General features: G+C 46.0%; 4 protein-coding genes across 16 annotated transcripts in view; 3 read left to right on the top strand and 1 right to left on the bottom strand.

The window, feature by feature from the left end:
- Window positions 1–7,804, top strand: part of LOC127577092 (pituitary tumor-transforming gene 1 protein-interacting protein-like) — a 21,037-nt gene extending 13,233 nt beyond the window's left edge. Inside the window, exons 5-8 of the mRNA XM_052027973.1 lie at window positions 2,837–2,945; window positions 4,591–4,656; window positions 5,931–5,977; window positions 6,921–7,804. Coding sequence (XP_051883933.1) covers window positions 2,837–2,945; window positions 4,591–4,656; window positions 5,931–5,977; window positions 6,921–6,967 — 269 coding nt within the window. The 3' untranslated portion in view covers window positions 6,968–7,804. The remainder of the gene's footprint in view (window positions 1–2,836; window positions 2,946–4,590; window positions 4,657–5,930; window positions 5,978–6,920) is intronic.
- Window positions 7,805–21,647: 13,843 nt separating this feature from the next.
- Window positions 21,648–50,813, top strand: LOC127567804 (cyclic nucleotide-binding domain-containing protein 2-like). Its single transcript, XM_052010927.1, has 13 exons — window positions 21,648–21,731; window positions 27,427–27,462; window positions 28,519–28,680; window positions 31,650–31,706; window positions 33,674–33,837; window positions 34,888–35,044; window positions 35,736–35,887; window positions 37,476–37,605; window positions 41,090–41,204; window positions 43,168–43,435; window positions 45,961–46,108; window positions 48,305–48,468; window positions 50,471–50,813. The coding sequence occupies exons 1-13, from the start codon at window positions 21,648–21,650 to the stop codon at window positions 50,811–50,813; spliced, it is 1,980 nt and encodes a 659-aa protein (XP_051866887.1).
- A 17,556-nt stretch (window positions 50,814–68,369) lies between these two features.
- On the top strand, window positions 68,370–104,354 carry slc19a1 (solute carrier family 19 member 1). Its single transcript, XM_052023102.1, is given in 10 exon segments — window positions 68,370–68,902; window positions 84,360–84,605; window positions 84,607–84,896; window positions 84,898–84,962; window positions 86,069–86,143; window positions 86,146–86,202; window positions 86,205–86,240; window positions 94,041–94,233; window positions 98,110–98,251; window positions 104,131–104,354. Coding segments are annotated over 10 exon segments (1,482 nt in total). The 5' UTR covers window positions 68,370–68,740; the 3' UTR covers window positions 104,347–104,354.
- Window positions 104,355–129,331: 24,977 nt separating this feature from the next.
- LOC127568548 (collagen alpha-1(XVIII) chain-like) overlaps window positions 129,332–144,179 on the bottom strand; it is a 308,942-nt gene continuing 294,094 nt past the window's right edge. For all 13 annotated transcript variants that reach the window (XM_052012503.1, XM_052012510.1, XM_052012540.1 and 10 more), the window contains 10 exons: window positions 142,738–142,781; window positions 141,676–141,801; window positions 139,320–139,473; window positions 138,304–138,371; window positions 137,778–137,906; window positions 137,016–137,054; window positions 136,058–136,387; window positions 135,135–135,332; window positions 133,949–134,064; window positions 129,332–133,183 (listed from right to left, as the gene is read on the bottom strand). In XM_052012503.1, coding sequence (XP_051868463.1) covers window positions 132,970–133,183; window positions 133,949–134,064; window positions 135,135–135,332; window positions 136,058–136,387; window positions 137,016–137,054; window positions 137,778–137,906; window positions 138,304–138,371; window positions 139,320–139,473; window positions 141,676–141,801; window positions 142,738–142,781 — 1,418 coding nt within the window. In that variant the 3' untranslated portion in view covers window positions 129,332–132,969. The remainder of the gene's footprint in view (window positions 133,184–133,948; window positions 134,065–135,134; window positions 135,333–136,057; window positions 136,388–137,015; window positions 137,055–137,777; window positions 137,907–138,303; window positions 138,372–139,319; window positions 139,474–141,675; window positions 141,802–142,737; window positions 142,782–144,179) is intronic.

The raw sequence follows: 144,179 nt of genomic DNA on the forward strand, positions 1-144,179 counted from the left end.
ATACAGCGAGTGATATTGGGCCTCAGTCTCCCAGAGCAAGTGACCAAAATCAAGAGAGGACCTGGTATAATGAAATCACACTAGCCTTCAAACTAAAATCAAAGTAGAATGGCTGTGTATGTTCATGGAATGCAGATGTTATTTCTAATCAAATAATCCATATAATAGTGCTAGAGGTGTAAAGTGAGATTGGATATCTTTATTCATTTGTGCATTGCTGGCAAGGGCAATATTTTTTCCCTGTTCCAAATTGTCCATAAGGTAGTGATGACGCTTGCTTCAGCTGCTGCTGTTTTGTGGTCTTTGTCACAGTGGTTTGGTACAATAAGTAACTTGTTAGGCCATCTCTGTGGATAGTGAAGAGTTGACTGCATTGACGTGCCTGGAATCATACACAAGCTGGGTCAGTTAGAGGCAGAGTTCTTTCCCTAAATAACAGATTTCGTTCACACAATGCCTTTTGTACAGCTAAGCTTCACAACAGGGGGCCACGTTGAAAGATCAGGAGTTGATCAAATCTTGGTCAAAGAGTAGGCTTTGAGGAAAGAGGGGTACAGTGAGAATTCCAGGGCTTTAGAGCTTGGTTGAAGGTATAGCTGCCAGTTATGGAGCAATTAAATTCTAAATGCTGAAGGCTAGAATTATGAGGGCGCAGGTATCCTAGAAAGCTAGAGAGCAGGAGAAGGGGGCAATGATAAAGAGTGGAAATAATTTGAAAAGGATAAGACTTTTAAAATTAAGGCATTGTATTATAACCAGAGCTACTATAGATCAGCAAGTACACTGATGATGGCTAAATAGTGTGTTTCAGGATGCAGACAGCAGAATTTTTAGTGACCTAAAGCATATGAAGAGTCTTATAGGAGTTGACTGGAATAGTTAAGGCCATTGCCACAAGAGCATGGATCAGGGTTCAATAACATGGGTGGAATTGGATAATTCTGGGAGGTGGCAATACTCTGACTTGGTGATGACATGACTACAAATTATTTGATTCAGGGTTAAATACACACCAGCAGTGTTGTGAGCTGATTTGGAGATTTTCCAAGAGAGGAGTGGAGCTAGTGATTTGGGAAGGGAGAATGTGGACGAATGATAAATTGAGATCAGTGAACTAAATAAGGAATTCTTACAACAACCTGGCAGTTTGTGGTTCCTGTGTTACTTGTTTTATCTGCTTATTTCAGATTGCACTTTAGTCTCCAGAACAGTATTCCAATATAGGATTGTAGCCTCAATGTAATCTATAGTATCTTGCTCATTAGTGCAGCCTTGGAGTACAAATTAATGCAGAAAACAATTAAAGATTTCTTATTAGCTGGTAAAGTCAATATGTAGTGCATTAGCCATAAAACAATTGCTGTTAGTATTTGATTGAGACAAGATGGTTGTTTCATGTAGCAAAGGGCTAAAGTGACCTGTGTCATAAGGTACAGAAACAGGCCTTGTCTACGCTTTGTCTACGCTGACCATCAAGTTCCTATGTATACTGATCCCATTTAGCAGCACTTGTCTGTAGCACAAGTATAAAATATCTCTGAGATAAGACTTTGTATACTTTTTTGCGATCAATTGAGATTCTATTTGAATATGGCTACCCACTCTGCGTTACGGCAGCAATGGCGATTGATTCTATTCCCAGTTAGTTCAGTCCCAGTTTTTGTTGTGCCTAATATATCTCATTTGTGTTGGATACAATAAAAGGTAAATATGTAAAGTTTAGGTTTTAATACTGGCAGCTAGCTGGTTACCTAGTAAAGGCGCACAGTTTGTAACCAGATACACACAGGAGCTGAACCAACAGGGAAGTGAAAGTTTTTTTAAAAAATTTAAATAATTTTCAGATGCATTAGTTGGCATGCAGCTTAAAAGTGTAGCTAAGATAAGGAGACTGACGAACATCAAAAAGGAGACTGAAAAGGTATCTTTAGAGAACTGCCATGGAAAATTGATGTAATAGGAATCAGGTTTTGATTAGGGGGATATTTGAATTATGCTTCAGCATTAATCCAATTCTTCAGGAGGGGATATTGGCTGAGGGGAGTTTCTGGGTGAAGAAGAATGTGGCTTATGAAAATGCAGAAACACGAGCCATCGGTTGGAAGACTTGAGGAGAGGCCTTATCTCACCCATGCCAGTTGGACTTGACTTGGGACCAAGCAATGATGCAAATCCACAGTCTCTAACCTGCTGAAAATCAGGGGCATGAAGCTAATTTTTCGTGCCTCGGAATGATGAGTCCTGTGACTATTTGCCCAACCCTGCTATTTGTTTCTTCATTCCTGGAGAATTGTGTTGATCAGAGCATTGCAAAATGTATTCACGCCTGCCCCCTGGTGCCAGCAAGTTGTTTTGATTGACATATGGGTAGATGTTCTGAGTCTGTTCCTCTGTAGGAAGCACCACTCCTTTTGTCACTCACATGCCCAGTTTTCAATGTATGGTGCTGATTAAGAACTACACTGTGGGGCAAGTATGGAGAGTTTGTATGCTGTTGTCTTATTTTCAAGGTTCAAGGGTTAAATATTGTATACCTCTAAAACTTATTCCCTGAATCTAGAAACTGATTGGCTTGAAAGTACAGTTTAGTTGTATCCAGCTCATTTCTGCTGTGTAGGAGGCCTCAAGAGTGAAGTTAGAATACATATCTACATAAATCTTTGCAAGTAGTATTTGTTATCTTTAACCAAAAGTATTAAGTTACAAATCAGCCATGATGTTGTCAAATGACAGAACAAGCTTGAGGAATAGATGGTGTATCTCTGATCCTATGTGTCTTTATATGTAGTTAATGCAAATCTGAAATCAAACTGAATTCTTCTTTCTCCTTTTACAGTGAACTTCGAAGCTTTGATCATTGCCATGTCGGTAGTTGGGGGAGTTCTGATCTTGTCCGTATGTGTCTGCTGTTGCTGTTGCTGCTGCAGGAGGCGGAAGAGCAAGCAGTAAGTCTTCGGGCTTCTATCCAATAAAAAAAGTGTTAGACAGTGTTGACAATCTTTTCCTCCTTCTCCCATTCAGCTTCTCAATGAGGTATAATTCATGTTCCATTATGTTGCCATTCAAGAAGAAAGGAAGGTTGGGGAGAGTTCTCTCTGGTCTCTTACAAAAGAAAATGGTAGTCAAACGATTTTAAATTTAAAATTTTGTACCTAGGTCAAGGCTGAACAAACTGGGGCTCTTGTGAAGAAGTTGAGATTTATCTGATTAGGGTGTTTAAATACTCTGAAAGATTTAATAGAGTAGGAGGCATAAACTACCCTCTAAAGTTTGGAGTGACTGCTTTTTCCAGAGTGGTCCGAATGTAGAATTTGTTGTCACAAAAATTTGATTGAGGTGCAAATTACCGAATTATTTGGCACCTACGTAAGTGAGTGTGTATTGAGAAGAGGATGTGTTATAGTGTGATGAAGTAAGGAAAAGCTTGTATAGAGCACAAGAATAGATATTGAGCTGAATGGCTTGTTTCTGTACCAATTATCGGAAGTTAGCCCATGCATTCTGGTATAGCCCCAGTGTTATAGGGTGACTTTATTTTAGCCTGTGAAGCTGCTTGCTGTGCCCTGCAAATGCAAATTTGAGTGCTGAACGTGAGGTTTGTCTTAATAGGGTTGGTAAGATGAGATGAGATCTTTATTAGTCACATGTACATCGAAACACACAATGAAATGCATCTTTTGCGTAGAGGGTTCTGGGGGCAGCCCTCAAATGCTTCCAGCGCCAACCTAGCATGCCCACAACTTCCTAACCCATGTCTTTGGAATGTGGGAAGAAACTGGAGCACCTGGAGGAAAACCACGCAGACAAGGGGGGAATGTATAAACTCCTTATAGACAGTGGCCAGAATTGAACCCGGGTTACTGGCGCTGTAATAGCGTTACACTAACCGCTGTACTGCCTGTTGAATATAACACTGGTTCATGACTGGTTTGAAGATGTGCCTCTCCATTATTTCACAACTGACAGCAAAATGAACACTGGTGCAAGTGTCCCATGTATCGGGCTTGCCAGTAAGTTAAATTATGTTGACATTGTGCTAATGTTTTAGGGCTATATAGTTAAGATAAGAGGGAGGAAATAGGTGGGAGGGGTTTGAGGTGATGAGAGGAAGGCAAACCAGTTTTGTAAGGAACTGAAAATCCTTGGGTTTTAAATTTACTTGCAAAGAAATTGAGCAGGAGTTGATGGCCTAGTATGGAAGATAAGGCAGTGGAAGGAATTCTTTAATGACGGCATGCACAATTAGTGGGCATCTCACTTCTCTGGGAAGCAAAAGAATTAAGACTTACGTGTGATTATATTTGAAATGTGAGTGGAGGAGTGCACCGCTTACATTAATTATTCTTGAGTATCACGAAAACAGTGACCTCAGGTCTCATTACAACATTAGAAGAATTGATTGTATTCATTATATCTTGCTTGTCTCTGGGGAATGTCTTCTACGTGCTGGAGCATGTCAGAAGGTATTAAAAGTATAATGGGTCTGATAACATGTCAAAATATAATTGCATTTTTAACTTTTCTTTCAACATGGGTATAAGTAGTAACCTTTCAGAATCTTTATTGAGGCATATCTATTTAATTTAACAGGCATGATGGTGTAGATCAGAAACTGGAAAGAGAAAAAGAACAAAGGAGAATGCGGCAAGAAGAAAGGTGAGGGGGATAAAAAAACTACAGTTAACAAAAAAAACCAGCTGACAATTTTTCATTTTCAACACTGGTGACTTTGGACATCTTTGCTGTTTTTGTAAGTCACTCCCTGCATTCCAGATGGTCTCCATGGGCAATGTTCTGGCCTAGACATCTATTATTGGAAATTTTGAGAAGTTGTATGTTTCCCTGCTCTCCATGATCAAGGACTGTGGTTTTTTGTGTATCTTGCCAAGCCAAAAGATGAGCGTAATGATCCTAATGAAATTAAGGTTTACTGCCAACTCCACAACTCCCCTGCCTCCTACCCCTCTCATTTATGGTCTGAGTAAGATTAGCTACCAACTTTGTCATAAAAGCTTTCCTTGCTTATTCTTTGTAAAAACCAGTGACTTGGTTTCCAGTGTCTTCTGCTCAAATGGGAAAACTAGCCTTTGACGTAGATGAAAGAGACTGCAGATGCTGGGATTTAGAACAAAAAGAGCACTGGAAGAACTCGGTGGGCCAGGCAGCATCTGTGGAAGCAAAGGGATAGTTGGGGTTTCGTGTTAAGACACTGCATCAGGACCAGGAGGGGAAAGGAATGATTGCCAGTATGTAGCAGTACGAAGGGGGTGGTGGGTTGGATGGAGTCTGGTAGGTGATGGGGGAACCAGATGGAATGGGGATGATGGTAGATGGAACCAGATGGCGGGGGGGGTGGGGGTGTGGGAAGGAAGGAAGGAGGGAGGGAGTGGGACAAAAGGTTGGTAGGTGATAGGTTGAGCCAGATGGGGCGAGTGTGATGGGCTGATGGAACTTGTGGGGGTGGGGGGCGGAAATGGTAGGGCAGAACAGAACAAAGGGAGAAGACCACCAGGTGGACAGGTGAGTGCGTGTGGGGGAGAGCACCTTGAGTATACCTGCGGTCTGTCTGCAGCGGCCATCTCAAGCTTCCAGTTGCTTGTCATTTTAACTCTCCTTCCCACCCTTACACTAACCTGTTTGTCCTCTGCCTCCTCCATTGCTACAGTGAGGCCAAGCACAAATTAGAAGAACAACCTCTAATATTACACTTGGTAGCTTTCAACCCAATGGTATGAATATTGAATTTTCTATTTCGTGCAAACCACACCACCAGTGCTCTTTCATTCTGGTCTTTGATGTGAGGTCCGTGAGATTGGCAGTGCAAAGATCAATGATGGAACCACCTATCCCAGATGGTTGTAGGATGTCACTGCTGTACAGTACTTGAAACTCCACTTGACATTATTTCAAATTTTATTTTTCTCTTGCAGGAAAAGTGAAATGAAGATTCGGCATGATGAGATCAGAAAGAAGTATGGTGAGGAAGCTGCTTTTTGAAATTTTCATTTGTGTCTTGTTGAAAGTATTCAACTATGGCTGCACTAAGTTATTCCCCATTAAGTTTTGCCACCAACAGTGCTATGCTGGTTGGGATATCTTGAGGCAGATCAATGAAATTGTACTGATTTTACAATCTAGAAACAGGCCAGTCCAATTGGCCTTTGCCAGTGTTAATACTTCACGTGGGTCTCCACCCATCTTGATTCATCAAACATTCTCCCTTTTCCTTTGTTATCTAACTCTCTTATTTCCATTTCTAATGGTGTGTGTTTAAAAAAAAAATTCTCAACCAACAGTTTGTTTTAAAGCTTGTCCATACTGTTGAAACAGATTTTATTCCATTTTGCTGTTGACTCTCAAAGCTTCTAAAATTTGTTTAGGTTTGGGAAGACGCTGGTTGCATGCATTTTGCTGTAGTTACCTTCATGATGGTGTGAATGGTTAACTTAATTATCTAAGGGACAAGATAACAGTGCTTCAGAGAGTGGAAAGCACACAGGCCTAGATAATGGCAATGACTTCAACTGGCTAAGGGCAGGAGGTTAAGGTACAAGAGGGAGCCCAAGTACCTGCTGGAGAGAAAAGTAGGCAGCCTGGTGTCTAAGGCATATAATGCTGTCATTTAGAAGACTAGGTGGATTGGTAGTCATACAGAAAAGAAAATGCCTACCTTTGTGATGGTAATTCCCCAATGGGGCTTTATGATTTTAAATGTGGATTTGTGATTAAATATCTATTTCAATTAATGGGGAGAAAATGTTTTTTAGAGCACTTTCTTTAAATACCTTCACTCTCAAACTGCCAGCCCAAGAGCTGATTTACACAGGATGATTTTACTTGTGAGAAAAATATAGCTTGATGCATTGAATATACAAGTGGAAAATTGTGAATTTTACCTTTTTTTGTTTTGTTTCCTTCAGGTCTCTTCAATGAACCAAATTCTTACACCAGATTTGAAAACAACTAAAGCAAGAAAATGCAGACAGTTCTATTCCAAAAGATTCCAAATGAATAGTGTTTCAATAGCGCAATGTCTTTTTATGTACAGTACTTACTAACCTCTCCTAAAAATTTAGAGGAAGTGTAATCAAACTATCCAAGTTTACAGTTTTATTCACTGGGGAAGGAGAACTAATAATTTTTAATTGTCAAATTCTGGACAAGATACTGTTTAATCCTGTCAGCAAAAGTGTAATTCTGTGTTTCTGGTATTTGCATTGGCAATTACTGGTACCAGCAGTGAAATGTGTTGAAGATGGACCAAACTACTGGTGGCCGGTTTTCTGAATTCCCTAATGCAATTTTCCATATTTAGAATGACTTCAAAATATTATAGATTCAAATCATTTTAATTGCAATTTTCCAGCAGGATATTTGTCTAATCTCAGAGCCAAACCTGTGCCTTCTCCCTCTATTCCATTTTGTCCTGTGAATGGATTAGAGACACTTTTTTTTATTTTGGCTCCACCTGATTTTATACAGACAGGTTGAATGAAGCCCTTTTTATACCAACACCTGCAAACCAAAGAGTGAAGAAGATGGAAGATTCCCAAACGGCTTTGAGAAAGGGGGTGGAGCAAAGAACGGGGAATCAAGCTCTGTGCCTCTCTGTTTAATAGAATATCATCTGTGCTCTTAATGGTCATGTTTGTAAATTTTCTATTGCCTTGCACCCTGTAGACTGATCAATATGCATTAATAGGTCATAGTCCACTCATATTGCTTATTGTGTGGAAAAGCTGCAAAAAAATTTTTAACTGCTGAACTGTATTAAAAATAAAGAACAAAAACACTGGGAGTTGAATTTTTGAAGTGAATTAAACTGTGTCTTGGCACGCAGGGAAAGTCAGTGTGGCCCAAGGATAGAAACTTGAATCATGCAGCAGGGAGAAAGGCCACTTGGCCCACCTGGTCCATGCTGATCATCAACCACCCATTTTATACTAATCCTGCATTAATTCTATTTTTTATTTCCTCACATTCTTTTCAACTTGTTCAAGAAGGGAAATGGAGATAGTCCAGGAAATTATAGGCTGGTGAACCCCACATCAGTGGTAGGGAAGTTACTGGAGAGGATTCTTAAGGATAGGATTTGCACACATTTGGAAAAACATGGCCTGATTAGGGACAGTCAGCAGGTCATGTCTTACTAACTTGATTGAGTTTTTTTTTGAGGTGACGATGGTGATTGATGAGGATAGGGCAATGGGTGTTGTCTACATGGATTTTAATAAGGCATTTAACAAGGTCCCTCATGGTAGGTTGATCCAGAAGATTAAGATGCATGGGATCCATGGTGACTTGGTAGTTTGGATTCAGAATTGGCTTGTCCATAGAAGACAGGGTAGTGGTGGAAAGGTGTTATTCTGGCTGGATGTCTGTGACCAGTGGTGTTCCACAGGGATTGGTGCTAGGGCTCTATTGTTTGTGATATATAGATGATTTGGATGAAAATGTAGATGGGCGGGTTAGTAAGTTTGCAGATGACAAAGATTGGTGGAGTTGTGAACAGTGTAAAGGGCTGTCAAAAGATACAGCAGAATATAGATCAGTTACAGATATGGGCAGAGAAATGGAAGATGGAGTTTTAAGCAAGTGTGAGGTGTTACACTTTAGGAGGTCTAATGTAAGGGAAAAGTATACAGTTAATGGTAGGACTCTTAACAGCATTGATGTACGTAGGGATCTTGGGGTCCAAGTCCATTGCTCACTGAAAATGATCATGCAAGTCAATAGGGTAGTAAAGAAGGCATATGGCATACTTGCCTTCATTGGTCAGGCATGGAGTATAAGACTAGGTAAGTCATGTTGCAGCTATATAAAACCTTGGTTAGGCCACGCTTGGAGTATTGTGTACAACTCCGGTTGCCCATTGTAGGAAGGATGTGGAGGCTTTGGAAAGGGTGCAGAAGATGTTTACCAGGATGCTGTCTGGATTAGAAGGCATGTGCTATAAGGAGAGGCTGGACAAACTTGGGTTGTTTCCTCTGGCATGTCAGAGGCTGAGGGAGACCTGATAGATGTTTATAAGATTGAGAGGCATAAATAGGGTAAACAGTCAGAATCTTTTTCCCAGGATAACAATGTCACGTACTAGAGGATGTGCATTTAAGGTGAGAGGGGGTAAGTTGTTTTATACAAAGTGGTGGGTGCCTGAAATGGCTGCCAGGGAAGTGGTGGAAGCAGATATGGTGGCGTTTAAGAGGAAGTTAGACACATGAATATGTAGAGAATGGATGGATATGGATCACAGAACCATAGAAAACAACAGCACAGAAAACAGGCCATTCGGCCCTTCTGTGCCGAAATGGATCATGTACAGGCAGAAGAGACAGCTTAATTCAGCACCGTATTCAGTGTGGACATTGTGGGCAAAAAGGCCTATTCCGTGCTGTACTCTCTAACTTTGCCTATGTAACTTTCTCCAGATTCTAAACATAAACATGCGCACGCACACACACACGGCAATTTTTACTATGGTCAATTAACCTACCAAACTGTACCATTGTTTAACATAGTGAACAAAGCATAATTTGCAGCAAGGTATATAAACTAGTTGCACTGTTGTGGGAGAGTGCTGCCCCTGACTAGACCTCCCAATCATCGTGTTGCTGCATTTGAACATTGTGCATCAAGGAAATGTTCTCGTACCAAGACTCGAAGTTATAAAATGAAATGTTAATTGGGAGTATGAGCATGCTGTTGGGCTGTTCAGTAGACAGCTGTTTCAGAAGTATAAGTGTAATGATCTTTTGAAGAGGTCTTGTGCAGGTGAGAGTGAAGCAGAACACTGGCCTCCATCTAATTGGACAGCATAATGGCACAACCATACTGCTGCTGCTGCCTCACGGTTCCAGTGATGAGGTTCAGTCCTGGCCTGGTGCTGTCTGGAGTTTACACATTCTCTCTGTGACTGTGTGGGTATCCTCCAGCTGCTCCTGTTTCCTCCCACATCCTAAAGAAGTGCATGTTGGTAGATTAATTGGCTGCTGTAAATTGCCCCTAATGTGCAGGGGAGGGGTAGAATCTGGGGGGAAATTGATGGGAAAGTGGGGAGGATAAAGTGATTACGATTAGTGTAAAATGGCCTGTTTCCATGCTGTATCTCTGACTCAAGGGAACAGAATGTGATCTACAGACAAAAAAAATTGTGAAAGGTAGAAATCTGAAATTTTTTAAAAAATGCTGGAAATACTCTGCAGGTCAAGCAGAATAAGCAAAGAAGAAAAGCAGGGTTAATGTTTCTGATCAATGCTTAGTTCTGTCAAAATTAGAAGGGAATGTTTTCAGCTGCAGGGAAGGTGGAGAGAATAAAGTGTTTTGAGAAAGGGTGGACAGCAGGGAAGACAGGCAAGAGGAGATGCAGGCTTAGAAAGGGTGGGCAAGGCTCATTGTTGCACAACAGGAAAATTGGGGGTTCTGGTCCACAGACTGTTGTATTCATATACTGTTCCCACATCCCTCTGTCCTAAATAACGACTTGTATTTATGTAGGTTACTACTGAAGGTTTTTCAGCAATACTAGAGTGCTGAGGCCCAGAGCGCAAAACATTGCAGGCAGTTGAGAGGGTGGGGCTTGCCCTAACAAGTTGTTGTGGTTTTTAGTTGAGACACTTGCATTTATGATGTGCATTTAATGGTGTCACAAAGCACGCCCAGAACAGTGAGTGTTGCAATTAGCACATGGCAGATCTCCACAGGTGCCATCCGGCACATAGTCTTACCAGGCAAGGGAGTCTTGATGAACACAAGGCTCTCCCATGGCACTCCGGATGTGCCGATGCCTGCGATGTCCTCAAATACTGGCTCAGCGGGCAAGGTTGAAAGTAGAAAAGGTTATAGTGACAGGAGACTCGACAGTTAGGGGAGGCAGACAGGAGATTCTGTGGCCGCTAAAGGGACTCTAGGATGGTGTGTTGCCTCCCTGGTGCCAGGGTCAAGGATGTCTCTGAGCAGCTGTAGAAAATTCTTGAGCAGGAAGGTGAACAGCCAGAGGTTGTTGTACATGTTGGTATAAACGACATAGGTAGAACAAGGGATGTGGTCCTGCAGAATGAGTACAGGGAGTTGAAGTAAGAAGTTAAGAAGCAGGAAATCGAGGGTAGTGATTTCTGGATTAGTCCCGGTGCCACGTGTTAGTGAGGTCAGATGAATTTGTGGCTGAGGAGCTGGTGCAGGGGGCAGGGATTGAGGTTCTGGAACCATTGAGATCTCTTCTGGGATAGAGGTGACCTGTACAAGAGGGATGGGTTGCACTTGAACCAGAGAGGGACCAATATCCTTGCAGGGAAGTTTGCTAGTGCTACACGGGAGGGTTTAAACTAAATTGGTGGGGGGGGGGGGAGTTGTGTGGTATGAAAGCACATGGCGGTCATGTGACAGTGATAACACTGACCCCTCTGGTCAGAGGACAGCATTGCTCATTGGATCGGAAGTGACACCACTGTCAATCAAGGTTTGGCTCCACCCCACCCATTAGGTATACACCTAAGGATTGGTCTTGGCAGGCACCTTTGTTCCTGAGCATACCTGACCACTGGCTTTGGGAAACACCTTTGTCCTTGACCCCAAATCATTGGCTTGTTTGAATTACCTGGTCTGGCTCCACCCAGCCTTCCAGCACTATAAGAGTGCCGCATGTTCCTGGCTCTCGCTCTCTCTTGACTGTCCCAGGAATCGTGGAACAATGCTGATGAGACCATTGGTAAGAGTGGGCACTACCACGAGGTTTAGGAGCATCCTAGTAGATCCCAGGGAGCGTTAGAGCCAATGCTTGTCCAGAGTCAGGGTGTTCAGGCATTGTATTGTTTATTCCTTGATCATTTGTAACCAGTTATTGTGTGTGTGTGTGTGCGTGTGTGTGTGTGTGCGCGCGCACGCGCATCTCACCCTTGTTGCGATTTCCCTCATGTTCGCGATCTCCTGCGTGTGTGTGTGCGAGTGTGCATCCGTTCCCATTCATTCTGTTCCCATGTTTGCCTTTGCGATTAAACTATTTTTAAGATCCAAAGACTGTGTCCAGAGTCCTCCATCTTTAAGACCTGGAAGAACCTTTTCACACAACAGGGTGGGACTCTGAGGAGGAGCAAGTCATCAGATAAAGCAGTAGCCAGCGAGAGCAAGTTTAGCAATCAGGATAGCCAGGGGCACAGAAAAGGCAGGGAAAGGAATACCCAGTTAAACTGCATTTATTTTAATGCATGAGATTTAACAGGTAAGGCGGACGAACTCAGAGCGTGGATTGGCTCTGAGGACTGGGATGTTATAACCATAACAGAAAGGTGGTTGAGAGAAGGGCAGGACTGGCAGCTCAATGTTCCAGGATACGGATGCTACAGGTGTGACAGAGGTACAGGTAGGCAAGGGGGAAGGGTGTTGCCTTTTTGATCAGGATATAACAGCAGTACTAGAGAAGATGTTTTTGGGAAATCGTCCAGTGAGGCCATATGAGTAGAACTTAGAAACAAGAAGGGGAGGGTCACTCTAGTGGGGCTGTATTATAGAACCGCCCCCCAATAGTCAGCGGGAACTTGAGGATCAGGTGTGTGGAGAAATTGCTCATAGTTGTAAGAATAATAGTGTTGTATTAGTGGGATATTTTAATTTCCCTGGTATTGACTGGACTACCCAGAGTGTTAAAGGCCTGGACGGATGGAATTTGTGAAATGTGTCCAGGAAAGTTTCCTAAGTCAATATATAGAGGGCCCTACTCAGAAGGCTGCAATACTGGACCTTCTCTTAGGGAACAAGGTAGGGCAGGTAACTGAAGTGGCAGTCAGGGAGCACTTTGGCTCCAGTGACCATAATTCTATTAGTTTTAAGATGGTGATGGAAAAGGATAGGACAGGCCCATAGGTTAGGGTCCTAAACTGGAGCAGGGCTAATTTAGCGGGAATTAGGCAGAGGTCGATTGGGTGAGACTGCTTGAAGGCAAAGGAAGACTCCAGGGGCAGCATGTTCCTGTTAGGGTGAAGGGTAAACCTGGCAAATTTAGGGAGCTCTGGCTGATGAGAGATATTGAGCCTCTGGGCAAGAAAAAGAAGGAAGCATACATTATGTTTAGGAGGTCAGGGATGACTGAATCCCTTGATAACTATAAAAAAGATTAAGTGTACTCTTAAGAGGGAAATCAGGATGGCAAAGAGATGGTATGAGATGGATCTGGCAGCAAAGGTTAAGGAAAATCCCAAGAGGTTCTACAGCTATTTTAGGAGTAAAAGGGTGGCTTGGGAGAGGTCCCCTTAGAGATCAGCAGGGCCGCCTATGTCTTGAGCTGCAGGAGGTGGCTGGGATCTTTAATGAATATTTCTCTTCAGTGTTTACTGAGGAAATAAATCATGGTTGCTCAAGAGATAGGGAAACTAGTGGAGATGTTTTGGAGGACATTCGTATTACCAGGAGGGAGGTATTTGCAGCCTTACAGCTCATTGAGGTAGATAAATCCCCAGAGCCTGACTAAGTGCATCCTAGGACTTTGTGGGAGGCTAGAGGAGATTTATGCTTGATTATTAAAGGTAGTGGACGGAGAGGAGTCTTTCTGGTGGGTGTCTACATGGACAACAGTGATCTTCATTCATTGGGCCGCCTCCCAAATCTGTTCCCAGAGTGCTTGTCCCCACAGGGGCTTTCCCTGTATCTGCCAGTTCCTCTTCTGCCACCCGTCATCCATACAGCCGTCCCATCCGCCACTGGCCAGGAGCTGATCTGTTTCGTGCTGCAGTGGCAGGGTGACTGCCGCCAGTTCAGCTGGCTGGAACTGCCCTCTCCCTGTCGTTGCAGAACTGTTCCTGTGACTGGGTTTAGCGCAGCAGCTTTCCACCCCTGAGCACCGGCTTTCCAGCAACTGGAGCTGCCCGTCAACCAGGCGTAGGGTTTGTGTGCTGTGGGTCGTGGTTTGTACAGCACGCTCCATGTAACAGGAGAGGGAGGTACTGGGATGGGAGGTTGGATGGTCACTGTGCACTTATCGACGGGCACGTGGGCTACACGTTTGAATAATTTACTGTCCCCTCCAGACCCTTGCTCATTCTATAATGTACCACCTCTACTTCACAACAGAGGCTTGCTGTGCCCTCCCCACCCTGTTAGTGGAGCCCTCCGAGAGCACCGTCATCATGCAGAGGTCGGGTCTCACAGTAAACTGGGTCCCTTCTGTGGAGGCGTCTGTCTCCACTAATGCCCAATAGCAGATGAGCAATTGACTTTCAAAGGGCGTGTGTCATTCAGCTGCCTCAGGCAGGGTGTGGGACCAGAACCCTAGGGAAGTGTTCACTCCATTTTGTTTCTGCCACAAACTCCATACAGCAGCGTTCTGATGTACAGATACCTGTAACTCAAATGGCAGCCCTAGTAAACGAGGGGGCCAGGGGCACAGCCTGAGCCACTGCTTCCTTGGCAGCCTCAAACACTTGTTGCTGCTCTGGACCCCGTTCAAAAGCTTCCTTTTTCCTGGGTTTATATAGAAGTCAGAGCAGGACAGTGGTATGTGCGTCTTCCAGTAGCCCAATAGACTCAACAAACTTTTGTGTCTCTTGCTTATTGGTGGGGGTGGCCATCTCAGCTATCTTGTTTCATACTTTATCTGGGATCACTTGATGTCCTGAGACCCACTGGATTCCCAAAAACTGGACTGTCTGACTCGGCCCCTCTACCTTCTGTGTGTTAACCGTCCATCCTCTATCCTTCATGTGGCCTGCTAGCACGTCCAGGGCTTCACCCCTCTTTGGTGGGTCCACTTAGTAAGATGGCATCAATATGGCGGGCTACCCGTATATCAGGAGAAAGTGTACACGCACCGACGCCCCGTGCTAGCGGCCCGTGACACAAGGTCGGGCTATGCACATACCCCTGGGAGGCAATCTAGTGAAGGTGTACTGCCTGCCTTCTCATGTAAAGGCAAATTGGTCCTGTGACTCTGGCGACAGGGGATTGGAAAAGAATGCGTTGGCCCAATCTATTTCTTGTCTCCCTGTGACATTCCTTTCCACGAAAGTCACAATGTCCAGGACGGCAGCAGTTAATGGAGTGGTGTTTTTACGGTAATCAACCATAATCCTCAAGGTGTCAGCTGATTTCCTCACTGGCCAAACAGGACTATTCTGAAGTTGCGTGCCTGATCACACCTTGTTTTAATAACTCCGCTATGGTGTCTGAGACCTCGGATTCTCCTCCCGGTATCCGATACTGCTTCACACAAACCACAACACCAGGTGGTGGTATCGTGAGAGGTTCCCACTTCGCTAATCCCCCCAAAACGGTTGCCTTTAAAATGCCAAATGTGAATTTTCCCAATTTAGTCTGCACTGTTTGTCTCTGCAGCACGTTCATCCCAATTATACTTTCAGGTAACGCAGCTATCAGTGGTCGGGCTTCCATTGGCGGCCCCTCCCCAATAGTCAATTGAACTGTTGTTTCCCATGCCCTTATTATAGATCCCCCTAACCCTGCTACCCGCACCAGGGGCCCCTGATGCCATTCAGGGTTTCCACTTATAACCGAGTGTTCAGAGCACTGGTATCTAACAGAGCGTTAACACTTTGCTTGTTCCCGTCTCTCCACCATAAAGTAAGGGTAACATAAGGTCTCAGATCCCCCTGATGGAGAAACATCATCATTCTAACTGTCTGAGGACCCTGACCACATCACTATGCGAAAGGTTGAGGAGCACTGGACCATACTGAACTGGTCCCTGTGGCCCTATTGTCATCCATACTTTGACTGCAGAGCTCTGACTTTTGCTTTTCCATCATCAAGCTGCCTCAGTCCCCCCATCCTGTCAAGTGCCTCCCTCAAGGGTTGTGCCACTTGTGGTGTTAAGACAGCCAACAGGATCCCCTTCAAGTGGACGAGTGCGTGTTGAACCAATTTATTCATGTGTCCCTGACTCAGTGGCTCCTTGACAGGGCCATCCCACCTCAACCTCCGGTAGATCCCAGGATGCGTAGCCATAAATCAGAGTACAATGATTCCCTCGTCTATGATACACCAAGGTGCGCCCTGTGGCTCCCAGTCTAGCGCAACAGGGTATACCCTCAATACCGTGCATTGGACTAATCTGAATAAGTCTGTAGGTTCATCATTCTCACTTCGCATCTAGTAATTAATGCTTCTTTGTGTGGAGAGAGGGAGCAGGTCATTGATCTCCTCCGCAGTCAGAGACACCGTGCCAACACCAATATCCCACAACCGAGTTAACCATGAGGCAAGGGACTCCCCAGTCTTTTGCATACATTTATCCCGCAAGGTCCATTTTTCCTCAGCATTCCACACCCTAGTCATTCTTTCTTTCTTCTTGAGTCGTGAGTTCATCTCCCTGGATCAAAGTCTTATGACCAGGGACCGTCACCCGACGAGCCTGTACTGTCAAGTTCTCATGTGGAGGGCCCTACTCACACCTCAGTAGGAGACCCTCGGGACCATCACCACGCCGAGCTCTGGGGTCATACCATATATTGCCATCCCAGCTATCGGGATCCCAATCCTTGGCCATTAGTGCCCCCTACTCTGACAGGATCTGGATCCTGATCCCTCAACTGCACTCAATCTTCCTGGCATGCTTTAATTAGTTTACAGGCTAGGGAGGTTTGCTGGGTTTTGGCTTTATCGGCCTGCTCATGGGCTGACTTAGCCCATTCAGTTAAAGTGACATTTTGCTGTCCTAGGTTTACCACTTTCTTAGTAGAGGTGGTCACTTGTTGCTCCACTGCCTGATACATGTCCAGGTGCATAGCTAGATCCAAAAGGCCGTACCCTTACTCTCCTTCTGTTTGGGGAACCCTACCTTTTTTAACAGAGCGACTACCTTAAACGGGAGGTCACCACTACTCAGCTCAGCTCTCCCACACTAGTCCAAAACCATGGGTGTTGTCCATCCACCCCGGTACCCTAAACTCAGCCCACCTACGCATACCTCCTTTTGTTTGTGAACATTGTGTTGAATCCCACCAACTATGCCAATTTCTCTCTCTCTCTTTCTCTCTCTCTCTCTCTCTCTCTCTCTCTGTAAGTCTGAACCCTTGGGTCTGGTCACAACTCCAGCCTAAAGCAACAGTTCCCCTGCACACAGAAGTAGCCCCTTTTTATACCCTTAAAACCCTTTACCCTAGTACTTTCTCGTGCTTCAGTACCAGGTGGTACCTGCACCTGCACATCATTTGCCTTTCCCAGATGAGCATGTTTTTCATCATGATCTACTGTCAAGGCTGTGTGCGCTGGTACTCTTTTACTTTCTCAAAATGTTCCCAGCTGACACCATTTTGTCTTACAACCACCATTTTGTGTTACACATTTTTGCACATACCAAGGAGAAATCAAATATGACTTCTGGCAAATGTAACTCTTTCCTTAACAGAGGTATTTGCAGTCTTACAGCGCAGTAAGGTGGATAAATCCTCAGGGCCTGACCAAGTGCATCCTAGGACTTTGTGGGAGGCTAGAGGAGAAATTGCAGAGGCCCTTGCAGAGACTTTTTTTGTTAGCCACTGATGAAGTTCCTGAAGACTGGAAGGTGTCTAATGTTGTTCCGTTGTTTGAAAAAGATAGCAAGGACAAGCCAGGGAACTACAGGCCGGTCAGCCCGACATCAGTAGTGGGGAAGTTACTGGAGGGAATTCTGAGGGCCGGGATCTACCAGCATTTGGATCGACAGAGTCTAATTAGGAGGATTCAGCGTGGGTTTGTGCGTGGAAAGTTGTGCTTGACAAACCTTTTAGAGTTTTTTGAAGAGGTAACCAAAAAGGTAGATGAGGGCAGGGCAGTGGATGTTGTCTATTTGAACTTTAGCAATTCTTTCGACAAGGTCCTGCAAGGTAGGCTGGTCTGGAAGGTTAGGTCCCATGGAATCCAGGGAGAGCTAGTTAGGTAGATTCAAAATTGGCTGGGAGGTAGGAAGCAGAGGGCGGTAGTTGAAGGTTGTTTCTCGGAATGGAGGCCAGTGGCGAGTGATGTGCTGCAGGGGTCAGTGTTGGGACCCTTGTTATTCGTTATTTATATAAATGATTTGGATACAAGTGCACAAGGCTTGATCAGAAAGTTTGAATATGACACTAAATTAGGACATGTTGTTGATAGTGAAGAAGGTTATCATAGATTACAGGGGGATCTTGATCAGTTAGGGAAGTGGGCCAAGGAGTGGCAAATGGATTTCAATACAGATAAGTCAGAGGTGATGCATTTTGGAAAGTCAAACCAGTGTAGGGCTTGTACCATGAATGGTAGAGCACTAGAGAGTGTAATGGAACAGAGGGACCTAGGAGTACAAGTGCATAATTTGTTGAAAGTGGCGTCACAGGCAGACAGGGTGGTGAAAAAGGCGTTTACCATGCTGGCCTTCATCAGTCAGGGCATTGAGTATAGGAGCTGGGACATTATATTGCAGTTGTACAAGTCATTGGTGAGGCCAAACTTGGAGTACTGTGTATAGTTTTGGTCACCCTGCTCTTGGAAAGACGTGGTTAAACTGGACAGAGTGCAGAAAAGATTTACGAGGATGTTGCCAGGACTAGAGGGCCTGAGTTATAGGGAGAGGTTGGCCAGGCTAGATCTTTATTCCTTGGAGTGTAGGACAATGAGGGGTGATCTGATAGAAGTTTATAAAATCATGACGACATAGATAAGGTGGACGGTAACAGTCTTTTCCCCAGGGTAGGGGAGTCCAAAACTAAGGGGCATGGATTTTGGGTGTGAGGGGAAAGATTTAAAAGGGACTTGAGAGGCAACTTTTTCACGCAGAGGGTGGTGAGTGTATGGAACGAGCTGCCAGAGGAAGCGATAGAGGCAGGTACAATAGTATCATTAAAGAAGCACTTGCAGGGGCAGGGCTTAAAGGGATATGGGCCGCATGCAGGAAATTGGGACTAGCTGGGTGGGCACCGTGGTCGGCATGGACTCGGGCCAAGAGTCTTGTATCCGTGCTGTATCGCTCTATGACTCTGGTGAGGGAAAAGGAAGTATGGGTCAGGTACAGGCACCTGCGATCAAGTGAAACCCAGGAGGAGTATAGGGGATGCAGATGTGTACGCAAGAAAAAAATCAGAAGGGCAAAAAGGGGGCATGAGATAACTTTAGCAGAGACAATTAAGGAGAATCCAAAGAGATGTTATAAAGTAAATTAAGGAAAAAGAGTAACTGGGGAGAGAATAGGGCCCCTCAAAGATCAAGGTGGACATCTATGTGTGGAGCCACAGGAGATGGGCAAGGTCCTCAATGAATATTTCTCCTCTGTTTTTACCGTGGAGAAAGAAATGAAGACTTCTGACCCTAGGATAGTTAATGGGAAGGTCTTGGGGACAGTCTGCATTATAGCAGTGGAGGTATTAGATGTCTTAAAATGTATGAAGGTAGATAAATCTCCAGGGTCCGATCAGGTATATCCAAGTACACTGTTGGAAGCTAGGGAAGAAATTGCGGGAGCCATGACTAAGGTATATGCATCATCATTAGTGACAAGTGAAGTGCCGGAAGACTGGAGGGTAGCTAATGTGCCTTTATTTAAGAAGGGCTGCAAAGAAAAAACTGGGTGCTATAGACCCTAACATGTAAGCCTAACATCCGTGGTAGGTAAGTTACTGGAGGGGAATCTGAGGGATAAGATATACAAGCATTTGGAAAGACAGGTTGATTAGGAATGGTCACATGGCTTTGTGAGTGGGACAACATGTCTCACAAATTTGAATGAGTTTTTTGAAGTAACCAAGAAGGTCAATGAGCTTAGGGCAGCAGACATGGTCTACGTGGACTTCATTAAGGCCTTTGATAAGGTTCTGCTTGGTAGGTTGCTGTGGAAAGTTAGATCGCATGATATCCTGGGAGAGACGGCTAATTGGATACACAATTGGCTTGATGGTAGGAAGCAGAGGGTGATGGTGGAAGGTTGTTTTTCGAATGGGAGGCCTGTAGCTAGTGGTGAGCCCCAGAGGTTGATGCTGAGCCCGTTGCTATTTGTCATCTATATCAATGATTTGGATGAGAATGTACAAGTCATGGTTAGTTAGTTTGCAGATGACACTAAAATCGTGGTGTCGTAGACAGTGAAGATGGTTATCAGGAAATGGAGTTGGCAAATGTTGACAACTCCATTGTTGGCAAAGGTTATGACAAATGGAGTTTAATTCAAATAAGTGCGAGGTATTGCATTTTGGAATGACAAATGAGGGTAGGACTTTCACAGTGAACAGTGGGGCCCTGAGGAGTGTTGTATAAAAGAGCGACCTAGGAGTACAAGTACATGGTTCCCTGCAAGTGGCATCACAGGTAGACAGAGTGGTGAAGAAGGCTTTTGGCATGCTGGCCTTCATCAGTCAGGGCATTGAGTTTAGAAGTTGGGAGGTTATGTTGCAGTTGAATAAGACGTTGGTGAGGCTGCATTTGGAATATTGAGTTTAGTTTTAGTCACCCTGCTCTAGGAAAGATGCCATTAAGCTGGAAAAAGTGCAAAGGAGATTTACTAGGGTGTTGCCAGGACTCAAAGGTCTGAGTTATGGAAAGAGACTGAGCAGCTTGCAACTTTTTTCATTGGAGCACAGGAGAATGAGGGGTGATCTTATAGAAGTGTATAAAATTATTAGGGCATTATGAATGTGCATGGTTGGGGAATCAAGAACTAGAGGGCATAGGTTTAAGGTGAGAGGGGAGACATATAAAAGGAAACCGAGGGACAACTTTGTCACCCAGAGGGTGGTCAGTATAAGGAATGAGCTGCCAGGGGAAGTGGTTCAGGCAGGTAGATTAACAACATTTAAAAGACACAGGGCCAGTTACATACATAGGAAAGGTTTAAGGGATATGGGCCAAATGCGAGCAAATAGGACCATCATAGCTGGGAATCTTGGTCAGCATGGACCAGTTGGGCCGAAGGGTCTGTTTCCACGCTGTATGACTCTATTGGTTACTGGACTGCAACATTCGTGGTAGCGTGGTCTGTGTTGATGCGCTCCCCTAATCTTCAATCCAAAGATATAATTAAATTGTCTGGCCACCTTTTATTTGGCTGCCATTTGACCCCTGCGAGTACCTTCGCTCCAGGTGTCAGACATTAAAAAAAAGTACACCTCCATTGCTGCTTCTGAAAGACTGGCTGAGCTGGACTCGAGCCGAGCAGTGTCAAAGATTTTGCATTGTCTCAGGGAGGGCGGGGAATAGTCACGCCACCCGCTGCTTGGTGCACTCTATTGTAAATTGAACTGTGGCAAATTGCAGTAGAATAAGACCGTTACAAAGGTTCAAGGATTGCAGAAAGTGAAAATTAAAGTACTGAGGGAAGATTTATTATAATTATATTTTTTATTTATATTTAAATTTTAATATGTCACAAAGTTACAACATATAATAACTTTATGATTATAGTACATAGCTTTGTATAAATATATTATAACATACATACCAAGCTTTGCTCCGGCTCCCAGCCGTATGCGATTGTATGCTCCAACTATTTGGGGAGTGCAGGTTTGCCATTGAGTGAAAGGGGAGAGGATGGGTCGGAGCCTGACATTCCAAGCCAGGACCCTCCGAGCGCCGGCGGCTCCTCTCTGCCCAACCCGCCGGCTTGGAGGCGCGTTGGGCGGTTGTTCCAATTCCGAACGGCGGGCTGGTGTTTCGAAAGACGCCACCGGCGTCCCGGACAGACGGGTTGGGGGGGGGGGGGTAGAAGGATGAGCTCCTCGCCGAGTATAGACGGCTCCAGGAAAAGCAGCAGTGGGAACAGCCCGCGAGATGTGGCGGAGACGCCAACTCAAGTAACCAGGCTCTGACCATGTACACGCAGGGCACGAATCTCTCTTGGTTCGCCAGCCGTTCATGTTGTAACTAATTTTATTCCAACTTGTTTTGGATCACAACTACGCCTGAGTTTTCAGGGAAACAAGAGATATCCCCAAAAGCCTAATCACTGGGGAGGAAGAGGCCCTTCGGCCCATGATACCTATGTTGACCCTCTGAAATTGTTGGTTAAGCAACCTCACCTGCCTCATAACCCTGCAACAGCTTCCAATCTATCCAGTTCCCCTTGGAGAGTTGCAGTGGAGAGAAGGGGGTGGTCAAGGTGGCTAAAAAGGCATGCAAACTAACTGCCCTTACTGGGTTAGACATATGGCAGCACGTTTGGAGCAGCTGGTGGAGCTGCTAGCGACATAGTAGACACAGCGCTGGGGACCTGGGTTCAATCCTGACGTCAGGTGCTGTCTGTGTGGAGTTTGTACATTCTCCCTGTGACTGGATGGGTTTCCTCCAACATTCCAAAGGCAAGCAGATTGGTAGGTTAATTGGCTACTGTAAATTGTCCCTGGCATGTAGGTGAGTGGTAGGATTTGGGGGAGTTGATGGGAATGTGGGAAGTATAAAGTGGGATTCGTGTAGGATATTGTAAATGGGTGCTTGACAAACAGCAAAGATTCGGTGGGCTGATGGGCCTGTTTGTGAGCTGTACGACTGGACTGAACAGGGAGGTAATGCTAGAGCTGCATGGAGCGAGTCTTTGGCTGCAAAGTACAGTTCTGGTTACCACTGCAGAAAAGTTGCAATGGCACTAGAGATGGGACAGTGGGGATTTATGAAGTTATGGAGGTTGGAGAACTTTAACCAATGAGCAGTAGTGATAGGCTGGGGTTGTTTTCTTACAAATGGGGGAGACTGAGAGAAGATTTATTATAATTTTTATTTATAATGTATTTATAATTTAATATATTGTTACAAAATATAAATTTATAATTATGATTAATTCTAATACATAATTTATTTTAAAGTAATATTTTATATTTTTATGTTCTAATAAGATAAAACCGCACAGGGTGGATTTGAGGGAGGCATTATAAGAGAGTGACTAATCTGGGGAGCACAGTTTTAATGTAATGCTCACAAAGTCTGGAGGGAAATGTCAGCTGGAGGCTGGCGAGGCTTTGAAATTCCTGGTGGAATGGTGGGGGCAGAAATTCCCATTGCCTTCAAAAAAAAAGTACCAGGATGTGCATTTAAGATGTTGTAGACTGCTGTAGACTACAAGGCAATGGACCAAGAGTGGTCACTGGAATTAGACTGGATGGTTCTTCTGCAGATGTTATGGAGAATGCTTTGAATGACATCTTTATGTGCCACAGACTTCTGTGCACCCTCTCCCCGTCATTTTACAAAACCAGGCTGACCACCACATTGACATGGGTGCCATTTCTAGTTATGCCAAAGACACACAGAAGCCAGCTGACGCTGCAAACTCCATCTGACTGGCATTTGGAGATGCACCTCAGTAAGGAGAACTGTTATACAGTGAAGTCAATCAACATCCTGGCATTGCCCTACACACAATCAGCCAATGTCCTAGATGTTTTCATCAGGATTCGTGCATGTTCCAATCCCAATGTAAGTACCGATCCAGCTGATGTGGGAGCACCATGGTGTCCCATGAGGGATGGTAGACCCTGGGAGCCCTCAACATTGACTATGGATCCCATGAAGTCATGGTATCAGGTTAAACATAGGAAGGAAAATCACATGTTGTTTGCACACCTGAATGCTGCCTTGGGAGGAACATTTGGGGATAATGAGGGCACAATGTAGTCTGGGTGGGGACTTCAATGACTGAGCACTCTCATGGCCCACAGCTGAATCAGTACATGGAAAAACCTGCCAATCGGCCTGTTGCTGATGCATCCATCCATGACAGTACTGGTACTCACTGCCCAGTGCTTGAGACTACTCCCGCCTTCACAATGAAGACGCTGTCATTGAGTTGTGCAGCACTACCACTGTACTAAATGCAACAGAGTCAAAACAGATCTGGAAGCTGGAATGTAGGAATCCTTGGGAGCTCCTGTCCATCAACATGTACAAGATCTGTAACCTCAAGACTTGGTGTATGCCTCACTCATCAACTCTGCATCAGTGAAGTGTTTGGTAGAGCATACAGTAGCAGCACTAGATACCTTTAAAATGAGGAGCCAACCTGGCACAATTGCAGAACAAGGCTGTGTTTATGATAGTAGAAGTAACATGCTTTAGCTCAAGCAAGTGATCCTACCCCCAAGTGGTGAGATTAAGCATTCTGTCATCGTGCCACATCCAGTTGTGAACGGAGGCATGTGGCACGGAAACAGGCCCTTCAACCCATCGAGTTCGGGCCAACCATCAAACCTAATCCTTGCTTATCCTATTGTGTTCTCTCCACATTCCCATCAACTCCCCTCCTCAGGTTCTACCACTCACCTACACATTGGGGGTAATTTACAGCAGCCAAGTAATCTAGCAACCTGCAGGTCTCTGGGATATGGGAGAAGACTGGAGCACCTAGAGGAAATCCATGCGGTCACAGGGAGAACGTGCAAACTCCACACACAGACAGTACCAGAGGTCTGGATTGAAGCTGGGTTGCCGTGCTGGGAGGCAGTGGCTCTAGTAGTGCACCACTGTGCCACTTGTTGTGGGCAATGAAACAATCAGCATAAGATGGAGGCTTCATGAACAATTCCATCCTCAATGATAGCAGAGCTTAGCGCAAGGGTGGAAACACTTTTGAGGAAGTATTTAGTAGAGTTAATGAGGGGGAACCAGCGGATGTTGTGCACTTGGATTTTTGCAAGGTTTTCAGTGCAAAAGATTGAACCAGGTTAGAGCATGTGGAACTGTGGGTTATACACCAGTGGGGATTGAGGGGTCATTCTCAGCTGGACAGGTCATGACAAGAGGAGCACTACAACAACAAGAGCCCAAGCAATCTGTATCTACGATTTGGCCAAGGGGACCAAGTGTGACATTTCCAAGTTGGCTGATGAGTGGGAATGCGAGTAGTGGGTGACAGGGAATCAGAGGGAGGGGGAGTGAAGGGGAGTCAGAGGGAGGGGGCGAAGGGGAATCAGAGGGAGGGGGTGATGGGGAATCGGGGGGGGGGGGTGACGGAATCAGAGGGAGGGGGAGTGAAGGGGAATCAGAGGGGGGTGATGGGGAATCAGAGGGAGTGGGCGAAGGGGAATCAGAGGGGGGTGATGGGGAATCAGGGAGGGCGCGAAAGGTAATCAGAGGGAGGGGGTGAATAAGATATAGACCCTCTAAGGGGGTGTAGGCAAAGCTGACTGAGTGGGCAACAACATGGCAGCTAGAGCACAAAGTGGAAAAAGCTGAAGCTGGGAAAACAGATATGCTGATTATCTTTTATATGTTCAGAGACTGGGAAATGTTGATGCTCAAAGGGACCTTGGTGTCCTTGTATACAAGCTAACATCCAGGTGCAGTAAGCAAATAGCATGCAGGCCTTAATTACAAGATGATATTGTAGTAAAGATATCTTACTATAATTATACAGAGCTTTGGTGACACTGCACCTTGAGTAATGTGTACAATTTTGGTCTGGTTATCCAAGGAAGCATATACAGTATCAATACCAATACAGTAGAACTACAATTACCTGCTGTCCAACTATTCGGAAATCCCAATGGTTCGGCATCTTGGTTACCAGATGTCAGATTATTGGAGGTTTACTCTGGTTACATTACTGGACCAGTAACCCAAGGTCTGGTCTAATGATCCAGAAATAATAATGGTCTAATAATCTCACTGAGGCAACTTGAGAAGACGGATTGTTGATCCCGAGTTGTCAAACAAATCTCTTCATAGGATGCCTGTCACATGCACTATCCTTGGGAGTTTATTAAGGAATAAAAAGTAAGAGTACTGGACAAGAAGACCAATGAATTCAGTATTCCCCAAGAATTTGAATTGAATTGGTTTATTATTGTCATGTGTATGGAGATACAGTGAAAAACTTTGCCATCCAGTCAGATCATGCCATATGTAAGTACATCGAGGTAGTAAAAGGAAAACAGAATGCAGAATATAGTGTAGCAGGTGCAGAGAAAGTGCAGTGCAGGTAAACAAATGAAGTGCAAGGGACATGACAAGGTAGATTTCCTATTATACAAGAACTATCAGATGACATCTTGTTGACTGCCTGGCCATTGGTACCAGCCAATGCCTAATGCCATCTCATCCCAATGGCTAAATAGACTAAGGCCTGGTGGGAACATTAGGTGGAGTGGACTATCTGGAGAAGGGATGGAGGCCACCAGGTACAATGAATTCTGGTACAAAGTGTGATGTGATACTAAGGGACACCACTTCCCTTGAGAAGATGGTATTGAGCTGCCTTCTTGAACTACTGCAGTTCTTGAGATGTGGGTGTACCCACAATGCTGTTAGGGAGGGAGTTCCAATGACGGTGAAGGAACGGTGATATATTTCCAAGTCAGGGTAATATGTGGCTTGGAGGGCAACTTCCAGGTGGTGGTTTTCCTCTGCTTTTCCTGCCCCTGTCCTTCTATCTGGTAGAAGTGGTGGGTTTGGAAGGTGCTGTCTAAGGACCCTTGTGTAATTTCTCTCCTCAGATTATGACAGGGGTGGTCCTTTTGGGTCTGTAAGAGGTGTGGCCAGCATGGATGGATAGGTAGTCTTCTCCCACTTACCTTTGTCCACACCCCTGTAAGTCAGGCAGTCAAATGAACTGAATAATTTGACATTTGGATAAAGAGTGAATTCTGACACAGGGATTAACTCTTTGGGAACTCCAGTTAGGATTGATGATCAGGATTCTGAACAGAAATTTAAATTATTAAATATTAACATTTGGAGGGGCACACACCTGTATCCTCAATGTTAGGAGGCAGATGTATACACACACTATCATGAAGCATATTTTTAAATTTGATTATGGTGGGGTCTCTGCTGGAATACACGGCTGGCGGGGTTGGCATCAGTACATTCTAATGTAGGTCAATTTGCCCTCCCTCTGTTTACACAGCATCTCAGGTACATTATCCATAGGAACATGGCAACGGGACCCCACTGTTAGATCAAAACTGTTTGGTAACTTAACCCGTTCACTTGTTGACTTTATCCAAAGCAAAACCTATCAGTTGGGTTTCACGTCTACAAGTGAACCACATTATTGAAAGGTCTTTTGAAAGAGAGAGATCTTGATCTGCACTGCTCTCCGTGTGAAGAAGTGCTTCCAGACACCACCTCTGCTTCCAATACCGAGTGCACGTTGTCTTGTTCTGGACTTCCACCCCTCTCCCACCAGAAACTCATGGTTCTGCTCAATAATCCAACCCTTTTAAAACAATTAGATTAGCCTGTGATTTTCTGTGCTTGAGGGAGAAACAAACACAGGCTGTGCACCCTGTTCTAGTATTTTTATTTCTATTTTAACTTTCCTTGCCAAGGGCAAAATATCTTACCCCAAGATCCATGCCCAGCGCTGAGTACAATACCGAGGGTTAATGATGATCCCTTTAATCAAACAGTTATAGGGCCTGAAGAGTGTTGCTAAGGGCTGGGAAATCATTGGCAAGCAAAACCAGGGGTGCTTTTAATAATACGATGCACTATCATAACCCAAAGTGCATCTGCTCAGAAGCAATGATATTGACTGGCTTATTTTGTGCCTTTTAGGTTTCCACGGAGCATGCTACAAAGCAGGAAGTTGTGGTGAGCGATTTTGCACATTTGAATGAGAATTTAGCCAGGAATTACGTTCTTGGGGCATCTCGCCACGTTCCCTGAATTGTGGCAGTGACAGTTCAAAATTCCCCTTTGACTGATGATTTCTTGGGGACATCCTGAGTCGGGGGAGTAGATTTGTGGAATCAATGAAAACATGTGACCCAGGAGGCCACTCAGCCCACCATTACCGGCACTGGATGAAATAGAACCGTTCAACCCAGTCCCACCTCCCAACACATGACCTGTACCCCTGCAGGCCCTCAACTTCACATCCAGTAACCTTTTTAAATCAAGATGATGGTGTCTGCCTTAACTACCCTTTCAAGCAGTGAGTTCCAGACCCTCACCACACCCTGGGTGGAAAAAAAACTCTCCTCATTTCCCCCTTGTAGCCACCACAACTCCCCTCAATCCTTCTCCGATTATTCTGAATCTCTGCCCCCTGGATCTTGACTCTTCAGCTAAGGGAAATACGAGCTTCCTAAATACTCTGTTTTAGCCCCTTAGCCTCTTCTATTCCAAGGAAACAACCCCAGCCCAATCTTTCCTCATTGCTGCAAATGTCCAGCTCTGGCTGACCCCCTCTGCACCCTCTCCAGTGCAGTCACATCTCTCTTGCAATGCAGTGACCAGAACTCTACATTGCACCCAAGCTGTGGGCTAACGAGCATTCTATGGTATCGTGTAACCTCCCTGTTCTTGTATCCCGTGCCTTGGCTAATAAAGGAAACTATCCCGTGTGACTTTTTAATCACATTGACCTTTGAGGATCCATGGGCATATAATTCAAGGTCCATACCACTAAATGCCTTTGGATTTATTCTGTGTCCCCTCGCCATGTCACGCTTCCTCAAACGCATTACCTCACTCTTCTTTGGGTTAAATTCCGTTTGCTATTTTTGTACCCAGCTGACCATGCCGTCTTTAACACCCTGCAGTCTAATGCTTTCCTTCCTACTGCACAGCAAAATGCGGTGGTTAACTCCCGCTGCTGTACCCTGTATGTTGGATACAATAGATAATCCAATTGTCTGTTTGTAGGTTCAAATTCTGTCCTTCCAGTTGCTCCGCAGGTTCCAAAGCATTGCTAGAAAAGTGGTTGTGATGTGTCGAGTCTGCATGCACCTGCGCGTGGCATCAAAAGCCTTCATGCAAGTCTGGGCAACGTTGACAAAGTATGGCAGCAAGACGCAGACTGAAGAGGTGAGAGCATCCACTTCTTCTGAAGAAATTGGGCAGAAATGTTGCATGGGGCATTTAGTCACAGATAACCAGATGTTAACCTGCAGTCCCCAGGAAAACTCATTGACTTGGAGAGATACATACTAACTAACCAATGAGGAGAATTGAAAGAGAGTCAGAGACAGGATTGCTTCCTAGCTAACATTATGGATCATTGTAGTGGAATAAATCAGGAACTTATAATGTGTACATTCTTTTTTGGCAATGGATTAACCCCAGAAGCCATTTTCACATGGATACCTATTGTATTGATCTAGTAGCAGGATACTTTGAATTAATATTGTTCACTGGTGCTTGTGCGAATCTGGGGAGACAATTCCCTGGTTCAAGCTGAGCTGAGAGATGAGGGGAATGTTGACAGGCCATTTTTTGAGGGGGTGAGGGGAAGGAATGTGGATGAAACCTGGAGGGGTTGGTTTAACCTGGAAAAGTACATGTTTGGGAGCAGGTGGAAGTGTTTACTCTGGTCAGCAGTGTGCCCAGAAGCTGACTCTTTGGAACTCTTCCTCAAGGGGCAGTGGGTCTTTGAATATTTATAAGGCAGAGGGAGATAGATTCTTGATAGGTGAGGGGGGTGAAGGTTACCAGTGATAGATGGGAATGCAGACTTGAGGCTTCAATCAGATCAGCTGTGATCTCATGAAATGGTGGGGCAGGCTTTGAAGGGCTGGGTGACCTACTGTTACACCTCCCAGATTCTACCCCTCACCTACACACTGGGGGCAATTTACGGCGGCCAATCAACCTACCAACCCGCACGTCTTTGGGATGTGGGAGGAAACTGGAGCGCCCAGGGGAAAACCCACACAGTCACAGGGAGAACGTGCAAACTCCACCCTGTGGAGGATTGATCCTGGGTCTCTGGCGCTGTGAGGTAGCATTAGGCTGTGAGTGGACAACCCCTCAGGGAAAGCCTGGAGTGATATAGACAGTGCTCACCGGCTTTGGGTACAGGGTTTTCCTGGGCTTACTGGTCAGCAGTGAGAGCAAGGCAGGAACGCTCTGGCAATGGAGAGAGCTAATGCTGTGCCAGGGGAATCCTCGGGTCTCACCGATCTCCTGGGGGAGGGAGCCACTCTTCAGAACTAATGGGAAGCAGCTCAATCAAGGGCCACTACACTCCAGAACCAAGGTCACCCAAGCCCCTGCAGTATGCAGATGGCACTTCCATCTGAGCAGGCTCAGAAGCTGAGCCCCAAGCTACCATCAATGCTTTCACCGAAGCATACAAGAGGATCTGCCCCGTTGATGTATTCTGCTAAAAGTCCTGAAACGCCAACGCTGCTTCTCCCTTCACAGATGCTGCCTGACCTGTTAGATGTTTCCAGCATTTCTTGTTTATAACTTAGGTGTATCCCTCACCTCTGGTTTGAACCACAACCCCTGGTGTTGGGTCAGGCGTCAGGTTGTTTGGGTGGAGTGAAGCGAATCCCTCATCTTCTCAGACCCATGATGTCTTCCGTACCTTGGGGATAACTCACTCTTTTGAAAAACACTATGATGCTGAAGGAACCCGGCAGGCCAGGCAGCATCCGTGGAGAAAAGCAGGCGGTCAATGTTTCGGGTCAGGACCCTTCTTCAGGACTGAAGATAGGAAAAGGGGAAGCCCATTGGAGGGAAAAGCAGAGCAGTGATAGGTGGACAAAAGAGGGGAGGTGGGGTGGGCACAGGGTGGTGATAGGTAGATGCAGGTAAGAGATAGTGATAGGCAGGTGCGGGGGAGGAGGGGAGAGCAGATCCACCAGGGGATGGGTCAAAGGTAAGGAGAGAGAGGGAAAAAAGGGGGGTAGAAAAAAGAGAGATAGGCTAGGAAAGGGAAGAAGCATGGTGGGGGGGGTTGTTATGGGGGAAGGGGGGTGGGGATTACTTGAAGTGGGAGAATTGTCTCCACGGATGCTGCCTGGCCTGCTGAGTTCCTCCAGCATCATTGTGTTTTTCATCTAGATTCCAGCATCTGCAGTCCTTGGTTTCTCAACCCACTCTTTTCAACTGATGAATGGCATGTCTAACAAGAAGGGGCGCTTAATTATGATGAACAGGTTTGGGTGATGTCAGTGTGATTTTAGGTCCTAGAGGTGGGGTATCAGTGATGGCTTCACTGCCTACAACCTCCACACCCGCATTATACTTTAACCAACTACTGATCAGATGACTTCTCCAACATCTTACCCCCACCACTCAACCCTGGTCTCACCCTATCAGAGGTGTTTCCTTTAACCCAGACATCTCACCCCACCCCACCACCCCCCCAGTCCAACTCCGTTCTGCAAGTTTAAACAAACTTGTTTTCACTTCCCCAGTTCGGATGAATGGTCTTTCACCTGAAATGTTGACTCTGTTTCTCCCTCCACAGATGCTGCCTGACCTGTCGAACATTTCCAGCATTTCCTTTTGCTTTCATTTCACCCTCTGTCCCACTTCCCTCAACTCAGATCTGAAATTGAAAGCCAGTCAAGGTGTGGGAGAATAAGTCTGACACTTCAGTTGACACCTCTCGTGACTGAGAATGCTCCAGTAGGCCTCACGAGGACTTTTGGATGTTCCTTGCTCCAGGGTCACCCACTAGCCCACATCACCACACTTACCCCTCTACCAGGGAGCAACCCCTCCACCTCCATCTGTGATCTCCCATCATTGCTGCCTGTTGACCGAGAGGAGGACCTGGATGGGATTGGCTGCAGTGGATTCAGAGGAAATTGACGGACATGGAACCCTGAGCTGTCAGTCATGTCCACCGCCCACCTCCCCTCCCCCTGTTGAAAATCGAGGACCCCGTTTGCAAGACTCCAGATCCTGCACTGAGTAAGAACAACCACGGCACAGGACGCAGTCCTTTGCAGCGTCGTGAGCTCTCTCAGTTCTTCCCTCTTGGGCTTCCCTTAGGCACTGAAAGGGTTAACTGCGCTCACTTTTTTATTGTATCCCCACAGGAACAGAGAGAGAGCAGCAAAGCGGCATTTGACCTTCAGTACTTCAAGTCACAGCATGTAAGTAGGTCCCTGGCATGACCAGCTTCAACGAGCACTGGGACCAGGATGAAGGAAGGAGAAGTCAGGGAATGGCAGAGTGCCCTTCATGTTTTGGTTAGGAAAGTAGTGGGGTGAAACCTACAACTCCCTCCACTAACCCAGACATGAGGGGCATTTTAAAGCAGCTGTTTAACTTGCCCGTTCGTCTTTGAGACGTGGGAGGAAACCAGAGCACCCTGGGGGAATGTTCACGGTCACAGAGAGAACATGCAGACTCCACAGAGGCAGAGGCAGAGGTCAGGGCCGAACCCAGGCCTCTATTTCTGTGAGGCAGCAGCTCCTCCCGCTGCACCACTTTGCAGAGAAATTCAGTTTTATTCTTCCCTTCTCTCACTAAGTCCAAGTGCATGATCCACCACCTCAGAGCCCTCCATATGTAAATTAAATGCTCCCCATTCCTAAGTTAGAATGTGAGGAAGAAAGTCTTCAATTCAAGTTTAATAAGGATCAATTTTAGTCTGTTCTACAAAGTATTAAGACTAAAAGTCTGGCTGGTTAAGGTGAAGTGGTTTAAATTCCTGTGGGTGGTTGAATTTGACAACCTCCACTGCTTTTATAACAGTTTTCAACAGGACCTTTACAAAAAAAATGGAAAGGATTTTTTCATTACTTTCACAAATGCTGCAAGCAAATCCAAAGTCTACCATGCTTAATATCAGGGACTGCACTTCATGGAATTTCCTGTCTATTTTAAACGGCTAAAACTGAGGATCTTTGTGGTCAAATCTGCCATTTCTGTCTCTTGTGCCAGCTAGGAGTTCTGTTGGTGTCACTTATGGCTCAGTGTGGGAATGTTGCAGGTTCAATCCTCGCTGTGGAGAGTTGAGCAACCCCAGCCTGCAATTCTGCCAAGGCTGGGCTGCATTGTTGCTAGTGCTGTCTTTTGGATGGGATGTTAAGCTGACACCCCATCTGCTCTCTTCGGTGGACTCAAAAGATCCACAGCAATCTTTTGGGGAAGATCAGGGGAGTTACACCTGGTGGCCCGGTCAATACTTATCTCCCAATCCACCACGTTAAAGGCAGTTACCTGGTCATTATCACATCCCTGCTTGTGGCAAGGTGCTGTGTGATTTGATGACCTGTTTCCTACAGCAGTGACTGGATGTCAGTGGCTACAGATTGTTTAGGGACATCCTGAGTTTATGAACTATAGCATTCTACATAGAGTCATAGACAGATACAGCTTGGAAACAGACTCTTCAGCACACCGAGTCCATGTTGACTATCAACCACCCACTTACACCAATCCTACTCTAATCCCATTCTCCCCACATCCCCAACAACTCACCCAGATTCTACCACTCACCTACACTAGGGCCAATTCACAGTGGCCAATTAACCTACCAACCCACACTTCTTTGGGCTGTGGGAGGAAACCCATACTACTTATACTACACTAGGGAGTGTAATGGAACAGAGGGACCTAGGAGTACAAGTGCATAGTTCGTTGAAAGCAGTGTGTCACAGGTAGACAGGGTGGCGAGAAAGGTGTGTAGCATGCTGGCCTTCAGACAGGGTATTGAGTATAGGAGTTGGGACATTATGTTGCAGTTGTATAAATCGTTGGTGAGGCCGCATTTGGAGTACTGTGTGTAGTTTTGGTCACAGGGAGAACGTGCAAACTCCACACAGACAGCATCCAAGGTCAGGAGTGAACCTGGAGCTGTGAGGCGGCAGTTCTACCAGCTGTGCCACTAAACCACCAGACTTCTGAGAAGGTGGAGATGAGCTGCCTCCTCGAACTGCTGCAGTCCCTGTGATGAAGCTGTGTCCTGGGAAGGATATTGCAGGACATCTGTCGCGAGATCTTCCTCATTGTTAAGTAGATCGCAACATCCAAAATCTCATTTTGTTCCTCATTGCCTGTTAAAGTACAAACATCAGAGGATTCATTGTCAGCGCTATTTATTTGTAATCCACAGAACAACCTTTCCATTAGGGAGATTCAGATCACCATGAAAGTACCTGAGCAGAGATCGATGGAAGAGCTGGAACTGCTTTTAGTTGTACTGAGATCTTTGCTGAGCTTCAGACACTACAGCAAGTCCTACCAGCTTTTGCTGGCAAAAATAATGAGATATGAACGGTAGGTGAGCAATATAGAGACACTAGCGACCAGGGGATTGGACATACCCTTCTAACAAAGGGTTTGGGTGCGAGCTGTATTGGCGTAGAGTGCTTTGTTCCACTCACACTCTGTATCGGAGCCTGCTAACTACACTGTCAGCTCAAATGGGAGTTGGTAACTTATGTTCTCCGAATGAGTCTACTTCCTATTTTAGGATTCCCAGCGATGATTCAAGGAGGCAGGAACGTGGATTTTGTGTCACAGATAAACATCAACCTCCTGCCCCAGCCCCGCCCCACAAGGCTGTGCGGTCTCTAGATCCAATCTTGGATCAATTTAGTGGGAAGATTCCACTTGAATGTAATTAGGCAAGCTTGGGATGATCTGATAAACCTACCCCGGAAGACCATGGACCAGCAGGTTTCAAAACTGGCTGACCTTTATATCCAACCACAGAGTAAATAATGAACCACTCTAACTCACTGGGGTATCCCCAGGCATCAGTATTCAGCCCAAATTGTACTAATGCTCAATGGTGGTACAATAATAGGTGTGGAGCTGTCATTGGCACCCACTCAGGACTAATTAGGCACATAATACTCTGTCACTGGATTGCTGCTTGACCAACATAATATTGGAGTGGAGAAAGTAACTCAGATGAGCCCTAAGGTTTGCTCAGGCAACTCTGCCCTCAAGCTCATCACTGATTTTCATTCTGATATTCAATCCACCGTTGCTGGTCCCGTTTTCCTGCCTCCAAGGCTCTATGCTGTGGAATTCCCTCCCTAAACCTCTGCCCCTCTCGCCCTCTCCTTTGAAATTCTCCTACAAGCCTACCCCTTGGCCCTGTGGCCTGCCTCAGTCTCAGAATGTTGTTATCCATAATGCTCATTCAGCATTGTAGCCATTGTTCAAAATAAATGCTGCACAATGGCAGTGGTTACATGCACAATTGGCTCAGAGAATGGCCATGTGGCAAGAGAAGGGGAAGGAAAGGAAGGATAATGGGGAAGCAAGGAAGAAAAAATGTCGGCATGATATTGACGGCTTTTGTGGCACATTCCCTAGGTTCAGGAGGAGGAGGGTGATAACAAGGAAAGGGGATCCTGCACACAGTTTCTACTTCATCTACTCTGGAGGTGTGAGCTTCACCACAGACCAGGATGGGAGCAGTGCGTTTAAGGAAGAACAGCAAGCTGATTTGCGGAAGGGTGCCAGGTTTGGAGTGAGTATTCCCAGTGTGTTTTCCTGTGGAGTTATGGAATTCACTGTGTTTGTGTGTCCCTGAATATTATGGAGACAGGGAATTCACTGGGTGTGTGTCCTGAACATTACAGAGGTGGGGAATTCTGTGTGTGTGTGTGTGTGTGTGTGTGTGTGTGTGTGTGTGTGTGTGTGTGTGTGTGTGTGTGTGTGTGTGTGTGTGTGTGTGTGTGTGTGTGTGTCCCTGAATATTATGGAGATAGGAAATTCACTGGATGGAGACAGGGAATTCACTGTGTATGTCCCTGAAATTACAGAGATAGGGAATTCACTGTATGTGTGTGTCCCTGATTATTATGGAGACAGGGATTTCACTGTGTGTGTGTCCCTGAATACTATGGAGATAGGGATTTCACTCTTATCAAAATATGGCTGAAATTAGGAATTCCCTGGGTTTGTAATCCCAGTGATGGCGGCTGAGGAGTTTACTGAAAGTAAAGATAAAAAGCAGTTTGTGTGCAACACCCATCAAGAGCCGCTGCCTCACAGTACCAGAAAGTACAATCCTGAATGAGAGTTCGCTGGGCATGGATTGGCAGCCTTCCTGAATGACCTCCAGTGGCTGACATTGCCGACATGACTTGAGTAACTCGGAAGTGTCCTGTTTGCTTCAGGTTCAGGGACCTCATGAAACCCATTGGTTCCCCTTGCAGGAGATTCCTGTGCTTAAGTGCTTGCGAAGGAACTTCACTGCTGTCTGTGTGGAGGACACTGAGCTGTTGGTTGTGGACAAAGAGGACTTCTTTGCAAATAAGCTTGACCAGGTGTTGGTGGAGGAGGCACATCATCGCTTTATTTTTTTCAGGTAGAGTCATTCCCCCAATTTTATGTTGACTGTTTTTTACCAAGCTAAAAACAAACGTAGAGTGTTTCTTGAGTGATGTGGTCTATTCTGAGATGGTTTACAAAGGAGATAAAAAGCAGTTTGTGTGCAACACCCATCAAGAGCCGCTGCCTCACAGTACCAGATACCTGGGTTCAATCCTGACATCAGATGCTGTCTGTGTGGAGTTTGCATGTTCTTTCTATGACCGCATGAGTTTCCTTTGGGTGCTCCGGTTTCTTCCCACATTCCAAGGCGTGCAGGTTGGTGTGTGGTAGAATCTGGGGGTAGTTGATGGGAATGTGGGAAGAATAAATGGATTAATGCAGATTAGTGTAAATGGGTAAAGGGGATGATGGACAATGGAACTTGGTGGGGGGATGGAGATGGGACGATGGGAGGGGTGAACAAGGGGAGAAGATAATTAGGTGGACAGGTGTGTGTGTGTGTGTGTGTGTGTGTGTGTGTGGGAAGAAAACACCAGCCCCAACAAGGTCTTGTGACCTGTAATGCTCTCTGAAGCAACAGTAGCTGAAAGATTCAATCGTAACTGAAAGAAGAGATTGGAATAAATGGGAAGTGAAATGGTCAATCTTTCGGGTTGGAACTGACAGAGTCACAGACCCAAAGCATCGACTGTTTCTCTTCCCACAGATGCTGCCTGACCTGCTGAGTGTCTCCAGCATTCCCTGTTTTTTTTATTTCAGATTTCCTGTTTTTTTTATTTCAGATTTCCAGCATCTGTAGTTTCTTTGATTTTCATTTACAGATGGGAATAAGTATTTGCAAAGGGGAAATTTGAGGAAAGAAGAGGAGTGGAACTAATTGGATGGCTCTTTCAGAGAGCTGGCATGAACTTGATGGGCCAAAAGTCTCCTTCCTGTGCTGTATGATTCTATGATTCCACGAGCAGCCTGCACTGTCTCAAAGGTTATGGAGTCTGCTCTTGCCTTTGCATTTCCCATTTTCTGGACCAACATTTGGAGCTTGTGGGACTAGAAGCTGCCAGTGTGACCATTCCCCTCACCCACCCTCACGACCAGTCCATCACCTCCCTCTAGTTCCTCATCTCCTTCCCTTTAATTCCATGGTCCACTGTCCTCTCCTATCGGATTCCATCTTCTTCAGCCCTTTCCCTCTTCCACCTATCACTTCCCACTCCCCCCTCCCCCACCTACCTACCTTCCCCCTCCCACCTGGACTCACCTATCACCCGCCAGCTCATCCTCCACCCCTTCCCTCCACCCTTTTATTCTTTCCAGTCCTGATGAAGGGTCTTGGCCCGAAACATCATATCCCTCCATAGATTCTGCCTGACCTGCTGAGTTCCTCCAGCATTTTTTGTGTGTTGCTCCAGATTTCCAGCATCTGCAGAATCTCCTGTGTTGCCAGTGTGACCCTATTGGTACATAAACCCCAAATTTAGATAGCCCAAGATTTGGAGATATTCATAGCTCAGGAAGTATCCAGATTCAGGAGAGTGCTTGGCTGATGGTTAGACCTCTCTTGAACACTGAGTCTAGTCCATTTTTTTATTGAAATGTAACCACAGCTTCACTTATTCTTCCAGATCACTCAATCTTCTGCAGTCACTGCCTGACAGTTCCATCGAGGTCCTATCCGACCATTCAACAACAGAAGAGTTCCTCTATGGCCAGGTTATTCCACACAATATGGACAACCTTATTTTTGTGACCAAGGTGAATTCTTAAATTAGCACCAAGCTCACCAGTTCCAAGACTTGGCCTGGTGCTTAAATGTACTGACTGAGGTCGGGGGTTAGATGCTGAATTTCCAGAACACACCTAGAACTGTGATGGCTGATGTTGGATGCTTCGTTTTATTTATAATTAGATATTCTGTCTATTTTTCAGGATTTATATGGGTTCCTGAAATACTGTCAAGTGCCTATGATTACATTAAAAATACAGTCCATGCAACGGAGCTCAACATCTGCTTAAAAGATTGTACGAACAATTATGATAGGGACTTGTAATTGTTAAAGCTTTGAGCTGTCATAGTGATTGAATCTTTCCCAAAGCAAACCTTCCTTCAGATTGGTAGTTCACACATATTTGTTTTGCCTCTGTTGTCATCCTATCCCCAGCAGGCTTCTCTTTGTATCGTTGTGTCCAATTACCTAAAACAGCAATCAGTATCCATGAGAAAGTCACTTCCCTCCCTAACCACCTCTTTTACAGTTGGGCTAAACCCATATTCTTTCTACTTTTCCTGCTGATACCTTGCTTTGTATCATTCAATACTGGTTTCATAGTCTCGCTGAGCACAGAAGGGGGCCACTTGGTACATCATACCTGTGCTAGCTCATTGTCATGACAGTTTAGCCAGTCCCACTTTTTCGATCATTTTGCCAGACACTTGCCAGTTAATCCAATCTCCTTTGAAATGTTACTAATGAATCTGCTTGCACCTGCCCTTGAGCCAGTTTTGGACCAATTTTGGAGATAATTGGTTGGAGATAATGACCGGAAATTCTTCTTCAGCCACTTACCTTAAACACACAATATGGAGACAGCTGCGCTTTGTGCTCCGTTCTGAAACTTGGTGATTGGAAGCATGTTGGAAGTGGATTACTATATGGTAGTATATTCATGTTTAACACAAGCAGCTGAGGTTCATAGAGCCATACAGCACAGAAACAGACCCTTCAGCCCACTGAGTCGATGTTGACCATTAACCACCCATTTACACTACATAGAACAGTACAGCACAGGAACAGGCCCTTTGGCCCACTGAGTCGATGTTGACCATTAACCACCCATTTACACTACATAGAACAGTACAGCACAGGAACAGGCCCTTTGGCCCACTGAGTCGATGTTGACCATTAACCACCCATTTACACTACATAGAACAGTACAGCACAGGAACAGGCCCTTTGGCCCACTGAGTCGATGTTGACCATTAACCACCCATTTACACTACATAGAACAGTACAGCACAGGAACAGGCCCTTTGGCCCACTGAGTCGATGTTGACCATTAACCACCCATTTACACTACATAGAACAGTACAGCACAGGAACAGGCCCTTTGGCCCACCATGTCTGCACCAACCAAATTAAACGAATCCCATCTGCCTGCACGTGGTCCTTATCCCCCTACTCCCTGCCTGGTCACGTGCCTGTGTAAGCGCCTCTTAACCATTGCTATTGTATCTGCTTCTACCACCTCCCCTGGCAGCAAGTTCCAGACACCTACCACACTCTGCGTAAAAAAACTTGCATCACAAAATCTCCTTTAAACTTTCCCCCCTCTCACCTTAAACCTCTGCCTCCTAGTATTTGACACTAATCCTACACTAATCCCATTGTTATTCTCCCCACATTCCCATCAACTTCCCCAGATTCCACCACTCACCCATACGCGAGGAGCAGTTTTACAGCGGCCAAATAACCTACCCCAACCCGCACGTTTGTGGGACGTGGAAGGCAACCGGAGCACTCGGAGAGACCCCATGGCCACAGGGAGAGCGTGCAAACTCCACACACACAGAAGCGAAGGTCAGGATCAAACCAGAGGCAATGGCTCTACCAGCTGCTCCACTGTTCGGTTGCTTCTCATGGTTGTTTTGTTCTTGTGGCGATAGCTCCTGCTATGTGGGTGGTTAATGGTCAGCGCGGACTCTGTGGGCCGAAGGGCCTGTTTCCCTGCTGTATGATTCTATGAACCTCAGCTGCTTGTATTAAGTACAAGTACACTAACATATACACTTGTTCCTCACTTTCCCGCCTTCCTTTGAAATCACTGAACTGTGCTTCAATTAAGTCTCAATGAGCCTGTGTTGAGAACTACCAAGCTTATTACTCAGAGAACATTAAACCAACCTGCCATTCATGAACCCATGTTACATCGCAGAGGTTGTAATCTCTTGCAGGCTCTTTCTAAGCTCTCAAAGCTGCTGTCATCCATGGTTCAGTGGGTAGCACCTAGGCCTCTGAGTCAGAAGACTGGGGATTTAACTCACTCCAGAGACTTAAATCCAGGGGCCGAGACTCCCATTGCATAGCCGCACCTTCAGAGACATTCAACCGAGGCCTCACCAAATCGTTCAGGTGGATTTAAGAAATCGCGTGACACCATATTGAAGGGTGGGGGAGTTGTCCCAGATGACTTGTCCACTCTTTGCCCTTCAAGCAACATCTCCCAAAATAGATTTGTGGGTCATTGTTACACCCCTCTTGGTGCAACTTTGCAAGATTCTGGAGTGAGGCTTGAACCCATGAACCTCTTGTGGGATTGTGGACCTGGAGTGGTGGGTGAAGCTATGGATGGGAAGCAGTGCAGCAGACCTTTGTGTTTATTCAGAGGTTTGCGTGGTCAATGGTAAGAGTGATTGACAGCCTGATTGACAAGCCAGCAGCTGGTTGGGTGGGCAGGGTGGTGAGAAGCTGGTGAAGAGATTGTCATTGTGGGTGCAGCCATAAGTGTGATCCCTGAGCACCGCAGGCGGTGGCTGGGATCTCCAGTCACTGGAGAGTTGATGGTGCCAGTGAGGGAGAGAGATCGCTGTCAGATATCAGAGGAATGGGGGTTCACAATATAGACCACCCCCGCGTTACGGCAATCTGGTCATAGAAATTTGTCCTTACGGAATTCACAGATCACTACCAAAAAATCTGGGATATGGAATAATGAACAAAAACTCCTACAAAATTCATGTGGAAAAAAACATAAAATTTAACTGTTTTCAACTTGCGTTTCTTGACACAAGTTCAGATGACGCGGCTTCGTGTTACGGAAGATTGCAATACATTTTCCAGGAACACAACCCTCCCCCTCCGTAATGCGGGGTCGCCTGTGTAACCTTGTTGAGCTGAGGAAAGAACGACTGGTTCGCCTTGTCGGGCCTTGCCCGTTCTTTTTTACCTGCTGACTTTCCCAAGGCCCCAACCAACACGAGTTAAACATGAAACATTTGCTAAAGTGTCTCCCTCTTTAAAAGCCTTTCTCTTTAAAAGGTACAAGTGACAGTTCCTGAAGGTGATTGGTTGCCTGCTGCTTGTCCCAGCTCCATTATAGGCTGGTTTGGATGCCTGCTTTATACTGTTAACATTCCTCACTTCCCCCACCCCCCGCCCCACCAGCCCCAAAACCCCCATATTTGGCGGTTCATACCTCCCTCCCCCAGGGCACCTCTCTGATTACCTCTGTCCGTCTGCAGGGCCGCTTTGTGATACTGCGACTAGTGGATCTCTCTCGGTGTCATTCCTACCACAGGTTCATTGCCCAGGAGCTGCCCTTCATCAAAAACATCTACAAAGGCACAGAGTCAATTGGTAAGAACTGGGGACAGTTGATTGCACTGGGAGCTGCTCTGTGAATGACCTTTGTTGGTGGAATCATCTGCGCTTTTCTTTTTCAATCTTTTTATTAGTTTTCAAATTAATACAGATTGATATGTAGCATCAATATTTATACATGTAATACAAAGAGATCAGGATAGCAATCATAGCATAGATAATCATAAAGACCAATAAAATACAAAAAAATCTGTAGATCCAACGATCTCTTAGTAAATAAATATAATATAAAAGAAAGGAAAGAAAAAGATTTATTATATAAATTTAAAAAACCCAAATCAATAAGAAAAATTGTAAACAATATAAACTAAACTAAACAAAAAAAAAACAAAAAAAAGAAAAAAAAACTGGGCTAAAATTTCTCAGTAAAAACAGAGCAATATTATGCCGCCAACTCCGTTCCTCCAAGTTGGAAAGTTATTGAAAGGGGATCTACATCATGTAAAAATATTGAATAAATGGACTCCAAATATCTTCAAATTTAAGTGAAGGATCAACAGTACCACTCCTAATTTTTTCCAAGTTTGAACATGATATAGTTTGAGAAAACCATTGAAAAGTAGTAGGGGGTATTGGATCCTTCCATTTAAGCAAAATGGATCATTTGGCCATTAATGTAACAAAAGCAATCATACGGTTAGCAGAAGCAGATAAATGGCCAGACTCTATCCTTGGTAATCCAAAAATTGCAGTGATAGGGTGAGGTTGTAAATCAATCTTCAATACATTTGAAATAATGTTAAAAATCTTTCCAATGTTTTTCCAAAAGCGGACAGGACCAAAACATATGTGTCAAAGAAGCCACATTCGATTTACACCTATCACATATAGGATTTATATGGTTATAAAAATGAGCTAACTTATCTTTGGACATATGGGCCCTGTGGACTACCTTAAACTGTATCAACGAGTGTCTGGCACACATTGAAGATGTATTAACTAAATGAAGAATTTTCTTCCAAGTCTCTATAGGTATAGATGTCTGGAGTTCACTTTCCCATTCATTCTTAATTTTGTCTAATGATTCTAGACGTATTTTCATAATTAAATCATAAATTATCGCTATCAAGCCCTTCTGATAAGGATTAAGACCTAAAATTTTTTCCGTAGTTTCAATTTTGTAAGGTGTCGGAAAAGAGGGTATAGTAGGTTTTAAAAAATTTCTAATCTGCAAATATCGAAAAAAGTGTGATCTAGGCAAATTATATTTATTAGACAATTGTTCAAAAGATGAAAAACAGTTATCAATGAATAAATCACGAAAACATACCATTCCCTTCCTTTTCCATATGGAAAAAGCTGAGTCAACTCTGGATGGATGAAAGAAAAAATTAGATTGAATGGGACTTGACAAATTAAACTTATTCAATCCAAAAAATTTACAAAATTGAAACCATATTCGTATTGTATGTTTAACAATTGGGTTACTTGTATGTTTACTTAATTTGGTAAGTGCAAAAGGGAGAGAAGCACCTAAAATAGAAACTAATGAAAATTCAAGAACTGATTGGTGCTCAAGGCATACCCATTTGGGGCATTGAATTACATCAAAATCTTGTATCCAAAAAATTAAATATCTGATATTAATTGTGGGCATGCTATGTTGGCGCCAGAAGCATGGCGACACTTGCGTGCTGCCCCCAGAACACTCTACGCAAAAGATGCATTTCACTGTGTGTTTCAATGTACATGTGACTAATAAAGACATATTGTCTTATCTTATCTTATTTGATGGTGATGACACTGTCGAACTGACAGGCCACAGTCAAATGGTGTTGGTAATCGCTCTGAAAATTGCCAAAGGGATTGGCTGAATTTGTTTAAAGTTTGAGACCAATTTACCCTTTGAATAAGTTGTCCTGGGTCTTCTAACTGATTTAAAGATTTCCTTGCTGGGAGCTGCTGTGAAGTAGGTGTATTTCATTCTTTTTAATGACAGCTACTTTTAAGGTCGACAAAAGGTTGCTGAACTTAACGAGTCGAAGAGCTTCATTGTACCAGCATCAGAAACACTCGTCTGGCCTGTCTAAGAAGAGAGAACACCTGCGGAGTCTTTCTGAGACCTTTAAACAACACCGTTCAAGCACCAACAAGAGAGATGGTGAAGCTTCTATTCTAAGTGGTTCCTTTGCGATGCTGGAACCAACCCCTTCTGGCTCAAGGCAAAATGTAACAGTGGAACAGTGGAAACTGCAAAAAATGGGCAGGTACACTTGTCTATGTAACTTCTGCCATTTGACAATTCATCATTAATGCAAGTGTAACATTTATATAAAGTGCTGAAGCCTCCAATGCTGCCTCGCAGAAGATTTGACCCCACAAGCCATTTAAGTAATATTGAGGTAGGTTTTATTAAGCGTTTTAGAGGAGGAGAGAGAACTGCAGGTCTAGGAAGTCCAAGGGTTCAGGACAGGAAATGCTGTCATTGTTTAGGACAGAAACAGAAAATGCTGGAAAATCTCAGCGGGTCAGGCAGCAACTGTGGAGAGAGAAATGGCTAATGTTTAAACCCTGCTGAGGTTTTTCCAGCATTTTCTGTTTTTGTTTCAGATTTCCAGCATCTGCAGTTGTTTTTAATGATTTTCCTTCTTCTGGGTTTAAATCTTGAGTAACCAAAGGTACTGCCATCAGAGATAGAACATAGAACAGTACAGCACAGGAACAGGCCCTTTGGCCCGCAATGTCTGTGCCAAACATGATGCCAAATTAACCTAGTCCAATCTGCCTGCACATGGTCTGTGTCCCTCCGTTCCCTGCCTATTCATGTGCCTGTCTCAATGCCTCTTAAATGTTGCTACTCTACCTGCTTCCACCACATCTCCAGCAGCATGTTCCAGGCACCAACCACTCTCTGTGTAAAAAAAACTTGCCTCGTAAATCTCCTTTAAATGTTCTGCCTCTCACCTTAAAGCCCTCTGGCATTTGACATTTCCACCCTGGGGAAAAAAGTCTGACTATCTACCCTAGGTACGCCTCTCATAGTTTTATATACTTCAATCAGGTCACCCCTCAGCTTGCAACACTCCAGAGAAAACAACTCAAGTTTGTCCAACCTCTCCTTATAGCTGATACTCCCTAATCCAGGCAACATCCTGGTGATCTTTTTAACCCTCTCCAAAGCCTTCACATCCTTCCTGCTATGGGGCAACCAGAATGGCACACCACAGAGGGAAGGAAATCTGGGTTAATAAAGAGGCCATAGTTGGGAGAGCACAGCGACCTTGGAGGGTTGTGGGCCTGGAAGAGGTTTCGTGAGGAGAATGAGCTTTGGATTTGAGAAGGACAGTTCAGAACATTTTCTTAATGGCTAGAGACTAGAAACTGTGGAGGAACAAAAGGATTTGGGTGTCCGTGAACGATAATGGCTAGAAGTTAATGCACAGGATCAAAGGGCATTGAAAAGCTGGATGGCTGATCTTTATGTTGAAAAGAAGGTGTGGAAGTAATGCCCAGTGGTACAGGGCCTTGGCAGATTCTGCCTTGAGTTGTGAGCTTCAGTGAATATATCTGAAAGGCACAGTGCAGTTGACCAAAAATTAAAAACGGACTTAAATCTACACCATCTGGACATGTTGGTTAAATTTGGCTTGTACTCTCTTGGGTGTAGGGTAACAGGTGACCAAATAACGACGTTCAAAATGATCAGTCTTGAGATTATGGAGTGACTTTCAGAGCCTTCCAAAGCCCTTTGCAGCCAATGAAGGATGTTTGAAGTGTAGTCACCAGAGCGGGAAATACAAGCAGCCAATTTGCACGGGGCAACATTTGTAACCAGATGGTCTCATTTAGAAACATTAGGCATAGAGGCATAGAGAGATACAGCACAGAAAACGGCCCTTTGGTCCACCGAGTCCGCACCAGCCGTCAACCACCCATTTACACTAATTCTACCCTCATCCATTTTATTCTGCCAACATTCCCATTAACTCTCCCCAGATTCACCACCCACCTACACACTAGGGACAACTTACAGTGGTCAGTTAACCTAATGACGCACACGTCTTTATGACGTGGCAGGAAACCAGAGCACCCAGAGGAAACCCACGCCATCACAGGGAGAACGTGCAAACTCCACACAAACGGCACCGGAGGTCAGGATTGAACTTGGGTTTCTGGTGCAGTGAGGTAGCGGCTCTTCTAGCTGTGCCACTGTACAGCCACTGCGGTTAGGAGTCCAGTGATATTTCCTGCTTTGTTGTTCGGGAGTTATGGGATCTACCTTGCCTGAGAACACAAACCTTGGTTTTACATTTCACTCAAAGGGCAGTACTTCTGAAAACCCAGTTTGGCCAGTGTCAGGCCAGATCTTTGTGCTCATGTCTCCAGAGTGGGATTCAAACCCAGAGCCTTCTGACCGTGTAGCATTACTGCTGGCCAAGGCTGACACAGTTGCTGTGAAACTGCGAACAAGCAGACAAAATCTTAAAATTGGAGCTCAAGTATTTTGAGTGATTTTTTAAAAGGATGCATGTAAGGTGATAGGAATCTGGAACTCACTCCTTCAATAAGGCTGTGGATACCAGATCAACTAAATTTAGGGAAATGGAACTAAGGTACAGATTAGTCATAAACAATCGGGCTTGAGGGTCAGGTGGCCTTAGTTACCACACTCCCATTTACTAATCTTCCTTAAATCACTCACTGGTCAGATTAATTGACAGAGAAGTGGCCGTAGGTTAATCTACAGATCAAAGTGTTTGTATTCCCATGAAATATTTCCCTATGCTTGCAGTGCCACCAGTGAACATTCCGAAGACATTCCATTGCCTTCAAGTAAGCCGACAAAGCAACCTTCTGCCGGCCACCATTCACAGCTTCCCAAAGCCCTGGCCGTCGCTGCCTACATGCGGATAGATTCGATTCTACCAGGAGAGGTCTTTGTAAGTTTTTACTGCGGTGTTCCCACTTTGAAAGTGTCCTGGGATCTCTGACAGATTAGAGAATAACGGTGTTCACCACTCCATAACTATTTATCGTCAGCAAAACCCACAGTGGCAGAGAATCAAAGAGATAGGCAGCATGGAAACAGGCCCTTCAGCCCACCGAGTCCGTGCCGACTATCAGCCACCCATTTTTCACAAGGGCCAATTTGCAGCAGCCAATTTGCAGTGGCCAATTAACCTCCTGACTAGCACATCTTTGGGATGTGGGAGGAAACTGGGGCACGCAGATGAAACCCATGTGGTCACAGGGTGAACGTGCGAACTACACAGAGCTGGAGGTCAGGATTGAACCTGGGTCTCTGGCACTGTGAGGCAATTGCTCTCAGCTGTGCCACTGTGCCATTTTACTGGACAATGTATCTTTGAGTGGGGTTGAGTTCCTACTGTTATTGAGCCTACAGTTTTGGTCACACCTCCACAGCTAACCTCATGCAGTTTGTTAATCCCACTTGTTTCATCTTGGTCCATCCTGTGGAAAGTGCCCTAGGACTGTTCCACAGTCTCCCAGAAGCACAGGCTGATCTCCAGGGTGTGGCAGCACTCAAACCCAGGAGATAAACCACCACAGCTGTAAAAATGTCATGGTTTTTAACAACGTCCTCTGAATGCATTTGTATAGTAAATCTCAAATGATCCTTAATCTGATTATTCAGAAATCCCGATGGTTTGGAATCTGGGACCTTTCATCAGAGTTGGGGAAGAGAAAAAAACAAGTTGGTTTTAGGTAGCAGAGAAGATCAGGGAGGGGGATGCATAGAGCAAAGGGAATATCTCTGATAGGGAGAGACCAGATGGCTTAAATGGGACTGTTAAGTAGCATTTAAAATCAGAGTAAGCTTCTTTTCTGTGTAACCCAAGAGGGGTTAGTAACTGTAAAGCAGATGCCTTGGGTGTAGCTCTACTCGAACAGTTTGGCTAAAGGTATGGTTCACCACGATGAATGGGCTTCAGTACCACATTTAGATGTTATCCACTCCCATAAGATTGAGCTGTTTATATCACAAGGAGCATTGAATCATAGAGTTATGGATACAGATCCTTCAGCGCAACTTGTCCATGTCGACCAAGGTGCCTTCCTGAGCTAGTCCCCCTTGCCTGCATTTGGCCCATAACACTCCAAACCTTTCCTATCCATGTACCTGTCCAAAGGTCTTTTAATTTCAATTCAGTTTGATTGGCTCGGGTGAAAGTGGAGGCCAAAACAGAACCTCATCTTGAAGCATCTGCCTGAAGATAGTTGTGCGTTGTCCAATCGCACCACTTGCACTCCCACAGGGGTTCATTACTGATGAGTATCGGGATGTGCTGGAGTTTGCCCTCACCCCTCCATTAGTGATTTAATTGACCAGCCATTCGCGACTGGCTGTGGCAGGACTGGGCTGGGTGCTTTCCTCTCTCCATGGCATGCTGCCTTCACCACTGTGGCCCAAGATGTAACTTCTCCAGGTTGGCATGTTATTTTGAGATGAGCTTGAACCCTCGAACCAAGGTTGGGATCCCAGTTTGCATTCACAAGTGAGGGATATACCAAGTTGACAAGTTGCTGTGGAATACAGTTCTGTGGTGCTGAGGTCTACAACGTCTTCCATTAAAAGCTGCCTGGTTTTTGATAAAAGATGGATGCCTCATCTTGGATCCCATTTAACACAATGGCAGCGCCACACAGAGACTGGGTAGGCTGGGCTTGTTATTCCTTGGAGCCGAGAAGGTTGAGAGGGGACCTGGTGGGGGATACAGAATTATGAGGGACATAGATAGGGTAAATAGTGAGGAGCTTTTCCATTAGCAGAGCTGCCTACAACCCAAGAGCAGAGGTTTGAGCTAAAGGGGATGGGGTTTGGAGGGCATTTGAGGAACTTTTTAATCCAGAGGGTGGTTGGAATCTGTAATATACTGTCCAAGAGAGTGATGGAGGCAGCGACTCTCACAGAATCCAGGAAGTATTTAGACTTGAAGCCCCATGGCATAGAAAGCTATAGGCCAAGTGCTGGGAAATGGATTGGTGTGGATAGGTACTTGATGGCTGGCACAGAACCAGTGCGCTGAAGGGCCTGCATGACTCTTCAACTCTATGCTTGATGTTTCCGCCAACAGACTGAGTGTCCTAACACCATGTCTGTCTTCTGCCTACAGGGCCTGCGGCAATACTTTAAGCCCAATAACCTTAAGGATAAGCGAACCTTCAGCATCAAGAGCGTAGGCACCAAGATTGTAAGGATTGACATGGAGACTTTTGCTGAAATAGCTGACAACAAAACACTGCAAAAAGTCAGGAAGCTGCAGTCTGTTTACCCCAGGTAAGTGAAAGGATACAGCGGGGATGGCTGATGGGCTGGTGGGGAAGGAGCCCATCACATACAGAGCGATGGAAGAATGCCAGTGAGGCATCGTGCACCATGGTTCACATCAGTGACTGACCAGATGGTGACTGGTCTGCCACTGCAGGAAGGTCCAAAGGGAACTTCCTGACAAGGAAGGAGGGATTGAACAAAAGTCAGATATTAAGTGCACAGTTTAGTGCATTACACAAGTGCACAGTAGAAGTACATGGTGCTTAAATCTCCCCCAGAGTAGCAAAATGGACTAAAATTATCCGTCATTAAGCTACAGGGATCAAAGGAACATTATTTTTTATATTCAATCAAGGGATGTGGGCTTCTCAGGCTGAGCCAGCATTTGCCCATCCCTAGTTGCCCTTGAGAAAGCAGTGTTGAGCTGCTTTCTTGAACCACTGCAGTCCTTGAGGTGTGGGTGTCCCCACAATGCTGTTAGGGAGGGAGTTCCAGGGTTTTGACCCAGCGACGGTGAAGGAACGGTGATATATTTCCGCGTCAGGATGGTGTGTGGCTTGGAGCAACTTCCAGGGGGTGGTGTTCCCATGTTTTTGCTCCCCTTGTCCTTCCAGCCGGTAGAGGTCATGGGTTTGGAAGGTGCTGTCCATGGAGTCTTGGTGAGTTGCTGCAGTGCATCCTGTAGATGGGACAAACTGCTGCTACCATCAAGTCAAGTCGAGTTTATTATATCATATGTCAGGTACAATGAAAAACTTATTTGCAGCAGCATCACAGGTACACAGCATCAGATAAGCATTCATAAGAAAAACATAAATTAAACATAAATTATACACAATTTTTACTGTGTATCCAGTGGTGGAGTGAGTGAATGGTTGTGGATGGGGTGCCCCTATCAAGTGGGCTGCTATGTCCTGAATGGTGTTGAGCTTCTTGAGTGTTGTTGAAGCTGCACTCGTCCAGGCAAATGGAGAGTATCCCATCACACTCCTGACCTGAACCTTGTAGATGGTGGACAGGCTTTGGGGAGTTGGGAGGTGAGTTACTTGCTGCAAGATTCCTAGCCTCTCACCTGCTCTTGTGGCCACGTTGTGTATGTGGCTACTCCAGTTCAGTTTCTGGTCAAATTGAGGATGCTACACAGTCCCTCAAACATCTTCCTCCATTGTACCTGATCTGTATGGTTACCTGCCTTGGTTCTATCATCCTACAACCAACTACCTTCCCTCAATCCCAGTTGTGAGGTTTTCAAAGAAATTTGGAAGGTGGAAAATGAAGGTCTGCCAATTGTCGGGGAGGCCAGAATTAGAGCCACACAGATAAGATAATCACTAAAATATCCAACCAGGGGAAGCATCAGAGAGCGGTGAGAATGTGGAACCATTACCAGAGGGAGGAGTTGATTCCAACAGTGAAGGAGCAAGGAGAAACCGGGTGAGGGGAGATAGGGTGAGTCAGGTGGAGGATATACAGGGATGGACCCGTTGGTGTCAATGACTGAGACTCATGGATTCACAGGGAAATACAGCATGAAACAGGCTCTTCAGCCCACCGAGTCCATGCTGACCGTCAACCACCTGTTTAAACCAATCCCTATTTTTTTATATACATCCCACATTCCCATTAACTGCCCCCCCCCCAAATTCTATCGCTCACCTACACACTGGAGGCAATTTACGGCGGCCAGTTAACGTACCAACCTGCACATCTTTGGGATGTGGGAGGAAACCCACACGGCCACAGGGAGAAAGTGCAACCTCCACACAGACAACACAGGAGGTCAGGATCGAACCGGGGTCTCTGGCACTACCCACTGCACCACTGTACCACCCTGTTTGCCAACTATATATTCATGTTTGTGATGTTATTTATGCCCTGAACTGGACAGCTCTCTGACAGGAGCCGCACCACATCACCGGCACCCTCTGCTTTGAACTCCTGTAAGCATCAGTTCATCTCCGTTCCTCTGACAACACTGACAGCCACCTTCACTCCCTTTTGCTTCCAGTGACGACGAGCTCTGTGAGCTCTTCATCAGAAGTAACTTCTGGAAAACCTTTAAGAAGGAGATGATTGCCAAGATCACCAGTGGTTCTCGCCGACTTTCAACTGTTGGGAAAGCTCCATTGTCGGGACAAGGGGAGGCCGTGTATGAGATTGACAAAACTGGCCTTCTGAACCTTCCCGAGATTGCCAGCAATCCACATTCCATTTTCTCAAAGCCTCCATACTATGTAACTCCTGTTATAAGGGTGAAGGAAGATGAAGACTTCAAATTACCAGAAATAGATCTGCAGTTGATACATGGAGTGGAAAAGATCCCATCTAATTTAAAGCACGTGTTATTCTGAGCAGGTCCCTGGTGTTCCGATTCACTCTTTTGCTTCCTTGGGACGTAGAATGTTTTAGTTTGTTGCCATTACTTCTGTAGTGTTTCATTTTCTTTCTCCTTAACACAGTATTCTCTGTAGGATCTTCTGCAGGGATTTTTCCCACATTCTTTGTTCTTTCATACATTTGGCCCCTATTTTGCATAAACCTTCTACAATTATAAAGACACAGTACCATAAAGAACCTACAGCTACAAAGGCCCAGTGCCATTAAAATCCATAGCCATTCAAACCTAATGTCATTCGGACCCAATGCAAAAGATCCAAGCCACTAAAATACAAAGTCATAGATCCAATATGATAAAACACAGTAATTTAGACATTGTCAGAATGATGCAATACCCCAGACACGAAAGATATAGACCCACCGTTAGGGCCATAAACACTCAATGCAATAAAGGCCCAATTGCATAAGACCCAATGATGCAAACTCAAAGGCCCAGTACCTTAAGTTTGAATGGTATGAGATCCAATGATATAAAGCCCAATATCATAAAACAGTGCCATGGACTACGCTGTAAGACAAATGCCATAGACTCAATCATATAAACTCCATGGCTTAAGACCCAACACCTGAAGACTGAAATAACATGCACCTAGTGTCATAAAGATGCAAAGCAATAAGTTAAAATGCCATAAAATGCAATGCCATAAGACCCAATCATATAGATTCTGTGGATAGTAAGACCTAGTGCCTTAAGACCCAATAATATGAAACCTGCTCTGCAATGATACAATGGTATACATCAATAAGATCCAGTCATAAAGACCTATAGCTATAAGAGCGGAGTGCCTTAATGCCAGAGACCATAAGACCTGATGCCATAAGATCCAATGCAACTGCCCCAGTGTCAAATCATCGAATACTGTTAAAACCCAAGTCCATAAGCCCCAGTGCCATCAAAACTCAAAGTCAGAAAGATCCAATTCCACAAGGGCAAGATGACACAATATCAAAATGTTGTTGAAGACTTATTGTTACATAGATTCAATATCAGAAGGGCTCACTGTCATCCCACAGATGCATTAATCAAACGCTTTATTGCATTAATCAAAGGGACACTGTTCCTCTTTGTGGCACTAAGACAAGCTATTGGCAGAAAGCCTTTCAAAATTATCCTAAAACTGAATGGAAGGCCCTTCCTGGGATTATTGATTTTTCTTTTAGATGTTGGAGCCTGAACCCATTTCTGGTTAGATTTCAATGGGTTTGTTGGATGACACCAAATGAGGAAGTTGCCAGTAAAGATGTTGTAATGTTGGCAACGCAAAATAAACATTTAAAAAGCAGCTTACTCTGGTAAGTCATTTGCGAGATTGAGGTTATTGGCCCTATGTGAACTGTGGGAGCAGTAGGCAGCACCTCCAGGCACACTGCAGTCTCAACAGTGTATCTGCACCTGAGCCCTTGTACATAGGGATCCCAGAAAACCTTGGGTGGATCTGGATGGGGGTGGGGTTGGGTTTGCGGGGGGTGGGGGGTGGAGTGCAGGGTGAGAAAGCCACTGGTGGTGCAGATATATCAACACCCAGAATGTGCTTTGCAAATGAAACACAGGGGTGAAATAACTGAGAAGCTCTGGGGCTCGGGAGCTAAGCTGGATACAAGAAAAGCATAAGAACGTAAGAAAAACGGGAGCAGGAGTTGACCACCAGGCCCCTCATGCCTGCCACGCCATTCAGTATGATCATATTTGATCTGCCCCAGGCCTTAACTCCTCCGTGCTAGATCCCCACAGCCCTCGATCTCCCGATCCTTTAAAAATATATCTGCCTCCACTTTAAATACTTCTAATGACCTGGCCTCCACAGCACAGCTCACTGGGGCAGAAAATTACGGAGATTCACTTCCCTCTGAGAAAAGAAAGCCTTTTTATAAGATGGACTCTTGACCTCACAATCTCCCTCCTATGACCTTGCACCTTATTGCCTATCCGTGCTGCACTTTTTCTGTAGCTGTTCCATTTTATTCTGTTATTGTTTTACCTTGTACTCCCTTGATGCACTGTGTAATGAATTGACCTGTATGAACGGTATTCAAGACAAGTTTTTCACTGTACCTCGGTACATGTGACAATAATAAGCAAATTCAATTCCAATTCTAATTCCTATGCACCTCAGTTTTAAACGAACTGCCTCTTATTTTGTAGCTATGTCCCCTTGTACATGACTCTCCCACTAGTGGAAACATCTCAACATCTCCCCTGTCATGCTTCCTTAGGATCTTGTATGTTTTAGTAAGATCACCCCTTAGTCTTCTGATCTCTAAAGAATACAGACCTAACCAGTTGACAGGACAACCCTCTCCTACCAGGAATTAGCCTGGTGAATCTCCTTTAGTCTGCCTCCAATACATATCCTTTCTTAGGTAAGGAGACCAAAACCATGCACGGTATTCCAGGTGTGGCCTCACCAACACCCTGTCCAGTTGTAACAAGACCTCCAACTTGTACAGTGTGGTCCTAAAATTGGTGCAAAGGTCACAGTGTGCAATGATTAAAATGCAGCCAGAGCGCTGCCTTCTGGCCATTTGCAGAATAGCAGGAAGACAGCTGCACGAGCTGCAGTGTTCATTGGCTTATGGGGTAATGAGACTATGGGTAAGTTCACCCACTAACATTAAACATGCACACACATGAGTCTCCAGTGACCACCAGAATGTCTGGGAAAGGGTAATGTTGACCGGTGACTGCAGAAATGTTGCAGGGAATGGAGGGCCAGCTGAAACTTTGGGAGAGCAGGTGTGAGTGAGTGGAGAGAGGGGGTTGGGAGGGAGGGGAGTGAAGTGGGAAAGTGGAGGGAGCTGTGGTGGGGTGATATTGGAGACAGGACGACCTGTGATTGAGTTGATGGGCACCAGTGAGGCCGGGTGAAGTGTCATCAATGTGATTTGGGGAATTTTCGTGGAGGGAGAGTTTGAGAGAAGACAGGAGGGCAGTGAACTCAAACGGCGTAGAGTGGAAGTAGAGGTTGAAATTACTGAGGTGCAGAGGCTGAGGGAGAAAAGAACCAAAAATATCTCAGTGAGAGCATTTTTTCTGGTACTTTTTTTGATCATATTTCTTTGCAAGAAGGGCCATTCAGCCTATCAATCCCATTGATTTTTTATTGCTCTTTATCAGATCAATTCCATTCTCCATCTGTTTCCCTGTAACCTATTCTCACTCACATTCCCATCAGCTTCCTCCACATTCTGCCACTCGCCTACCCACTGGGGACGATATACAGCAGCCCTCACGTCTTTAGGATGTGGGAGGGAACCGGAGTACCTGGGGGAAACGCACGCGATTGCAGGGAGAACGTGAAAACTCCACACAGACAGCTCCAGAGGTCGGGGTTGAACCGGGGTGGTTGGAGCTGTGAGGCGATAGTTCTACCACCCGTGCCATTGCGCTGCCCCAACCATCAATTTAATCGTGTTATTTGCTGTAAAAACAATACTCCCTTGTATACTGTGCATGAACTGAAAGGCTCACACACCCAAAAGTAATCCAAAGTAACTAGCTTGGGTCTGAGTGGTCATTTTGTCCTGATCCCACTCTTGCAGTGACGATATTTCTGCTACATCTCTGGTTTTCATATGTTGCTATTTCTCCTTTTCCCACACTCAGTGATTCAGAAACAACTTCTTTCCCTCTGCCATCAGATTTCTGAACAGTCCATGAACTCATGAACACTACCTCATTATTCCTTTTTATCGCACTATTTGTTTATATTTGTAATTTATAGTAATTTTATGTCTTTGCATTGTACTGCTGTCGCAAAACAACAAATCTCACGTCATCTCAGTCAATGATAATCTGATTCTGATTGCTGTTGTTTCTCGCAACACAGTACTTGTTGTGGACTTGAAACTAATGCTAGTGCAATGTCAGATCTAAATTAAGGTTAACTATTTGGATCTGGACTGGCTATTTGTGCTTGCCATTCCTCTCTCCCTTTTGTTTCCACTTGAATATACTACACTCCTGGGCAGGTCCCAGTAAACCAGACTACACATCACCCAGACCTCACAACGTTAGCAACACATTTACACAGACAAAGGAGGTTAACTGTCCATTTAACAGCCACATTATTTCACCCTAGTTTTGTTTCTCTCTTTGTCAGCTCTGATGAAGAGTCTTTGACCTGAAATATAAACTGTTTCTTTTTCCCCAGATGCTTTCTGATCTGCTGAGTGTTTCCAGTATTTTCCTTTTTGTTTATTCAAGATTAAATCAACTGGTTGTGGACTTCTTGACATGCCCCACAAGTTGCTCGCTCATGCTTAATAAGAGACTTGAAGACTCCACATGCTATTTGACAATCTCATCAGCAATTTGCAACGACCTGTGTATATTTCTTCCTCATCTTGAACCCAAGCAATATTTAGAGAAATGCGAAGACACAAGAACACGTACAACTGATTTGTTCTGCTCTCCACTATGATGTTGGAGGAACTCAGCAGGCCAGGCAGCATCCGTGGAGAAAAGCAGGCGGTCAACGTTTCGGATCAGGACCCTTCTTCAGGACTGAAGATAGGAAAAGGGGAAGCCCAAAAGGGAACCACAAGGTGGTGATAGGTAGATGTAGATAAGAGATAGGATAAAAGGGGGGTAGAAAGAAGAGAGATAGCCTAGGAAAGGAAAGAAAAGAAGAGGCATGGTGGGTTACTTAAAGTGGGAGAATTCAATGTTCATGCCAATTACAGTGGATCTGCTCTCCCCTCCTCCCCCGCACCTGCCTATCACTGTCTCTTACCTGCATCTACCTATCACCACCTTGTGCCCACCCTGCCTCCCCTCTTTCACCTGCAGTCCTTTGTTTCTCTGTTCCACTCTCCAACTGCACCAGGCATGTGAGCATGATTCACTGATGTACGCCATATATTTACATATACAACAGTAAGGACTTTGGTGGTCTGAAACACATTGGACAACATTGCCCTGTGAGCAGGACTGATCCTTGATCTAGTAGACAAGATTGCAGTGAAACTGGTGGCACAGATGCAGATGTTGCTGGGGCTTGCTTTCCTTAGGAAGGGAAGGCTGTGCAGAGAGAAGCCAAAGTCAAAGTCAAGTTTATTGCCATGTACACAAGTACATGTATGCACAGGTGCAATGAAAATCTTATTTGCAGCAGTGTCACAGGCACATAGCATCAGATAAGCAGCATTCACAACAAAAACATAAATTAACCATAATACACAGTTTTACAAGAAAGAACACAATTAGAACAAAAAAAAAACAAAGTCCATTGTAGTGCATAATGTTGCCATACTGAGGTAGTGATTTGGGTTGTGCAAGCTGGTAGCTTTTGCATGTGAAGCCTGTTGAGGGGGACAAGTTACCTTCTCCCATCCTTCTCTCCCCAAAGCTAGCACTCAAGAGATTAGGCAAGGTTGGAAATATGATAATAGAACTTAACTAAAGCAGAAAATACACAATACCAGGGGTTTGGGTTGTTATTGCCAACTCATATAAATGAATGATGTACTTAGAGCAAGATTTTAAATAAAATTTGAGTTATTTAACTACTTGCTAAGATGTAATAGTTGTAATATTTCAATATGTCAATATTAATCAATAGGTATAACACATGACACAGACACAGTAGCACAGTGGCGCAGCTAATTAGGGCCACTGCCTTACAGCTCCAGGGACCCAGGTTCATTCCTGACCTCTGGAGTTTGCCTGTTCCTCTGGGTACTCTGGTTTCCTCCCACATCCCAAAGACGTGTGGATCGGTAGGTTAATCGGTCACTGTAAATTTCCCCTTGTGGATAGATGAGGGGGAGAATCTGGAGGGTTGATGGGAATATGGGGATTATAAAATGGGATGAGTGTAAATGGGTGCTTCATGGTTGGTGCAGATTTGGTGGGCTGAAGGGCCTCTTTCTGTGCTGTATGTCACATAGGAATGTGTCTGAAACTTGCCTTGGGATGCTGGAATAAAACTTCTGTCACCAAGCTGCAACACCTGCTGTGTGCAGTAGATGGCGATAAAACCAAACAATCCAACAAGGCTTCCTCCGCTGCTAACATTAATCACCAAAAACTTGCTCACAGGTACAAAGGTTAATTTAAAATGTAATGAATGTTGACCTTTACCTTAAAACAAGGAGAAGGAAGAATGCCATATAATATATGTAGGATTAAATAGAGAATGACAATATGGATGCAACCTATTGTAGAAAGAAAAGAGTGCTTAACGGTCAGGTTTTAGGTTGAAACATTAGCTCTGCTTCTCTCTTCACAGTTGCTGCCTGACCTGCTGAAGTGTTTCCAGCATTTCCTGAGCATCCAGAGGAACAGACAAACTCTGGAGGTCAGGATTGAACCTGGGTCTCTGGAGCTGTGAGATTTTCTGCATCTGCACCTTTGATTTTCAGTGCTTATTGGTTGTTGAAGACATACGGTAAAGAACCCTAGGAGCCGGCATTGGGGACCTGGGCGGCTATAAAGGATAACTCCAAAGTTTGCCGTTGACACCAGTCCTGGAAATGTAGACAGCAAGGTAGAAGGATAGGAAAGGTTCAGAGGGATAGGAGCCAAATGCAGGCAAATGGGACGAGCTCAGGATGGCACCTTGGTCAGCATGGACGAGTTGGGCCGAAGGGCCTGTTTCTGTGATGTATAACTCTATGACTCTATGAGATCTCAGGAGGATACAGACCGATGGAAAGAGCAGATGAGCGGCGGATGAACTTAAACACCGAGAGTGTAAAGTGATTCATTTTGGGAGGAAAAGTGGGAAGAGGTGGCACCAACAAGTTGTAGAGCTTTAAAGCGGGTGAAGGAGCCAAGAGACTGGGAGAGTGTGCTGACAGGTCTGTAAAGGTGGTTTTTAAAGAGGCACATGGAACCTGTGTCTTTATTGATAGAGGAATGGCGTACTGTACTGGGAAGTCAATGCCAAACCAAAGCACTGGCGTGGATCATCCTTGTTCTCTTTAGACCAGAGAAAGTTGAGGGATGCTGCTCAGAGTTCTAAAGATTCTCCGGCAAGTCCAGCATTTATTGCCCAACCCCAATTGCCCTTGAGAAGTTGGTGGTGAGCTGCCTTCCTGAACCACTATAGTCCCTCTGGTGAAGGTGCTCCCACCGTGGAGTTGTGGACGAACTGCCAGGATTCAGACCCACGACGGTTGTTTCCAAGTCAGGATGGTGTGTGACATAGAGGGGAATGGGACCTGCAACTGGTATCCCCGTGCACCTGCTGCCATTCTCCTTCTTGGTGGTAGAGGTGGCGCATCTGGGAAATACTGCTGGAGTAGCCTTGGCGAGTGACCACAGTGCACTTTGTCAGAGGTGCACACTGCAGCCAGCGTGCACTGGTGGTGGGGAATAAATGTTCCAGCTGCCCATTCAAGCGGCTCACCGCAGGATTCTCTGCCTCTGACCTGTTTGTGTAGCCACGGTGCTTCTGTGGCTGATGAAGTTGGGGATCCTTCAGTTTATCTTTGGCACTTGCATGCTGACCTCTGCCATTACCGTGGGTAGGGGTGTTCTCAATTCTTCCTCCTCCCATTAGCTGGAGGACTAGTTAGCTGGAGGAGCTGTTAGCTGGAGGACCCAGTGTCAACTAAACATCCTGTGCATTCATCAAGTGCGTGTCTGGTTCTGCTGTGCAATGTTACTCCAGCCGCTGGTGTCAGGCTGGGGTAACACTGGGTAAGGTCCTTTTGTGTAAGGCTGCTGCCTCGCTGTGGGTAGTGACTGCACTACAAGTAGCCTTGGACCTTGAAGACCCAACTTCAGACTGCACTGCCTTGTGATAGTGAACAGTGAGCAGTGTGCAAGGTGTGAAGGGTAGCAGTGTTGACTGTGTGAAGACGAGATGTGGTCCTGACCGATACTCATGGCTGTTGGGTCAAGTGCAAAGCAGACAGGCAAAAACCGCTTGGTGATATATGGCATTTGAAGAAGGCCCTAACTCTGTGTGTGTGTGTGTGTGTGTGTGTGTGTGTGTGTGTGTGTGTGTGTGTGTGTGTGTGTGTGTGTGTTTGCATGTGTGTTTGCGTGTGTGTGTGTGTGTGTTTGAGTGTGTGTGTTTGTGTGTGTGTGATTGTGTTTGTGTATGTGTTTGTGTATGTGTGTGTGTTTGCATGTGTGTGTGTTTGTGTGTATTTGTTTGTGTGTGTATTTGCGTGTGTGTATTTGCGTGTGTGTGTGTGTGTGTGTGTTTGTGTGTGTTTTGTGTGTGTGTGTGTGTGAGAGTGAGGTGATTCAACATCTTGTGCCTCTTCATCCAGACCCTTTGGGTTAGATCCCTGGCAATGTCTGGCAGCTGGCAGTGTTACCTGGTTCCACTGCTTTCACAGTTTGTCTGATGCCTCCTCTGGCCTGGGCAGCCGTGGGCATCTCCTTTCCACCTCCTCCCCCGAGGCCTTGAGCTCAAATCTTCAACCCACTCCCACTCACCTTTGCTCACCTCAGACCGTGCCCCACAATGGCTTCCATTGTCACCAGCGGGCACCATCCACCGCCCCTTTAAGAAACACACGCTGGGTTTCAGAGGCTGGTTGCTCAGGACATTGGTGTCCAGCTGAGTTGTGCAGTCACACAGTGGCTGGCTAAGTCAGGCTGATGGAAAGTCTGGCAAAGATTAACCCCGTATTGTGATCCCCCGCTTCAGAATTAACTCCTGGAAAGGAACTCCTTGAAAACTGCTTGTTTCAAATAATAATTCAGTGGATGATTCACCCTGAGATGGCTTGGAATTGGGTCTCTTGATGACAGTGTTATTCTATTCCTGTCTATTTACAGGATGCCAGCATTACAGCATGGAATGAGAGGAGACCATTCTTTCCACACACTTGGCTCCTGTTTAACTTCCTGCAGAAGGATTAACATCGCCGGCTGACATATGCCCTCCTCCATCTCCACTCCTAAAGGGTGAATCAAAGCAAACCGTAGAATGTGTGTATAGGGTCTTGTTGAATGTCCAGCCATGTGATCAAGCCACCGAGCCAGGATCCAGATACCTATCAGTCGGAAAGCAGGGGTTTGCATCTTGCAAAAGCAAATGGGGAATTTAAATTCATGTCAGTAAATTAACCTGGATTGGTAGAAAAAGCTAGTATCAATAGTGGTGATGAGGAAGGTTATAGGTTGTCGTAAAGCTCCACTGGTTCACTGATGTTGAAAGAAGTCAGGCATAGTCCAGCATGGAGGTCTGGTTAGGAAGTGGGAGATGCTCTATGACTGTGCCAGTACGAAATTTAAGTTACCTTCACTAGGGAGGAAGATCTTCTATCCTTACCTGCTCTGGCCCGAATGTGATTCCAGATCCACTCTTCCATATTTCCTTCCATGATAAAAGGAGGTCCTTTTGGCCCATCGAGTCGATGCCAGCTCACAGAGCAATCCCATTCCTTCACTATTCTTTTCCTGCAACCTGTTCTCCCCACATTCTCATCAACTGCCCCCAGATTCCAAGGACATTAGGTGGCCAATTAACCTAGCAACCTGTGATGTCTGCAAGATGTGGAAGAAACATAAGAGAAAAAAAAGTGCAAATTCACAGGCAGACAGTGTCAGAGGTCAAGATGAAGCCTGGGTCGCCGGCGGTATGAAGCTGCTACCCTACTAGCTGCACCACTGAGGCTCCTAATCGCACTCCGAAAGGTCATCGACCTGAAACTAACTCCCTTTCTCTGAAGCTGCTGTCTGACCTGCTGGGTATTCCCAGCTTTTTCTGTCTCATGTCCCATTTGAAAATTCACCACTGGATCTGCTTTTACTCCCACCTTGGGCAGTGAGTTCTAGATCACAACAGCTCGTCGTGCTTTCCTCATCTGACTCTTTGTTCTTTTTGAAAATCAGGGAGTAAACCTGTGAATTGATGAGTAGGGCGGTTCCGCTCACTGGTCAGGTCTACAGTAGACTAAGTCAATTCACTCAGGAAAGTGATCTACTTAATGAGCAGAGGAAACAAACACTACAGTAACTCTGCTCAATAAACGGGATCTCACAAGAAAAAATGCAGTGAGTGGAGAATAGACATACATGAGTTATATGCATTAAAGTTTCTCATTCATTTATGGCAATGGGGGTCACCAGGTTTGATTGTTGATGACAACACACAATCTGCTGGAGGAACTCAACAGGTCGAGCAGCATCTGAGGGAGGAGAGGAACTGTTGGCATTTTGGGTCAAAACCCTGCATCAGGACAGTGCAGCGTTTCGACCTGAAACGCCAACAGTTCCTTTGCCCCCACAGATGCTGCTCGACCCGCTGAGTTCCTCCAGCAGATTGTGTGTTGCTCCAGATTCCAGCATCTGCAGTCTCTTGTGTCTCCTCGATTGTCGAGGGAATTACCCTATCTCCCCTCTCACTGGACATAGAGTCCTCATGATACACAGCCTTTGCTAATCATCTTCAGAAACTTGTATCCACTCCCCCAGCATTGGAAGCAATTTCTACCTATCAAAATTTAATTTGACCTTAAATACTTCCGTTAAATTTTCTCCTAACTTCCTCTGCTCCAGAGGACCATCCCAGCCTCTCTAGTCTCCCTCACTGCTGGTAATATTTTAATGTATCCACTGAACATTCTCTTCTGGGCCTTAACATCCTCCCTGAAGTTCTGTGCAGTGTCACTAGAGAAACAAAGGACTGCAGATGCTGGAATATTGAGATGAATAACACTATGATGCTGGAGGAACTCAGCAGGCCAGGCAGCATCCATGGAGAAGGGTCCTGACCTGAAAGGTTGACCGCCTACTTTTCTCCATGGATGCTGCCTGGCCTGCTGAGCTCCTCCAGCATCATTCTGTGCAGTGTGTTGTGATGGGTTTATTCTATGAGAGCGGTGGACACATGTTAGTAATAATCGCTTTTAAATGGGTATTGGAGAGAATCGGATGCAAGACGTCTGTTGAGGGCCAACCAATTATTGACGGAGATTTACCTTGACTTCCTTGCTTGTGGCACTCGCTCTACTTTGTACTGTGAACATCCAATGATTACCAGTCTTATCATTGTGTTCTAGTGTCCAAAGATGTAAATCTATAGAATGGTACCATTTGGGTTACATTGTGTTTGGTTTATGTTTGGTTTATGCTCCTTCCAAAACTGTACCCTTCTTCATCCGCCTTAAACTTCAGCTGCCCCGCACCTGACCACTTCACCCACCCATGTCCTTGTGAATGGATTAATATTCTCTCAACTGTTCACATGTTCTGCAAATTATGAGAAGGAACCTTTATACTCAAGTGTGGCCTGTTAATATGTAACACAATATTGGCCAGAAATTAAATTGTGTTAGTTAGTTTTACTCAGCATTATGTTATTGAAGATTGGCCCAGTGAAATGCGGTTCTGATAAATTCCACGGGGGGGCGGTGGGGAGGCGGGGGTGGTTTATGTCTCTCAGGAAATTCGTCTGAATACCCCTAGGCATGATACATCACCCCTCAATCTGACGTCCATGAAATGAGAATGTTCCTTTTGGATCATTGCTGGTGAATGGACAGTCCACCAGACCCTGGAATGACTTCCATTGGGTGTTTCAGGGACCATTTGGTGCCACAGTGCGTTGGGACCCTCTACCCTTCCTTACTTTTCAACCCTCAGGTCCCCACCCACCAGCTAAACCACAATCCCACCCCCTCCACCTGCCCTGTTCCATCCCACCTCCCAACCATAACTCCTGAGGCCCATCATGAGGCCTTGATCTCCAACTTCCACCCTCTTCTCAAATCAACTCACCTCCAGCACAATCCCTCCACTCTCTAGAAGACGTCAACGTCTCTCCCCTTCTCTCACGGTAGTGTAGTGGTTAGCATAATGCTATTACAGCGCCAGCGACCCAGGTTCAATTCCGGCCACTGTCTGTAAGGAGTTTGCACGTTCTCCCCGAGTTTGCGTGGGTTTCCTCCGGGTGCTCCAGTTTCCTCCCACATTCCAAAGACGTATGGGTTAGGAAGTTGTGGGCATGGTATGTTGGCACCGGAAACGTGGCAACACTTGCAGGCTGCTCCCCAGAACACTCTACGCAAAAGATGGACTTCGCTGTGTGTTTCGATGTTCATGTGACTAATAAAGATATCTTATCTCATCTTAGCTGTCCTAAGGCTTCTGATGTTCCACCATCCTCCCAGCCCACAACCTCCAAAGACCTCAACGCCCCCCCCCCACCAAACAGCCACAGCACAGGCTCTCATCTGGCCCCCTGACAATCAGGCATCCTGACCCCTGAACCTGGCCTTGACGGACCTTGGGTGCAGGTTGGTCCCACGCCCTCTTGTAGGAACATGAGAGTTTCTAGGCCAACTACACAGCCAGATGGGCAACAGATGTTGACAATCGATGGTGACTCTCTATTGCCTAAGGAGTGCAAGTCCACTTCCTGAGGAATCCCCGTTGACATGCTTATATTTGACAACCTTTGGATAATCTAGAACTGCAAAGGCAGCATAAACTGAGGTGATCCCACTCCAAGTTATTTGCTTTCAGTTAATAAATTACCACCTTTGTAACCCTGACAAAAAGTAACCGGGATCCAGAGGTTATCTGCAATGAGCTGAGTGAGCCGCAAATTTCAGAACAAAGCTCATATCCAACTCAAAGTTCAATATCACTCAAAGATCAGTTCACTCTCCAATCTAAGTTCGTCAGCTCAGATCTCAAACAATATTCGTTGACTGGTCCAATATAAATTAAATCCAAGGAATTCACCGAAAGTATTAGAACAGTAGAACACAGGAACGGGAACACAATGTCACAGTATTAGCTCACAGGGCTACTTTATCTTCACCTGCCCAGCCGGAACTTGTGGGAGGGGGCGGGGGTTGGAGGTGGGGGGGTGATGGGAACAGTTAAAATGAGACCAGAGATTAGTCTCAGAGGTGGCTAAGTGGAGATTTAATTGAAATGTCCATAAATTAGGAAGATTCTTTTTGCTTCTACCCCTTCCACTGGCAGGAAGGTTTGTAACCATGTGGCACAGATTGATTGATAATGGTTACCTGGGCATGTTCAGCACAGCATGTGCAGCACAGAAACAGGTGATTTGGACTGTCCCAATCTAAACCATCAATGATCCACTCAGTTATTCTTTCAGTCCTTCCACATCTCACACCCTCACCATAACCCTTGTCCTTTCTTCATGACTGCGTGGGTTTCCTCTGGGTGCTCCTCTCACATTCTAAAGACGTACAGGTTAGGAAGTTATGGGCATGGTATGTTGGTGCCAGAAGCACGTCGACACTTGTGGGCTGCCCTCAGAACACTACGCAAAGATGCATTTCACTGTGTGTTTCGATGTACATGTGACTAATAATCTTATCTTATCTTCCTGGGGTATTTATTTAACCTCCCTTAGACATCAATGCCTTTCTTCGCGATCACCCTCTGTGTTACCATTTGTCACATTGCTAATATTCTCCTGTTTTCTTTTGTTTAGATTCCTTGGTGACTATCTGATTCTGATGGCCTCACGTTTTGCTCTCCCCATGTCCAACCTTTAAAGCCGTGGCGTAGGGGAGATGGGAAGAACATAGTGGCACAATTGGTGGAGCTGCTGTCTCGCAGATCCAGAGACCTGGGTTCGATCCTGACCTTGGGTGCTGTCTGTGTGGAATTTGCATGCTCTCCCTGTTCTCCCGTTTCCTTCCACATCCCAAAGATGTGCGGGTTGGTAGGTTGATTGGCCGCTGTAAATTGTGCCTGGTGTGTAGGTGAGTGGTAAAATCTGGGGGGAGAATGTGGGGAGAATAAAATAGAATTAGTGTAAATGGGGGTGGCTGATGGTTGGCACAGACTCGGTGGGCTGAAGGGCCCGTTTCCGTGCTGTATCTCTCTATGACTCTAACTTTTGATGCATGTTTTTACACAGCAAGTGATAATCAAGAATATGCAAACTTAAAGGGGTGATGAAACCAGATTCAACAGTAGCTCTCAGAAGGGAAATTGGATGAAAGTTTGAGAACAAGAAACTGTCAGGGCTCTGGTGGAAGGACATCCGAGTGTGGCCAACGGATGGGTCAAGGTTGGCAATGGCTCGTTGGGCCGAATGGCCTCCTCTGACGTGGCAAGTTCTATGGTACCACTAAAGGGCAGGATTGCCGCAGAAAGGGTGACCACGATTCCCGATGGCTTTCGATACAGGCACTCACTGCTCCCCGGAAGGTACTGCAGTGGTTGCCCACGGCATCAAGCTTGGTGGTGCTAAGTTACAATTTATTGTCGCTGGGCTATTAAAGGTCCGTTTTGGAGCAGGCAATCTGGTTTATGAGTGGGTTGTCCCGGAACTTATAAAAATGCAAACCAGGCTTCTGTTGCTTTTAAAATAGAAAGGCATTTCTTCCACACACACCCCCTCCCTCTCTTAATTGTTTCTAAAGATGACAATACAAAACATTTCAGATTGGTTTGAACTGATTCACCACGTCCTGCCCCATCCCCTGCTACCTCCTCCTGCTCCGCCACTTGGCAGGAGTTGTCGACTCTGTTAATTATACATCCCCCACAAATGCAGAGCTTCTCCACATCCTCTCCTGCAGACCAGGCTTCCAGACTCACTCTCCCCATTCAGGATGGTTCTGACTCGCCAGGTCCTTCGTCACGTTGACAGGCCTGTGCTATTGAAAGACGGAAAGGTAAAATACTGAGCCAAGTATTTGGGGGGATTCTTGACAGGTGGCCTGGGATCCCAACTGGGTATCCGAATAACTTCCTTCCTACAATCCAGGGTCAAAGGAGGCCATTCAGCCCACAAACCTGTGGCACCACTTCACTCATCATACCCCAGCTCCATACCCCCACTGCTTTGCGAACTTCAGGGAGCTGATGGGCATATGAGGGGGAAGAAGCTACAAGGAAAGGAGAGGGGAATGGGACTGATAGGGAATGGCCTCCTTCAGTGTCATAACAAGTATCATCACCCAACAAAAATCCATCGGTTGTAGTTGTGGTTCGTACGTAGCACCTACAGTTCTTTGGGGAAGAGGTCCTGATCTCCACTGCCTTCTGTGTGAACACTCCCCTGAACCATCTGGCTCTAACATTGGGATTGCACCCTTTGCTCTTCCTATCGAACCTGTCAATTCACCTGAGTAGAGACACACGAGACTGCAGGTGCTGGAATCTGGAGCAACAAACAATCTGTTGGAGGAACTCAGTGGGTCGAGCAGCATCTCGTGGGGGGGAAAGAATTTGTCAATGTTTCAGGTTGAAACTCTGCATCAGAAACCCTTCCACCAGGGAGTTAGATCAAAAGTTACACCCCACGGAATCCTTCGGCACACCCAACTCAACGGGTCGAGCAGCATCTGTGGGGAGCAGGTTGTTTGTAATTCATTTCATTATCTCGAGCACCTTCCGTCACTCACTCCTTAACCACCTGCCTTAGGGGGAGCTGTCATAGAGAGATACACCACAGAAACAGGTCCTTCCATTGGGATTGGGAAAGTGAGCTTATAGATTGAAAGCCCATGTCTAGAAGTGTACAAGAGACAATGAACCGTGGGTTTATGGTCCTGATCTATTCTTTATGGCCTAAGTAAGGCTTTAATTGCAATTAAAAATGTGCTTTTTGTTAGCATCCTTCCAAATTTAATTAGAAAACTAAAGAGGGGCAGACTTCAACTGCTTCACCTTGTGCGATAGACCATGCAAGCATTTAGATGCCTATGGTAGCACTCATTCAGTGGCTGCACACTTTCCAAGGATGGTCACTGGGTCCAAGTTCCACTCTAGGGGCCAGCTCGCTAACCAGATTGGCGCCCGCGTGCAGAGGTGGCGATGGAGCGTTGCACCGTAAGGGGTGCCACTTTTCGGGTTGAGATGGTGTCTTGGCCTCTCAGGTGGAGGTGAAGGATCCCACAGCATGACTTTATAGAGTGGAGCCCCGGCCAATGTCCATTGCTCAACCAACATCACCCAAATGGATCGCCATCCCACTGTTATTTGTGGGATCTTGCTGTACGTTGATTGACCACCGTGTTTCCAAGATTACAGCAGTGATCTCTTTCCCTTCTTCTTAAGTAGTCCCTCAGGAGCGAGGATGACTGGCTTCTGTGGGTTTGGAGGTGGCTGATGAAGCTAGTGGAGTCTGCCCCAGTTGGGGCCAGAGGAGCCTGATTGGTGAGTGGGTGGTTACTTTGTGAGGTGGCGCACTCCTTCCACCATTTACGCCGGGCTTCTGTGTGCTGCTGAGGCACAGACCCGAGGTTTCTCAGTGGCACCTCGGATTCTGCCTCTCCCTTTGAGCCGTCGTGGGCCAGAGGTTCCCAGGAATCAGTCGGGACTTTGCGTTTCCTCAAGGGGGCTTTGAGCACATCCTTGAATCTGTCTCCCGGTACACCCTGTCATCTCCTCTTGTAACAGAGCTCGGAGTTGTGTCTGCGATGAGAGTCTGGTGACGGGCATGGGAATGACGTGGTCTGTCCGGCAGAACCTAACTACGGCCTCAGTGCCGGGCATGTCAGCCGGGGAGAGGACACTGATATTGGTTCACTTGTCCTGCCAGTGGACTCAAGAGGATTTTGCAGAGACCTGAGTGATGGCTCTCCAGTGTTTTGAGGTGCCTGTTTATAGGTAATCCAGGTCTCACAGAACAGTACAGCACAGGGAACAGGCCCTTCAGCCCACAATGTCTGTGCTGAACACAACGCCGAATTAAACTAAATCTCTTATGCCTGCACATGATCCATATCCGTCCATTCCCTGCATACTCATGCATCTAACACCCTCTTAAACGCCACCATCTTATCTGTTTCACCACTACCCATGGCAACACGTTCCAGGCACCTACAACACTCTGTGTGAAAAAAAACGTGCCCTACACATCTCCTTTAGTGTTCCTCCCTCTCACTTTAAATGCATGTCCTTTAGTACTTGACATTTTTTACCCTGGGAAAAAGATTCTGACCGTCCACCTATCGATGCCTCTCATAATCAGAAAAAAATTAAGGAGTCTCAGGAGCATTAAGGAGGGATCACTGCTGCACGAACCTAATAGCTGAATAATATAAACGTTGCTTTCTTAATCCGCTCCGGATTGTGTTTAATCCGCAGTGTTTAATCTGCTATCAACTGTGTAACATTGTTTGGCGTGGATATTCTCACAAGGGACGCACTCTGGGTTGAACATCCTTCGACAATGGCTGTCAGAATCAATGCTGTTGAGTGGAGTTTCCCTGGGCTACTGCAACCAACCAGCTACCCAAAGTGTGGCGTGGAATCTGACATTCTGGGGCAGCTGCAATCGGTTCCCCTGCTCAGACTTTAAATGCAACTGAACTGGTCAGTGAAAACCTTCCACGGGCTCCAGTGACCAAGTGAATTTGAGATCTGAACAGCCAGGACGCTGGCAAGGCACTGGAAAGGTTGGGGGTGGGGGTGGGGGCGGGGGGGGGGGGTGGTTGTGCACCAATGCTTAGACCCCTGTCAGCCGGCTATGCCTACAGTGCACCCTGGGAATCGTAGTTTTTTTCTCCGGCTGCTGTTAACCAGGGAGCTGGCGGACTCCAAGTCCCAGCCTGCACTGTGAGGAGGTTTGTGGGTAGGGGATGCAAGGGAAGCGGAGCAAATGTTTTTGCCAGGACTCCCCTCTGGCTGGAGGCGGGGACAAGCCCTGCTTATATTGAGCTCTACTTGTCGAGAAGCTCCGCAGACGCTCAGGGTTCACAGCCGAGCCTCGTTGGTTGTGTTTGTGCCACTTGTGCCGGCGGCGAGGAAACGGAGTCTCCACAAGGGCACTTCGGCTTGGGGGGAGGGAGAGCTGCCTCTGAGTGCGAGTTCAGATCCGCCAGCTGGTGACGGCAGTCCTGGGAGTCCAGCACCTTCGCCCCTCGATAGCGGGAAGGGGGCGAAGTCTACAGGTGACAAGAGAGACGGAAACAAACCCCCTCTTCTGCCAGCAGCCGGGCCACGGGTGGCCCGTCAGGAGATCCGAACAGCATGGACCCCGAGGTGGCAGAGAAACCGGCGGAGACAGGCGATTGCTGGAGGTTCTCCGTCATGTACCTGTGCTTCTATGGCTTCATGGTTCAGATTAAACCAGCAGAGAGCTTCATCACTCCTTACCTCCTGGGACCAGACAAGAATTTCACCAGGGAGCAGGTGAGTGACCTACAGATGGCTGAGGAAATAGAGACCAATGTGACAGAGGGGTCTTACGGGTGGTAGATCTCCTAAAGCATTTAATCCAAACTTTGTTTAGGTCACTGGCCGTAGTATGTGGCTCGGGTCCAGTTCCCATCTGATTGTGTGGCCATGAAGTAGTGGAACTTTCAGTAAAAGTCCCCATAATCGATGCAGTTTGTTGAAAGGGACAGGTGTTGTGTGTTTATGCCAGTAAGCCCGTCAGGGTAAGGTTAGCAAGATGTACTGGAGGAGTCTGAGGTGAAGCCTTGGGACTGGAGGGGCACTGCTCTGGGCTGCTGAGTGTCTGAGGCTCCCAGGGTTAATTGCCTTAAACTAAGAGGAATAGGAATTACAGAATGACTTTCATTTATATAACGCCCTTCACACTTGCTCCACATCCCAAAGTACTTGCAGCCAAGTGAAGTGCAGCATGGGAAGTTTACTGATAGGTTTTTTCCCAGTAGCTTTGTATATAGTGCAGTGTGACTGCATGATCAGTAAATTTGTTTGAGGAATGAATTTTTCCTGGTACACCAGGGAGGGCTGCCCTGTTTATCAACATGGTTCTCAATGAGTCCATTCAGCCCACTGGGTCAGGGCTGGCAGACGTGATGTCCGCTTGGGTCCAGGTGGAACAAGAGGATAACCCCTCATCCTCTGAGAGTTGAGTGCCCCTTGGAGTTACTTTACATGGGTTTTGGACTGATACTTGAAGCTAAGCGTCCTGACTGAGACAGGAGTGCTGTTGCTGAGCCCCAGTAGAACCACCTGGACTCAGCTTCCTGTGCAGCAGTGAGGGGGAGTGCCCCCCCCCAGGCTTTGAGCCCGCTGAGGTTTGGCATGTTCCGGGTGTGAAATATCAAACAGGTTTGCCTACATAACTGCGGTAAGTACTCTCCAAAATGTAATTCACTTTGATGTATTTGCCCAGTGTGGAGAAAAAAATCGTCACAAAAGGGGCTTTCAAAACTGGGAACTGTTTGGAAAGAAACAACACAGAAAGTAGCCTCCAAAGTGGATGGATTAGTGTCAATCTGTTTCAATGCTGATTCTGCAGAATTCAGTTTCACTCCAAGTGCCTTGTGCTGATAATCACTTCTGGGTGAAGTTGCACAAACTTACAAATTGGACTGGGCACTTTTGTTCCTGATCCACTCTCCTACATGTGACCCATGCACATGGGGACACACATCTTCGACGGCCCCTTTGACTGAAATTGGATCTCCTTTATAAGGGAGATGGTCACAAAAAGAGCAGGGAGCACAATATGCCAATGAGGTGCCATTTAAAGGGTCTTCATCTTGACTTTCAATCGCAAGATTCAATTGACCTATACCCGGGGTCTGCATGAGTAAATCAGAACCAAGCTCGGCATTGACCCCTGCCTCTCTGTCATCCCCACACACTGCCAGTGTCCCTCGGTCCCCCCCTCTTTGTCACCCCCACACACACTACTCACGTACCTTTGTCCCTCTTCTCTGTCTCTTCTATACACGGTGCTTCTTTCCTCTGTCCCTTATCTCTCAATATCTCCCACCTACACACTGCCTCCCACCTCTTTTCCCCCCTCTGTCCATCTGCTGTACAACGTGATAGGACCCCACCCAAACCTGAGTGGTCCCCAGCACGTGGCCCGAGGACCACTGTGCTTACGTTGGGTAGCCAAGCTCTGGTTCCAATGGTCAAGGTATCCATGCAGTCAGTTTTCCTTGCTCCTTAATTATTTGCAGCTGGTTTTTGTACGAAGCACAGTGCGTCTCACTGGGATCCCTGTCCGGCTGATCAGCCCACCCGTCATAGTGGGGTTAGACTGTCAGGGCATTGGATTGTGCCCTCCCCTTCTCCGGGGGCCCTTGCATGCAGCGGGTCTGTGGCTGCCTCACAGAGAGCTCCTTCCCTGCTGTAGCCCACAACAATGCAGCGGTGGTGCTGCTTCTCCACAGCTCCTGGTGGGAGAAGTGCAGGTCCTGTTCTCGCACCTCGCTCAGAGTGTAAACCACCACTGTGTTGTTTCCTGCATCTCCTTGGCCAGTCTCATGGGTGGATGACCTGAATCAGTGTCAACAGTGATTACAGTGCTACTAAAGCACACCAGGAATGGATGAGCTCTGGATTCTGGTCACGTCTGTTCCCTGTGGCTGGAACTTGGTGATTGGATAAAGAACTGGGTGATGTGATTTGGACTCATTACCTGATGCATTCAAGAAGACCCTTCAGAGGACGACTAGCTTACAGTCATAGAGTCGTACAACACAGAAGTAGGCCCTTCGGCCCAACTGGTCCATGCTGACCAAAATTCCCAGCTAAGCTAGTCCCATTTGCCTGCGTTTGATCCGTATCCCTCAAAACCTTTCCTGTCCCTGTGTCTTTTAAATGTTATTATACCTGCCTCAACCACTTCCTCTGGCAGCTCATTCCATATACAGATCACTCTCTGGGTGAAAAAGTTTCCCCTCGGGTTCCCATTAAATCTCTCCCCTCTCACCTTAAACCTATGTCCATTCCCTAACACCGGAAAAAGACTATGTACATTCCCCTATCCATGCCCATCATGATTTTATACACTTTATAGTATCACCCTTATTTCCTTACAGTCCAATAAATAAAGACCCAGCTTGCTCAATCTCTCTCTGTAAATCAGTCCCTTGAGTCCTGGCAACATCCTCCTAAATCTCGTCTGCACTCCTTCCAACTTCATGGCATCTTTCTAGCTGAATGGCATCTTTCCTACAGCAGGGTGACCAAAACTGAACACAGTATTCCAAATGCGGCCTCATCAACCAGCTTACAGTCGTAGAGCACAGAAGCAGGCCTTTTGGCCCATTGAGTCCTTACTGATCATCAAGCACCCTATTACACCAATCCCGTGTTATTCCCATCATCTCCCCCGTCCCCAAAGATTTCACCCCTTGCCTATACACTGTGGACAATTCACCTACCAGCCCGCACGTCTTTGGGATGTGGGAGGAAACCGGAGCACCCAGGGAAAACCCATGCGGCCACGGGGAGAAAGGGCAAGCTCCACACCTACAGCACCGGAGGTCAGGGTCGTACCAGGGTCACTGGAGCTACCTGAAGGAGAAAAGTTTGCAGAGACGCGATTGAAGAGCTGGGGGTGGGGAATGAAAGAATTCCCCGCTGAAAGAATTGGGCAAGTCGAGAGGCGCCAAATGGCCTTGTGTTTTTTTTTAAATGCAGTAATACATTGGTGAAGTTTTACACTTGGATGTTGTGCTGCAGGAGTCGTTTGATTTCACCTAAACTGGTTAAAGCGCGGCAGGAGCCGAAGGAGATCTGTGAATTCCTTGCAAGTAGCACGTACCGGACTGCAAAGCTGGTTGAGAATGAATGCAGTTAAACGTGCATCGTGGTTATTGTACAATCTGATCTTGAGGTCGTTTTGCTGTCTTTTTAAAGATGTTATTAAATGCAAATCGTTTTGCCCAAGGTACGCTTGACCCTGCTGTGGAAGCCACTTTCAGTGTGACAATTCTGGAAACGGATACAAACAACCCTTGACCCGCCCCCCACCCACGTGCGCTGATCCCTGCCTCGCTGATTGGTCCACATTTGCACCGAGGTGTTAGACCATCGGGGACATGGTGGGGGCGGGGGGCTGTGCACCCAATTCAGATAAGTGTTGCCATCTCCCTCGCAATCCCACCCCACTACCCCTTTCCAGGAGTCCTTGCATTGCAACGGGTCTGCGGCTGCCTCATGGAGAGCTCCTTCCCTGCCGCAGCAACAGGGGCGCTGGTTTCCCGCAGCTCCGGGCAGGGGACGTCCAGGTCCTATTGCAGCTCTTCTCCCTGAGTGTGATCCACCTCGGTGCTGTTTCTTGCATCTCCCGGGCCTGTCTTGTGAGTGGGTAACTTGGATCAGTGTCGGCACCGACCGGCGCATCTCAGCATCCTCGCACTGCGGAGCGGCGCTCGGCGTCGGGGGAGGTGTTCGATTTGTCCCCATGTTTATAAAGGTTGTGGGAGGCCGAGGCCATTCAGCCCCTCTGGGTTTACTCGTAGCACTGAAACAGGACCTTCGGCCCACCACGTCCACGCCAACCATCAAGTACCCATCTCTGCAAATCCCATTTTACCAGCACTTGGTCCCTAACCTTCTATGCCTTGGTTAATGCAAGTGCTGGTCCAGATACTTAGATGTTGTGAGAGTCTCTGCCTCCATCACCCCCTCAGGCAGTGCGTTCCAGATTCCAACCTTAAAAAAAAATTGTCTTGTATCTCCTCTAAACCTTTTCCTCCTTATTTTAAGCCTATGCCCTCCGGTTACAGACACCTCTGCTGTGGGGAAAATTTTTCGACTGTCTGCTTTATTTCTACCCTGATACTGTGTGCATTGTTGTTTAAAGTTCCTCATTGAATCGTGCTCTACACCTGGGTTCTGAAGTTGCTGGTCATCTAATCATATTCGCATAACCTTGTGTAGTTGTGTTTCTTAACTCTCTTAAACCTTTGTTAAGAAAATGTTGATGCTTGGGCTTAACCCTTTTCATGCCACATGTTTCTATCCCACTTCAGTAAAATTGACAGAAAACTGCTGTTGAAGGCTCGGGGACAACACCCCTGCCTCAGAGTCTGAAGGTTGTGAGTTTAAGTCGGCTTCAGTAGAGCCACTGCCTTACAGCTCCAGAGACCTGGATTCAACCCTGACCTCTAGTACTGTCTGTGTGGAGTTTGCACATTGACTGCATGAGTTTTCTCCGGGTGCTTCGGTTTTCTCCCATATCCCAAAGGTGTTCAGGTCGGTAGATTAACTGGCGACCTGTAATAGTTGTGTAGGGTGAGTGGTAGAATTGGGGGTGGGAGAGTAGATGGGAATGTGGGGAGAGTGAAATAAGATTAGCGTAGATGGGTTCTTGAGGGTCTAAGTAGGTTGAAGGGCCCTCTGTGTTGTGAAATCCCACTTCAGCAAGCTTGTACCAAGCATGAGTAGATGCATCCAGAGTTTGCTGAGGTAGTGTTGCCTTGTCAGAGGAGTATTCCTAATGAGTTTTTAAACTGAGGGCTGATATGCCCATTGAAATGGATGTACAAAAACTATGTTGAAGAGCAGTGGGAAATCCTGCAATCCACATCACTGAAATTTACCTGAAGGATTTCATGCTGTGCATTGTGGCACTTTGCTCTGCACAATTTGGCTGTGTTTCCTACATTATAACAATGACCACACTTCAGGATAAATTAATTGGCTGTAAAGTGCTTGGAAACGGTATAAGGTGCTTTGTAAAAGAATTTATTTCTCATGTGTTTGTTTGTCTTGCTTTCAACAACTATGATTCAGACTCACCGAGCTAGTGGGTTGCGGGGAGAGGGACAACGTTCACTTGCTGCAGTGGTTTTGGCTCTGTGAGAAGAGGCAACGCTAGGCCTCATTGTAACTACATGAAGTTATACTAATCCTGTTTAAATGGGCATGTCACCTCCCTGACCCCAGTCCAGTTAATCTTTTTTTGATGTTGTACAGGATTAAGTAGAAGGTTCATTAGCAACTCCATGGGGGTTCTGCAGCCCTCCATTTTATGTAAAGTTACCTAGAATGTAAAATGCAACATGTTACACTTAACTACATTGCACAGAACTATACAGCACAGACATAGTACAGAGACGAATAGTGTAGTTCACCGGAAACACATCTACATTGGCCAACCCCATTTCCTCCTTTCATTCAGCTTATTCAGGAAACTGTCCTGCTCCTCTAGCTGTTCTAGTTTCCCTTCATTGCATTGACAATCTTTACCTTAACCCTAACCAGTGTCAGCGAGGTTCACTTCTAGGCACAGGTTTCTAACCAAATTTGATTCACTGTTGACTATACTTGGGGCCCTAATTTTGATCTTTCCCAACAAGTAGAAATCTCTTCTCAAAGTCCGGCTCATTGGTAGTTTCGAAGGCCTCTCTCATCCACCTTTTCTTAAGTTGTTCAGTCTCAAGCTATCAATTCTGGACTCATTCTCGGAAATCTTTTTTCCCCCGTATTTCACTGGTGGAAGTGGTTACATGGGGTTTCTGGGGTTCCTGTCTGTGCAGAAGAGAAGGTGGTGAGGGTGGGTGGCAGACTTACTGGAGATGCTTGATCTTGAAGCGTTTTGATAGAGGAAATAGGGAGAACACATTTCCACTGGCAAGAAGGTTAGAAACCAGAGCACACAGGTTTGAAATGATTAGCAAAAGAACCATAAGAAGATTTGTACATATTACTGACTGAGCGATTTGAGATCTGGAATACATGGGGAAAAAGACCTACTCGAGAGGCTGCAGTTGCTGGAATGTGGAGCAAGAAACAAACTGCTGGAGGAACTCAGCAGGTCAAGCGGCATCTGTGGAGGCAAAGGGAGAGTCGGTGTTTCGGGTCAAGATTCTGCATCAGGCTAAAACTTTGGTTTTATATTTGACAGCTGGACACCAGTAATGAATCCTTGCAGTGACTGTGCTCTCAGCTGCATTAGCTCTGGAAACCCTCCCCACTCCCTCTCTCACATCCCTGCCTCAGTCCCTCGCTTTAAGACAATACTCTCCTACTTAGTCAGCCTTCACCTTGCACAGTCTGCCGTCAAATCGTATTCAGTGGTTTACTCTGGATTCCCCACAACAGGATGTAACCTTATCCAACTGTTCTAAACATCTGTTAGATCATCCTTCCAATTTCTGTGCCTGAGGGAATGTAAAACTAGAATATGCCATGTGTTGTCATTGATAGTGCCATTAATGAGCAGGTCATCCTGTCTGCTTGATGAGGAACTTCGTTGGTCAGGCCAGATTTTTCTATTCATCCGACAAGGAATACATGCTCTTTCTCAATGAACATGCTCTGGGGAATATAGAGTGTGGGGGAAGTGTGTGGGGGGGGGGGGGGTAGAGATGGAGAAAGAAAGAGAGGAACAAGAAGGGGGGGGTGGGGAGCGGGCTGGGGAAAGGGATGAGGGCAGTGGGGGCTAAAGGCTGTGAGGTGAGAGGATGGTGTTGGGAGGTTCATCCGGACCTATTGACAATGAGTGCCAGCCATGTTAACTCCTGGGTCCAACTCCAAAGGAACTCCAAATGATTCTTCACTGACCCCCTCCCCCCCCCCCAACCCTTGGATTGACAGAGGGTTTGAGGAAGTGCATGGAGACAGAAAGAACCATATTATACTTTTAATAAAATCGTTTTCATTAAAAATATGTAAATGCAGAGACTCCTGGTTAAGGCAGAGATGAGGCAGTTAAAAATACACTTGTGAGGAGTTTGAATATCTCATCAAGCCCCAACTTTTGGCATCTCAATGAGGTCCTCATCTGAACTTGTGGAAAGTCTCTGTAGAGTAGAAGACAAGATTGCTGGATAAACTCAGGAGGATGGGCATGTCTGCGGAGAGAGAATCAGCGATAGGTTTCGGGCCAGCGTAGGCCCCAGGGTAGGGGCCAATAGTTATCCTTGATATTCTTTCTTAAAATGCTGCATTACCGATATTAGGTATAATTTTGAAGCAATGTGGATTCGGTTTTGTAGGCTAATTTGGACTGCCTATTTACACAAGAAAACACAACATAATTCCCTTGATTACATGAGCCCCTTGATCCTGCTCCACCATTCAATATGATCATGGCTGATCTATGCTGGCCTCAACTCCTCTTCTGTACCAGATCCCCATATCTCTCAATTCCTTGACCTTTCAAATTTATCTGTCTCCACTGTAATTATATCTAATGATCTGGCCTCCACCACCCTCTAGGACAGAGAATTCCAGAGAGTCCCTACCCTCCTGAGAGAAGAAATTTCTATGCATCTCATTTTTTTAAATGAGCAGCCCCTTGTATATGACTCTCCCACTGGTGGAAACAGCTCAACATTTATCCCATCAAGCCCTATTTTGATTCCTCTTGCTAGAATGCATTACCCCTCACTCCCCCACATTATCCATTTGCCAGGTTTTTGCACAGTCACTCTATCTATATCCCATCGCAGACATGCCCTTCCACCTATTTCCATATCATTGGCAAACATGGAAACCTTGCATCTTGTTCCCTCTTCCAGGTCATTAATGTAAATAGTAAACAATTGAGAACTAAGAACCAATCCCTAGGGTACTCCACAACTTGCATCCCTCCAGCCGGAAATAAATGGACACATTTATTCCAACTCTTTGTTTTTTATGTGACAGCCAGTTTTCAATCCAGATGACACACTTCCTCCAATATCTTGGATCATTATGCACCAGCCTCTTTTGTGGCACTTATCAAATGTCTTTTGGAAATCTAAATACATTGCATCTACTGGTTTCCCCTCTTTTCAACTCTCCCTGTCACATCTTCAAAAAAATGTGAGCGAATTTGCCAAACGTGATTTACCTTTCATAAAACACAGGAGATACATTCACTCTAATTGAATAAAAATGTCCAAATTAACCCGGAATACTTGGAGAAACTTTTTCATCAACAGGAAGGGTGATAGGTGGAGAACTCACAATAAAGATATTCCCAAAGAGCAGTAGCCCAGAAATTGGATGCCAAAGCACTGCTTATTTTAGCACTAGGTGAGTGAAAATGGGCTCTCCTTGGTGTGGATACAGTAACGATCATTCCAATGCTAGTTCCTTCACTCCAGAAGTCCCACAAGATATTCTTGGGTGTGTGTCACCCTTGCATGTCTGACACTGTTTCCTTGTCAGGTGCCCATCAAATTACATTATATCCTGTAGAACACTCCTTTATGGAGGATCACATGTGAACATATTGCTGTACCAGGAAATGCCATTATTGTACACTTGGTCTTTAGACTAGAGCCCATTGAAGTAAGTCCTATGTTATCCTTCCAGTTGATGTACCCACACCTTCCAATTGCCCAGGTCCTTTCACTCCAGAGAAACACCCCTGACCTATCAGTCTCTCCTTACGACTCAAACCCTCCAGTCCAGGCAACGTTCCTTCTGAATCTTTTCTGAACTCTCTGTAGCTTAATCACATCCTTCCTGTAACTTGACAACCAGAACTGCACGCAATACTCCAAGTGCGGTCTAACCAACGTTCTGTACAACTGTAACATGACCTCTCAACTCTTGTATTCAATGCCATGGTTGATGAAGGCAAGGGTGCTATATGCCACCTTCACCACACTATCTTTCTGTGTTGCCCCTTTGAGGGAACTATGTACTTGTACCCTAGGTCTCTCAAATTAATAACACTCCCCAGGGCCCTGCCATTCATTGTGTATGTCCTGCCCTAGTTTAACTTCCCAAAGGGCATCACTGCACTTGTCTGAGTTAAATTGTATCTAGCATTCCTTTGCCCACTTTCCCAGTTGATCCCGATCCTGTTTTAACCTTAGACAACAACCTTCACTGTCCACTATATCACCAATTTTGGTGTCATCTTCAGAGGGCATGGGAACACCACCACCTTAATTACCTAATCTATCTCAGCTAACTCTTCTTGACACATTGCCTATAATAGACTGTGAGAGCACCTGAATTTCGGACTTAACCACTTCACTCAAACTTAATGTGAAATTACGTGCAGGTGGGATTGCGTGCAGAAGGAACTGTATTTGCCAACAGGGTCTGCACTCGGAATATAATGGAAGGCTGATCCACTGAATCTATATGGGTAGAACTCAAAAATAAGAAAGGTGCAATCACTGATGGGATTATACTACAGATCCCCCAATAGCCACTGGAACATTGACGAATAGATATAGAGACAGATTATGGAAAGGTGTAAAACCAACGGTGTTGACGTCATGGGTGACTTCAGCTTCCTCAATATAGACTGGGACCTCCTTGGTGCAAGAGGTTTAGATGGGGCAGAATTTTTTAGATGCATCCAGGAGGGTTTCTTAAATCAGTATGTGAATATTCCAATGAGAGGAGAGGCCTTAATGGACCTAGTGTTGGGAAATGATCCTGGCCAGGTGACTAACCTTTCAATAGGAGAACATTTAGGGAACAGTGACCACAACTCCTTAAGCTTAAAGGTGGCTATAGTTAAGGATAAGTAGGGATGTTGTGGGAGAGTATTGAATTGGAGCAGGGCAAATTACAAGAGTATAAGGCAGGAACTAGGGAGAGTTCATTGGGAACAGCTGTTTTTAGGCAAGTCCACATCTGACATGGTGAAGGGTATTTACAGACCAACTGAACGAGTACAGGCAGGTATGTTCCAGGAAGAAGGAAGGACAAGGATGGCAAGGTAAGAGAGCCTTGGATGTTGAGAGAGGTGGTGAATTTAGTCAAGAAGGGCAACCTATTTAAGCTTTAGGATGCTAAAATTGAATGGAGCCCTTGAGGATTATAAAAAAGCTAGAAAGAACTTGAGGGGAATTAGGAGAGCCAGGAGGGGCCATGAAAAGTCCTTGGCAAATAGGATTAAAGAAAATCCCAAGGCATTTTACACATGCATTAAGAGCAAGAGGATAACTAGGGAGAGGGTAGGACCACTTGAGGATAAAGGAGGAAACATGTTCTTGGAGGCGGGAGGATGTGGGCAAGTTCCTAAGTGAATACTTTGCATCAATGTTTACCAAGGAGAAGGACGTGGCGGATAGTGAGATCAGTGTAGAGTGTGCTAATATGCTAGGGCATTTTGAGATAAAGAAAGAGGTAGTGTTGTGTCTCTAAAGAACACTAAGGTGGATAAGTCCCCAGGGCCCTGATGGGATGTTTGAGAGAGGCAAGGGATGAGATTGCTGGGGCCTTGACCAAGATCCTCGTGTCCTCTCTAGTCACAGAAGACTGGCAAGTAGCTAATGTTGTTCCATTAATCAAGAAAGGAAATGGGGATAATCCTGGAAACTATAAGCTGGTGAGTCCCATGGCAGTGGTAGGGAAGCTATTAGAGAGGATTCTTAGGGATAGGATTTATGGGCATTTGGAAAACCATGGCCTAATTAGGGACAGTCAGCATGGCTTTATGTGGGGCAAGTTTGTGTCTTACTAACTTGATTGAGTTTTTCAAGGAGGTAACAAAGGTGATCGAGAAGGTGACAAAGGTAGGGCTGTAGATGTTGTCTACATGGATTCTAGTAAGGCTTTTTAAACAAGGTCCCTTGTGGTAGGTTCATCCAGACGATTAAGATGCATGGGATCCATGGTGACTTGGCCATTTGGATTCAGAATTGGCTCGCCCATAGAAGGCAGAGGGTAGTGGTCAATGGGACTTAGTCTGGTTGGAAGTCCTTGACTTATGGTGTTCTGCAGGGATCAGTACTAGAAGCTTTGCTGTTTGTTGACTACATATAAATGACCTGGATGAAAATGTAGATGGGTGGCTTAGTAAATTCGCAGATTATACAAAGATTGGTGGTGGTGTGGATAGTGTAGTGGATTGCCAAAGGATACAGCGGGATATAGATCAGTTGCAGATATGGGTGGAGAAGTGGCAGATGGGGTTTAATCCACCAAATGTGCAGAGTTGTACTTTGGGAGGTCAAATGGAAAGGGAAAGCTCACTGTTAATGGCAAGACCCTTAAAAATATACATGGGGATCTTGGGGTCCAAGTCCATAGCTCCCTGAAAGTGGTTTTTAGGGTGGTAAAGAAGGTGTATGGCATGCTTGCCTTTATTAATCAAGGCATTGAATTCGAGAGTCGGGAAGTTATGTATTGGGTTATTATTGTCACTTGTACCAAGGTACAGTGAAAAACTTGTCTTGCATACTGATCATACAGGTCAATTCATTACACAGTGCAGTTATTTGAGTTAGTACAGAGTGCATTGAGGTAGTACAGGCAAAAACAATAACAGTATAAAGTGTCCACAGCTACAGAGAAAGTTCAGTACAATAAGGTGCAAGGTCACAACAAGGTAGATCGTGAGGTCAGAGTCCATCTCATTGTATAAGGGAACCGTTCAATGGTCTTATCACAGTGGATAGAAGCTGTCTTAAACCTGGTGGTACATGCCCTCCGGGCTCCTGTATCTTCTACTGATGGAAGAGGAGAGAAGAGAGAATGAACCGGGTGGGTGGGGTCTTTGATTATGCTGGCTGCTTCGCCAAAGCAGCGAGAGGTAAAGACTGACTCCAAGGAGGGAAGGCTGGTTTAAGGGTAATGAGTAGATCTGTAGAGAGCAGCTTGCAAAAAACTCTAGTTATGCGGCATCTGGAGTATTGCATTCATTTCTGGTTGCTCCATTACAGGAAGGATGTGGAAGCTTTGGAGAGGATGCAGAAAGAGGTTTACCACTATGTGGCCTGGATTAGAGGGCACGTGGCTATGAGGAGAGGTTGGATATACTAGGGTTTTTTTTTCTCTGGAGCGGTGGAGGCTGAGGGGAGACCTGATAGAAGTTTATAAAATTATGAGAGGCATAGAGAAGACAAACCATTACCTTTTTCCCAGGGTCGAGATGTAGAGAAGACATGCATCCAAGGTGAGAGGGGATAAGTTCAAAGGAGATGTGTGGGTCAATTTTTTTACACAGAGGGTAGTTGGTGCCTGGAATGCGCTGCCAGGAGTGGTATTGGAGGCAAATACAATAGTGGCGTTTAAGGGGCTCTTAGATAGGCACATGAATGTGCAGAGAATGGAGGGATATGGAACATTGTGTAGGCAGAAGGGATTAGTTTAGTTCAGCATTTAATTACTAGTTTAATTAGTTCAGCACAACATCATAGCTGAGGGGCCTGTGCTGTACTTGTTCTGTGTTCTAGGGAATGACATGATAAGGGGACTGACTGGTCCAGAAGTGCACAGCTTCAGGAGGAGCCCTGGTGACTCTGCTGTGGAAGAATTTTTGTGTAATAATTGACAGATAAATAAAGGTTGGTGTGAAGACAGTGGAGATTAGTAACCAATTGAATTGTGAAAGCCATGGACAGAGGGTTTCATGCCTGAGCCAGCTTCCAAATAAAGCCATCGAAATAGAATATGAATCAAAGGTCCCATTCTTGACCTCCTATGTATAAAGTGAATTTTATTCTCTTTAAACAAACAGTATCTGTTACTATAACCTCTGTGTTACTGCTTAAGTAATTCTAACAATCACCACCCATTCTGCATTCAGAAGCAACTCAAAGCTGCACAAAGTGGCGTCATCCAAATCAAGTGATCCTGCCTTTTTTCACATCTGTTTATTCCGTGTCTCTGTGTGTCTCTCTGCCTCTGTGTGTCTCTCTGTCTCTGTCTCTCTGTCTGTTTTCTATATAGACCAGTTGCCATCACATACCATCCTCTGGTGTCAGCTGTGCCACAGTGAGGACTGCTGTCACCTTCAAGTCACAGCTGAGAGTTCAAGTCCTGTGATTATACAGTAAAGTACAATGTCCAGGGAGTCCCTCCCACTGCAATCCCAATCACTTGGCATCAAGACAATTCTCACTGGGGTCACAAAGGACAGCATTGACTGGGACTGTGTATACAATCCTATCCTGTCTGCAGCCTTTGACATGGTTAACCACAGCATCCACCCCTCCTGCCTGCCTTCTGTTGATGGGGTTGCTTCTTTTCATGGCTACCTGGTGCATCTTCACATGACTGCCCTTCCAGCCTCGTGTTAACTCTGGAGTCTCTCCTATTAGGTCTGTTCCTAGCTGTGGGACTGCCTTCAGTAGGCGGATGGCATGATGGTTGGCATAGATGCAATGGACTGAAGGACCTGTTTCTATGCTGTACGACTCTATGACAGGGTAACGAAATCCAATGTGAACTCTCCATTACTCCTCTCGATCCCTCTGTGTTGGACACACTGCGTGTCTGATCCTGGATGAACTAAGATTTCTGTCCTCCTATAACCTGGCTTCCATCTGCTCCCTGATATCCTGAGCAAATCAGCTGATTTGCCTCCAGTTGAACCCCTCATACTTTGCACTGCAAAGATTAACCTTCCCCTCTGCAGAGCCTCCATCTCCAGCTCTGCCTCAACTCATCTGCCAGCCCCTGCTTCTGCCACCTCGAGGTGCTGATTCACAGTTGCTCAGGCCCCTACGCGTGGCTTTTAAACCATGATTTCTTCCTACATCCTGCTGCCCTGAACGTAATGCAAACCATCCATTTCGTCCCGTTCTCCATCGTCTTCACTGACCCCAGGTCCTGATTCAACTTTCCATTGTGGTGCACATCCTCCCCCTTCCCTCCCCCCATAGTCTTGCTCCTCCCTTCCCCAAAGCTCCTCCAGCCCTACAACCCTCATCTATCTCTGCCCCTAGTCTTTAATGCATTCCCTTGACCTCTTTGCCTACTGTAGCGAATCAACCATTACTGTCTACACCAGAAGTCTGAGATTCCTAAATCTCTTCCCTTCCCTCCCCTCCGTCGTCCTAGTAAACACCCTCACCCTTTTAACCATGTTTTTGGACACCAAGTCCAATAGCACCATTGGTGCTCAACATTTCCCAGAGGCAAAGTAGATGGAGAGATTGGAGGGGGTTTGGGATGGTTGCAGGTTGTGTCCACACCACACACAGAAACGTGAAACTGCTCATGAAACTTTCTTTTGCTCTCGTTACTGAGTGACATTGGTATAAGCTGTGATAGCTTGGGAGAAAAGGTTGTGAAGCCCAGGAGAACTGTTGGATAGGAATATTCACCAGCGAAGAGCAAGGGTTTAGGGATATGCATTCATGCTTGTACCTACAAGATGGCAAACCTCAACTGATGCCAGACAGACAGAGGTGGGCAGCAGCTGGCTGGCATATTGTTGAAAATAATCGCTCATCTCTACAAGGTTTCACCTCTCCCTCAGCGATACAACCCTCCGACAACTGCTCTGGTGGTTCTGTGCTCCTAGTCAGTGGTGTTCTTAATGACTTGTAGCGTGAAACTGGCCTTCGGCCCATCAAGTTGGCATCAACCACAAAACATCCATTTACACTAATTCCATTTTATTCTCCCCACATTCCCATCAACCCTTCCCTCGCCTCTCCCCCAGATTCTGCCACTTGCCCACACCCCCAGGGGCAATTTACAGCAGCCAATTAATCCAATTAATCTACCGACCCGCACGTCTTTGGGATGTGGGAGGAAACCAGAGCACCCGGAGGAAACCAGCGTGGTCACAGGGACAAGGTGGAAGTTCCACACGGACAACACCCGAGAGTCAGGATCGAACCTGGGACCCTGAAGCTGTGAGGCAGCTGTGCTGCAGTGCTGCCCTTGCACAATTGGTTGCTCCGCAATTAGCATCGGTCCCTTCATTTGTCTGGACCCAAAGCTCTGGAGTTCCCTACCTAAAACTCTCCACCTCTCCATCAACCACGGAGTCTTTAGAGGCCTACGGCTGGAAATAGGCCCTTCAGCTCACCAAGTGTTGCCATCCGTCAACCAGCTCTATCCTCCTCGCCCAAGCCTTTGGCCTTGGTATCTTCCACTGTGGCTTGATATCAGAATTTGTTTGATGACCCTCCTGTGATGATCCCTGGGAACATCAAAAGCAGGGCGGTACAGCTGGTGTTGTGAAATCTGGCGTGAAAAGAGACAAAGGATGTTTTTTATTTCCTTTCTCCAGGTCACCAATGAGATCACGCCAGTCCTGTCGTACTCCTACATGTCTGTGCTGGTCCCCATCTTCTTGCTGACGGACTACCTCCGCTATAAGCCGGTGCTCATCCTGCAGAGCCTCAGTCACGTGGCCATCTGGCTTCTGTTGCTCTTCGGAACCACTGTGCTGCAGATGCAGTTCATGGAGTTCTTCTACGGGATCACCATGGCCGCCCGTGTGGCCTACTCCTCTTACATCTTCACCTTGGTCACGGCCCAAGTCATACCAGAAAGTGGCCAGCTATTCTCGCTCCTCCGTCCAGCTGGGAGTTTTCGTCAGCTCGGTGCTAGGCCAGCTCTTTGTCACGCTGGGGGACTTGCCCTTCTGCACCTTGAATTACATCTCCCTGGGGTTCGTGACCTTTGCCTTCACCTTGACCCTCTTCCTCAAGAGGCCCAAACGGACCATGTTCTTCAACAGGAAGGGCCTGGAAGCCAACGGGGCCGTCATGTACGAGGTGGATGCCACGCAGCAGACCTCCGTCACACTGGTCGGCCAGAAACCCAAGGCCCCTCGGAAGTGGGACTGGGCGGGATTCAGCGCTGGTGAAAATGATGATGGAGCTCAAAAGTTAGTGAATTTCTTTTAAACATTATCTTGCATTTGTGAGTCCATGAGATAGGAGTACAAAGTCTAACCTGACACTCCCGGCAATACTAAGGGAGTGCTGCAGTGTCCTTTCCGATGGGGCATTAAATCTGCCTCCCTTTCCCATGTATCTAAGAGATCCAATGGCATTATTCTGATGGATTCTGATTCCAAGATCTCCAGTTGCCCTCCCCATTGCACGTCCCTTGCTGGTCATCCTGCCCGCGCACTGCCTCCCTCCACCAATTGGAAGTCAGACCAATTCTTGGTTTCACAATGTGATCATTACACATTGCCCATTGTTTTGTTTTAAACAACACTTTGATTTTTTTTTGCTCTCTCTCTCTCTTTTCTCGCACTACCTCAGAAATTAATCTTTGATTTGTGGAACCTTTGTTCCTGCAAGTAGTGCTCACATTCTGCTCAAGGCTTGCCAAGAGTTGGTTTCATGGGAGTGACCATGTGCACTGAGAGGGTTTTTGTGGCTTATTTTGTTATACTACTCCTTTGCAGCATCGCCTGCAAACAGTGGAGAAAGCTATTCAAGAAAGATAAACCTGCACAGGTGCCGACTCTTGCAAAACATGAGGCCAGCCTTGTGGCTTGTAAACCGAGTCAGTGTTGTGGTGGAGAAGTGCCCACAATCAACTTCCTGAATCCACAAAGTGACGATGGGCAGATAATGTTGGCTAACGTAAACATTGGCCAGGGCTTGAATGTTCTTCAGAATAATGCTGCACCATCTTTTTAAACCCACCCCGATTGGGCAGGACAGGAACCCCAGGTTGACAATTGATTAGGAAGCCAGCACTTTCTCTGCACTGGAGCATGCTCCGGAATTTCCGAAGCAGTATGTGAACCCGTAGCCCTCCGACTTGAGGGTCATCAGTGTTACCAGATAAGCCATTGGTTAACCAGGGTGAGCAATGTGCTCCTGATGATTATTAATGCTTTGTTGATTTAAAACCGAGTTTTCTGAAGCAGTCCCACAATGCTGAGGGAGGTTATGTTCTTTGTAAACCTGCTGCGGTGGGATATGGCCCAAGCCCCTCCTTCTGATTTTCATTCCTTTTGTTTCTCTTGCGCAGATACTGTGCGATCGCACCGGTTGAAGTTGTGGTCCCTTTGGTGGATTTTTAACTCCACTGGCTATTACCTGGTGGTCACTACGTACAAATCCTCTGGGACAGCATAAATCCATCCAGGGAAAAACAGGGGCATCTACAAACGGAGGCGTGGATGCAGTTGCAACACTACTTGGTACGGAGGAGAGGGTGTCACCTCGGCTTTTGTGAATGATGTGCGAGGCTGGAGGGTGTATGACCAGAATGAGGTCACTCTACCTGACTGCTCTGAGAGAGCTTCCCAATCAAAAGTTAAAAACAGAAAATGCTCAGCTGGTCAGGGTCTCCGACCTGAAATGTTAACTGTGTTTCTCGTCCCACATACATGGCCTCTCCTGCTGAGTATTTTCCAGCATTTTCTGTTTTTATTTTAGATTTCCAGCATCTGCATTTATTTTGATTTTCACCAGCTTCCCAATTCCCTCCCCTTTTCCTTAACTCAGAAAATTTCTCCTTCTCAAGTATGAGTCCAATTCCCTTTTGACAATTACTGTGAAATCTGCTTCTATCACCTACTGGGGTGAGTTCTGGATCACAGCTGGCTGCAGGAATTAAAATGGTCAATGAGTAATGGTAGATGTGTTTTAACAAAATAATCATAATCCTCCATGATAAATTCTACTGTGAATCAAAAAAATCCACTATAGTGGTTTGCTGTGGCTGAGGAGGTTAAGGATAGTGTTATATTTGAAAAAACTGCTGTCAAAATGAGAACATAAATCAAGCAGGAGGAGGCAATTTGGGCCCCTTGTACCCATTTCACCATTTGATAAGATCATGGCTCAGCACCACTTTCCTGCACTAACTCCAGACCCCCTTGATACCCTTAACATCTAAAAATCATTGACTATTCATTTCCCTCCATAGACGCTGCCTGACCCATTGAGTTCCTCCAGCTTTTTGTGTGTTGCTCTTTGTCTCTGTCTCTGATTTTCAGTAACTGAGCTTCTTTAGACCTCTTGGGTAGACAGATTAGAAGGTTCATCATCCAATGGGTGACAGAATTTCTTCTCATCTCAGTCCTGATTGCCAACCCTTTTTTTTAAGACTGCGATCCCTGGTTTTAGACACTCCAGCCAGTGGAATCATCAACTCAGCGACTACCCTGTCAAACCCCACAAGAATTTTGTGCATTTCAATAAGATCATCTCTCATTCTTCCAGTCACTAGAGAATAATATCCCAGTCTGTTTATCTCTCCTTCTGCATCAGACAGGCATCCCAGGAATCAATCTGGTAAATTTTCACTGCTTCCCTCTGTCACAAGTTTATCCTTCCTTCAGTAGCAACCTGTGCACAATATTCTAGATGCAGACTCACCAGAGTTATTCATGATTGTAGATAGATGTTTTTACTCTGGTAGAAAAATGATCTTGCAATAAGGACCAGTGTACTGTTAGTTCTCCTAACAGTTTGCATATTTTCATGTTGACATTTAGTTATTTGTGTATAGGGATATCGTCCCTCTCTCACCTAATCTTAAAAAAAAAAATCAACTTTTCTATTTTTACCTACTAGAGAGCATAACTTCATAATTTTCCACGTTATATTCCATCTGCTTTATCTTGCCCAATTAACTTGTCTATGTCCCTCCCCCAGCGCTGTTCGTATTGACACTCAGCTTTGTATCATTGGCCGATTTCGTCCCCTCATATAAATCATTGATACAGTTTCTGAACAGCCGGGTCCCCAGAAGCATCACCTGAAAATGACCCCTTTATTCCTAGTCTCTAGTTCTGCCCATTAACCATCCCTCAATCCATTACCCCAATTCCCTATCCTCCGGTGTAATTTACTAACCTCTTGCGTGATATGTTATTGAATGCCTTGTGAAAGTCAAAATACACCACATCCACTGGTTCTGCCTATAATCTCAAATGCCTAACAGATATGTCAAACGTGATTTCCCTTCCATAAAACCACGTTGGCTCTGCCCAATCCTTTTATTAGCTTTTAAGTGCCCTTTTACTACTTTCTTAATAATACATTCTAGCATTTCCCCCACTATTGATGTCAAGTTCACTGCTCTGTGGTTCCCTTTCTTGCATAGTGGGGTCACATTTGTTGTGAGAGCTGTTGTGGAATCTATGGAGTTTTGGAAGATGGCAGCCAAAGCATCCTCTATCTGCATTGCCACCTCTTCCAAATCTTTAGTATGCAAGTCCTGAGGATATTGACTTCTAGTCCCATTAATATATGCATTTTTTTTTCATTAATTCCAATTTTCAGCTCCTCATTCACTTAAGACCTGTTGTTCTGTACTCATTCCAAGAGGTTTTCTGTGTTTTCTTCCTTCTAAGGCACAAAATATTTGCTTAACCTCTTTACCATTTCTTTATTCCCCCATATAATTTCTTGGCTATAATTTGTTTACTTTTCTGATATCAATTCCTTTGTTTCAACGTGACATCCTATTTGTTAATATCAGGACCATCCCTTTTCTGTTTTACTCGTCTACTCTGAAAGTTAAACATCCTGCAATACTTAATTCCCAGCCTTGTTCGCTTTGCAAACAGGTGCCTGCAAAGGCATTTAGGCAGCACCCATTGTCCTATTAATTGACCCATCTTATGAATGAGGCATGAATTCAGATGGAGAGCCTTCAGTATTGTCCTTTCACCCAATTTTCCCTATCCTGCCTCCAAACGGTGCATGCAGAAATCTTATGCTTGTATGCTTTGACCTTTCCAGACACACACTTTGTATCATTGCCCATTTTACTCCCAGCATTATTGTTTTGTCCTGCTTAACTTTCTAGATTTCTCCTCACTAGAACAACCCACCACCGCCAAAATCTCAACTGTCTTAGCTTAAGTCTGATTCACAGCTCAATCAATTCACCAGGACACTTGCCCTAGCATGATTCAAGTGAAGCCTTTCCCAGCTGAATAGTTTCCTCTTTGTCAAGTGCCCCGTGAATTGAAACTCACTTTCACACCCATCATTGAACCACACATTCAACCCTCTGATTTTGTTTCCCTGTACCAATTTGCCTGTGACTCCTGCAGATATTTCCTTTTGTGATTCTGCTGTATGATTCTGGCCCTAGTTGCTCCTTGTTCTTCAGCAGAACCTCTTTCTTAGTCTAACGTTGTTGGTTCCCACATGGACCACAGGAGTATCCTGATCCATTCTTCTCCAGCCACAGGGAAATATCCATAACCCAGGCACTAGGCTGGCACCTTGGCCTATGGGAATTATGCTCCTAGCTACTGAGAATACTGTTTATTTACCCCACCCCCCACCCACCCCCCCGATTCATACTGACCCATGGCACAACTGCATTCCTTTTCACACCTCCATTTTAAGTGGCTTTGAACCACAGTGGTGTGGTCAGTTTTCTCTCTGTAGTCTCTGCACTGGTCCACACAGGATGCAGACATTTTGTACCTGTTGGGCAATTTGAAGAACTGAGGATCCTCCAACACCAGCTTCTGGATCCCCATATCTGCCTCACACGTAGTCGCTTCCTCTTGACTGGCCCATTCTATAGTACTTATTCTAAGGGTTGTGGCTACCTCTTGGGACAAACTATCCAGGTAACTTTGCCCTTTCCTGCTGCATTGCAGTGCCCACATCTTAGACTCCAGTTCATGAACTCTAAGCTGAAATTCCACAAATTGCACACTCTTACTGCAGATATAGCTCCCACATCGTACAGTTGAAACACACCACCAAACCTGCCATGCCTGTCTTAATTTATTTAGTTTGTTAATAAGTTACATTATCAACTGGCTAATTCTACTTGTTAATTAGAATTGTATCTAGTATGTAAACAAATGCAGTAGATTATAATTTAGAGCAAGCACTTTTTTAAGATGAAGAAAACTGCAGTCTCACGGGACAAATTTACTCATATTCACCACTCGATTAACTTTCTAAACCAAAAGTAAACAAGGTATTTTTAATCCTCTGGTGTTTCTTGATAAAGATCGCTGCTCCTTTCCCTGTGCCTCACTGCGGTTCCTTGTGCTCTGTAGACACTGTTCTCAGTGGCCGCTGCACACCTTGCTAATAAACAACAGAATGGGAATATTGGGGAACTTTTTTAAGTAAGTTAACAAAAACCTAATAGAGGGAGGAAAATAGAACATGAGTGTAATCTACAAGAAATATAAAATAGATTGTATGTAACAAGTGACTGTGAGCCCCTCGGTGACTGAGATGAAACGTATTATAATGGAGAAAAAGGGAATAGCATGGACATTAACAAATGTGTCTGTCTTCATGGAAAAGGCCATGAAGAATTAAAGTATTGGGGTCCAAAGAGAGCAGTGAACTTAAAGTAATTAAAATTCCTAATGAGAGTATTGGAGGAATTAATAAAACCAAAAGCTCACAAATTCCCCAAACCTGATGTCCCATAACCTAGGGGTTTCAAAAATGGTCTCTACATTGATCGATAGTAAATGTATTTGACGACCTTCCAAAATTCCCTGAATGCTGGAACAGCCAAGTGGATCAAAAGGTGACAAATGTTGTTTGAGAAAGGAGGGAGAGAGAAAAACAGGTTATCCATCAAAGTTGTTGGGAAAATGCTGGAATCTATTAACTATATAGTAATAGGGCACATAGAATATAATCACTCGATTAGGCAGAGTCAGTGTAGTTTTATGGTAGTAAGATTCTGTTAGGCAAATCTAATGGTTATTGAAGGGCCTGACCAGTAGGGTAGATGGGGGGGACCAGCAGATGCAGTATATCTGGGCTCACTGGGCCCATGGATAGAAAATTAGTTAGGAACCTGCAGGTGGCTACTAAAATTGGGTGGTGGGGATGGAAGTGCCATAAGGGTCGGTGTTAGTGGATTAGTTATCAAAAAATGTTATTGTTGACCCAAGTGTGCAATGTATCTGAGATTGCAGAAAGCTAGGCGGGCAAGTCAGGCGAAGGTAGAGGGATGCGAAGAGGTTAAGTGAGTGGGCCAAAAAGCAGGAAATGGTGTATAATGTGGAAAAATAAAAGGTAAAAAGGTTATAAAAGTGGAATGTCCTTAAATGGCTAGAAACCAGAAAATGTTGATGTTCAGAGAGACTTGGATGACCTTGAACTTAAAACAAAAATTAAATGAAGGACAGCAAGTAAAGGATATATTGACATTTATTGCAGGAGGACTGGAATGAAGAGCAAGGATGTCGGAAGTGGTGTAGGGCTCTGCTGATTGCCACACATGGAGCATTAATATTGGCATCCATACCAAAGCAACGATGCTGTACAGTTTCCTTGGAATGTAGATTCACTGGGTTGATTCCTGGACTTGTTGTTATCTGGTGAGGAGAGATTGAAGATCATGGGTCTATATACACCAGATTTTAGAAGAATGGAGGGCAGTCTCACTGAAATTGATTATGAGATAGATTGACAGTGTTTTTACTGAGAGTCTAGAACTCAAGGCCGTTGTCTCAGGATAAGGAACTGGTAATGTTGAGGTGAGGAAATTTCTTGACACCAACAATTAAACCTTAGAGGGATGTAAATCTGTAATTGATAGCTGCTTGGAAACCTGGAAATCAAGGGAAAAGAGGAGGTTTAAGAAAGTAGAATTATAGGAATTCAATCTTAACCACCTTGAATGGCCTAATTCTGCTCTTATTTTTGTTTTGAAGTTTTTGTGTCCATCCTTGGACTTAAAATACTTTGACTTATTCCAGGGCAGTGCATGTTGTTATATAAATGCAAATCTTTCTCTCTTTCTTACTTACTCCTCTCACATGACTACACAAGCTCATCCATCGCTTTATTTCCTCACCCTAGAAGCCACTCTGCAGGCACCAGTGAGAGGGAAGTTTTGAGATCTTTAACTTCTAGAAACATCAAACATTTTTTTTTTGCCGACTTGCACCTTGGAAAAAAGATTATTTACTCCAAAGTTTGGTTCTAGCTATGTCGCAATCATGAGATTGACATTGGTCCAGGCAACTTGTTTACATCACACACTGCCAATCCAAGCATGGCATTTGAGACCAGGAAACCCACTTATAGGACAAACACATTCACCCAAACCAAGAAAGCACTTGGAATAACAAATTCGTGGCCAGCACTGGAGCGAGGAAGATGCCAACGCTCATAAATGCACAGATACCAAGAAACACTCCCCAGAAAAGTGATGACAATTTAATTTTGACTGCCCAGATATAGATCCTAGGTGTAAACAGATCCTTTCACACCGCTGAAACATTCACCACGCTGTGTTTGGCAACTTGCTACTTGCTTTTGGCGTAAACAGTAGTCAAATGTTAACAATGTGCCGTCTTACCCCATTCTTCCTGCGCTCTTGGATGTCAAGGCGTGTGTTATTCCACCACCTCCGGGTTAGTGAAGTGCAGTCACTGTTGTGATGGCAGAAATTGGAGCAATTTCTGCACAGGACAAGCCCACAAAGTGGCCGTGAATTAAAAGTTCAAACAGTCTGTTGTCTTAGCGATGCACCTTGAGGGGCAAATATATGCCAAGGAACTGGTAAGAATGTCCCCACTGCTATTTGAAATTGTGGTGGTCAAGCAGCAAGGAAACAGGCCCTTTGGCCCATCGTGTCCATACTGGATATCAAATACCCATCTACACTGATCCCATTTTCCAGCACCAGCCCATAGCCTTCTGTGCATCGGCAATTCAAGTGCTCATCTGAATACTTAGAGATGTAGAGTACAGCACAGAGACAGGCCCTTTGGCCCACCAAGTCTATGCCAACCATCAAACACCCAATTACACTAATCCTACACAAAGCCCTTTTTTATCGTTCTCCTCGCATTCCTCACAACTCCCCCCAGATGCTACCACTCACCTGCATGCCAAGGACAATTTACAGACAAATTAATCCCCCAACCCACATGTCCTCCTAAATATTGTGAGAGTACCCATCTCTACCAGCTCCTCAGGGACTGCATTCCGGATTCCAGAGCAAATTCTTCCTCAATCCCCTCTAAATCTCCCACTCTTAAACCTATGGTTTTTGACACTGTTGCCTACGGAACAGCCTCTCGCCATCTACCCTATCGATGCCCTCATGGTTTTGTATAGTAGATCTTTCAGAAGAGCTCAGTTTAATGTCCCACTCAGCAAGTGGCACCTCTGGTCACCAGCACTCTCTATGTATGTATGTAACTATGCTGGAGTGTAGTCATATCTGTAAATCGGGACATGGACTCACTACCTGCTGACTCAGAGCTGGGTATGCTCTGTTGATGCTGGAAGCAAACTGCTGGAACTGTCAGTAATCCACTCCTTGGGTTTTCACTTGGAAATTAGGGAACATGTACACACTCAGAGCCTTCACCCTCTTGATCTAATCCTAGCACTTTTTTTTCCTATTTCTTTCTCCCTCGTGTACTTCTCTAACCTCTCAATTGGTGGGGATTCCCGCAGTCTCACTACTCTCTGGATGAAGATAATTTTCCTGAATTTCTCCCTGGATTTTTTTTTTCCCAGCATCTATCCATATTTGTAGCCACTCTTTATTTTCTCTTTCCCACAAGTAGAAATGTTGACATTGCTAAACCTTCACTACATGACCAGCCCTCTCCCTTGTATATTTTACCAAGCAGTATTTATTGCCCCCTGTTACCCAGTAAGTTGGGGACCAGGCAGAGTAAGAGTCACAGCGAGCCTGCTGTGGAGTGGCAAAGTTAATTTACTCAGAAACTGCAGCAAATTCTTCCAGTAAATGTGAGGTAATTTTCACAGCAAAAAGACAGTAAGTAGAGGATGGGACATATAAAAATTACAAACTATCAGTCTAAGCCACGCTATACTCTATTAATAAACTAAATTGACAGGGGAATTAGCTAACCTGCCTGGCTTACACTAGATGAAACCCTCCGTTCTGAAAGTGAGACCCAGTGATGCTGTTGAGAGTGCCACCAGGGCCCTTGTGTTTGCCTGTCCCACTCCTTGCTCCCTGAGATTTTCTCACTGGGCTTTCTTCGTCTTGTTGGTAGGTGCCATTGCGGCTTTCTCCGCGGGGCACGTGACTCTGCGCTGGTCGCTGTGGGCGGAGCTGGTGATCTTCATCATCACAGCGTTGCAAGCAGGACTCCTCTTTCTCATGAACACCACCAACAACATCTGGGTGTGCTACGTGGGTTTTGTCCTGTTCCGGAGCAGCCACCAGCTTCTGGTTCCCATAGCAATGTGAGTACAACTTGAGTCCCTTCTTATCTTGATTCAGTGCTAAAGGAACAGAGGAAGACTTTGCAAAGGTAGGGGAAAGACAAGGTACATGGAAGCAATGTGTGCCTTGTTCTGGAGCAACATGCACCTGCAACTGCGCTCTTGAGGTGAGGAAGAACTAAATGAGAATAAACCCGTAAATGGGAGCAATTCAGCCCTTCTGCCTTTGCTAGCTCTTTGAAACAGGCCCTCCCCTACTGCTCTGTACTTTTCACAGAACTTTTCAATATTTCTTTTCAAGGAAAAGTTTCAAAAGGAGATTGGATTTGCTAAATCTGCTTACACAAACTTTCCAGGCACTGTTTTGGATCACAACAGCAGGCAGCAGATTTTTTTCTTGAAAAAGATGATCTTAACTCTCCTCTGATTTTGTTTGGCAATTATCTTAAATCTCTGTGCCTTGGTTTAACAGTTTTGCCTTCACTAACAAAGCACCTCATGATTTTGAACTGTAGTTCATCAAACTACTAAGACAATAGCTTCCTCTCGAGAATTGTTGGCTGTCATCCACTTAAACAAAAACATCCTAGGGCATTGGCCTATTTAAATAGTTTAATAAAGAAACTTCTGATGTGATGAATGAACTCCACTGGAACACAGACACTCTCATGAACACAGTTGTACACACTGACACACACAAGCCCAAGTAACCTTACACATGGTCAAAGTCCCAATGATCCAGCAGTTTTATATCACAGAGAGCACAGTGGCGCAGCTGGTAGAGCTGCTACCCCATAGTGCCAGAGACCTGGGTTCAGTCCTGACCTTGGGTGCTGTCTGTGTGGAGTTTGTATGTTCTTTCATGGGTTTCCCCCAGGTGCTCTTCTTTACTCCCACATCCTACGATTGGTAGATTAATTGGCTGCTGTTAAATTCTCCTAGTGTGTGCATGAGTGGTAGAATCTGGGGGGGAGGTGATGGGAATGTGGGGAGGATGGAGGGGAAAGTGGGATCAATGTAGAATTAGTGTAACTGGGGGGTTGATGGTCGGCCCGGTCTCAGTGGCTGAAGGACCTGTTTCTGTGCTGTATCACTCCGTGACTATTTGATGTGGGCAGTCCTCTGAGTGTCCCTGATTTCGGGCAGATGAACGTCTACAAGGCGAGTTAAACAATCAGGCGCTTCTGAAAATTTGACAGGTGACATCTTCATTTAACCAGACCCCATTTTACATAATTTTGGCTGGTCTTTTGCAAAACCAGTTCTCCCTGAGTATGCTATGGAGATTATTTCACCTGCCCACTTTCAATTGAATAACCAGAAAGATGGAGGATGAGGGGTGACCTGATAGAGGTATATAAGATGATGCGAGGCATTGATCGTGTAGATAGTCAGAGGCTTTTTCCCAGGGCTGAAATGGTTGCCACAAGAAGACACAGGTTTAAGGTGCTGGGGAGTAGGTATAGAGGAGATGTCAGGGGTAAGTTTTTTACTCAGAGAGTGGTGAGTGCATGGAATGGGCTGCCGGCAACGGTGGTGGAGGCGGATACGATAGGGTCTTTTAAGAGACTTTTGGATAGGTACATGGAGCTGAGAGAAATAGAGGGCTATGGGTAAGCCTAGTAATTTCTAAGGTAGGAACATGTTCAGCACAACTTTGTGGGCCGAAGGGCCTGTATGTGCTGTAGGTTTTCTATGTTTCTAACTCCTGTCCCCGTAACGTTTATATTGAAATCTTGGCAGCCAAAATATGCACAGGAAGATCCCACCATTAGATTCTTTGCTTCTGTCAAATAGTTTCTTGCCAATATGTTGTAGAGTAGCTGGGATGTTTCTTATTTTTCCGTTCTCTCAGCTGATACTTTCCATGGAACTAGCATCACTAAAGACTGATTATCTGTTCAATATATTACTGCTGCTTTTGGGAGCTTACTTGGACAAATTGGCCATTGTGTACGTTACAACAGCGACTATAGAAACTTAGAAACTTGTGCCATAAAAAAAGTAAATCATTGTGTACATGCAGAATAAAGATGCAATATCTTGCCTAATATCCAAACCATGAGATCATAGCACACTGAGTACATAACCATATAATTTTTAAATGTGAAGAGGGTTTTTGTCACTACCACCCTTTCAGTGCCTTACCACCTTGTGGGTGAATTAATTTCTTCTCTTCTCGCCTTTAATCCTTCTATCAGTTACTATATTTGATTCTTGACCTCTTTGCTAAGGTCTTGCTATCCACTCTATTAGGGCTCTTGCTGTCAATTTGTGGGATGTGGGCATAATAGGCAAGGCCAGCATTTATTGCCCTTCAATTATTACCCTTCAGAAGGTGTAGGCCAGCTGCCTCCTTGAACCACTGCAGTCCTTTTGGTGAAGATGCTCCCTTTGTTGTAGGGAGTCCCAGGACTTGGACTCGGCGATGTGGAAGGACCACTGATCGACTTCCAAGTCAGGGCGTTGTGCATCTTGGAGGGGAACCTGCGGGTGGTGGTGTTCCCATGCACTGGCTCCAATGCCCCTTCGATTGGTAGATGCCAAGGATCTGTGAGGAGCCATCAGAGTAACCTAGGAGAATAAATGCAGTAGATGGTATATACTGCAGGCATTTTACCCTGGTGGTGGAGGGAATGAATACTTAGGCAGGTGGCTGGGATGCTGACACTTTATCCTAGGAGGTGTTGAGGTTCTTGCACATGAACCTCAACACCACCAAGATGAGATTATCTGAATGAGTGCAGCGTCATTGGTTTGCTTGCGCTTGTTGCAAAGATTTTGGGGTGTCAGGAGATGAGTCTCTTGCTGCAGGTAGCCAACATCTGGCCTGCTCTTGTAGCTGTGGCATTTACATGGCTTCACACTTGTGGAATGAGTGAAGGAACTTCTCCAGGGTGGCAGAGTTGAACAGCAGGTAGAGCCGCCGCCTCACAGCTCCAGCGACCCAGGTTCAATCCTGAGCTCCGACGCTGTCTGTGTGAGGTTTGTACGTTTTCCCTGTGACCACGTGGGTTTCCTCCAGGTGCTTCGGTTTCTTCCCAGATCCCAAAGACGTGGGTTGGTAGATTACTTAACTACTATGAATTGCCTCTAGTGTAGAGGTAGGTAGTAAAGTTGATGGGAATGTAGGGAGAATAGATTATGTAGGAAATGGATTGCTGTATGGTTCGGCAGAGATGGGCTGAATGGCCTATGTCATGAAGAAACATGGAGGTCGATTTCATAGATTCATACAACGTGAAAATGGGCCCTTCAGCCCTATTCATCTGTGCCAACCAAGATGTCTGTCTAAGCTAATTCCATTTTCTTGTGTTTGCCATATCCCTCTGAACTTTTCCTACCCATTTAACTGTCCAAATATCTTTTAAATGTTGCAATTGTTCTGCCTCTACCACTTCCTCTGGTAGCTCATTCCATATACCCATCACCTTCTGTGTGGAAAAACTTGCCCCTCAGATCCTATTTAAATCGTTCCCCTCACCCTGAACCTGTGCCCTCTGGCTTTAGACTGCATTACCCTGGGAAAAAGACTGTGACCATCCACCCTGTCTATGCCCCTCAGCCTCCTTCATGCGGGAAAATAGCCCCAGCCTATCCGGTCTCTCCTTATAACTCAAGCCCTCCAGTCCCGGCAACATCCTTGTGAATCTTTTCTGCGCCCTCTCTAGCTTAACCACAATCTTTCTCAGAGCAAGCACTCATTGTGGGTTTGGCCTGTCCAAAGTGTAGGACAGATGGGTAGATGGGTGCTTGATGATCAGCATGGACTCAGTGGGCTGAAGGACCTATTTCCATGCTCTATTACTATAACTCAGACCAATGAATTACTTCCACTTGGGTGTCCTTGCAGTGCCCATGAGTACAATTGCCCTGACAACTTTCTTCTGTCATTAGTTTTCAGATCGCTGCATCATTGAGCAAGGAGCTCTGTGCCCTGGTGTTTGGTATCAACACGTTTCTGGCCACCATATTAAAAACCATCATCACCTTCATCATCGCTGACAAGCGTGGACTGGGACTGCACGTAAACAACCAGGTGTGTGTAAGGCTTGGCACATCAAGCTTCCTTCTGTAGTTCCCTGGGATGGGGAGAGGGATGCACTGTAATCCTTGCAAATCACTGCTGAGGCCTCAAAATGACCATTGTGTCCCGTCCTGCGCACCACTCTTTAGTGGTGAGTCCATGGGGTGGACGGGCAGGGGTAAGTGAAGGGGCTTTGGTTCGTGGGGAAGTTGGGATTGTTCTCTGAGGGGAAGAGAGGAAATATGGGATATTTAATTTAATGTTCAAACCCATGAATCGTTTTAATAAACAGTGAGAAACTTACTGTTGGTAAGAAAGAAAAGCAATGATGTAGGGTTTTCAACGTTAACTCTGTTTTCCTCTTCACAGATGCTGTCTGACCTGCTGAGTATTTCCAGCATTTTCTGCTTTTATTTCAGGTTTCCCGCATCTGCAGTATTTTGACTTTGCGTAACCAGGAGAGACTGATTTAAATCGATCTGGCTTGGGAGATGTTTTGGTAGGAACAATCAAAAGAGGATTGGGGGAATGCACTTGAGGGAAGATGTTACCTGGAACTATACCTAATTAAGCGATCTTTTCAGAGATGCCGAGACACAGTGGGCTGACTGGCCTTTTGTGTTGCTGCCCAATCCTTTTGAAGGCGTTTTTCCTGCTCCATGTGGAAGCAGGCAGTTGCTCAGTCCCCAATTCCTTTCCTACAGCCCTGATCCCGGGGCACAACCTGTACGCAGCACCCTAGCCCATAATCGCTGCTTTGAGATGAGACATTAGATCAGGGCCCCCCACACAGTCCCTGCGCAGATAACCCCACTAGGAAGAGCGAGGGAGTGTTTCACCTAATAATTAACTCCCAAGCTATATATTCCGTGAAATGGGTAAAGATTGTGGGATCTTCCTGTGCAGAGCTTGGCTGCTGTGATCAAGCTTCAACACATGAGAGAACACACTCAGACATCCCAGGGTCACAGGGGGCATTTTATCTTCATGTACAATAGACACAAGCTCTTTCTTTCTCGGGGACTGCACCTTGACTTGCCCCAAAGCTTTGGCTGTGGGACGGGAGGGCAAGTGATGTGAGTAACGAGTAAGTAAACCCCTCACCGTACCCTGCAGTGGGAGGAGAGCGATGTGGAGCCAGAGTCAGCCACAGGGGTTGTTGGTCACGTGATGGTGGCCATCTTCCAGGCTCCATTTCCTGTTTTTAACAAAGGGCTAAGCAAGACGAGACTGCGGATGTTAGAATCTGGAGCAACACACAAGACGCTGGAGGAACTCAGCGGGTCAGGCAGGATCAATGGAGGGAACCAAACAGTTGAAGTGCACAAACTTCCCATGATCAGTGAGAGCCTCGGGAGACTCTGCAAGGACCAACCTTCATCATCTTCACCCTTGTCACGGAAGCATTGCCAGAAATGGGAGCATGGACCATCGCTGGCTGGGCTTGGGGGAAGACTGTTGATGTTGCTCCAGGTACCCAGCTCTGGTGCATTTGCTGAGCTCTGTGACACCTTCAGCCAGCTCCCAACAGAGCCTCCTTTAAATCCCACACCCTTTCCCAAGATCCCACTCATCCTGGCAGCTCCCCTCCCACTGCAGAGAGTGGAGAGGTGTTTATTTACGCTTTACTCGAAGGCCCTCCTGTCCCACAGCCAACACGTTGGAGAGAATCAAACTACAATCCCAGAAAAAGAAAGAGCTTGTGTCTATTGTATATAAGGATAAAACGGCCTCTTGACCCTGAGATGCAGTAGCCATTCTGCAGTGGATAGCCCAGATGTCAAGGAAAAGAGTCCCACAGCACAGAAACAGGCCCTTTGGCTCACCAAGTCTACACGGATCATCAAACACAAATCTTATTTTACCCATATTCCCATCAACTCTCCCCAGATTCTACCTCTCATCTACACACTAGGGACTATTTATGGTGGCCAATTAACCTGCCAACCTGCTAGTCTTTGGGATGTGGGAGGAAACCGTAGCACCCAGAGGGAACCTAAGCGATCACAACATGCAAACTCCACACAGACAGCACCTGAAGTCGTGATTGAACCCAGGTGTCTGGCGCAGTGAGGCTCTATCCAGCTGCGCCACTGTGGTGCCTGAGTGTCTTTGATGCAATAATAATGGGGTAGCTTTTCCAGTGGGAGAAAATGGTAATCCAAAGAACACAGATGAAAGGATCGAAAGTGACCTAAGTTACAGTCCAGCTGCTCATTTAAAATCTACCTCCTTGAACAAGCTTTCAGTCATTTGCCCCTCCTGCTACTTATGTAGCTCAAGTGCTGAATTCAGCCTGATAATACGTCTGTGAAATGCCTTGGGCCAGTTTGCAGTGTTAAAGACACTCTGTAAAGACGTGCTGTGTCAGTCCTTTGTTGAAACATGAGGTTGACAATACCAAGCATTATCAACCTTGGGTTTGGATCCTTGTGGGATTAATCATATGTATAAACACAAGCCCTCGACAGTACTAATATGGACAACCCAGCCCTGATAATGAATAATAAAATGAACAAATGCTTAATTTGTTTGCCTGAGCTATAATTCTGCAGCTGAATACGTATTTCTAGCAGAACAGTTATGAATAATCCCTTAGTGGAGGAAGCATCTGCCTTTAGCAGAGAGGTCACCAATATACATGGATTTGATACTTGAAACATTGGAAGTAAGAATGTTATTTTGTTAAAAGTAGAATCGATATCCAGAGGACGAAGATTTAAGAACTGAACGGGACCTGAGATTTTGTTTTTAAACAATCCAGGATGCCACCTTGCAGATTAGTCCCATTCCCCCCCATTAATTTTCTCTGTAACCTTCTCCTCACACTCTCATCAACTCCCCTCAGATTCTACCACCCACCTGCACACGGGGGGGCAATTTACAGCATCCAATTAACCACTGACCCACACATCTTTGGGACGTGGGAGGAAACCGGAGCACCCGGGGGAAACCCTCATGGCCACAGGGAGAATGTGCAAACTCCACGCAGACAATACCCGAGGTGCCACTGTTCTCGAGGTAATGAGTTGGTGCGAGGTTGAAATGATGAGGGATTTCTTCCATGGAGGGTTGCGAATCTTTGGATGCCCAAATCCCAAGGAGCTGCTGAGGCAGAGTCAACGACTCCATTCAAAGCCAAGAAGGAGTTTTGTACTAAAGGGGAATCCAGGGAATGGAGAAAGGGAGGAAAATGGAACTGGGACTAATGATCAGATCAGCCGTGATCTTATGGAATGGTGGAGCAGGTTTGAGGGGCTGAATGGCCTGTTTCTGTCCTTTAGGTTCTCAGCTGACTCTCAGCTCGAGGCCTGGTCAAGTCTGTCATTCAGACCCGATCCAAGCCCGTGGACCTCTCGCTTTTTCTCACGTCTGACCTAAGCCAGAACATAAACCTGATCTGACCCCTCCCTGACAAACCCACTCGAGCCTTGTGAGGGTCAGGTTGGGGTAGCCAGATCCTGATGGGGAGGGATGCCCACACCTGTGAAGGAGGTGTGGGGGGAATGAAAAAGCTGATGTGTTGAGAAACATGTTATTTTTAAATATTGTTTTCTTGAGAAGACAGGAAATGGAAGAATCAACTTGTTATAATAGTCACATTTCTATGTTCATTTAAAGCTGTCATAAACTGAACCAGTCCCAGGTACCAGTGGTTTAGTGTGGTCTTGAACACACAGGACATTAGATAATTCTCATATTCATTATAACAACCGCAGCTAAATATCTTCATGAAGCATGCAGGTTGCCAAAGCCACAGTGTTGCAATAACCTGCCAAGTGCTGGATTCCAGGTCTCCGGGTTTTCCAGCCAACCAGTTGTTTGCCATAAATTTTATTGACCAATGACATATTAATGGCAACAGATAAAGCCAGTATGACTTAGTTGTTTTCGTTTTTTCTGTGAGATGCATCATGTAACAACAGCACATTGTTACATATTTACATGTTTTTAAAAGAGACCTAATTAACCTTTAGCCGCGAGGAGAGGGGAGGGGGAAGCCTGTGGGTGGGGCGCAGAGATGGTGACAAACCTGCCCAGCACTGCCGCCCCCTCTGGAACAGTGGGTTGTCCGGCGCCACTCGAGCAGGGGGAGCTGGCTCATGCTTGCATTGCTGCAGTGCCCCTAACTACCTCAACTGCTCCCCTGAGCTGTTGGCAGTGGAAGCAGGTGGTCTGTGCACAGCTCGATACCACAAACATCAACGTGATGACGAGCAGATAATCTTGAGGGGTAAATATTAGGTGGGGGGGGTAGGGGTGAGAGGCAGGAGGGATCTCCCCTGTTCTTTGTAGGATACTATGTACCCATGGGGGCAACTGGGCCTTGGTTGTACATCTTATCCATAATTCAACAGTGCAATGCTTGGTCTGAATCGAGCAGAAGCCTCAGCCCGGGTTAAAGAGTGGGACGAGCAAACAGAGTGGTGAGCTAGTGTGACCACTGGCAGCTCACCCTCGCCCCTCACAACTTGCCTTTAGCGTTCTTGTTTTCTCCTGGATGCTGTGTTGTGTTGAAGTGCCCAGCAGCAAGGATGAAGCTCCCTATCCAATGGGGGCAGACTCTCCTTCGTGTTTGTAACCTACCCTTTACACGACGGAGCACTGGATGGCACAGTGGCACAGCTCGTAGAGCTGCCACCTCACAGCGCAGGAGACCCGGGTTCGATCCTGACCTTGGCTGCTGTCTGTGCGGAGTTTGCATGTTCTCCCTGTGTCCGTGTGGGTTTCCTCCCACGTCCCAAAGACATGCAGGTCAGTAGGTTAACTGGCTGCTTTAGATTACCCTTAGTGTGAGTGGTAGAATCTGGGAAGAGTTGTTGAGAAGGCGAAGGGAATAGTGTGGGATTAGTGTGGATGGGGGCATCATGGTCAGCACAGACCTGGTGGACCGAAGGGCCTGTTTCTGTGCTGTATCTCTCTGTGACTGTGAACGCTGAGCTAAGGTGCAACAGGGGCTCAATGCTAGTCTTTCCTGTTGTACACTTCAGGAAGGCATGATTCTGGTTTTGGGACAGGATGGGGCTTGGAGGTGGAGGAGGAGGAGCTGGGTTCTCTCAATGGGGAGAAGCAGACACACCACCCACTGGTTATAATCCACTGTGTGCACAATAGTTCCTGTAATCGGGGCTACTAGTTTAGAGTTGACTCTGCGTGTCATCAGTGCTAACTCTTGTTCCAAAAGTGAACACTTAGCAGATCAGGCAGCATCTGGGCAAAGAGAAAGAGTTAACAACTCAGAGAAGGTGGTGGGAGGCATGGATAGGACACAGGAAATATCTGTGATAGGGTGAGACCAGGTGAAATGGGTTAATGTTAGATGCTGATAAATCTTCTTTGTTTGTGCTCTGTGTAGCTAATAGCAGAGCTGTAGGACATGCCCAGCAGGTCAGGCTGTACGAGCAGAGAGAGAAAAACTGAGCCAATGTCACAGATGGATGACTTAATGCAGAAATGGCCAGTTCTAATACAGACAGAGAAAGCCAGTCACCTAAAGTTAGACAATTTGATATTGAGTCCAGAAGGCTGCAACGTGCCCTGATGGAAAATGAGGTGGTGTTCATCGAGCTTAACATGAAGAAGCATAATCATCATTTGACAACCCCATTAACCCTTTTGGTCTGACTCTATCACTGATATTTTCTGTGTCCTATCCATCCCTCCCCACCATGTACTCTGCAACTTAACACGACCATTTTTATCCTTCTTTCCCAGTTCAGACGAAGGAACTCAGACCTGTGACATTGACTCAGTTTCTCTCTCCATAGATGCAGCCTGACCCACATTTTCTGTTTTTATTAAGATTACTGGCATTTGCGGGTTTTGTTTTTTAATTTAATTCACTAACTCTTGTTGCCTTTCTCCTCACCACCCCCTCACTCCCGCCACAGTTCTTCTTTTACGTTGGCTACTTCTCGCTGCTGGCAATCATCTACCTTGGGAGAGGACTGTACATTCTTGCTACCCACTACCGGGAGAACAAAGCCCACAGCCCGCAGAACGGGGAGACAGCCCACAGCCCGCAGAAGGGAGAGACAGCCCACAGCCCAGCAGCAGAGCCGAATTGGACGGATGGGCAGGCACAAGCTGCAACCACGAAGGCATGAAGAGGGAGACGGCCATCACGGGTTGGTGGTGGTGGGGAGGGAAAGGGAGGGGTGGGGCTATCTCGTGTGCCTTAAAGTAATGTCGTAGCAGAGGCGCAAGAGTTTCATTTTTGTAAGGGGGGGGTGGGGGTTCCTTTTTAAGATAAGAGAGAATGCAGTTGTCTACAACACGATGGCTTGGTCACCTTCCCAGAACTCGGCCGTTGTTACTGAATGTCTGGTGCGCACAGGAAGATCCCAGGAGATGGCGTCCACAGGAAACGCGACCGTGAAAGTAACATTGCCGATTTGCCAAGGTGGATTTGCTTTCACAGATGGATGGAGTGAGACAGCAGCTCCCTGTGGTGGTAGAGGAAGGGTGAGTCTTCTGGCTTCTGCTCTCCTCCCACCCCCACCCTCGCCCCCATCATCACCAGACATACCAAGTCATCGTCTGAACCTCAACTGACCAGCTCTTCGTTCCCAAATCCAGCCCCCAGGCTCCTTGTCAGCTGCTGTGAGACATTACAAGTCTGCAGAGGTGCAATGAAAAGGAGGCAAGGAATGCAATGGGTTGGACTACAATTAAACTTAAAGAGCTCTTGCCTCCCAATGCGAAGACCTCGGAATTAGATTCCACACGACCAGTCACTTCACGATTGAAGTGAATAATTTCAGGACTATGCACTTTAACAGGGAAAAGAAGGGTTAATCTTTGTGATGTCAGCCTCCTCTTCTTGAGTTGACTGCCCCCTCCCCCTCCCCGACCCCAGCTGGTGAAGACTACTGTCCACACAGGCAGAGTGAGTAGATTTCCAGCTGCACTTGTGTGGATCTGTCAGATCAAAGTTCTCTTTCCCCCTCTGTTGTGAGCTGCTTTGTGTGTGTGTGTGTGTGTGTGTGTGTGTGTGGCCATGCACAGAACCCCTAAAAGCTCAGAGGTACTTCATACTGTTAAAGGCCTAGTCAGTCCAATTTTCTGAACGGTATTCCTGCCGGCGAGAAGCCGGAAGAATAAAATGGCCTGTGTCGCACAATAATTAATTCCGCTTCCAAGCTCAAGATAGAGTGAAGACCAAGTTGATTGCACAGTAGCTGGCTCCAGTCATAACCACCAAGGCTACTATTAAAACCATGTTTCAGTCTGTAGTGCTGGTGAGTTAGATGCTGGGAGGTTTGGTTAGTTTTTGTTCATGAACAGAGTTTCATAATATTGCATCTGCACTTTTGAAATGAATTTGTTTCCTTCAGCACTTTTGAGCATCAGAATCCTCTCATCCACGAACATCTGGCTTGCCAGCAAACATATTATTGTAAATTGAGCAAAAAAAACACAGGCATGCCAGCATTGGAGTGTTGAGAGTGAGGTTTGGGATAGAGGCAGAAATTTGGATTATTTTTAAGAGCAAGGAACTTAAAGCAAATTGTATTTTCATCAACCAAAAGCCACGCTGCCTGTGCATTTGCAATTTTCTTCAGAGTGGGTATCTTTCTTATGCCTGTGAGATCTGGTGAGTCTGATCTGGGCTTTATTCAGTGTGGCTATCACTTACTGATTAAACGCCCAGTAGAAGGTCTACAGCTATTCAGAGATAACCACCCAATGAGTGGAAGTGTGACTGAAAGAACCCAGCATCGTCTCTCAGAGGCACACATCTATCTACCTGTTACCTTGTTCCCAACTCTGGGTTATGGAGGCATTGTTTCATGAGCTTTTTACCAGGGAAGAGGCTGTGTTATACATCCTTCAGTCAGTTGACAGCACTCTTTACAATAACCATTTACAAACTCTTCTGGTTTACATCTGTAGGCCCAGTGTTGTCAAACTTGTATAGTTGCCATTTAAAGAGTTGCAATTCATTGCAGAGGGTACAGGTCAGGTGTGGCTAAATATTTTAAAAAGTAATGTTCATTTATTTGTGGGATCTGGGTTACACCTTTAACCTACAGCCGCTTGCATCCTTAATCCCTTTGGCATCCCCGACCATTTCATAGGCAATCCTATTTCTGCCACCTTCCCTCATTAAACTGGGCAATTTTTGTTTTGTTTGTGACAATCCACGATCCCCATTACTGGTGCCAGCTCTTATTTGTAAAAGAATATGAATTTCACAGTTCCTGCCATGGGATTTGAACCCATTGCCTCCCCTTGGCCTGGCAACCAAACCACAATGCGGTAAATTAGTCATTAGGGGAACTTTTAGTTCCAGGCCACATGGCCAGTGTTTTAGTTGTGCTGCAGGCTTTGGGGAAATCTTATGCTCATGTCTTCATTTTAACTGAGGTCCTTGTGTAGGAATAGTAGGGCCAAGAGATTATTTTCAAAGCTTAGAATATTTACATATATATTTGAATCAAATATGTGTACAGTTTTGACAAGCTGCTGGTTTCCTCTGGCAGGAGGTATCTATTATTTTTAACTTGGATTCACTGACTAAATTTATTGCAAGCTGTTCTCCTTTTCCAGTGCTGCTCTGCACTCCCTGAGTAACCACAGTTTTGTGCCATGTTTGCAGTGGGATTGGAGGTAGGGCAGGCAGGTTTCTGATCTCAGAACGGTGCAGTCAACAGGAGCCATGCTTGTTTACAACTTCTCCCCATATCCGTGCTTCCTCCTGCATCCCAAAGATGTGCTAGTAGGTTAACTGTCTGCTGAGAACTACCCCTGATTGTAGGTGGGTGCCAGGAAGATCCAAAGGGTGAGTTTTGGGTGTGTGAGAAAGAATAAATTGCAGGGCTACACTCAAAGTTGAGTTTATTGTCATCTGCACAAATACACATATGCACGGGGTGCAATGAAAAACTTACTTGCAGCAGCATCACAGGCACATAGCATCAGATAAAAACAGCATTCACGAGAAAAACATAAACACAATCTTTACAAGAAAGAACACAATTAGAACAAAAAAAAATCACGAAGTCCATTTTAGTGCAAAGTGATCGAAGTGAGTCATAGTGTTGCTAAACTCCAGTGATTACAGTTGTGCTGGTTGGTTCAAGAACTGAATGGTTGAAGGGAAGTAGCTGTTCTTGAACCTGATGGTGTGGGACTTCAGGCTAAATTGGGCTGATGGGATTGCACTGCTGGGAGATACAATGGGGCTGATGAGCTACATAAGAGTAAGTCAGTATAAGGATTGAACAAGGTAGGTCTTCTGTGGAAAACCTGAGAGAAGTCTTCAGAATTATTCACAGCTTCAGTAGGATGGGTGGAGGATAGATGTTTACAGATATGGGGTGGGAACAGTCAGTACAATATATTACTGACGCTGTCGTCAACGGCCTTGCACTTTCCTCTGCTCTGGCGGTCAAGAACTCTGGGAAAATTTCTCAAACTCAAAGCTAGACCTTTCGGAAAGATTTTGGGAATGATTTCTTCCCCAGTAGAGGTGAGGAAATCCTAACCTCTCCTTCCTCATAGCCGCTGAGGCCACGAGTCTAACCGAAAATGTTAAATAAGATTGTGGCTGAAAGATTTTGGTTGCACAAAGACATTTGGGGGTGCAGAATCCCGTTCAGATATGGGCCACACTGTCTCTTCTTCTCTCTCCTAGTTGCTTACTTTTAGACGGTGGAAGTCAGCTGGACGAGACATTGTGCTTGAGACAGAGTATTGGTATTGGTTTATTATTGTCACTTGTACCGAGGTACAGTGAAAAACTTGTCTTGCATACTGATCGTACAGGTCAATTCATTACACAGTGCAGCTACATTGAGTTAGTACAGAGTGCATTGATGTAGTACAGGGTAAAAACAATAACAGAATATAAAGTGTCACAGCCACAGGGAAGTGCATTGCAGGTAGACAGTAAGGTGCAAGGTCATAACAAGGTAGTTTGTGAGGTCAAGAGTCTATCTCATCGTATAAGGGAACCGGTCAGTAGTCTTATCACAGTGGGATAGAAGCTGTCCTTGAGCCTGGTGGTACGTGCCCTCAGGCTCCTGTATCTTCTGCCTGATGGGAGAGGGGAGAAGAGAGAACGACCCATGTGGTCATTCTCTCTTCTCCCTCTCCCATCAGGCAGATTATGCTGGCTGCTTCACCAAGGCAGCAAGAGGCAGTACACACCTGAAACAAAAAGGCCTCAATAGGAAAGTTAATTTTACTTTTTCTGTCCCACTCTCCTTTTTAATCTCATGTGCCCAAGGTCCAGTGAAATCTGATGCCAGCAAAACAAAAATCCTCCCCTGTTCACCGTTGTTTGTGAAGTTTGTCCAGAGTCTTTTGATTAAAAGTGAAGGAGTGAACCATGTTCCTTATTTAAACCAAAGGCAGGCCGGAGCAAACCATGCTGCCTGCGCCTGTTTTTGTAATGGGCACACGGAAGGGATCAGTGTTGTGGATTTTATTTTGGAACGAGGTTAATGTGTAGGAGTTGGTGGATTAAGGGCAGTAACCTGCTGAGGTCCTGAGGTTTCTCTGTGGGCGTTTTGTGGGCAATGGCATCACTGCTCAGGATACACACTGCTTTCCAAGCCAACGCCTCCTAACATATGTTCTATTTATGCCACAGAAACGTGTTATAAACAAGAGCCCAATCGTCATCGAGCAGTATTACAAGTGAACATCTGGTTTGTTTTTTGCCATTGCCAATAATCACTTGTCTCCTGTCTCTCCCACTCCTGCCCTCTGCGGCAGGTCCCAGGAGGAACGTAATCCCAGGAAGCCAGAAATTACACATGGCTCAAGTCACAAGAACACAAGCCCCTCAAGCCTGCCCTGCCACTCACTATGATCATGGCTGATCAATGCTGGTTTTAACTTCTGTTATGTGCTAGCTCCCCATCGCTTTGAGTCAGAAGGTTGTGGCTTCAAGGCCCTTCCCCAGAGACTTTGAGCAAACGGGAGCTCTTCCCTCTAGGGGCTCCACAGTGGTGCAGCAGGTAGAGCCGCTGCCTCACAGCACCGGAGTCCCAGGTTCTCAATCCTGACCTCTGTGCTGTCTGTGTGGAGTTTGCACGTTCTCCCTGTGACTATGTAGGTTTCCTCCGGGTGCTCTGGTTTCATCCCACATTCCAATGACGTTGGGTTGCTGGGTTAATTAGCCACTGGAAATTGCCCCTAGTGTGTAGGTGAGTGGTAGAATCTGGGGGGAGCTGGTGGGAGCTTGGGGAGAATAAAAAGTGAGATTAGTGTAGAATTGGTGTAAATGGATGGCGTGGACTCGATGGGCTGAAAGGCCTGTTTCCTTGCTGTGTGACTATGAACACTATTACTGCCCCAGTTGGAGACTTTGGGGGCCCCACCGCTTTCTCATGTAAAAGGTCCCAGGACCATTCTTCAAAGGAGATCAGGGGAGTTTTTGCTAGTATTTAACCTTTGATCATCATCATTAATATTGTCCAGAACACTTCTGGTCTTCTTTAGAACCATGCATGGCATCCTTTATGTCCACCTGAAAGGACTGATGACACTTCAGTTTAAAGAACCACCCAAAGGACAGCAGCCCATCAGTGCCTCAGTTTTGCACTGGAATCAGAGCCCAGACTGTGTGTTAATGTGCTGGTAATGGGTCCTGAACCCAAACTCTGAGGCAAAAAGACCTTTAATGCTGTCAAATTCTGCACATTTTATATCTTGCAGTAATCAGCTTTGTTTTTTAACGATACAGAAATCTGAAGCACTCCAGACCTCAAAGTGTATAAGCTGGCACTGCAAATTATTTTAACATAGTGATGTATGTAGTAATAACTTACTGTATATACTAATCTTGTTCCACAGTGGAATGGCAAGAGAAATGAGCAGCCTTTTCTTTGCTAGAATTCCAGGGTCTGACCTGCAGGGGATGTGGTCTAGCGCACAGATAACGGTGTGCAGGCAGCAGGAAGTGGGGCTTGTACTGGAGTGGCTGAGGTAAAGAGCACAGATGAATTTAAAGAATGTGGCAGGAAGGAAGAGAGGGCTGAGATGCAGGGGAGTCGTGTGAGAAACGTGCAGCATAAACGGCACTTGAATAGCGAGGGTGTATGCTGTGGATTTGATGCAATGTGTGGAGGTCTCCAATTCATTCAGCCGCTGTCTCATAATTTCTTTAAACCTATCTCCTCTGGTGTACTGAACAATATAGCTACATAAATAATCTACTTCACTGCCTACATTGGTTGACTGAACCAAAAACCGGAGTGTTGTCCCAGTCAGTGACAAGATCTCCGTCACCTCTGTAAACTTCCTCCTCTTTCAGAAGTCAGGCCAACAGTGAGCACCGATAAAGTAACAATTTCTGTTACAGAGTTAGTAGTCGTGTATTCACTCTGTTATACTCTTCTTCTCAGGCAGTCTCTCGGGATTGATGATGAGTTGCCCCTACTCTGCAAGCTCTTCCACAGATGAGGCAGGAGGTGCCTGAAGGGGCCGTGGGTGGGTAGTTTGTGAGATGGTGTGTTCCTTCCGCAGCTTGTGCTATGTGCTCCTGATGCAAGGCTTCGAGGTTCTCAGGGTTATACAAAATGTTCCTTCTCCACTTTCACTGGTCCTGGGCCGGGGATTCTCAGGAGTCAGAGGGGATCTTGCATTTATTCCAGGGGGCTTTGAGGATATCCTAAAATCATTCCCTCTGTCCAGCTGGTAACCTCTTTGGAATTGAGTGCCTGCTTCAGGAGTCTGGTGTTAAGCTTGTGAATGACATGGTCTTCCCAACCAAGCTGACTGGATGTAACTAGGCTCTCAATGTCGGGCTGGGAGAGGACGCTGATGTTGGTTTGCTTATTTTGCCAGTGGATTTGGAGGATTTTGCGGAACAGTGTTGATGGCACCTCTTCAGCGCGTTGAGATGCCTACTGTAGGTAGTTCAAATCTCAGAAGTATATAGGTGGACAGAGATCACTGCTGTCCGATAGACTGTGAGCTTTTTGACATTTCTGACCACCTCTTTAACACTGACTCTTGTATCCCTTATTACTTGTAAAGTCAATGCTAGTGGCAACATTATCCCTAATGGAGTGCAATAGTCATTCTGTTACATGGTCAGTCTCACAATCACCTTTATACTGTGTAGTGATAGCCTGTTTCATGACACAGTCAATTGCCTACACTCTAGGCAGTGTCTGGATGTTGTCTCCCATTCGATCCTCCCACTATAGCTCTACGGGTAAATGCATTTCATATTACAGCTCAGTTTTATAACTTAGAAATAAAGGTAAAACACTACGCGATTTTTATTTGCAGTATTGTGTAAATAAAACTCTTTGCAATAGTATCAAAATAAACCTGTAACACTTTAAGCTAAAATATATTGCAGGATTTACTGGAATTTTTGCATCTGTTTCCAATCCTTCCTGCGTTGTATTGTGTTATATTTTGTGTGCACAACTATTAACTGTTTTAGGGTTATGAGGTTTCCATATGTTAGAAGCCAATGCCCTGGAAGTCTGTTTGATTGTTTTCCTCCCCATCCTTCCCCATTCCTACTCCAGCTCCTAAATTCCTTCCCAATGAGATGTAAATTGCTTCCCAAATCCAGAATCTTTCAACACCCTTTGCAGCCAATGAGTGAAGTATAATCATTGTTTAAAGGCAGGGAACCAGGAGGCAAGTCTTTCACAAGCGTCATTTGTGCTAGTAACCAGTTCATCTACGTTGGTGAAATTGGCTGAGTGATACTTATTGGCCACGGCACCAGGAAGAACTCCCTGCATCTACATCTTGTCTGAAAGACAGGACCTGTGGCAGTGCAGCACTGCAGTGGAAGGGCAGCCTTGACATTATGCCTGCAGCTCTGGAGCCGCAGCCTTTTTACTTGGGGGAAGAGATCAACCAACTCTACCAGCTGCCCTCTAAATAAATGGTCAACATCAAGAGAACATCGCTGGCATATCGTCAACAGCTGCCACTTCATCCTCGACCAGTGCCTTTAGAAAAGTCCCACCAGATTCGGACCAGGCAGTCATGCTTCCTTGTGTCACACACTGCCGAACGCACTCCTGTAAAATGCCACCCTTTTCATTGGTTAATGAGAAAAACTAAAGGGACTCAGTAAAGAAGTTGGCATGAGAGTGCTACGTAAGCACTGCCTGTGGAAGGGAAACCCCTTATCTGCTTACAGCGTTACAGTAGCTGCCCAAATCTCAACATATCCAATGACACCATGGGCCAGTGTAGCAGTATTATTTTTAACGTGTGCACTTTTTGTAACTTAAACCAATTCATAGTTCTGAAGCAGTTTGAAGATTTTTAAGCTTTATTGCTGATTATATTTTTTCTCTATATGCAATGGTATATTTTGCATTGTAATTATTGATTTATTAATAAATGAAGTATGGAGTTTATTAAAGCTTGGCAAGTGTGGTGCTTTTTGAACTTTTTAAGTAACTTTTTGAGAAGTTATTCCAGTACCAAGAGAACCAATAGCTTCTGCTGTGTTTAAGTATCGTTTAAAGGACAGCTCTTATAAAACACTGACTGGGCCCCAGCTGGTGTATAGTGTCCAGTTCTAGGCACTAGCCTTCAGGAAAAATGCTGAGGTTTCAGTGAAGTCCCAGTGGAGATTTTATCAAGGACTCCCCCTGAGACGAGGGACTTCAGTTTCGTGGAGGACTAGAGGGCCTGAGTTATAGGGAGAGGTTGGCCAGGCTAAGTCTTTATTCCTTGGAATGTAGGAGAATGAGGGGGCGACCTTATAGAAATGTTTAAAATTATGAGGAGCATAGGCAAGGTGGATGGTAACAGTCTCTTTCCCAGGGTAGAGGAGTCCAAAACTAGGGGGCATAGATTTGGGGTGAGAGGGGAAAGATTTAAAAGGGACCTGCGGGGCAACTTTTTCACGCAGAGGATGGTGAGTATATGGAACGAGCTGCCAGAGGAAGCGATTGAGGCAGGTACAATAGTATCATTTAAGAAGCACTTGGATTGGTACATGGAGGGGTGGGGCTTAGAGGGATATGGGCCGAACACAGGAGATTAGGACTAGCTGGGTGGGCACCATGGTCGGCATGGACTGGTTGGGCTGAAGGGCCTGTATCTGTGCTGTACTGCTCTATGACTCTGAGGACCAGAGAAAGTTAAGGGGAGGTTTAACAGATTTGTTAGAATAGAGTGGGAGATACTGTTTTCATTGGCAGGAGAGTTGAATAATAAGAGGATAGTTGGGTGGTGGTGGGGGGGTGGTTGCTGAATGAGAATACTTTCTCAGCATGGAGTGGGTTGTTACAACCTTGACCCTGCAAATAAAAGGGTGGTGGTTGCAAAGGGTGAAATGGGTGACTTTTTGGAGGTGGAAACTTGACTGAGCTCAGAGCAAGCAGCAGAACATTGGGTAAAACTGGAGAACTCCTTTAAAGCACAACAACAAACTGGCCTCCTCTGCTGGGTTCTTCTGAGATATAACGGTTCGGACAATGCCTGGTCTTGTGGAACCTGCCGCTAAATGAGTGAGCACAGAGGGGCTGCACAGACTGAGGGAGGGAATCACTGTCTGTCTGACCCTTCCCACCACAGGGTCAGCAGCTTTCTGCAATGAGAGTGGGAGAATGATGCAGAAGGTGTGAAGGAAGCAGTGGGTCTTTGTGTCCTTCAACTCTCTAGAATTTACCTATTCAAAAGCAAATTGGAAATGGCTTTTGATTTCAGTTCTTTTTGTGGAACCAGAATTCTGGAGGCAAAAGAACCAGGCTGATGAAACAGCCAAAGCATTGACAAAGCCAGAATCACAGTCATCTGACTATTATCACTGACATATGATGTGAAACTTGTTGTTTTGCAGCAGCAGTACAGTGCAAAGACATAAAAATCTATAAATTACAAAAATAAATAAATAGTGAGAAAAGAAAGGAATAATGAGGTAGTGTTCATGGGTTCATGGATTCATGGATGTTCAGAAATCGTTCAGAAATCTGATGGCGGAGGGGAAGAGGCTGTTCCTGAATCATTGAGTTTGGGTCTTCAGGCTCCTGTGCCTCCTCCCTGATTGCAGTAACAAGAAGAGGCATGTCCCGGATGGTGAGGGTCATTAATGATGGATGCCACCTTCTTGAGGCACTGCCTCTTGAAGATGTCCTCGATGGTGGGGTAGGTTGTGCCCGTGATGGAGCTGGCTGAGTCTATAACCCTCTGCAGCCTCTTGTGATTCTGTGCATTGAAGCCTCCGTACCAGGCTGTGATGCAGCCAGTCAGGATGTTCTCCACTGTACATCTGTAGAAATTTGGTGACATACCAAACCTCCTCAAAATCCTAATGAAGTAGAGCCACCAGCGTGCCTTCTTCATGATTGTATCAATGTGTTGGGCCTAAGATAGATCCTCTGAGATGTTGATGCCCAGGAACTTGAAGCTGCTCACTCTTTCCACTGCTAACCCCTCAACGAGGACTGGTGTGTGTTCTCTCGACTTCCGCTTCCTGAAGTCCACAATCAGGAGTTATTGCTCTTGCTGACGTTGAGTGCAAGGTTGTTGTTGCGACACCATTCAACCAGCCGATCTATCTCACTCCTGTATGCCACTTCATTGCCATTTGAGATTCTGCCAACAATTGGCAAATTTATAGATGGCATTTGAGCTGTGCCTAGCCACACAGTCATGAGTGTAGAGAGAGTAGAGCAGTGGGCTAAGCACGCATCCTTGAGGTACACCCGTGTTGATAGTCAGTGAGTAGGAGGTGTTATTACTGATCCGCACTGACTGTGGTCTCCCGATAAGGAAGTCGAGGATCCAGTTGCAGAGGGAGGTGCAGAGGCAGAAATTTGACTTGAGTTGCCTTGGCTTCTCTGCCACCTTGTTACGGTGCACGTCCACCACTCACCACCAGATGAACCGAATGCAGAAGCCACTGGCTTCAATCCTCACCACTATCTCAGTTCACCAGCCACTGTCTCCAACACCAACACCTACTTTTGTACAGCATGTTTAACGCAGCAAAACATCCCAAAGCATTTCACGGGAGGCTTACCAAAAACCATCTGACGCCAGCTCGTGAATGAGAGGTGAGGATGTTCAGAAGTCGGAAAGGTAGAGGAAAGGTCCTGGGAGGAAATAACAGATTTAGGGTCTTGGTAGCAGAAGGCCCAGCCAGTAGTGGGGAGGGCATGACAACAGTGGTCGGATAGTGGAACCGGAAGCAGGGAGATTTCATGGAAGGTAGACGGTCTGGATGAGGTTACAGAGATATGAAGGAAAGAGGTGATGGGGGGGGATTTGAAAACAAAGAAAATTTTTTAAATGGAAATGTTTGACAGGGACTGTAAAGGTGATGTGTGCACAGGGCAGATTAGGACAGAGACAACAGTTTTATAAGATAAGATACCTTTATAAGTCACATGTACATCGAAACACACAGTGAAATGCATCATTTTGCGTAGAGTGTTCTGGGGGCAGCCTGCAAGTGTCGCCACGCTTCCAGCGCCAACATAGCATGCCCACAACTTCCTAACCTGTATGTCTTTGGGATGTGGGAGGAAACTGGAGCACCCGGAGGAAACCCACGCAGACACATGGGGAGAACGTACAAACTCCTTACAGACAGTGGTCAGAATTAAACCTGAGTCGCTGACACTGTAATAACGTTACGCTAACCGCTACACTACTGTGCCTGCAGTTTTGAATTACCTTAAGTTAGAAAGAGTGGGGAGATGGGAGTCAGACTGGTGTTGCAGTTCAGAGCCATGGAAGGAGGGGAGGAGAGGTTGAGAAAGAGGATTGCAGTGGAGAAACAACATGGAGTCGTCTTCACATTTCAGGTGGTCAGTGTGGCCTCATGTAGTCAAGGTGGAACCACCAACGAATGTCCAAACCACGTGCTGGACATATTCTGAAACACAAAAAGGGAACTGCAGCCACTGAAAATCCGAGTTGGTACACTTTGGAAGGACAAACTCCAGGGCAGAGTACAGGGTAAACGGCAAGGTACTTGGCAGTGTGGAGGAGCAGAGGGATCTGGGGGTTCATATTCACAGTTCGTTGAAAGTTGCCTCACAGGTGGAAAGAGCAGTTAAGAAGGCCAATGGGATGTTGGCTTTCATAAATCGTGGGATTGAGTTTAAGAGCTGCGAGGTTATGATGCAGCTTTACAAAACTCTAGTTAGGCCACATTTAGAGTACTGTGTTCAGTTCTGGTCGCCTCATTATAGGAAGGATGTGGAGGCATTGGAGAGGGTGCAGAGGAGATTTACCAGGATGCTGCCTGGATTGGAGGGTATTGAATATGAGGAGAGGCTTAAGGTGCTAGGGCTTTATTCACTGGAAAGGAGGAGGATGAGAGGAGACATGATAGAGGTATATAAAATATTGAGAGGAATAGATAGAGTAGACAGTCAGCGCCTCCTTCCCAGGGCACCAATGCTCAAGACGAGAGGTCATGGCTTTAAGGTTATGGGTGGGAGGTTCAGGGGAGATGTCAGAGGGAGGTTTTTCACCCAGAGAGTGGTTGGTGCATGGAATGCACTGCCTGGGGTGGTGGTGGAGGCAGATACATTGAACAGGTTCAAGAGCTTGTTGGATAGGCATATGGAGGAACGTGAGATAGAGGGATATGCGGGAGGAAGGGGTTAGGTAGTGTGAGGGTGGTCTGATGGACGGCACGACACGGTGGGCCGAAGGGCCTGTTTTGTGCTGTATGGTTCTATGGTTCTATGGTTCTATGGTTAAAACAGAAAATGCTGGAAACAGTCAGCAGGTCAGATGACATCTGTGGAGAGAGCAACAGGGTTAATGTCTCAGGGAAACTGGAAAACAGAGGAAAACAAGTTAGTTTTAAGTTGCAGCAGGGGTGGGGAAGGGATGGAGAGGACAAAGAGAATGTCCCTGTTAGGGTGGGTCCAGACCAAATGAGTAATGGGACAGTTAGAGGATGATTCTGCTTCTTTGTCCAGGCGGTGGGACATGTCCAGCAAGTGACAAGCTGTTGATGAAGCCATCAGGCTGAGAGGGTAATGAGGGCAGTTGGAGAGAAAAACATCCATCACCGCTTTGCTTAACTTGCGCTGGGGGTTGGGGGGGGGGCGCGGTGGTCACACATTTGTGATCTCTGTAACTCCGCCACCACCTCACTTGGAGCCCTCCGTTTCCCCTGTTCTGGCCTCCTGCGCACCTCCCTGTCACACCAGTCAAGGCCACCTCTCCTGCTCCCGCCCTTTGAGACTCTCTGCCCTAAAAGTCCTTTCGCACCCATTAGAAGAGCAGCGTGTGACACACCAATGAAGATTTAGAGGTTTCTCCTCCACACATTTCATAGCCCAAACCGTTGTCCTGTATAGAAATGACCTTCCACCAGCAGGGCACCCAGGAGCCCTACCCCTCACTTGACCTGCCAGTCATGGCGCAGCTGGACCAGATCTCGAGGCATCACAACCATTAACTGTGATGAGTTTTCAGCTTCCAGTTACCTGCCACTTTAATTCACCACTCCACTCCCACTCTGACCTGTGTCTTTTTTTTTACAAATGTTTATTCACTAAGAGCACTACAAAAGGACATCCAGTGTCAAAACTACCACAACTAATACAGAAAGAAGAAAAAAAGCTAGGCAGACAGATTCTAACTACAGCAATAACGCTAACTAACAACTGCAAAATGCACACGCAATACTTCAGATGAGAATTGCATTCACATCGTCCATGACACACGCAATCCCCTGAGGGGCCCACCCATCATGGAACTCAACCAGGGTGCCCGCAGGTACCGCGTGCTCCCTCTCCAAGGATACCCGCACGTGCACGTAAGCCCAGAAGACGGGCAGGCAGGCGGACCGGCCAGAACCCTCGGCTGCCCGCCGCCTGGACCCATGGATGGCCAGCTCGGCCAGACCCAGGAGAAGACCCACCAGGAGAACCCCCGAATGACCCACCCATCCCCCCCACCCCACCGCCGTACCGGGAGACGGTAGATCAGCAGCATCGGGCTGAAGTGCGGCCAGTACTTGAGCAGCAGCCCCTTCAGATACGCAAAGAGGGGCTTCGGTCTGTGTCTTCCTGCACTGTTACAAGGCCCAACGAATCTCAAGGAACAACACTTCATCTTCCGTCTGGGCTTGTCTTAGCCTGCACAACTTGATGTTGGATTCTCTAACTTTAGGTAATTCCCTCTTTCTTTCTGTCTGTCTCAGAACTAGACATTTTTTCCTACCTTTCCTTTTTTTTCCTTTTTGCCTCATCTGTACATTCCCAGTAGCCCAGACTATACAACATAGCCCAGACCCTATGTAAGCAACTCACAGACAAAGAAGCCTATCTGCTCCTGAACAGCCACATTATTTTACCCTATGGCAGACATTCCCTTTGTCCCACCCATTGCCCTCCCCTACCTTCTCTGCCACCCAGAATAACTTGTTTCTCTCTTTCTCAGTTCTAACGGGGTGTCCCAGACCTGAAACGTTACCTGCTTCTCTCCCTGCAGGTGCTCCCTGAACCTGCTTTGCCCAACTTTTTAGCGTCTGCAATTTTTTTGTTCTGATTTTCAAAAGTGACGTCGTACCTTTAGTGACAGCAGGAGCCTGAGGGCACGTACCACCAGACTCAAGGACAGCTTCTACTCTACTGTGATAAGACTATTGAACGGTTCCCTTATATGATGAGGTGGACTATGACCTCACGATCTACCTTGTTGTGACCTTGCACCTTACTGCACTGTGCTTTCTCAGTAGCTGTGACACTTTACTCTGTACTGTTATTGTTTTTACCTGTACTACGTCAATGCACTCTGTACTAACTCAATGCACTCTGTACTAACTCAATGTAACTGCACTGTGTAATGAATTGACCTATACGATCGGCATGCAAGACAAGTTTGTCACTGTACCTCGGTACAAGTGACAATAATAAACCAACACCAATGCCAGTCTGTGCAGATCAATGAGTAGCCATGGTGAGGATGAAAAGCAGACTCCAAGGAAGGATAAACAGCAATGTGTGCAAAGCTGAGTGTGGATGAGAAGTCAAGGCCAGTAATTGCTGAGATGGAAGATGATCCAAAATAGCAGGCCCCTCACTCGGTGGAAGATGCAGGAGAATTGTTTTGGAAGTACAGACATGTTTTCTCAGACAAATAATATGATTGAGCTAGAAGACAAAGGTACTGGAAGATGAAGGCTTGCACCAGCGCAAAGGAGGTGATCTTGCTCATAGAAATTGTGTGAACTCGTGATGGATAATTGATATCCCATTTAATGAAGCAATAGGAAACTTACAAAATCATTTTAACCCAGCACCATTGTAGATTGTGGAATGTGTAACCACGGGTCAGGGGAGACGATTAGCAACAATACCGTTAGCATTGCAACTCTGGTGTGTTTCAGGACTGCATGCAGCTAGGTTCATGTGCCAGCTGATGGATAAGCATATCCTGTTTTATACACAAGCATTCAAATGCATGGGCAAGATCAACGTATCAATGGAAATGGCCTCTATAAATGCATAGGAATTTTAGCCAGCACAGAATGCTAGCGCAAACGTGGCACACAGACCAATGGCAGGAAGGAGGGTGGGAACTCCTACACTGAGTGAGGTCACGTGAGCTCGAGTGGTGCAGGTACAGGAGGGAGAAGGTGATATCACAGGTGTGGACGTGAGCCGCCAGCAGGTCCACATTGACAAAGGAGAGGACGACTTCTCTGTGTTAATTGACAGCACCTCAAAGTGGGGTCGTATGGGGGCCACGTACACGTGGTGGAGGTGTTGGGATCTACTGTAGTCCCGCACAGACTTGCCGAAGAAGTCTCACTGCAGAATGGTTCGTTGTCTGGATTGTTCCAGGGCTGAAGGAATCATGAAGAGCAAAGGAATAAAACATTGAATGGTTCGTTGTCTGGATTGTTCCAGGGCTGAAGGAATCATGAAGAGCAAAGGAATAAAACATTGCTCTAAAAACAGAAAAAGCTGAAAATATTCAGTAGGTCAGGCCACATATGTGAGAAGAAAAACAGAGTTAACGTTGCTGGTCAAAGACCCATCGTCAGAACTGGGGAGGAGACAAAGAAAGCTTGTTAAGCTGCAGGGAGGGTGGGAAAGTGGGGGGAGGTCTAAGATGGAGTAAAACCAGAGTGACCACAGGGATAAACTATAATCTGGTCAATGAGTGAATGGCAGTAATTAGAGAGTTAGAACATGGACAAAAGAACAGAGGCACAAGAGACTGCAGATGGTGGAATCTGGAGCAAAAGTCAAACCGCTGGAGGAACTCAGCGGGCCGAGCAGCATCTGTGGAGGGAAAGGAACTGTCAACATTTCAGGTCAATTTTCAAAATGTTGCTTTACTTATCCTTGCACCTCAGACTGAGACGAGGAAGCAAAAAGCTAATTTTGCTTGGTAAAGGAGGCATTGCGGAAACAGGGGATGGAAGTCCGATTGAGCTCACCTTTAAGCATTGACCTGCAGTATCTCCCCGAATGTATGGTTCAATGCCAGGGTTTACTCCAGCTGGATTGTCAATGAATTCACTCAGAACATGTTTGAGTCCAGCTGAACCCAAGTTGGAAGGGCAGGATGGGAAAAGGCAATACAATATATGGGTATAGGAGCAAGATGAAGCCACTCAGTCCAACCAACCTACCCCACCATTTTGTAAGCTGGTGGCTGGGTTGGTTGTAACCACAATCTTTCACTCTCCTTCTATCTTGTGGTTCTGGTATCGCCCAGTTAAATGAGGACCAATCAGCCCATACACGGAAGGATTCATGATACATTACTCTGGGCATGTCCCACTGCTCTGTACACCATGCTCTTGATTATGATGTTTAAGGCTTTACCTGCTATCTCAGGTGGATGAGAAAGATCCCATGAGTGTGGAGGCGGGAACAATTATGACGTTTAAAAGACATTTGGACAGGAAAAGTTGAGAGGGATATGGGCCAAACACAGGTAAATGGGATTAGCTTAGACAGGCATCTCGGTCAATGTGGACGAGTTGGGCCGAAGGGTCTGTTTCCATGGTGTATAACTCGATGACACTCATTGAGTGGGGGGTTTCTCCCAAGTGAAATGGCCAAATATTTAAGCAGCATCATTGAAAGAGGGACAGAGTCAGGAGACAGGAGTCTCAGAAGACACAAGATATTGCAGATGCTGCAACCTCGTGTCTCAGGCCTGGTTGCTACAGAAGGAGGCCACCTGAGAACATCTATGACTCTATTTGATTGGTTGTGTTGTGGATGGGACAGGTGCTGTGTCAATGCAATGCTCGCTCTGCTATGGAGACTGGTTTGTGGAACTACAGTGCCACCTGCAGTACAGAGACAGGAGGACAGTTCTAATGCCATTGAGTCACCTTTTTCTGCAATATATCATTCAATGCCAATGAAATAAAACATAATGAAAGACCGGAGACATCCTGCAATTTGCATCAATCCACCATTTTCTTTCCAGGTGCTCTGTGTGTCTGATGTAGCAGTCTACGGAGCAGTCCAGACTTATGCAGTGATATCCAATGGAATCCGGTTTATGCATGGACGCCCCTTCCGGGATTTCTGTACACCCAGGTGGGGCCACACAATCCATGGGCACCTCCAGCATAAACACACAGCCCACCTGTGGGGCCTGACACTGTCTGACTGTCTCACTCCCAGCCGACTGTCCGACTGTCTTGCTCCCAGCCAATTGTCCGACTGTCTCACTCCCAGAGGTTTGACAAACTTGGGTTGTTTTCTCTGGAGCGATGGAGGATGGGGGGGGGTGGGGGGCGGTGACCTGACAGAAGATTACGAGAGGTGTAGACAGAATAGACAGAGTCTTTCCCAGGGTAGAAATATCAAATACTAAAAGGCACAGCTTTAACATGAGAGGGGGAGGGATTAAAGGAGATGTTTGAGGCAAGTTTTTTACACAGTGAGTGGTGGGTGCCTGGAACAGGCTGTCAGAGGTGGTGGTAGAAGCAGATGCGATAGTGATGTTTAAGAGGCATTTAGACAGGCACATGAGCAGGGATCTGAACCATGTGTAGGCAGATGGGATTAGTTTAATTTGGCATCACGGTTGGCACAGACATGGTGGGCCGAAGGGCCTGTTCCTGTGCTGTTCTGTTCTATGTTCTATGACCCTTTGACTGCCTCGCTCCCAGCAGACTGTCCGACTGCCTCGATCCCAGCCGACTGTCCGACTGTCTCGCTCCCAGCCGACTGTCCCGCTCCCAGCCGACTGTCCAGCTCCCAGCTGTCTGTCCGACTGTCTCACTCCCAGCCGATTGTCCGGCTCCCAGCCGACTGCCTCGCTTCCAGCCGACTGTCCGACTGTCTCACTCCCAGCCGACTGCCTCACTCCCAGCTGACTGTTCGACTGCCTCGCTCCCAGCCATCTGGCTGGTAGGTTAAGCGGAATCCTTTCAGTTCCCGGACATGGACCTGAGCCCATCAATGTTCTCACCCAATGTTGTCTGAAGTCTGACCGCGGTCCAGTGACACAGGTGTCCACTGCACTCTCTGCACACACAGCCTCTCCTCACACAGGGCCCTCGCCTTGGCTGGGTATGGTCCAATCCACAGGCTTTGGCATCATGGAATGACATGACACCACAGTGGGATGAGCTGTCCCCTCACCCTCCCTGTTTCCCTGCAAAGGCAGGAAGTGGAACAATGGACATGTTCTAACAGCCATATTTCTATGTACATTAAATGCGGCCAAGCAGCTGAATCAGTCCCATGTACCAGTGGTTTACTGCAGCCCTGTGCACACAGGACATTAGATAATTATGAATTCATAATAACAACCACATTCAAACATCCTCATGGAGCAGGAATGGTGGTTTAAAGAATGCCAAACCCACAGTGTTAAAATAACTTGCCAAATGCCAAATTCCAGATCTCCATGTTTTCCAACCAACCATCTGTTTCCCATAAACCTTATTGACGAACAGCGTATTAATGGCAACTGTTAAAGCAAGTCTTATTTTGTGGATTTTGTTTTTGCACCAAGCCACACGGTGCAAAAACAGCTTTTTAAAAAAAATGGTACATGTATTATTTTTTTGAAAAAGCTCTAATTAATCTTAAACTGTAAGGAACGCCTACTGGGGTTTGTGGGGAGGGGTGGGTGTAAGAGTGTGGATGGAGCAGGGATTTAGTGACTAACCTATCCAGTACTGGCTGGTACTGATTCCATTGAAGCTCCTATTGCCTTCTTTATCTGCATTATTAACTTACACTAGTTATGAAAGATCTTATATGGTTTCTTTACTTCAGGATGTCTCATATAATGTTATAATCCATGATTTGCTTTTACTATGCAGTTGTAACATGGGAAACTGAGCAAGATCTCACATAAAGCATTGCTATGCTGACCACTGCTTCAAGTGTTAGCTCACGGGATGGCACAGTGGTGCAGCTGGTGAAGCTGCTGGTGAAGCTGCTGCCTCACCGCGCCAGAGACCAGGCTTCAATCCTGTCTGTGCAGAGTTTGCACATTCTCTCTGTGACTGCATGAGTTTCCCCTACGGTTTCCTCCCGCATCCCAAAGACATGCGGGTCGGTGAGTTAATTGGCCGCTGTAGGTTGCCCCCAGGGAGTGGGTGAGTGGTGGAATCTGGAGACCATGGGAATGTGGGAGGAATAAAATGGGATTAGTGCAAATGGTGGATAATGGTCAGCATGGACTTGATGGGTCAAAGGGCCTGTTTCCATGTTGTACCTTTCTATGACATAATGGCAAGGACACTGGGCGAACTCTGTTGCTTTGTGTGCTGGAACTTTTCGCACTGTTATCAGACCCTTGAACAGACCTCTTGTACACTAAATGGTGAACTCTTGATCTCTGCATCTACCTCATCGTGGCCCTTGCACTTTATTTGTCTACCTGCAGTGCACTTCCTCTGTAACTGTAGCACTTTATTTTGCATTCTGTTTTCTTCTTTACTACCTCGACGTACTTACGTTAGGCATGATCTGTCTAGGTGGCACGCAAACAAAAGCTTCTCACTATACTTCGGTGCATGTGCCAATAATAACACAATAGCAACACCAACACCCCATGAGGACAGATGGGCTGCTATTTAATAAACCCATGAAAGACGGCCTCTCTGACTGTGCTGAGCTCCCTCCTATTGCAAGGGTGTGTCAGGCAGGAGTACATGATCACCGACTGGAGTGGGACTCGAACTCACAACCTTCTGAGCACCACCATGGCTGACACACCGGGGCTTCAATTCACTTCCTCCAATGCCGCTTGCATTTCCAGTTTTGCATTATCAGTGTTCCTCCATTCTATACCCGGAACCACTGGCAGAAGAGAAGGGAGAGAAGGGAGAGTTCCTCCAATGATACAGCAGATGCTAGAAATACTCAGCTGGTCAGGCAGCATCTGTGAGGAGAGAGGCAGAGCTAAGGTCTCAGGTCAAAGACTTTCCATCAGAATTTGGAAAAAGTGAGGAAACGAGCATGTCTTAAATTGCGGGAAGGGGGTGGGGGGGTTGGAAGGTAGAAAAGGAGTGTCTGAGATGGGTGCAGAGCAAGTTTGTGCAGGGGACAATGGTTTTTGATTGTTTGATTACAGAACAAAGGTAACTAGAAAGACAGGAAAACAAGCGACAGAACTTTGGAAACGTGTGAGGCGGAGCGCAGCAGTCGTTGCAAACCTGAAACAAAAGGGAATGCTGGAAATACCCGTCAGGTCAGGCAGCGTCTGTGGAAAGAGAACTGATCTTCATACAAAGGTCACTGAAAACTAACGTGCAGATGCAGTAGGAAGTTGGGAAAGCAGATGGTATCTTGGCCTTTAAGATGTTTATTTATTAGTTACATGTACATTGAAACACACAGTGAAATGCATCTTTTTGCATTACTGAGAATGTGCTGGGGGCAGCCTGCAAGTGTCGCCACACTTCCGGCGCCAACGTAGCATGTCCACAGCTCCTAACCCGTATGTCTTTGGAATGTGGGAGGAAACCAGAGCACCCGGAGGAAACCCACACAGACGCACAGGGAGAATGTACAAACTCCTCACAGGCAGCGGCAGGAATTGAACCCGGGTCACTGGCGCTGTAACAGCGTTACGCTAACTGCTACACTACCGTGCCGCCCAAGAGGAATTGGTTACAAGTGTAAAGATGTCTTGCTGCAATAATATAAGACACCAGATGCTCTGAAAACAGTGAATATAAATTAAAGAACAAAATTAATGAACAAAAAATAGGAACAGGAAAGGCCATTCAGTAAGGTCCTGGATGAGCCTCGATCTCAACATTATCTCTACAAGAGGTGATGTCTCAGGAAGGTGACATCCATCATTAAGGACCCCCACCATCCCAGCCATGCCTCTTCTCAATGCTGCCATCAGGCAGGAGGTACGGGAGCCTGAAGACACACACCTCAAGGTTCAACGGGCATGTTATGTTGGCATTGGAAGTGTGACGACACTTGTGGGCTGCCCCCAGAACATTCTACGTAGAAGATATATTTCACTGTGTGTTTCGATGTACATGTGATTAATAAAGATATCTTAACAACAGCTTCTTCCCCACGGCCATCAGGTTCTTGAACTGACCTGAAAAATCCTGACACTACCTCAGACTATATTTTCTTTCTCTCTCTCAATCTTGCACCAATGCCGTTATGTTTATTTTGATTTTTGCACGCATGTAGGTTATGCATAATTTATGTTAATTTAAATTTATGTTAACTTATGTTTATCCTTGTCCCGTAATGTACTGTGCTGCTGCTGCAAAAAGCTAATTTTCCTGGCATTTATACCCTGTGCATGTATGCCTATGACAACAGTAAACTTGAACTTAAACATTTTCCTTCCCTTTCACATATCCCTTGGCTGCTCTGATATCCTGAAATCTCTGTTTACAATGCCTGAGCCTCTATGTCCCTTTAGAGTTGAGAATTCTAAAGATTCAGTGCCATTTAAGTGAAGAAGTGGCTTCTCTTCTCAGTCCCAAACGGACGGCCCTATATTCTGAGACTGTGACCCTGGTTCCAGACTCTTCAGCCAGGGGAAACACCTCCCCACATCGACTCCGTTGAGCCCTTTAAAAATTCTGTATGTTTCAATGAGGTCACCTCTCTTTGTTCAAACTCCAGAGAATGGAGATCTCATCTACTCGATCCCTCCTTGTACGAATGACCACCATCTCCGGAACCAATCTTCCTTGCCCTCCCTCACTGGCAAGGATATCTTTTGTTTTGATAAGAAAACCAAAATTGCACACAATGCACTTGAAGTGGTCTCACCGAAACCCTAAATAACTGCAGCAAGACTTTTTTATTCTTGTAACCAAATCCTCTTGCAATGAAGGCCAAGATACCGTTCGCCTTCCTAACTACCTGCTGTACCTCCATGTTAGCTTTCAGTGACCTATGTATAAAAACACCCAGGTCCATCTGAACATCAATACTACTCAATCTTTCACCACTTAGAAAGCATGCAAAATTCCTGTTGTTTCTATTGAAGTGGATGGCCTGACATAATACGTGTTTCACTCCATCTGTCACTGTGCTGCTCACTCACTCATCTCCTGTTGAAACTGCTTTAAATCCACATCATTACCACTCACAGAGCACAGAACCAGGCCCTTCAGCCCACCATTTCCAAGATGACCGTCAAGTACCCATCTATACTAATCCCATTTACCAGCACTTGGTCCATAGCTTACTGTGGCAACTTTAGTGCTTGTTCACTCAGTTGTATGTCATGAGCAAGCATGGAAGTGCTGTATTTGATGACCTCACCAAGTCTTGGTTGCTGATCTTTGGTTTCCTTGTATGGGTTTTCCTTAATGAACATCTGACATTTTGCTTGGGGACCAATCCAAGCCAGATGTTACCAGATGAGTCTCCTTTCCATTGGAAAAAAGATCGTGGTTCTAATCTATGTCTAAACATGACTTTACTTTAGAAGTTCCAGTTGCTAACTGACTTCAGCTGTTAAGACTGTGAAGGAAAGACCATTAGCAGCAGTGTGGTACACTGAACACGAGGCACACTGGTGCAGCCAGTAAAGTCACCGCCTAACAGCACCAGAAACCCGGGTTTGATCCTGACCTTGGCTGCTGTCTGTGTGGAGCTTTTGTGGGTTTCCTCCCACATCCCAAAGACATGTGGGTCGGTAGGTTAATTGGCCACTGTAAATTGTCCTGAGTGTGTAGGTGAGTGGTAGTATCTGGGGGGAGCTGATGGGAATCTGGGGAGAATAAAGAAAGGAATTAGTGAAAGATTAGTGTAAATGGGTGATGGTTGGTATGGACTCAGTGGGTTGTTTCCATGCTGTACTTCTCTATGATTTGAATCAATGATGCAGAATGCATTTCACGTACACTTTAAGAGGTTCCAAAACCATGCACAGCCAATAAAGTCCGGTCCCTGTTGCAATGCAGGGCAGTGTAATAACAGCAAACTAACCTGTTGGAGAAATGTGATTGTGGGCTTGATACTGGCCAAGGCATAGCCAACTCCTTCTCTTCAAAATAGTATCACTGGGATCTTTTAGCAGCCTAGATTTGTAAGTTGGTGTCTCTGGAGTGGACCCTGAAACCAGGCTCAGAGGCAAGGGAGCTACCAAGAGAGCCACCATACAACAACCATTATAATGGTGACAAGATATTTGTCAAATATAGATGTTGTCTCTCTGGAAGGTTAGATCGCATGGGATTCAGGGAGACATAGCTAATTGAATTCATAATTGACTCAGTGGTAGGAAGCAGAGAGTGAATGTCGAAGGTTGTTTCTCGAACTGGAGGCCTGTGACTAGTGGTTTGTCACAGGGGTCGGTGATGGGACCTTTGCTGTTTGTCATTTATATAAACAATTTGGTTGTGAATGTACAAGGTATGGTTCATAAATCTGCTGCTGATACTAAAATAGATGATATCGTAGACAGTGAAGGAGGTTATCAAAAATTACAGGGGGACCTCAATCAGCTAAGTAAGTGGGCTGAGGATTGGCAAACGGCATTCAATTCAGGTAAGTACAAAGTGTTGTACTTTGGGAAGTCAAACCAGGGTGGGACTTGTACATTGAATGGTCGGTCCCTGGAAAGTGTTGTGGAACAGCGGGACCTAGGAGTACAAGTACATAGTTCGCTGAAAGTGGCATCACATGTAGACAGGGTGGTGAAAAGGGCACATAGCCCGCTGGCCTTCGTCAGTCAGGGCATTGAGTACAGCAGTTGGGAGGTTATGTTGCAGTTGCATAAGACGTTGGTTAGGCCGCACTTGGAGTATTGTGTACAGTTTTGGTCGTCCTGTATTGGAAAGACATAATTAAACTGGAAAGAGTGCGGAGAAGGTTTGCTAGAATGTTGCCAGGATTAGAGGGCCTGAGTTATAGGGAGAGGTTGGCAGGCTAGGACTTTATTCCTTGGAACGTAGGAGATTAAGGGGTGACCTTGTGAAGGTGTATAAAATCATGAGGGGTATAGACAGGGTGAACACACAGTCTTTTTCCCAGGGAAGGGGTAATAAAATTAGAGGACATAGGTTTAAGGTGAGAGATGAAAGACTTAAAAAGGACCTGAGGGGCAACTTCTTCATGTAGAGGGTGGTACGCATATGGAACGAGCTGCCAGAGGAAGTGGTTGAGGAAGGTGCAATAACAACAGTTAAATACATTTAGATAGGTACGTGGATAGGAAAGGTTCAGAGGGATGTGGGTCAAATGCGGGCAAATGGGACCAGCTTGGTGGGCATCATGGTTGGCATGGATGAGTTGGGCCCGTTTCCATGTTGTGTTACTCGATGACACTATGACAAGATCCTGCTTCACTCTAAAGGCCAATGCGAGATCTTCAGCTCATTCACACACACTTAAATGTTGCCGCAACAACATCTAACATACATTGTATGCCTCTTCATGCCAAATAGCCTCCATATGCAGACACAACAGGTAAATGGAGGACAAATGCTGTACAATTTCACAGCCATGCAAGCAAAGAAATACCAATCACAATTTATCCACCTTAAATCTATTGTACAGCACTTAAAAACTGCGCGCTTTGTGGTAAAGTTCCTAATCTAACATCTTTTAGGAAACAGCACAGAATTATTATGGAAATTATAATACAAATGAGAAGGTTACAACATAAACACATCAAATAACAAACAAAATTTGCTGGCATTAAATTATTACTCTCAAAATAAACAAACAAGAGATAAGATTTAAAAGAGAACTTTATAATCTTTATTCAGTACTCTGGGAGAAGTGTTTAGAGAGCTTCAAGGTTACAGAAAGCTACACGATGTGCCGTACACATTCACAGGTTTTAATTATAGCGCTTTCATGTTTTGACACAAAATGTAGTGCAGACCCCAAGAGTTTTAAGTTTGCATCGAGTGGCAGCACTTTAGCAGAGACCACTGGTAAATTAATTGTGCCTTTAGGTAAGTGTTCAGCAGGCTAAGTATCATTCTTCGTCATTTACACCAACAGTCAAAGGCTGCCCTTGGTAATCTGGAACAAGTGGCCCTTGGAGCAAGAAGGAAACTGAGGCAGTTTAAAAAAAAGTGCTCAAATTGCACAAAATTGTCAAATGAGCTTATACATCACCAGGCTTTCCAAAATAATCAGGTTTTTAATTCTCTGGTGCCAACGTGTAATGCAGTTACATACACACACATAAGTAAATATTCAATTTAACCATCAATGGTTTGTAGACATTGGAAGAGAAGTAAAGCAGACCGTGCTTAAATGGGGATGAGCAAACACACCCACCCCAACTTTTCCTGCCAGGTTGACTCAAGTGCTGAGTGAATAGAAGAGACAACCTTCCAGGATTGTCCAAGGTCTTCAGGAATTAAAAATGGAACTCAAATTCTTGACTTAGGAGGAAAGTTAAAGAACAATAGTATATATTTTGTTAAAAACTTCTATTGGCTATAAAAATACCAAAAGTGGGAGAATAAACACTGAAGCGATGCCCATTCAGTAATACGGAGTTTTTTTGCTTTCTGACTGGTGTACCATGGATATGTATGATTGACTGGCCAATGGGAGTATTGGGAGAATAAGCACTCAAGCAACATCTAATTGGGTAATACTGAGTCTATTTGCTTTCTGATTGGTGTAACATGGATGTGTATGGTTGAATGGACAATGTGAGGTGAGGGGTTCAAGTGAGCAGAAGTAGCCTCCAGGTAAACCTCAAACTAATCTTGCCATTGGGCTAATATAACCAATCAGAGATCAGCCAGCATGGACCTCTTCCTGACAACCAACCAAATGCTCCACGTACAAAGTTAGCTAGTTAAACTGCACAGTGTGGTGGAGCGCTTAGGCCAGCACTGGAGAAACTGAACATGATTCGGTATTGGTGGGGAGAATATTCGCTCATTTGAAAAAAGTGGATGGATTTTTTTTTTGCCAACATGAGCTTCATCTTCCAACAGGGAGACATAAGAGACTGCAGGTGCTGGAATCTGGAGCAAAAAAAGACAAACTGCTGGAGGAATTCACTGAGTTCACCATACACTGTGCTCAGTGGGATGTGATGTAAAGCAAGGACCAGATCCAACCTTAGACTGCCTCCTCACCACTGGGTTTAACAGGAACAAAAATGTTCCCTGCAAAATCCTCTTCTGTGTCAGAGAGTTGCTGCAATTCTGGCTTTAATTTGGTGTTAGCAATGTATGTTTTGGGGGGAGGGGGGCAGGAAGGGTGGACGCTTGTGATTGAGGCTACGGAGGGAGAGCAAGGACAATTGTTGGGTGTGCAACGAAGCAGGTTTGAGAAGACTGAAGGTGCTCCAAGAACAAAGATGGAACACCACGTCACTCAAAAGGAGGCAGACTGTGGCAAAATAACTGGTGCAAGGAGGAGAATGCCCTTTCCCATTTATTGTCCACTCTCAGGGTATGGACATCCCTTATTGCAGCAACTGGCAAGGGTGGACATTTTCTTCCTGGTGTCACATGTTGGCCAGGCCTGGTGAGGATGGCAGGTTCCTGCCCCTAAAGGACATCACTTGACCTGTTGGCCTCAACCAATAAGCTCCTGGTCACCCTTGGAGAGACCAGCTTCATGTTGTCGGGTCCCAGATCTTTGTGACATAATTCAAAATCACAGAATGGGATTGAAGGTCCTGTCCTCTGTGTTATTGATCCAGGCTCCCACATCACCAGAACAGTTGCATCCACTGCATTGTACCTTGGCTTTAGTTAATTCCAGTCATCTAACTAACCCTGTTGGTGGGACAAAGGCAGCTTCAGAGGTAGTTTAACCAGGCTGAGAGCATTGTTTGTAGTTGACAACATAAAGCACCTCTTTTTCAATGCCCTCAGATGTAAAAGTGCTGATGGTTTCTGGGTTGTTCTGCAGTGCTGGCCAATCACTTGAATGAATGCCCTTACTTTCAGCAAAAATCTGCAGAGAATTACCTGGGAATATGTGTTTTGAATCCTCAAATGTCATCCATCCTTTTATTAAAGAAATACATTAGAAACTGTGGGGCAGAGTGAGACCTAGGTAAGGACAAAGTTTTATCTTCATTGACCTTTCACCTGTGGGAATGACTCAGAATTTACTGCCCCTCCCTCTCTCAGATGTTTGCCATTTGCTTGCGATTTCTGAGTTTTACCAAACTCACGAGGAAGGGTCTTCTAAATAAAGGCAGTCATTGCTAAAGAGCTATTTTGGGTAGGAGTGTCTCCCAGGTGCAACCCCTGATGTTCTGTGTCCTGCAGCCGACATAACCAGGTCCCAGTGGTGCACATATTATTTGACATGTTGCTGTACCACGTTTTGAGTTTCTAGGCCTGAGGTTTCATCAAATTAAAACACCAAAATCTACTTGTATCAACGACATATAATGTACGTGTCGAATAACTGGAGTGTAGACTGAAGGCTTTCGATGTGGCCACTAAGGTTTCAACATAAGCATCTGTGCGTCACTTAAAGGCAAAGGCTCAGGAGTGCTGGTTTAAGGAACAACCTGACGTGATGATGGACGGACTGCTGGGAGTGAATGGGCTGAATGAACTTTGTGTCCTTCCTCTCCTCTCCTCCCTCCCTTTGTCTTCCACTTAGTTCCTGGTGGCTCTACCTTCCTTCCCCAGGACAGCCAACCTCACCTCAGCACCAGGAAGGTGAGACCAATGGAGCAGAGTACTCCTCAGGCTCTCTCTCCTGGCTTTCTCTGAGAAATGATGGAACCCCACTAAGTCCCACGAAGATGAGCTGGGGAAAGAAGGCCCCAGCATATCAACACCAGGAGACAGACATCTTTAGTGCAGTATGTTTATATCTGCGTGTGTGTGTGTGTGTGTGTGTGTGTGCATATACCTATGTGTGTGCCTATTCATGGGTATGCAATGCATAAAGCAAAACACTGTCATAACGGTTTCAAATTCAAATGATCAAAGACATATTCTAGACCAGCCTATATAGTTCTACATGCAATTTTCCATGTTTGTATAAAAAACTGAATGATTCTGCAAAAATAAGGGAATGAATTAGAAAAGGAATCTGATAAGACTAACTTTCAGAAGCAGCAAGTTAAAAAAAAATACATTGGCTTGCACAAACATTCCATATACAAATATTAATCGTTACATGTACACATTGACACTTGCATCATCTGGGGCACTTCAAGGACACACCCAGTGCATGCCGAGAAACCACCATGAGCGGCTTTTTAATTTTTTTTTAAAAAACCAACCTCTTTGGTTTTTTTTCTTTTCTTCCATCTTTTCTTCTTAAAAAAAATTGTTTCGAAAAAAATTACAACTGTACAGAAAATGTGTTTCGCCACCAGCACCAGGGGAAAACTCTCTCCACAGATCGGGGAGGGGTGGGGAGGGCGGGACGTTACTTCCGGGAGTGCGGCAGGTAGCTGTTCTCGATGCAGAGGATGATGAAGGGTTTGGAGCAGGGGCTGGGCCGCTGTTCCAGGAGCCGGCCGCTGAGCAGGGACGAAGCCATGCCCTTCATGTCATCCTTGTCTTCTCTCCAGGCCTCACAGTAACTGTCTGCCAGGCGCCGTCCCTTGGTGTCTGAGCCATGCCAGATTGACTTCTCAGGCCTGCATTGGGAGGGGGGGGGGGGGGGGGGGGGGGGGGGGGGGATGAGGGGGTGCGGGAGGTGGGTTGAGGGGAGGAAAGGAGCATCAACAGATGTGAGGGAGGCAGCCTTCAGCCGTCAGTGGGTAGCGCCCACCCCACCTCAATCGGAAAGCTACGAGTCCACCTTCCCATCCGGAGACTGTCACCTGCCTCCCTCCCAGCCCTGTGTGATGCGGGCCTCTTTCAACGAGACGTTAACCCCATGCCCTCGTTGATGGATGTCGAGGATCCTGTGGAACTATTTGAGCTCCTTCTGGCGTCCCAGGTCAATATTTGTTCCCCTGGGTAGACGTTGTGCTCAGTTCTCTGGAGGTACTTGGAACCACAACCTTTGGACTCAGCGGGGAGAGACTTACCACATTGACTACGGTTTGAAATGCATGGCATTGGACGCAGAGTGTGCTGGCACATTCTGAGGGCAGGAAAGAATTTCCTTTTACAGACAGAACCCTGGCCCTTACTGTTGACACTTTCTCCTCCACTACAACCCCATCTTCTTCTGCCTCTAACCCCTCCCAACCACCTTCCTTCATCCCACTGGTATCAGCTGGCTCCAGCCTCAAATCTTCAGCTCCCCCTTAAAGTTGAAGCCTTTGAATACCCCTCCTAATATTTCCTCTTTTCCCCTCAGTCTCCATCTCCCTTCTCTGAATCCTCTGTGTAGGTCCTTGAGGAATTTTGTCACCTTCACAGAGCAATGTGAAACAAATGCGCTATTTACATACCAGGCCTGGTCCCGAAGTACATCTCGTCCGTCAAAGGAGTAGATGGCAGCAGAAGATTTGAAGGGAGCTTGAGATCCAGTGAAGAGTGAGCTCCAGCTATCAAACAGCACCTCTCCCTAAGGGCAAGGAGCAAGAAATCTCAGTGCAGGTCACTGTTTAACTTTGACGGTTCCACAGAAACTTTACAAGCTAGTCGCCTTAAGTTCCTCAATTTCACTTGGATGTCAAAATTCTCACCCTTGTCCTCCAGTCCCTCGACCGCCTCACCACTCTGTAAATCCCTCCAGTCCCGCAACCTTCTGAGATCTCTGCCTTCCTTCCTGAGCTCTTGCGTACACCCGCTAATCTTTGCCCCAGTTGTTGTGGAGGAATTCTGTCTGTATGCCCCTCATGCTCTCTGTAAACCATTCCTTAAAATCACATCTCTTCTTCCTTGCTCTTTGTCACCAATATGCCTCAATAACTTTTGATGGTCAGTCTTGTGCGACACCTTTAGTCCATGGTGACGTATGAAAGGAAGCTGCTATTAATGAACTAACCACTGGCTTTTATAGGATTGCTGATTCCGTTCACCTTGTGCTTCCAGAGGGACAATGTTACAAGGAAGACCGTTCAGTTTTGCAGCACAGGAAAATGCAGCCCACTGCAACGGGAAAGGTTTGTGTGGTGGCTCGTTAGAAGACCCCTTCCCTCTGAGGTAGATCACTGCCACAGTACCTGAGCCCCTCTGGCTTGTGAAGAACTGCACTCACCCTCTCCGCCCTTTCAGCGTTAGAGATACTGGACGGGCGTTGGCAGCCTGTGCCTGACCTCCTGTGGTGGTTCCCAAACGTTGACAGTGCATCTCACTGAAGTCACATTATGGACTGGGGCAACCTGATTCCAATGTGAGCAGGGAAGTGTTCACTGGCATGCCAGGAATGCATTCCATGCTCCAGTGCAGTCCTGCTGGGAATGCATTAGCAACCCCAGTGCAACCTTGTCAGGAATGCGTTACCAATCTGACTGCAAACCTGTCAGGAATGCGTGACGAAGCCGAGACATGCCCCTGTCCGGAATGCATTGCCAGCTCCAGTGCAGCCCCATTTGGTACACAGAGCATTACTGCAGAATGCATGGGAAACCATTCCTCGCCGCTGTGTGTAAACACCACTGCTTCTGACTGTGACTAGGTGTTGGAACTTACCCTGCCGTTTACGATCGGCACCGAGTTCCTGTCAGCACGCCGGACCACACTGTACAGGTCCTGTAGCCGGGACGAGAGGAAGCCCCTGAACGTGCCCATCAGTCCCACTCCACGCGCCTGCTGGAAACACTGGAAGTCCACCCCGCGGATCCCCTGCATGTTGCCCGTGAGAGGTGTGTTGAGAGCCATGAGATGCAACTGCAGGGAGAAGAACAGAGGGTCAGCGGGCGGAGAGGAATCACAGCGCTGACCCCAGCCAGCAGAAAACAGAAAATCTCACTGGTGGGGCTCCCAGTGATTAAACTGCAAAGAAAAGGTGTATCTGGATGAGCATTTGAATTGTTGTGGTATGGAAGGCCACAGACAAAGTACGGATGGTCGGCATGGATACAATGGGCCGAAGTGCCTGTGCTGTACTGTGTGGCTCTATGAATCATTGGCTGTGAACTGCTTTGGATTGTCCTTCATTCATGAAAGACTCCATAAAAATGTAGGCGGCAGAGTGGCGCATCTGGTTACAGCGACCCGGGTTCAGTCCTGACCTCTGGCGCAGTCTGTGTGGAGTTGGTACGTTCTCCCTGTGACCACGTGGGTTTTCTCCAGGTGCTCTGGTTTCCTCCCACATCCCAAAGCTGAGCAGGTTGGTAGGTTAATTGGCCGCTGTAGATTACCCCTCGTGTATAGGTGAGGGGTGGAATCTGGTGAGAGTTGATGGGAATGGAGGGACAACAAAATAAGTTGAGGTAGGATCAGTGTCAGCATGGACCTTGTGGGCTGAAGGGCCTGTACCTCTCTGTACTTCTATAAAAAATGAAGGCCTGTTGGTCTTTACTCAGTTAGGGGCAGAGTTCAGAATGATCCATCCCACACGATGCCCCCAATGGTTCCCACACCTCTACCAACTGTCCCAGGCACCTATTTACCATTGGCACCCCATGCAGCCGGTCGGCATGGATGGAGGGAGTGATGTGGGGTCGGTGGGAGGGGCCACGGTGGTTCACCCTCGGAGGTTCAGCTGAGCGGGGAGGGGTGGTGGTCGTTGGCCTTCTCAGGACGTGCTGATGGTGGGGGTGGAGGGGCTTCGGCAGATCTGGATGCCGGTGGGGTGTTCTATGCGGGTGGGTGTCCGTTGGTCGCTCCGACTGGGGTTTGCGGTCCTCCGGATCCTTGGAAACCACTGTATCTGACGAGGATTCCCGCTGTCCTGAATACTGCACCACTGGCGGGGATCCCACCGCCTCCACTTTGTTTTCCTGCAAACAGACACAGAAAATAAAGGCACAATCCAGGACGGAGCATTAGGTGAGGAATTTTCTGTGGAAAAGTTAAGGCCCAAGAATGGCTGTCACCAACAGTGGAAAATGTCAGTCATGATGGATAAATCTTTAGATATTATGGTGTTAGTGCAGGGAAATGGGTGTTGAGGAGCCATGGGTGATAGCACAGGTTTGAGGGGCTGAATGGCCTACTCTTGTTTCATACGGCTTGGTGACTTGCACTCCCACTCTGAGCTCAGAAGCACGTGGATGCTGAGACTTGAGCACCTAATGCAGGTGGATGGGAGTGCAGATCTGAGGGAGTGCCGCACTGTCAGAGACCAAACCAGGGCCCCTCTGGTCTCCAAGGGTGAATGGAAAGCTCCTGGGACACTACTTCAAAGAAAAGCAGAGGAGTTTTCCCTTGTGGCTTGCTCAATATTTATCCCTTAACCGACATCACTAAAACAACTTGCCAGCTCATTACCAGAGTTCAAAGAGGTTATGTGGCTTTTTAAAAATCGAAAGGACAAAAATATATAAAGAAACAAACCACGGTGTATATATATAGCAATAAACACCAAAGTGGAAAGTATACAAATCACAGGAGCAGAACTGTACTCACAACGATTCCACCTCCAAGGTAAGGAATATACTCTCCAAGCTGTAAGGAAAGATAGTGTTGATATGTAACTAGTTTTTTCCAAGGCCTGCCCCTCTGTACGTACACTGCATTGGTAAATGGGTGCATCTATGAGTACACATATTTTGTTACGAATTTATATATATTGCTTTGCATTAAGTACATTAGTGTTTGAACATGTGTGTCTGTGAAAACATTGCTTTGTGCATGTATTGGTGTGTCTACATACATTTAATGTGAGGTGCATCTACACGTGTACATGTTCTGCATGGATGTGTGAAAACATAATGTAAATTGGTAAATTGGTTTATTATTGTCACATGTACCGAGGTACAGTGAAAAACTTTGTTTTGTACGCCATCCACACAGATCAAGGTAGTACAAGGGAAAAGCAATAAAAGAATGCAGACTAAAGTGTTAAAGTGACAGAGAAAGGGCAGTGCAGGCAGACAATAAGGTGCAAGACCATAACGAGGTAGATTGTGAGGTCAAGAGTTCCACCTAATGGAACATCACATCAAGAATGATAGAAAAATAGGGGGCTATGTGGGAGGGAAGGGTTAGATAGATCTTAGAGCAGGATAAAATGTCAGCACAATATTGTGGGCCAAAGGGCCTGCACTGCGCTGTAGTGTTCCATGTATGTTCTAAGTCTGGACAACCTGAAGCTGAAGGGATTGAAGAAGTACCGTCTCCCCCGTGAGTTCAGGTTCTGAAACAGTCGTGAATCTGAAAAGCACTTACGTAAACCTGCCGCCAGCCATCCCTCACTCGGATATACAGCTCTCCACGTTCCAAGATGTAAGCCAGTGTTCCCTCGTGTAGACTTCGAGAGATACTGAGCATTGTTTGGTAGGTCTGTAGGACTGTAACCTGGGTGATATTGAAATGTAATGTCAGGGATACCTTTTATACAGCTCAAGAATTATTAGAGGCTATGCATTTTTTTTGACATAACCAGGATGCAAAAAGTTGTCATGGCTGCAGTCTATCACTCACTGGCCCTTTAACTGGGAGTCCAAAAGCTGAACTATCCTTCAGTGTGGCCAACATGTTTATAAGCCAATAGAAGACACTCTTATTCATGGAACTTTCTTCCTTTGGTTTCTCTCCTCACCCACAAAATGTTCGGTCTTTCAGTCCTCAGAGTCTGGTCAGAAACCATTGTGTCTCATTTTACAATATGGAACCATCAACACCCCCCACATCCTCCACAGTGCCGTCACACAAGATCTTAATCAACAGTCAGTGCTGAAGAGCCTACACTTACCCCAGATGGTGACGTTGAAGATCCTGGGGGGCCAGGAGGACCAGGGGGACCAGGTGGGCCGACAATACCTGCGTGTGATAGAAGGGGGAGGGAGAGAGGGGGCGTTGTGGGATGGGGAAGACACAGCAGGAGAGAATTTTAATTCCATATCATGGGAACTGAATGGCCCTTCAAACCACGGCCACCAACGTGTGGGCACTAATCCTGTGAGCTAGTTTGGGAAAGATTCGTTAACTGGTTGGAATGTTTGTTTTGCAGCTGAATGTGTGACCTGACCTTTGGTTATCAGCACATATCGGCAACAAGTTTACAGCTCTCTTCTTGTTATTCTCCTTTTTCTTCCTGTAAACATTGGAAGATTTGCTAGGGAAGTATCAGCCAGTTTTAACTAGATTTAGAAGGTGCTAGGATGAGGGCCATGATTGATGGCCCTGGAAGCAATAGTAAGCATCATAATTTGAACCCATCTCTAAACCTCTTCACCAAAAAAAATCCCTTGACCCTAATAAACCCTCTCCACATCAACCAGACTCTGAACCCCAATCAAATCCTTCCCACGTCAATGAAATCAGACCAAATCCTCTCCGTAATCAACCAAATCCCATTGATCCCAACCAGTTACTTCCAATCCCAACCAAAGCATCTCCAGATCAAATGCTCTCCAACTCCACCAAACCTTGCTCATCCCAATTAAACTCTTACTACCCCAAACAAACATTTCCCAATACAACTAAGTCACATCCACCCCAACAAATATGTCACCATGTCAACTATCTCTATCCCAATTTAACGCTCTACATACCAACCTATCCTCACCCTTAAGCAAATTTGCAGCTCAACACACCAGCCCAATGGAACAATATCCCAACAATCAAACTCTCTGCATCCCAACCAAACCCTCTCCAACCAAGCCTAACCCTCTCCAACCCAATCAAACTTTCAATATCCATCCACCCAACTTCATTTAAGCATTACTTACTTCATAACGTACATATCAGAATAAAAAAGAGACCCACTTGTTGTCTGTTGCCCCGATGATACACCAGATGCAGGCAGCCCAGGTGCGCCAGGAAGTCCTGGGGGACCGGGAGGTCCTGGGTAGCTGTAACCTGGGGGTCCTGGATTGCCTGGTAGTCCTCTGGGTCCAACAATACTGTCTCCTTTTGGCCCCTGGTTGATAAACAGATTGTTTGCTCAGATAATAATGTTCAGCGAATGTGATAATAAAACAGATCCAAGCTCTTTCCTCATTTTCAGGGCTTGGTTGCATATGGAATAAGAAAATAAAAGCAAAAGAGCTCCGGATAGACCTCCCAAGACTGTACTCCTGTTGATCATCGCCGCAGATCACATTGTTTCCTGCCTGATTATTGATATCTCATCCTTGAATACATTTAATAATAATCTGCAGCTCTCTGGGACTAAGAGTTCAACCGATTTACAATCCTCTGAGTGAAGGAGCTTTTCCTCATCTCTTTTTTATAGCCAATCCCTTATCCTGAGACAATGGCTCCCTAGTTTGAGATTCCCCCGCCGGCAGAAACATCCTCTCAGCATCAGCTCTGTCAAGCCCCCTTGAAATTGTGTGTGTTTCAATAAAGTTACTGTTCATCCTTCCCAAACAACACGGTGTGGCAGGCCAGTCTAATCAATCTATCCTCATAGGAGAAACCCTTCATCCCAGGAATCTGTCCGCTGAACATTCTCTGCAAGGTGCAAGGCAGATGGATCCTTCTTTTAAGAAGACCAAAATTGCACGCAGTATTGCAGGTGTGGTCTCATCAATGTCCCGTGATGTTGCAGCCAGACTTCCTTAATCTTGTACTGCATTACCTCCTTGTAATAATGTTTCTTTTACCTGCCAACTTCTCTGCGAAACTTATATGATTCTCACAGGAGCACATCCAGAACCCTCCAAACATCAACATTTAATAGTCTTGCATTATTTAAACAATATTCCTCTTATCCAATCTTCAACTAAGCTGCATAATCTTACATTTCCTTTCAATATATTCCATCTGCCATTGTTTCATCCATTCACTCAACCTCCCTTTATAGCTTTGGATACAGCAGGCACAGTAGTGTAGCGTTTAGCATAACACTATTACAGCTCCAGTGACCCGGGTTCAATTCCGGCACTGTCTGTAAGCAGTTCGTATGCTCTCCCCGTGACTGTGTGAGTTTCCTCCAGGTGCTCCGGTTTCCTCCCACATTCCAAAGACGTACGGGTTAGGAAGTTGTGGGCATGCTATTGTTGGTGCCGGAAGCGTGGCGGCACTTGCGGGCTGCCCCCAGAACACTCTACGCAAAGATTGCGTACTGTGTGTTTCGATGTACATGTAACTAATAAAGAAATCTTATCAATCTTGTCCTACAGCGATAGAGTTTTTCAGCAAAAAAACACCGAATCCACGTTGACTATCAACAACCTATTTACACGAATCCTTCACCAATCCCATTTTATCCTCTCCACATTCCCATCAACTTCCCCCTAGATTCCACCACTCACCTACACACTAGGGGCATTCTATAGTGGACAAATAACCTACCAACCCACATGTCTTTGGGATCTGGGAGGAAAGTGGAGCCCCCGGAGGAAACTCACGTGGTCACAGGGAGAACGTGCAAATTCCACACAGACAGCACCCGAGGTTAGGATTGAACCCGGGTCTCTGGAGCTGGGAGGCAGTAGTTCTACCAGTTGTGTCATGGTGCCGCCCATCCTAGAAACTGCTACACATACATATGCGATGGGAAACTGACTTCTTCCAGGACGGAAGATGATGTGACTATTTCCAGGTTGAATTTTGTCACTCCATAACTTTGGTGGGGGACAAAACTGGGCACGCTTCTGCATCAGTGACACACAGGATAACACTCTTTGCCGTAAACCTCTCCTTTCTGGAGCAGAAATTCTCAGCATCTGCAGAAAGAGAATCAGCTTTATGGGTTCTCTGCAAAAGGGTTTTCGATCTGAAATGCTGTTTCCCTCTCCGCAGATACTGCCTGAGCCGCTGAGTGTTTCTAGAAATTTCTGATTTTACGCCAGATTTCCAGCATCTGTGGTTTATTATTATTCATCTGCTCCTGGAACATTGCCAATGAAATTGATCTCCATTGTCCTGAGAATTCCCATCAATGGGCACCAGCAGGGTAGCCATGTACTTATGGTGCCGTTCCAAGCTGGCATTGAGCTAAGTCCTCTCCTTTAGGCCATCATTGCTGTACTATCACCCCACCCACTGATTTCACACTGAATCTCTGCTTGGCCAAAGCTCAGACTCCTGACGCTTTGGTCCAAGCACCTCGGCCCACTTCCGCCATCTCATCCCCTAATGTGGCCTTACTGGGATGTGCTCAGGAGGTTCTTACCTGAAGCCCTGGTCTTCCTGGGGGTCCAGGAGGTCCTGCCGGACCAGGCATCCCCGAACCATAACCATCGCCTGGCGCCCCCTTCTCTCCCTTCTGCCCCATGTTGCCTCGCTCTCCCTTCTCCCCCTGTAAGAAGAAGTGTGGAAGGAAGAAGAAAAGCCTTAAAATAAAGTGAGCCAGATTGGATTGAGGACACAAAAAAACCCACATCATGGACGACAAGCTTGTAGCTGGTGGCTGTCAAACCTGATTGGAGCATTATGTCACATGACCTGCCGCCAACTACCCCATCCCTAGTGCTCCCACCATTGGTGGGTATCCAAGTGTCACATCGACTTCCAGGAGCAATTGGACTCCTTGTTACTCAAAGGAATGATTCCATCAAATAAGCGTTGTTGCATTCCCATGGTTTTATCCCAGACATTTTTCCCAGAGATCCCAGAATTATGTCTGGAGATTACTCCAGGGCTAGTGAAGGATTGGCAGCACTGGTAGTCCATTTCAGAGATAACTGCATTCATTGGCTGGGTAAATGCACAACTTCAACTTTATGAATACACTAAAACTCTGGTAATGCGGCACTTTGGTGGTGCTGGACTAGCAGATTTTCTGGACAATCAGATATTGTTTTATTTACACTCCAACGGACTCTTAATTCACTTTTTTTTAAAAGAGGTTACACAGTAATGTACCAATGAACTTGATAAGTTTTAGGGGAGTGCAGGAACCGGGGTTCTGGTGATTGTAAAGGGCACATGGGAACCAGGGTTCTGGTGATGGGATGGGGAGCAAGGAAACTGGGGTCCTGGTGAATGGATGGGGAGAACTGGGATAGCAGACTAGCAGAGTATACAGAAACTGCCTGGAAAGTCACTGTGCAAAGACCTCTACACAGAGGCCATGAATCAAGCTACCAATCACTTGCACAGCAAAATAGAATTTGTAATGGAGTAAAAGACTGGAGACAAATGGGGTAGAATGGAGGCAGTTCCTCAACCAAGTACTGCAGCCACAGGGAGTCAGGGAATCAAGTCAGCAAGTTAAGAAGGTTGCAGCACTTACCTTGCCCCCAGAGTGATACTCGTACACATCGTATGGAACAATTCCTGAAGTAGAAGAGCACAGAGACTTGAGTACTGGTTCACGTATAAAGAAACACTGCAATAACATGTACAAAACGGTTGAATTGTTGACCCAGGCCTCCTCAGGTTGAGCTGCCTTAGTGAGTCCCTGACTATGGTGGAAAGCAGTGGTGAATCCAGCCCACTCACTCCATGTTGGACCCTCACACTTCTCGAGGAAGTGCTGTGAAGTAGGGGAGTCCTGAGATACAATGGTCCCGGGTCTCTCCCATCTTTCCTAATGGTTTGCCACCACTTTAATCATTCACCCCTTCATAATCAGTGCTTGATGCATTGTGTACCATCCATCAGAAGTACCAAAGCATCTTGCCAAGTCTTTCCGATGGTATCTCCCAAACCCGCGAGTTTACCAGCTTAAAAGACAAAATCAACAGATGCATTGGAACCCATCCTTCTACAAGTCCCACACCATCCTTACTTGAAAAATACTGTATGCTCTAAAACGGCAAGGACTCTGATCTCAGGCTGTTATCAGAATAGGCTGCTTATGGTTGCAGAGTAAACTATGTGTGGCACAGTGATGTGGCTTGTAGAACTGCTACCTCACAGCTCCAGCAACCCAGGTTCGATCCTGACCTCGGCTGCTGTCTGTGTGGAGTTTGCGTGTTCTCCCACATCCCAAAGATATGAGACATGGTTAACTAGTTGCTGTAGAATTACCCCTAGTGCAGGATGGTCGGTGAATCAGGGTGGAGTTGATGGACATGTGTGTGAGAATAGTTTACAGGGATGTAAGTGGCACAACGGGATTTCTCTGTAGGTCAGAATAGAGTTGAAGGGCTGAATGACGTCCTCCTGTGTTATAGGCATACAGTCACTTCCTTGGTTACAAGCAGCTGACTTACGGACACACCGTACATACAAACGAACATTTGGGAGACCAGCGGGATGGATGGGAATAGATTTGCAGGCTACTGCGGGGTTGCAGGCATCTTCTGCTGGGTGGGAATGGGGCATTTACACCTGCCTTCTCTCTGCACCCCACAGAGCCATAACACTTGGGGGCTGGGTCAAGCCGAGCAGAGCTGGGAGCGCTGAGCAGACTCACTTGCTCACTCACTGAGACAGTGAGGCCGACTGGCAGCCGCTCTTCCCGCGCCTGCTCGCTTTCCCGTCACAGCTGTTTCTGTGATCCTCCCCCACACACTGTTGTTGTTCATTTCTAATTTTACGAACAGTTCGGGTTACGAACAGTTCTCAGGAAGGGAACCCTGTCGTAACCAGAGGACTGCCTGTGTATGGATATGTGTTAGCACAGTACACTCCCGACTTTTCACCCTCTCCTCTCTGGGGGGACTGATTAGATTTGAACAAGTATTCCATTCTCACAGGGACCTTTTCAAATGTTCCCTCCGGGATCCC

This window comes from Pristis pectinata, chromosome 1 (genome assembly GCF_009764475.1).
Source record: "Pristis pectinata isolate sPriPec2 chromosome 1, sPriPec2.1.pri, whole genome shotgun sequence".
In the NCBI taxonomy this organism is placed as follows: domain Eukaryota; kingdom Metazoa; phylum Chordata; class Chondrichthyes; order Rhinopristiformes; family Pristidae; genus Pristis; species Pristis pectinata.

Bases quoted from the DNA above. Each gene is read 5' to 3' on its own strand.
- LOC127567804 (XM_052010927.1), top strand. From the start codon at position 21,648: ATGAGCTCCTCGCCGAGTATAGACGGCTCCAGGAAAAGCAGCAGTGGG. The intron at 21,732-27,426 runs GTAACCAGGCTC...TGTGCCTTTTAG, and splicing joins TGGCGGAGACGCCAACTCAA to GTTTCCACGGAGCATGCTAC. The intron at 28,681-31,649 runs GTGAGAGCATCC...GTATCCCCACAG, and splicing joins GCAAGACGCAGACTGAAGAG to GAACAGAGAGAGAGCAGCAA.